Source organism: Lactuca sativa, chromosome 7 (genome assembly GCF_002870075.4).
Source record: "Lactuca sativa cultivar Salinas chromosome 7, Lsat_Salinas_v11, whole genome shotgun sequence".
Classification (NCBI taxonomy): domain Eukaryota; kingdom Viridiplantae; phylum Streptophyta; class Magnoliopsida; order Asterales; family Asteraceae; genus Lactuca; species Lactuca sativa.
Genome location: NC_056629.2, coordinates 20,811,295 through 20,955,473, shown reverse-complemented (window position 1 = coordinate 20,955,473; position 144,179 = coordinate 20,811,295). Strand labels below are relative to the sequence as shown.

Sequence of the window (144,179 nt, the reverse complement as noted above, 5' to 3'; positions counted from 1 at the left end):
TACTGGGCAGGAATGATCGTGGATGACCAACCTAGTATGTTGCGCGTACGCAGGTTAGATGCAAACCCTAATTTTGGGTCTTGGACCCTATTTAAAGACCTTAACGCATTTCCAACCCTCCTTATCTTCCAGCCTCCATTCCCTCTAAACCTAAATTTGAAACCCTAACCCCATTTGGAAGGATATTGAGCCTTTGAGTGATTTTTGGTGGATTTTGGTGCATTTTCAAGAAGAAGAACTCCTTGGAGAAGTGTCGGTTGTCTTGGAACTTGTAGATCCAGAGCTTTTTTACCTTGATCTTTCTTCTGGAGGTATAAAGCTTGAATCTTGATGATACATTTGATAGATCTAGCTAGTCATGGGTGTTATAAGCTTTTGGTCACTTTAATGCATAAAGTTTAGATCTTGAAAGTTTGTGACCTTGTTATGGATAAAGTTGAAACTTTATCCCTCTAAACATCATATTGTTTCAGATCTAAAGGTTGGGGACTTGGACTTAATGGATTAAGTTGAAAAGATGCACTTTTGGTCCCTTTGAGACTTAAAGACTAGATCTTGGTTGTTTGGACCATTCTAATGGATAAAGTTGGAAAGTTTATCCATTATGGAGTTATAGGAACCATAAAAATGTGATCTTGTTTCTTCTATTCCTTCAATGCATAAGTTTGTGGTCTTTTGTGGTCGGTTGTCTTGGAACTTGTAGATCCAGAGCTTTTTTACCTTGATCTTTCTTCTGGAGGTATAAAGCTTGAATCTTGTTGATACATTTGATAGATCTAGCTAGTCATGGGTGTTATAAGCTTTTGGTCACTTTAATGCATAAAGTTTAGATCTTGAAAGTTTGTGACCTTGTTATGGATAAAGTTGGAAACTTTATCCCTCTAAACATCATATTGTTTCAGATCTAAAGGTTAGGGACTTGGACTTAATGGATTAAGTTGAAAAGATGCACTTTTGGTCCCTTTGAGACTTAAAGACTAGATCTTGGTTGTTTGGACCATTCTAATGGATAAAGTTGGAAAGTTTATCCATTATGGAGTTATAGGAACCATAAAAATGTGATCTTGTTTCTTCTATTCCTTCAATGCATAAGTTTGTGGTCTTTTGTTGAAGTTAGAGATCTAGGGATTTGGTTTGGGTACCATTAAGCCATGCAAAGTCATAATGTCAGGAACTTTATGACTTAGGACGTCCCATAAGAATAAGATCTGGAAGTTATGAATGTTGTCTTAAGGCATTAAGAGGTTTGGAGATGAATTTGGGCTTCAGCATTGTACGTTAGGCGTACGCACATGAATGGCTTTTGGGCCTTGAGTAATTTTGGGTTTGGGCCTTGCTTTGTTGGGCCAAGTATAGGAAGGGTAAAACAGTCTTTTACCCATTGTTATGAGGATATATGAACTGGACCTTGAATTATGGGAAATTGTCCTAATTATTAATTAAGGATAATTAAAATATATATTTAGTGTGAGGAACCCTATAGCAGCAGCGCGTGTGTGTTTCAATTATCTCGGATTGAGGTGAGTCACCTCACTATACTAAGGGGTCGAAGGCACCAATTTCGCCCATAGGATTATGTTATGTAGAAAGACTAGGTGATGGCACCCAATAATTGCATTAAAGACCTGCATACGGCTCCCGAAAAATTCTATGCAAGATCGGGGTTTGGACCTTGACAGTTATATGTAGTATGCTAGTTGTCTCTATGATATTTGCATGGAAGAACAAGAGGTGACTCTTGGTACTTGTCTGTGAGACCCAGGGTTTGGCCCTCATCCTGGCAAGTAAAGACCATGATACGACTCATGAAATAATGACGATTATAAGACTATGGATGACACATAGCAATCTCTATTGTATGTATGGTATGCAGTATTTTGGGGAACTCACTAAGCTTTATGCTTACGTTTATGTTTATGGTTTTAGGTACTTTCGGTTCGAAACGGAAGGTTCCGACTTTATCGCAGCGCATCCACCCATGTTTCCGCATTTTATGATTTTGGGATTGTACTTTGATAACTATTTTCACTTTGTCGTGATTTTGGAATGGTAGATAAGAACAAATGGTGTTTATGTAACGCCATGAAAATCATGACATAAAATTTTTTGTTTTTAGGTTAACAAATCATTAATACATTTCTTTATCATGAAACAGGGTAATCAAGAGTTAGCAAAAATGTGACAACCCGGAATTTTCATTCGGTCAAACCCTAAAAGTCAATCACTTCATATTATAAGTCAAGTTCACTTTTACTTGTTTTTGGGAAAAATAAGTTCATTTGATTATTTTAATAATTAATCTTTAAACGAACGGGTGAACGGATGGGCCGTCTCGGGTCTCGAATTTTCTAAACCGCGAATACCACGTAGCATAGAAGTTCGCGGCCAAACTTTTATGTTTGGGCAGTAAACTACCCCCAAAAACGTAAACTCAGGCTTTACGCATGAGTTTACTCCCCAAAGTGCAACACTTTTCATTTTCACCCTAAAAGAGTAAACTCAAAACACTCTCAAGTATCATCCAAGATTTAATTCAAGATCTTCAAACTTGTAAGCGTTTTAGCCATTTCAAGTTGGTATAACACTTAATCTGGTTATTGTACATCTTTTCATCCATCCATTTTTGTGTTTTGATTAGATTTCCAAAAACACCAAGAACACCAAGAACACACACTAAGTGTTCTTGGACTTTTAGCTCATTTCAAGCTTCCTTATAGTAAGTACTTCCATCCTTGAGTCTTATTAAGCTTGTATTACATGTTAGCATCAAAGAAAAGTCCCAAGAACACCAAGATCAAGGTGTTCACGGTTTTGGGAGGCTCCCAAAACCGTAAACACCAAATATGGTGCAAAGTGGTGCCTTAGGGTGCCTAGATGCTTCACAATGCCTTAGGGACTTGTCTAGATTCATCTTTGATGCGTTTATCACACAAAAAGCACCAAAACCTTACATTTTTATGTTTTTATGGTTTGGGGATCTCCCAAAACCGTAAACACCCCAAAAGGTGTATAAAAGTCCCATAAAAGTCCCATGGTTATTCCTTATGTCTAAATCTAACCTAGACTACTGCCATGATTGAGCTAAGGACTTGAAAACCCCCCAAATACCATAAACTTATGGGTTTAAGGTAGTAAACTCATGATTTTAAGGTAGTAAACTCAAAGGAAAATGGTAAAGGGACCGTAAACTCCATTTAGGAGTGAAATGGTGCCCTAGATCTTTCCAAAGGCCTAACCATATATCAAGTAGAAATGCTTCAAAGGACTTGTAAAACCTCAAAACAACTTATGGTCATAAAGTGTAGAGTTTACAACCGTAAACCCTTGAGTTTACAACCGTAAACCCTTGAGTTTACTGCCGTAAACTCCTTGGGTAATGGTCATTAAAACCGTAAACTCCAAAGGAGTTTACCCTTGAACTCCAAACATCCTAGCTTTGCCCTACAAACACTTGCATGCAACCCTTGTGATCTTTAACACTTGAAACAAAGTGTTTTCATGTTCTAGAGTGTCCCAACTTAATTTATTAGTTATAAATTGACTAATTAGTTATATATATATATATATATATATATATATATATATGTTCATTATATGATAGCTAGGCTCATGCGTGTGTACAAGTCTCCATTTGTCACCTAGCACAGTATCCGACACTTTAATCCAATCCCCTCACTACAAGTGAGTTCATACCCCTTTAACTAACCTTTGAAATACTTTTCAATGTTTTAAATGCTTTTATGGGGGGGGGGGGGAATACAAGTTGAATACTTATCGTTATTACTTCAATCACATGTGATTAATAACTACAAAACCAGTGATTTTCTTATTGTTCAAACTGTTTATCAAACTATTTTGCTTCAAACTGTTTACAAACTCTTTTACTTATCAAATACTTTTACTTAAAATCTGTTATACTTATTATCAATTGCATGTCCATGTATGTATAGTTATATAAGCAATGTTTAAAAGGCTTAGGAAAGCCTGCCCGCCCTATTTCCTTTTCGCGCTTGAGATGTGGTCTGGTGGGATATCGGGTGTCCGTCTGAAGGTCATTTAAATATTAGTTATATATCATGTGTACATATATAGTCATAAAAGGTCCTTCCAGTCAATTCAATACCCTTGGGTAGCAAGGGTATACTTCCATATTCATACGTACAAGTTATATTACTAGTAAACTACAATAGACGTAGTTTAGGGTTTTACTAATACTAATACAAGAACAATGAATCATACAAAGAGTCAGTTCATTCATGAGTCATAAGACATAGTGATGAGAAACAAACATAATACATAGTGATGAGAAACAAACATGATACATAGTGATGAGAAACAAACATGATACATAGTGATGAGAAACAAACATGATACATAGTGATGAGAAACAAACATAATACATAGTGATGAGAAACAAATATAATACATAGTGATGAGAAACAAACATAATACATAGTGATGAGAAACAAACATACATGCTAGACAGAGGAAGAACACACAATACAACTAGCACATACATTACATATACATTACATTCAGTTATGTGAGCCATTAAACGGGTCATGGCACTACCTGCCATGACAGTTTTTGTATCCAAAATCTCCTTAATTAGGGAGCGTATGAGTTTGCGTATAGATCTATACTGGATTGACTATCCTACACCTTGCTGCTCGCTACAGTGGGACTTGCAAGTCTACGGGTGCCAAATGTCATTTCTTACGGCGTCTTACATCGTCGTTTTACTATTGAGTCGGTAGCAGGGTACAGGTCGATCACATTGTACTTTAAATAACAATTGGTTTAAGGTAGTTAGTACAACAGTAGTTACTTAATACAACACTACAGTACTATAATATTTATCCCATTACATTCACTTCGTGAACATTCACACGATGCACAGTAATGTAACAACTATATTTTTGGTTAATGATAGTCGGATTTGGGAAAATACACACTCTTACAAGAGACACACACAGTTACTAGATGCCTTGGTAGAAGGCTACTCTTAGTAGGAAACATAGGGTTTTCTAAGATAGTTCAAACAAACACAAACTTTACAAAACTTATACATTACATCTTACAAACATCTTACAAACGCTTTCATACAAACTAAGACACTAATATACTTATGATCTCACCAGCTTTAAAGTTGATACTCGCTTTCAAAATAACTTGTATTCTCAGGTCACCACTAGACAGGTATAGGTTCCAGGCTTTTGAGAAGACGGAGTTCGTTCAAGACTCATCTTTTATTTTGATATGTATATTTTTGGTGTCTATAACTTTGACAGAACACACATGTATGCAATTATATTATTAATGCAACAGATGATGTTGTTGCTTATTTACTACTATTCATTGGTGTGATACTATACATGACGTCCTTCGCCCCAGAATGTTTCCGCCATTCATGGTTTTGGGGTGTGACAAAAAAACATCATTAATCAGAGTTATTAACAAAATGCAGAAACATGTGGTGTGTGCCATGCAACCATCTCGAGCTCTTTCCTTAGAAAACTGAAGTACCTAAAACATAAACCGAAAACTGTAAGCACAAAGCTTAGTGAGTTCCCCAAAATACCATAAAAAATACAACCACGAAATATCATGCACATACATATAGTTGACATAGGCTCCCCACCAAGGTCTTTATCTAATATGCCATGGGATCCCCATGGTCTTTACCTGGAATGCCATGGGCTCGCCCCATGGTCTAATATCCAAATGCCACGGGCTCCCCTCGGGGTCTTCCATGCAAGTATCACAGAGACAACTAGAAGACCACATATCATAGAAACAACTAGCATACCACATAACACTTAACGGGCTGACATTGGTGTCTTCAACCCATAGATATAGTGAGAAGACTCACCTCGAATGAAGAAGCTCACTGAAAGAATTCCCTAGCGGCTGCCTTGACGACACCTTCGAACTATCATATCAAAATAACACCCAATTAGCAATTGGATTCCATTCCAAGGCCCACTAACCATACTTGAAGTAAAATGACCATTTTACCCCTAACCCCAACAAGAACCAAAACTAGGGCCCAAAACCAAACCTAAAAGGTCCAAAACCACAGATCCACAAAGGCCCACTAATAGCCTAATTTTCCAAATTGGGCCCAATCTCATATGGGCCTTATCCTAAGCCCGTATTTTACTTAAATACAAATCAGATTACCTCAAGCACCCCTTGGGACAAACTTGTTCAAAGACATAAGTCAAATTTCGAAGTCAACGATCCAAGTTGACCCAACTCGCCTATTTGTCCTTTAACTCGTCGAATTTCTCCATTAGACTACACAGTCAGGAAGAAACTGATCCAACTCGCCGAGTTCATCAATAAACTCGCCGAGTTTTCCAGAAATCTAACCTCTTAATCCATTAACCACCAAAATGGATTCAAAACCCAAACCCTAAGCTTAAAAGATTGAGAACTTAATCATTAAGCACTTGATCACCAAAGGCATGACCCCAAACTACAGATCTGGCCTTAAAGGCTGAATGGCCACGTAAAGTTTTCAACTTTACACTGATGCATGACTAGAAGAAGTTCAAATGTTCCAAAAAAAGGGCTATAACAAGGACTTAATGAATGCATGAAGCCCTTAAGACCATAAAGTTGGCACCTTTATGCCAAAATAGCTAATGGAGATTCAGATCTGAAAGAATAAGCACCTGGGACGACATATACTCCCATTATCCACCCAAACATGGCTAAAAACATACATACTAACCCAAAAAGAGATCTAAGCAAATATAAGGCAAGTTCTAAACTTTATACCTCAAATGAGTGCTAAATAATGATGATGTTTTGGATCTTCGAGCTCAAGCTTCACTAACTCTTCTTCACCAACTTCCTCTTTTTCTTTCCAAGGCTCCAAGCTACCAAAAATGATATTCACTAGGTTAAGAACATACAAGGATGATAAGGGTTAGGTTTTAGGGTTTCAGAGCTAAGGAGACTGGGGTATGGGACATAATGACATATTTATATGGCTTGAACCCTAAAAATTAGGGTTTCTCAAAAAGCACCCAACTCGCCGAGTTGAGGTACCTCGACCTGTCGAGTTGGCCCATCAATTCCCCGCAATTCTTCCATCTTTAACACGTTGAGTTGGCTCCTCCAACTCGCCGAGTTCAACTTAAATTTGGCTTATTTTCAATGATTTACCTTCTAGATTCCAGGTGTTACAACTCACCCCACTTAAATTAGATTTCATCCTCGAAATTGCTCCTTAGTGCCACTCATATCAAAACAATCCACCTACGGGACATAATCGAAAATTCTATGCTTAAAATAATCTTCCCAAGACAACCGAAACCCAAACTGAAACTTCCATCCCGAAGACAACAATCGAACCTTTAGCCCCTACAAACCACTTCTACCTTTCTGAGACCTGAAATCTAAAATGGTCTGACTCCCCGACAGACCGCCCACACTGAAACAACTCCTTGCCAAACTCTCAGCGAATAACAAACCAAACATAACACTTCCAACTTTGATCATACAAAGGCCTATCCAGGTCTACTGAAACAATCCTTAGAATAGTTCTTCAAGCCTAATAAAGAATAAATCCTCAATATCTTGAATAAAAACCAATCCTACCTCACCTGAAATCCGAAACCTAAAGTCTCAATGGTCTGACTCCCTGTCAGACCTCCTAGACCGAACCGACACCATGCCAATCTCATAGAGTTTCGTACCAAACCAAAATGCTCCCACTCCCCGATCACATTGTTGCATCAAAGGGGAACAAAATCACTAACCATATATAGCTACAGGACACTTATACTCGACATAAAGTTTAGATAGTTCTTTGAGTAGGAGATTCATCCTTGCAATGATTATACTTAGACGAGAGATGCGCAACAGTTTCAATTAGTTACTCTGAGATTATTTAATCCCACTGTGAGTGACTTAACATTCCCCCAATCAACCATTTACTTCATACATACATGAAAACCAAAACACTAATACTGCCCGAAACACTGATACTGCCCGAAACATTGATACTACCCAAAACACTATGTGACAACTCAAAAATTTCCGTTAGTTTTAACGTCGAAATTAATTACGTCAAAAATTAGCCAAATTTAACCCGAAAATATTTTTGACCGGAATTAAACCCGTTAGAATATTTTAAATAATATTCGTCAAGCGAACCAAAATTAAAGCGGTATAATTTTAAAATGTTGTCGTGTTTAACGGTAGTCGTTAAAAACCCCGTTCGTGGTTGGTGTCAGGTGAACCCCAACCAGGCCAGAAGCTCCACCCTATATAAGGGTTGAGTGGGTTTCACTCCCACCCTTTTTCCCCACCTTAGACTCTTTCTCTCTCTACTTTCTCTCTCTACAAACGGGTTTTGGTCAAAAATCGCCCCTACGAGCTTCAAAGCGGTAAGTAAACCTTCCTAGCTTGTTATCCAAATTATCTAGCTTGAAAATTAGTGACTTAATCATCCAAAAACCCCAAGAACATGAGTTTACGGTCTTGTGAGCCTCCCAAAACCGTAAACCCCTTTGGAAGTGGGTTTGATGCCCAAAAACCCTCCCAAACACTTCTCATGCTTAGCAATGGCTTAGAGGCTTACCCGAAAGGACTTAGAACACCAAAATCGGACCAAATGGGGATTAAAAATGAGTTTACGGTCTAATAACATCCTTAGACCGTAAAACCATGTGCATGGTGATGGGTTTTGATCATAAGAACATCCTATGTGCTCATACAAACCCTAATGCTTGGATCTAGGTTTCTCTATTGTACATGCAATTTATCCAAGACTATAAACCCTAGATCTAGCATATGATAATCAATACAACATATAATTAGGGTTTAGATCATACCTTGATTGTTATGTAGCAATAACAATCTCAAATCCTCCTTGTAATGACTTTAGAAAGCTTAGAGTCACAAATGTCACTCCTCTAATGGTTCACAAACACCAAGAGCAAGAGGATGAAGAAGAGAAGAGAAGGAGGCTCTTAAAAACGTGTGGAAACCCTAGATAATTTGTTCACCACGTTTTTGGAGCATAAGGGTTCGATATATAGTGAGGCTATTAGGGTTATCTAACAAGGAAACCCTAATTTGGATGCTTAAGCCCTAAGCAACCCATGGACTCCTTTAAAGGCCTTGGACGATTTCCAATGGGTTTTCCCATAGAATTCGTCCAACCTTATAATATAAGGCAATACATAGCCCAATTTCAATTATCTTATAATTACAATTCCAGTCCCTTAAGTTTAATTAATCTCTTTTAGTCACAAACTTAATTCTTATTAATTCTTGACTAATATTAATTAAACAATATGATTTATCCTTTAATATATTATTCCCATAATATATTAATAAATCATATTTAATCCTTTCTCTCCATAATTCATCCTATCAAGTTGCTTTGGTGAAGGCAGCCCAAAAGGACCATGCACCATCGAGTCAAGTACATACCAAAATGGTTATGGACTTAGACACTAATCCAACAATCTCCCACTTGGCTAAGTCTAATAACTATTCTGCGTATGACTTCAGATTCTGATCTGCAATCATAGCTTTCCAAAGCCGCTGTCAACTCTGATCCTATCAAATACGCGTGTCCTTTAGATAAGGGATCATATATTCCTCCATTCTAGATATCGTGTAAGACATGATTTCTAATCATTCTCTCTGTAATATTTCTCGACTTCCGATTTATGACGACTGACTAATTGAACAAATCAAATTAGCCCTAGCCCGGCTGAGCATTTACGTTTGTCATCACAAAATCATCGAGGGGCCTAAAGATATCGCTTTTATCCTACTTTGGATAAAAGGAACGGATAAACTTTGATTCAATGCTCGCTTGCACTTACTCAGCGAATCACACACAACAATATGTTTTATGACACCAAGTTACTGGTGCGTTTACATATTATCAATGTGCAACCAATTTGCAAGATACAACTCACACATCTCGGTTTCATGAATATAAGATATTATCGTCTCACCAATCACTTGCGATACAATTCATGGAGTGATCCAAGTGAGCGTGGGTTTAATCCAATGCTCAAATCATATTCATAAGCACTCATGAACGTTGCAACAAACATTTTCTTATGTCTAATACTCTTTAGACAATCCACACACCAATTCATGACAGTCTTTATTCATACCTACTTCCAACATATGAACATCTGTGGCCCGTTAGAATAATTTGACTATTCTAAACCAATTAAATTATTCAGGAAGTCAAAACATACAAAGTGAAACACAAGAATAATACTAATCCCATATGGACTGAAACCTTTGAGCATAAATAAAACACTTTTATTTATCACCATATCGATTACGCATTCTTTGTTGTTTCGGGTAATCAACTTCTTACTTGAATTATTACACTTGTCCCATGCTATTATCATGCACACAATGTTTACATATGGTTCTTACTTTGTGAAATAGATCAAATGAACAAATTTCCAATCATACTCATTTCACAACTCCAAATCCTTTTTCATAAGTGAAAGAATATCAAATTCTTGCCACTTATAGAATATGTTAGATTCTAACATTTTATGCAATGATCCTTTTCGCAATGTCATAGCACAAAAAGTCACAAAGACTATTGCCAACGATATTACAAAGTCCTCTATCGGAGATTGTTACAATACAATTCCTTAGATATGATGTCTCTCACTCAAAGTACATTCCTTTGAACATCCTTTTGCATAAAAGTTTCTAATCTAGACATAGATTTTCAATATTCAATTCCCAATATGAACACGTTTCCATATTTTCCATATGACAACTCATTCTTAATAGAATCTTATCTATTCATAATAATGTCGATATGGTCCATTCAATACTATACTTCCAACTACTCACAAGTGACCAATCCTCGGCGAACTTTGGATTGTCCTTTGATAGTTGTTTAATTATCTTAGTCAAAACCGATTCTTGTCCTTTTTCCCTCTAAATGCGCTAGACATTTGGAAAATTTTAGAATCGTCGAATATTATAGCATTTGCAATGAATCCTATACCCGAAGCGTATGGGACATGATGCATAATGTCTTACATAAAGATTTGATACTTTATCAATCTTCTGCCATAATATTTTATGTGCTATGTTCTCAAAATTCAAATTATGAAGAGGAATGCCGTAATCATAATCGAAATTTGAGAACACACTATGTACCTTTGACTAAATTTATTAACATTCCACAACCTAAACCTTTAAATTTGAAATGAAGCATAATATTCTCTCCCTTAATTATAGCAAAACAACTTTTCAACTATTGCGACTTTGCAAAGTATAACTCTTGTTTTCTATAATTAATATTGCTAACTTGCAATACTTTCCATAATAATCATACAATCATAACATTTATGCTCCTACTATCATGATGATTATAATAAACATAACACTTATGCTCCCACTAGCTTTGACATGTATTCAGAAACCAACTTAACTTCCAGAAAAGCAATACTTGTTGAATTCCTTAAGTTCATGTTTCCAATACCTAATGCTTTGATAATCCTTTATCTAAGCTTATACACCTTTCCTTTAGATATCTCATATGTGTGTCTAAACAATTTAGACTAATTGCCAAATCTCACAATTTGAATCATGGAAAGGGATACCGTAACCATAATTGAATTCGAGAATTCAATTTCACAATCACTATCTTCTTAAAATCTTTTTTAGTGAAAGCATTTCCTCACAATCACTTTCATGAAGGAGGAAATCTTATGACACTTAGATTTTAATGGTGTATGTGTTCCTATCCATGTGAATTTGTCAAAACCAAAGTTTGCGACAAATTCAAACTCATATGGACCGAACTTTCTTAATCTTGATTTCTTGCCTTATGGTAGCACAGCTGCCCACCATGTCTTCCAAGTAGTTAAGCAGCTCACCTTTTCCTATCAATGTACTTTTCATTGATCAAGGTCCTTGCCTTTTATGCATTCAAATGAGAACTCATAGGGCTCACATGCATAATTAACTCAATTGGAACGGCACTGAAACAATATAGTGTCAACACGATAGGTTGTAAACCTCAACTCGTGTGCTAGTGATGATCAATAAGGTCTATTTTGATTTGTTCTTGAAACCTTTCAAGACCATTAAGACTCCCACTGACTCCTCGACATATAAGATTCTCTTGTCAATAAACATTTCTTGACAAATATTCAAGAGTTAGTGTAGTTTTTATCGAAACACTTCATAAATAGGTCCTAGTTGGTCTTTGTCTTATCCAAGACATCACAACTTTCCTCATTTGATGAATGTTATAAACCTTCTTAATACTTATCACTCAATGTCACAATCTTAACTCTAAGACTTGTTTTGGAATGAAGTATGATTGACTTCTTGATTTAACCATTTCTTCAATTCTTGATTCCTCTTTTTAGACATACAATTTTACTAAGACTCACTTAGAGGATCAATTGAGATATGGTTCTTAATCATTAAGACCTATCATAAAGCGTAAAAGGTACTCTCCCTTCTACTTAGAATGGAGAAACTGTTATCTTTCTGCCTACTTTATTCTTCTTATTCGTTCTGCTATTGATTTAAACCTTTTCAATCAATTCAGAATTACACTTAATCTTATAAGTATAATCATATTTACTAAACCTTTAGTAAATCATGACGAATATCTTTGTGGACTTTGATCAACACACAACTTTGTGTACTCGATCTCCTAGCCCTTCACTTGACACTTTGTCAACGAATTAGTCTAATTTCCAAATATGAAATTTCTCATTCATCATGCAACCAAGTTGCGTGATTCCAAATTTCTGTCCAATTGAAACTTGGGCGATGAGAAACTCTCCTTATTTGGTAAACTTTCGACATTTCCATAATTAAGAATCAAATCCATTATTGCTAATAATAGAAACATTCAAACATCAATTTTTTTTTTCATACACGCCATTGCAAGGATAAATAAATAATATAAAGTCAAAATTTATTTTATTGCGGAAAAATTTTGTCCTTACAATGCAATTCATTAAAAAACTATGCTAATACATATTTCTTAGCAATCTAATTCTAACTCTAAGTAGTAGCTCAAGAATCTAATCTTCAAGTAATGCGATCGAAATCCGTTTCTTCACGGTTAGATTCTGCTTAATTCTTCCCTTAAGCTTCCTCTCTTTTCTTCGATCCTACAAAACATCAATTGTAATCTTATCACATTATGTATTAAGAATCTAGAATAGTAGCTTAAAAGAGTTAGTCAATGGATTTTACCTAAAGCAGAGCCATACGTTTTGACTCTCCCATCTCTTAGATCTCTTAGGTAAATAGGGCAGCTTCGTCTCCAATGCCCCTTCTCTTGGCAATAAAAGCAAATTGACTCTTTTGGAACAGGACATGGAACTACTTCAGACATTGCCTTTCTCTTATGATCAAACTTTTCGATCATAGCATGTCTTTCATTGCCATTATCTATACCCATAGAGGTCTTGAAGGCAGATTCACCAATCAACTTTGCTTTTCTATTGCACCAAACCATTGCCGATTCAGCAGCAATAAGCATATAGGAGAGATCTATAAGGGTCACGTCGCAGTTCATCATATAGTACTCTCTTACGAACTCACTATACGAGTTAGGAAGTGACTGAAGAACCCAATCAACAGCCATCTCCTCACAGACAACGGATCCCAACATTCTTAACCTATCAATGTGTGACTTCATCCCTAGGACGTGTGCACACACCGACTTTCCCTCTTCATGTTTACTTGCCAAAAGGGCTTGAGTGAGCTTAAACTTTTCAAGCCTTCGAACTTGTGGGTTAGGGAGAATAATTGGAGGAGGTGGAGGAAGTGAAGCATGATTTCTTGTTCCTCGATCGAATCGTGGAATATCATCTTCATGTGGAAAGTTTGTTCCACGGGATTTGGGAAGACCATAGTTGTCGTACTTTGACATCTACAAAACGGGAGAAAACAAATTCAAAAAGTTGATTGATTGAGTCCTTAGTAAATCACCCAAATGAGATACTAAGGCAGACCCAACACAATACGCTACAACCTAGAAAAGGGATGTTGTAATCTAGTTGCAGAATATTTGAAGGTAAGTGAATGACGATTCACTAATTTCCACCATGAAAAACGAAAAAGAAATTTAAGTTTTTAAATTTATGAAAACACCTAGATCTATGAGATTCATTGAACAATTCAGTGGCATGTTTTAAATCTCGATATGCCCCTCTTGTTTGTGACTGAGATGCTGAGGATCACAAAGCGGGTGTGAATAACCATGCAAACTTACATGGTGCCCTCACATGTTACAGTCACCTATTCGATGTGCCGGTAAACCACATACGCTCTACCGAACTATGACAAACATTGAGTCACCCTTTGCCACCTTTTCTCAGAACCATTTAGTGTGCCGGTAAACGACACACGCTCCACTAATGTCTTTGCTAGGGTACAAAGTGTAATTTCATGGAATTGCATCAATTCACTTTTGCCTAAGTAACTAAGATTGGGAATTTGTAAAACATTTAGTTACTTTTTGTACTTCATTATACTTATAATGGAAGGTTTTGTCCTATCCTACCCATTCGGCTAACGACCCTCCACTAGTCAAGAGTGCGGTGGGTAATAGTGGATACCCATTCAATCTCCATTTTATAGGCAATTTCCGTAAACACCCCTTATAGACCAGCTTCGTGAATGAGACCTACGAACAGTAAGACTGACTTTACTCATATATATATATATATATATATATATATATATATATATATATATAATGTTAGACTTTTAATGTTATATATAGTATAGGGTGTATTTTACACTTTTAAAATACTAGGTTGTCAAATTTAACAATTATGTTTTTAATTCAATTAAATTGTAAACCAAAACTTTTATGGATTTATTAAACCTCTTTTAATTATACACCTTAATTAATTAGTAAAACCATAAGGGTGTGATTTGAACTTTTCAAAACAAAACTAGGGTTTTAGAACTTAACATTCCTAGATTAAACTTTTAATCAACTTTTAAATTCCAAAACTTGAGGGCAAGTTTTGAAACATTTCAAAACATTTAGGTTTAGAATTTAAATATACATTAAACTTTTAATCAAAATTTAAATTCCAAAACTTGAGGGCAAGTTTTGAAACCTTTTCAAAACATTAGGGTTTCAACTATTTAAATTTCAAAACTAAACCTTTGAGTTCAAATTTAAACTATAAAACCTAAAGGGGAAAATTGAAACTTTTCATAACACAAGGATCAAATAACAAATAATATAAATTAAACAATTAATTTCATCATTATCTATATTTGACCTAATTTCAATTTCTTGCAAAATAAGTTACCCAATTAATACAAATAATCAACTTTAATCATATAAGGAAGTTATTATCTAATCAATTGGTAATTATCTTGTGTTTTGGCAAGGATATCCTTTAATAAACAATAAAATTCGTATTTTATAGGTTTAAAACGAATATGGTAATGATCCTTATGCAAAACAGCAACAAAATCCGAAGTTTCCTCTGTCTGACGCTCCGACTCGCCGAGTCACACTTTGGAACTCGCCGAGTAGGGCTGATTCGCCGAGTCCAAGTAGTGACTCGCCGAGTCAGGTCGAACAGAAGGGAAGAAAACGATTTTCAGCTACATAATGCATCAATACAATAGAAACCAATCTAGGCTCTGATACCACTGATGGGTTTTAAACATAAGAACATCCTATGTGCTCATACAAACCCTAATGCTTGGATCTAGGTTTCTCTATTGTACATGCAATTTATCCAAGACTATAAACCCTAGATCTAGCATATGATAATCAATATAACATATAATTAGGGTTTAGATCATACCTTGATTGTTATGTAGCAATAACAATCTCAAATCCTCCTTGTAATGACTTTAGAAAGCTTAGAGTCACAAATGTCACTCCTCTAATGGTTCACAAACACCAAGAGAAAGAGGATGAAGAAGAGAAGAGAAGGAGACTCTCAAAAACGTGTGGAAACCCTAGATAATTTGTTCACAACGTTTTTGGAGCATAAGGGTTTTATATATAGTGAGGCTATTAGGGTTATCTAACAAAGAAACCCTAATTTGGATGCTTAAGCCCTAAGCAACCCATGGACTCCTTTCCTTAAAGGCCTTGGATGATTTCCAATGGGTTTTCCCATAGAATTCGTCCAACCTTATAATATAAGGCAATACATAGCCCAATTTCAATTATCTTATAATTACAATTCCAGTCCCTTAAGTTTAATTAATCTCTTTTAGTCACAAACTTAATTCTTATTAATTCTTGACTAATATTAATTAAACAATATGATTTCTCCTTTAATATATTATTCCCATAATATATTAATAAATCATATTTAATCCTTTCTCTCCATAATTCATCCTATCAAGTTGCTTTGGTGAAGGCAGCCCAAAAGGACCATGCACCATCGGGTCAAGTACATACCAAAATAGTTATGGACTCAGACACTAATCCAACACATGGACCATAAACACCTTTTAAGGTGTTAAACCACCCCTCAAACACCTCCTAGAGCTTCAATAAACTTCCTTGAGTGCATAGAGTCTTATTTTCCTTCATTTTATGCACCAAAGCATAAAAAATCATGTCACACTTGAGTTTACGGTCCAAGAAGATTCTTAGATGGTAAACACCTATTCTTAGTCCATAAACACCCCCATAGGGTGTTAAACTGCCCTTAACACTTGTTATGGCTTGGAATTGGACCTAGAACTTCGTATGCTTAACCTACAACCACCAAAACATAGGATTCATGGACAAAATGAGTTTACTACTGTAAACTCATGTGTTTAAGGTAGTAAACTCCCCAAGAGTATCTCCTTAGACCGTAAACACATTTCCAAGGTGTTTAAGTTCCCTAAACACCTTCCTATGCTCCTAAAAGTGACTAGAACCTTACATGCATGAGTTAGAACCACCAAACAACCAAGGAAATGGACCAACATGAGTTTACTACCGTAAACTCATGTGTTTACGGTCGTAAACTCCTCAAGGGGTACGCATAGGCCGTAAACTCCTTTAATGGTCCATTTTGAAGCCTTAAACCCTTCATAAGCCCTAGAATTGAACCTAGCCTAATGCCACAAGTATTATAAGACCTTAATGCATCAAAGAACACACCATCCATGAGTTTACGGTCGTAAACTCATGGGGACAAGGTCTTAGGGCCGTAAACTCTATAAAGAGTTTACTCTTGAAGAGTAAACTCCCTAACTAGGCCATACACACCCTTAGGTGTTACCCGGGACACTCCTAGCACTTGACCAAAGTGTTTTCCGCATTTTAGGATGCGTATATGTGTTTAATTAGTATTATATTTACTAATTGTATGTAAACATATGTCATCATATGTTAATAGGTCACTAAGTGTGTTCAAGTCTTTACTTGACACCGAGCACCCAACCGACACTTTCTTTCGATCCGCTTACAACAGGTGAGTTCATACCCCTTAATGAACCTTTTTAAATGTTTTTACATGTTTTAGGGGGGGATACAAGTTAAACATGCCAGTTATCATATCAATCACATGTGATTGATAACCCGCATGCACAAGGATTTATTACACTGTCAACTGTTTTACCGAGTATGATACTGCAAATGGTTTTCCAAAACGTCTTTACTCGTTCAAAGCTTTTCTCAAATTGTTTTCCCACGCTGTATGTTTTACTTCAGATCCTGTTACAGTATTATTTTAAACAAAGGATTTCTTTACCCAAAATGTTTTATCAAAGTTTCATTCAAAACTTGTTTATGAAAGGTTTTCAAAGGATTTCTAAAGGTTTTCAAACTCATTCTATAAAAGAATACCAAGTCGTGATTTTCTTGAGTATAAAGGTTTTCCAAAGTTTTCACCGAAGTTTTCTTCCATGCTTTTACACTCCTACTTTGTTAGATATTACTGTTTCGTTATACCTCCACTTAGTTAATGCTCTTACTTAGTTAAATACTACTACTTTGTTAACGCTTTTACTTCGTGATACACTTTTACTTCGTAATACGCTCCTACTTCACGATATGCTCCTTCACGATACGCTCCTACTTCACGATACGCTCCTACTTGTGAACACTTCTACTTTGTGAAACACTTCTACTTTGTTAAACACTCCAACTTCGTTAAATGCTTATACCTAGTTAACCGTATGCTTGTGCTTGTATAAGTTATATAAATAATGTTTAAAGGACTTAGGAGGGCTAGTTCGCGCTATTTCCTTTTCTTCGTTGAGATGTGGTCTGGTGGGATCGGATATCCGTCCGAAGGTCGTTTGATCATTAGTTATGTATTATGTATACAAGCATAGACATATAGGTTTACATCGGTCAGTTCGGTTGTGAGTCTCTATCATTAGCCTAGTATTTACATCATAACTCACTATACGAGATACATCTTCAGTACACGACCTTCTCCGTTTTCAAGTGGTAACCAGGGTCTCTTGTAGGGAGAGCGGACATTGTGTGTATAGATCTATACGGGATTGACACCCCCGCACCCTGACTGCTAGCTACAATCCACGACCTACCAAGCCAAGGGGTGACAAATGTCATACTTACATTAACGCTTGTAGGGGGTCAAGTTCTCTAGTGTCTATCAGTATGGTTACGAGTATCTCGGGGTTACCTTATAATTCATGGCCTTAAGGTAACGGGAATAAACACTGTATACACTGTTTTTGACCTTGCTAGCTGTATCTTTCATTTGATACTGTTTGGGGTCTGTATTCACTATTTTAGACCTTACTAGTTGTATCTTTCATTTGATATTGTCTGGGGTCTGTGTCTCTCTGTTTTAGACCTTACTAGCTGTATCTTTCATTTGATACCGTTTGGGGTCTGTGTCTCTTTGTTTTAGACCTTGCTAGCCATATCGTACATTTGATAGCGTCTGGGGTCTGTATCTCCATTTGTTAGACTGCGTCAGGCGTGTTGTTCATTCGATACTCTCCTGGAGTCGATGATCTCTTCTGCCTTAGTCAGCAGTCTTCACTGCTGAGGCATATGTTATTTTCCCCGATATTCTCCTACTTTCTTTAAAATCAAACACCGTAATTTGGTAATGATAGTGTTTAAGGGAAAATTACTTTTTACAACATGACTCTGTCGGGTCTTGGTAGAAGACTACTTTTATTTAAGAAAATATAGGATTTTCTGGAAAGGACTCTAATACACTGTTGATTCTAAACTACTACTTTTTATAAAGTTATTTGAATAAAATGACACTAAATACTTATGAACTCACCAGCATTTGTAAAAATGCTGATACTCGCTTTCAAAATAACTTGTATTCTCAGGTCAGCTATAGACAGGTACATCTCAGGAGCTTTTGTTGAAGACGGTTTTGTACCAAGCGGCATCTATACTAGTTTCTGTTATACTTTGATGTTTCTATGTAATGTAAACCATGTAAAACTATTACTATTAATGCAATGGTTGTTGTACTTTGATTACTATACTACATATGTTGTGATACTTGACATGACGTCATCCACCCCAGAACGTTTCCACCGTTCCGGTTTTGGGGTGTGACACACTAATACTACCCGAAATACTAATACTACTTTCCAAAATCCACTGAGACCTCCCTGGTCCCAACTCGTCTTCCAATTATCCGAAATACCGGGTTCCTGCTCGGTTGCTGAGCCAAAAGACTCTGACACAATCTCCCCTCGCGACTACCCAAAGAAAACCACACAGGAAATAACTACCCAAACCATCTCGTCATCAACCCGATACTTGGTTGAATGTTACGGACCAACTGTAGTCTTACTGAAACATCCCAGAAAACATAACCAAAAATTTCATTAATTATCAAACCATTCCATCAAAACACGAGTCAAAGTATTTCAAAACATTATTATTAGAGTTTCCAAATCAAAACATCAGAGTAAACATCCCAGGCTAAACATCATGGTGTGTGCAATGCAGTCATCCCTAGCTCTTCTCTTTGCAACTGGAAGTACCTGAAACCAAAATTGAAAACCGTAAGCATGAAGCTTAGTGAGTCTCCCTAAACTACCACATATCATACACATAATCACATATATTGGGCCCCCGCTCCTTCATCGGGCCCCGCCTGGCATCAGATAGTGTCCGGCATCAGGCCCCGCCTGGCATCGAGCCCCGCTCGGTATACAGATCTGTTCTCCCAGGCCCCGCCTGTCACTGGGCCTCTCCCGCTATACATATACAAACAATATCATATAATCATGCTATCACATAAAGAATCATACACAGTATTATATGTTCCAGTCCTAAGGCCTCACCTATCATGGGCCACTCCCATACTCTGCTAATGATGAGATATGGAACCTCGTCCACACTCATCTAATGATGAGATACGGGACCCCGCCCACACTCACCTCCCTACCAGGCATATACAAGTATCACAAAGACAACAAGTATAACTAAACATGCACATATTCATCGGGTACCACCCAACATCGAACCGTAGTCCGGAATCAAACATATATAAAATTCCTTGGGCCCCGCCCGACATCGGACCGTAATCCGGAAATCATATAGACATTCCTCGGGTACCACCTTATGCTCACGTCGTGAGGTCATGAATTTAGCCCAGAAATTTCCTCGTACACGCTCTCACGTCGTGAGGCATCATTCCTCACGTCGTGAGTCTGGATCTGACAAAAAATGAGCATTAAGCTCATAATACATTAAGCCTTAACATGGGACAGTCTAGAGAGTCTTCCTTGACCCCAAGGACCATAAAAATTGAAGCTTTCCAGTCACATATGTCCAATACATGACTTAAACACCAACTTAGATCAAAATGAAGGAAAAAGGGCCAAGACTCAAACTTGGAGTCCAAAACCATGACCAAAGTCTAGATCTAGAACACATAGGATTTAAGATACCACCATGATTCATAAAGTTGCCAACTTTATGGATCCCATGCTTGCTAACCAATATTACAAGCCACGAAATGCATGGAAACTTAGATCTAGTAAGTAAGGAAAGGAAAGGCATGAACTTGAGGACTTACAAAGGTCCAAAAGCTCCTCAACTAGCTGATGATGAAGCCAAGACGCAAACAAACGCACCACCAACGATCTTCTTATTCCTCAAAGGGATTCAAAGCTTCAAAATCTCTTGAATAACACCAAGAATGACCAAGAAATTCAATGGGGGCTGAGATTAGGGTTTCCAGAGGTCTTGGGAGTGAAAGAGGTCGATGAGAAGCAACCTTAATCATCTCATACCTTTAAATACCCGAAAATTAGGGTTTTGGTGCATCAGGCGCTCCTCACATCGTAAGCACTTCATGCACACGTTGTGGGCCTTAAATGAGCTTGGTCAACAAGTCAATTGCTACTCACCCGAACAACTCCAACTTTAAACGACCATAACTTCTTCGTTTCAACTCCATTTTTGACATTCTTTATATCCACGGAAAGTTGGCGAGAACATCTACACATCTATCAAATTATTAAGAGCTCGAACTGCCACCAGATCGATATACCCCTTGGCTCCAAGACACAACCTAAACTCCCGGATCACCTCAGTTAAATTATCTGTACCTAAATAGGTCTAGACCTCTCTTTTCCAAAGGCCCTAAGCCTTATGATAACCTATCTTCAAGCTATAGTGTCGAATTAGGAAAGCAATTCGGAACTTGGCTGTAACACCAGTCAAATTCAGGTCAAAAATAAATTGCTCAAAAATCTCAATTGGGTTAGATAAAGTGGCAGAGATCATAACTAGGTTTCCAAAAATATAAAGAACACTGAAATCCGAGTTATAAAGAAGAAGTTATAACCGATCGAAGATCCGCGACAATACCGGTAAAAGACTATTAAGCGTAAAACATGAAATTTCAATAAAATGCTTTATATCCTTAGGTATCTAATTGAAAGTCATAGATATCTTTAAACCATAAACATACATAAAAAAACCATCCAAATCTGACTTCGTATGAGGAAGTTATGATTTTCCTAAGTTTCAGATATAATAGTAGACAGCTAAAAACTCGAAATAGAGATCGAACGACTATTAGCCAACGCAACCTAAATGACAAACGAATATCTCGACAATAGTAGTACAACGGTAAAAAGACAGATGAAAACGGACGTCCGATGAGGAAGTTATGGATTTTTAACGGACTTTTCCAGTCCTGGCCTGTTAAAAATATAATATTAAAAATAAATTCAAAATTAGCCGACGGGGTCTAAACGAAAGTTGTAGAGCATAATATCACATACGTGTGGATATAAAGAACGTTAAAATCAGAACTCGTATGCGAGAGGTATGAATTTCCGAAATTCAGGACACGAATTCCCACCCTGTTAGAGGACTCACGACGTGAGACACTCCATGCTCACGACGTGAGCCAGGGATGGATAGGATTCCAACGTGGGGCTGTCAGGAGTCGAGTCAGCAGGTGGATAGGATCGACCTTACGACGTGAGCCACTCTGTAACATCCCAAAATTCAAGCCCAAAAATTTCATTTTAATTATTTATTTCATAAAAGCATTCATTAGAAAATATTGTGCCAACACGTCATTTCATAAAACAATGTATCATGTTCGAAACCCACGTCATAAACAAATATCATATCATAGTACAATCCCAGTAAACTTCGTGCGGAAAATCATATGTGTGTGTGATGTCATGCTACGCCGCCGGCTCCTTCCCCTTAGCCGAAGAGGTACCTGAAACCAAAAGCTGAAACCGTAAGCACAAAGCTTAGTGAGTTCCCCCATCATACCACATACCATACAATACCATCGGTATCTTTCAACCGGTAATCATCATCGGTATCTTTCAACCGGTAGTCATCATCGGTATCTTACAACCGGTAATCATCATCGATATCTTTCAACCGGTAACTAGGGTCTATTCCACCCCCTACTACTAGCATACAACAACAAGGTATAAGCATACAATCAGGCATATCCGAGTACTGACCTACCCTTCGGTCCTAAGGAACACTGTCAGGGGAAAGCTATCCTTATCATACACGTAACATATCATACATATATATCTCATAACCAGACACGTATCCATACCAAGATAATTATCACCAAGACAATCATCTTCTAAAATACTCCTACTTGGTGGTCCGACATTGTGGCCTTAGACCCACCCCTACTGGAAGGTAACTCACCTCAAAAGGCTGGCTGCTGAAAAGCTGATCCGCAAATGTCTGACAGCTGCTCTGGTGATCCCACGACTATATTTCCATAAAACACTTAATCAGACATTGATACTATTCCCAGGGTAAAATGACTATTTTACCCCTGACCGATTCCAAACCAAAGTCAAGTCAAAGTCAAAGTCAACTTCCAGTTGACCCGGCTCGCCGAGTTGGCTTGCCAACTCGCCGAGTCCATATCCAGTCGATTGCCCTTACCCCCGTCTCTACTCGTCGAGTTAGGCATTAACTCGACGAGTTCACTTCCTAACTGATACTCAGTGGTCCTTCATCCGACTCGCCGAGTTGTATTAACAACTCGTCAAGTTAATCTTCATTCGATGAACACGTTTTGTCCTCGACTCGCCGAGTTGATGAACAACTCGTTGAGTTCTATGAAGATTGCCTTGGACTCGCCGAGCACCTTCATGCACTCGCCGAGTCCCATGAACTTCCAGATCAATGGCTTAGTCCAGAACGTTGGGTCACTCCCCGGAGACCCCCTTAAAACCTTTCCACACTCAACTGGATCCTTCGACCCTCAATGGAATGGGACAGAACCCCCTAGACTCGCCGAGTCCAAGAATGGACTCCCGAGTTGGTCACGTCCATACCCTAAATCTTTGCTTTCTGATGTACATCCTTTGATCAAAAGATAGATCCAAGCTTCTACAATCGATCTAGCATGTAAAGTTACAAACTTTACGTGCTTGCATGGGACTTTGAGCTCAAAAGGACATAAAGCAGCCCAAATATGACTAGTGACTCCTTTCATGATGTGATTCAGAAGCTTATACCCCCAACCATGTTTGCAAACATGGTTGGCCACCAAAAATGGTTCATAAAAGCCCGAAACCTCCCCAAAGAGGGATCTAACAAATGAATGAGCAAGGTGACAGCTTTTTACCTTCAATGAGCTGAAGAAGGTGCACAAACTCAGGTTCCCTTGATCTCTACTTGCTTCCTCAAGCTTCTCTCCTTCCTTCTTAAGATCACAAGCACCAAAATCCACCAACAAGGCTTAGATTGCTTCAAAAACGGCTAGGGTTTCAGTGAGGGGTGTTTGGGAGCATAAAGTAGTGATGGAGGCTGCATAAGGTCGTTTAAATAGGGTGCAAACCCCTAGATTAGGGTTTTTTTGTCCAGACAACGGCTACCCGCCGAGTTTGGGACCCAACTCGTAGAGTCCTCAGCTTAAACTCCGCGTCTCATCCCGCTTCTACTCGGCGAGTCAGTCCTTCGACTCACCGAGTCCAAGGCCAAAATTGTAAATCAATAAAAGAATTAAATACAAGAATACGTACCAAGAACCAGGTGCTACACACTCCATGCTCACGATGTGAGCTCCAAAAATGCACTTCGAAGCCCCGAGATTTCTAAGAAATCGACTTCTTTCCGGTAGAAGTGCTGCCCGAGCAAAGTATCGTTTTCATCAAATCGTCACTTCTACCAAGTGAGTTCATACCCCTATCACCACACTTTTAAATGCTTTTAAACACACAGTTAGACTCGTGTGAAAACATCAATCTTTTGTTATACTGTCATACCATCGTATTAACTATCATATGAAGTTGTTAACATGCAAACATCACACATCCAACTTTACCCTCATGGGATACAATATGTTTTATAAATAGAAATATGTTTATTTATATGTTTTCATTCTACATCATACCAAGGTTAACCATTTCAACTATAACATTACGTTTATACAAAGAAAATACATATCATTATTATGCCTTTATCAACACTGTAGAAAGGGTAATCTTTTCAGAAATCATTCATATACATTTTTAGAATACGTGACTTAGTTGAGAATATCTGAGGCATTTCGTCTTCCCTGTACCTATCAAGGTATACAACAAAGCCCTGATTTATAACCAGAATCTCCACTCGGAGAACGTGATAAGCGTGTATAGATCTATACGGGACTGATGATCCCGCACCCTGACTGTTAGCTACAATCCGCGGGGTGACAATTATCGTAACATTCTGACGCCTCAAGAACATCACGGCAGACAAATTTATCTTAGTATGGTTATGAAAACTCATAGGATAGACAACTATTATGGTATTCAGTTTTACGGGAAAAAAAATATTACAGTTATTTTAACGTACAATTTCAAGCTTCCTATTGTTTTATTTACTGATAAAACTATACATTTTCAGTTTAAGTATGACATATTTACTTACATTTTTTTTGTTCTTGGTTCATTTAAGACTACTTCTCACATTGAGGAAAATATAGGATTTTCCAGGATAAACATCATCATTTTACTAGTAAACGATTTACAACATTACTTTCTGGAAACAAATAAGATTATTTATTTCAAGACATAATTCTTTAAGTAAATGAACTTATACAATTTTTGTGTTAAGGTTGTAAGACTACATTCCATTCAACTAATAAGAAAATATAGGATTTTCTGGAGAAACACCGCAACACATTCACAAAATAAAGAATGTACCCTTTTGAACACAACAATGTTTATGAACTCACCAACTTAAATGCTGACCTTCTGTCTTTCAAAATAACTTGTATTCTCAAGAATCCAGTAGACAGGTACATGCGCAAATTTTGTGAAGACGGAGCATAGTATCGTTTAGTCCTTGTTTTGTTATTTACTTTTGGAGTCTACCATGTGTAAATATGAATACAATGTAAACACTTTAATATTAATGCAATGGATGTTGTTTCTTGTTTTTACTATTTTACAATTGTTGTGATACTGTACATGACGTCCTCCCCCCCGAACATTTCCGCCGTTCTGGTTTGGGGGTGTGACAGATTGGTATCAGAGCTTTGTTTATAGTGAACTGAGTATATCAACCCATAAATGATATACAACTATAAACACATCGGGATTAAAATACTCTGACCAAGAGTTTATACTTTTTAAATAATAAAATATTTAACTAAAGTATACATACATGCATTCATACTAAAATCAGTGTCATACTAGGACAGAACAAAAGTATTGTGATTGTTGGACAACACAAGTAGGCTTGGGAACATATGATCAGATCTGGGAGTGATATAGCATGATCAACTATATCTTTCCGAGAAGTGATTAGCATGTGCCTAGGAATGGTTGTGGTGTTGCAGCAAGTCTAAAAACTTACCAACACTACTACAATGAAAACTTTAGAACATAACATAAACTTAAAATACTATAGGAGTATTTTTTGTTACTATAATTACTTATTTGAGAACTAAAAAGGTCTTTACTAGTAGGTCAATAGTTTCCAGGTGGATATGCTAAGGTTATATGTGACTAAGGTGTCATAGACTTAGATTCTATGATCTTTGCTTTATTTCATGTTCTTTGTTTGGTTGTGGATTTGGAGTTAGGGTCACTTATTCGAAGGTCTATCCTGTTTTGATTACGTATGACTGGTATGCACTACACAAGTATTGAAGTAACTGGTAAGGATAATCCTATAATTATCTTAAGTAGTATGTCTATTAATTATTTCTTATACCCTTATTCTCGTGTAGATAACATGGTTGGATTCAATCTCCTCGGCGACCCGTACTTTCCCAACCAAGAAAATGATGGATGGCTATGCAGAGCCATAAGAGAATCATGCAATTCCATTGGATGATGATTTTGCAGAAAACTTCCCGGGGAATTCTAACTCCGAGCCAGAGGTCTATGATCCACCCCAAGTAGCTCAAAATCCTATCCCTCATCTGGATTTTCAAGGCCCGACGCCTTTGTGGGCGGTGAACTTAGGCAGGTGGAGCGACGAGTAGGGACAAGCACCTCCCTACAAAGGAGACCGAAGCTTCTACAAGCTAAATGAGGGAGGCTCAACAGACACAGTCCTTCCTATTGTGGTTCGTCGAGTTGATCATAATGCTGACCAAGGAAGAGCGAACTTCGACAAAGTCATGGAGATCCGGGAAGAGCGGAGTCAACACAATATGTCTTCGTCATCTAACCGATGATCAGGACTTTGAAAGGTCTCGTACTGACGCCCTACAGGTAGAGTTGAATGCCTGTCAATATGAAGTTAGGGATCTTCGTCAGAACTAGGTGGCACTACAGATTCGAGTTTGGGAAACAGAACAACAGCTGGCTGAAGCCAAGGCTGAATCAAGTACCAACCAGAACCATTCCCCTCACGAGTAGAGTCTACTCTACTCTCTTTTTTGCTGTCAAAATTTTTTCTCATACGGGTTTGATTTAAGACCTACTTGTTACATCTTTAATACCAGTGATATTGACAAAAAATCTAATCTTAAGGGAAAACCATGAGTGTCTATGCGATGTGTTAAAGTGTCATTCGCGTCAAAGTAATAACTAATGCAACCTAGTGATCTAGTGTTTACATTACTCGCATTGGGTTCTAAGCTTATAGTCTTTCCGTCATAACTAACAACAATAAATCAGATCACGAATCTCAATTGAGAGTGATTATTTCTAAAAATTCATAAGTTTATAGTCAAATGACACCCGCCTTGTGACCATTCTAGGAACTTCCTTCTACACATTACCAGGACTGCATCGTAGGGATGTAGGTCGAATCATCGAGAACAGTATAAAAAAACGGAAAGTTCCATTCATGTAAACGATTAGAATACATATAGAACCAACCATAAATGCTCACGAATTTATTTCCTTATCATGTAACAGAATCATGTCTTCTCATGGAAATAACTGACCAACCAACTGAACACCACTCCTGCTTATAGACTCAGCTACTTTTCAAGTTGCGGTCACAGCCGCCGTGACAGTTGCCTTATGCATGCAAATTATACCCTTACTGCCGGTTGCCTTATGCATGAAAATTATACATAGAACAGGATCAAATAGATTGTCGAATAAATGACTCTACCCTAGAACCACAACCATACAAGGAACAGGAAATAAGGCCAAATCAATTATTCTAGGGATATAAGATCCTAACCGTATACAATTTGTAAAGCATACACTTAACAATTACTAATTACAATAAATATCCCCATCATAGCATAACCTCCAATACACTCAATGCAATAAGATATTACATATAAGATCAAATTTCCACTAATTAATCAACACTAGCATTATAAGTCTACCGTCTCATACGATATACATAAAAAGGCATCTCTCTAAGCATTCTATCATGCAAAAAATTGAGTAGATCCTTAGTCCTAACTAGCATGCGATCCACAGATTCAGAAATCAAGTCATATCAAATAGCACGTATGGTATTTTGGAAAAACTTACTTGAGCTCGGCTGATTGAATGCACCACACCTTTTTCTTATCTTAGAACATCCTTTTCTTAATATACTTTTTTTTGAAAAACTTTACCAAAACCTTAGTTTGAGTTCAGACACGCCCAAGAGTATGTCTGAATCCCTCAAATCAAGGCTCTGATACCAACTTGTAACGCCTCGAAAATCATGACATAAATTTTTTTTGTTTTTAGGTTAACAAATCATTGATACATTTCTTTCTCATGAAACCCAGGTAATCAAGAGTTAGTAAAAACATCATTAATCAGAGTTATTCACAAAATGCGTAAACATGTGGAGTGTGCCTTGAAACCATCTCGAGCTCTTTCCTTAGAAAACTGAAGTACCATAAACATAAATCGAAAACCGTAAACACAAAGCTTAGTGAGTTCCCCAAAATACCACACAATATACAACCACGGAATATCATGCACATACATATAGTTTCCATGGGCTCCCCACCATGGTCTTTGTCTGATATGCCATGGGCTCCCCCATGGTCTTTACTTGGAATGTCATGGGCTCGCCCCATGGTCTGATATCCAAATGCCATGGGCTCCCCTCGGGGTCTTCCATGCAAGTATCATAGAGATAACTAACATACCACATATCACAGAAACAACTAGCATACCACATAACACTTAATAGGCTGGCATTGGTGCCTTCGACCCATAGATATAGTGAGAAGACTCACCTCGAATGCAGAAGCTCACTGAAAGAATTCCCTAGTGGCTGCCCTGACAACACCTTCAATCTATCAGATCAAAATAACCCCCAATTAGCAATTGGATTCCATTCCAAGGACCAATAACAATACTTGGTGTAAAATGATCATTTTACCTCTGACCCAGCATGAACCAAAACTGGGGCCTAAAACCAAACCCAAAAGGTCCAAAATCAAAGATCCATAAAGGCCCACTAATAGCCTAATTTTCCAAATTGGGCCCAATCCCATATGGGCCTTATCCTAAGCCCATATTTTCCTTAAATACAAATCAGATTACCTCAAGCACCCCTTGGGACAAACTTGGTCAAAGACATAAGTCAAAGGTCAAAGTCAACTATCCAAGTTGACCCAACTCGTTGAGTTGTCCTTCAACTCACCGAGTTTGTCCATTAGACTGCACAGTCAGGAAGAAGCCGATCTAACTTGTCGAGTTCATCAATAAACTCGCCGAGTTTTTCATAAATCTAACCTCTTAATCCTTTAATCCAACATTATCGAGACTAAGGGCTTCACAACTTAGATCTCAACTAAATAACATCTAGAAGGGTAAAGATTCCAACTTTACCCCTAAGAACAACCAAAATGGGTTCAAAACCCAAACCCTAAGATTAAAAGAGTGAGAGCTTAATCATTAAGCAATTGATCACCAAAGGCAAGGCCCCAAACTATAGATTTGGCCTTAAAGGTCGAATGGCCACGTAAAGTTTCCAACTTTACACTTATGCATGACTAGAAGAAGCTCAAATGTTCCAAAAAGGGCTATTATAAGGACTTAATGAATTTATGAAGCCCTTAAGACAATAAAGTTGGCACCTTTATGCCAAAAGAGCCCATGGAGATTCAGATATGAAAGAATAAGCATCTGGGATGACCTATACTCCCATTATCAACCCAAACATGGCTAAAAACATACATACTAACTCAAAAAGAGAACCAAGCAAATATAAGGCAAGTTCTAAACTTTATACCTTAAATGAGTGCTAAATGATGATGATGTTTCGGATCTTCGAGCTCAAGCTTCACTAACTCTTCTTCACCAACTTCCTCTTCTTCTTTTCCAAGGCTCCAAGCTACCAAAAATGATATTCACAAGGTTAAGAACACACAAGGAAGATAAGGGTTAGGTTTTAGGGTTTCTGAGCTAAGGAGGCTGATAAGGAGGCTAGGGAATGGGACATAATGACATATTTATATGGCTTGATCCCTAAAAATTATGGCTTCTCAAACAGCACCCAACTCGTCGAGTTGAGGCACCTCGACTCGTCGAGTTGGTCCACTAAATCTCCGCGATTCTTCGATCTTCAACACGTCGAGTTGGATCCTATAACTCACTGAGTTCAACTCGAATTTGGCTTAATTTCAACGATTTACCGTCTAGATTCTGGGTGTTACAGTTTATATGTTGAATTAAAAATGAAAATTTTACCTTATCGTTTTTGGGTCGTTACAATTTGGTATAAGAGCCTTGGTTTGAGGGATTCAGGCACAGTCTCGGGTGTGACTGAAATCAAGCCGAGGAATTGGTAATCTTTTGTTAGAAAACTAACTTTTAAAAATATTTTTTATAAGAAAAAAGGGGTGTGATGCATGCAATCAACCGAGCTTAAGTAAGTGATTCCTAGAATACCCATATATGTTTGTTATGTTATATGTTATGAAAATTATGTGCTAGATTAAGGCTAAGGATCTGCTCAGGATTTCATGTTAGGATAGATTCCTTTTGTATTCCTGTTGTTTGAGCTTTATATTTGCATGCTATTATGGATTTCAGATGATTGGATATAATGGGTTGATTAGTTGGTACGTTGGTTGGATTTTCTGATGTACAAATGCTGCTTGCAAATGTTGAATAACATCAGAGTGACGAATTTGTCTCTATTGTGCAACTCTCGTTTGAGTCTAACCGTTGCAGGGTTGAGTCTTTTACTCGATGGATTATTTAAGCTTTGTTGCATGTAATTGTATTCATGAAGTAGTTAGCTGACATTAGTGGGAGTTCTTTAGTAGGTGATGGCAGGGTGAGGTTAAGAACCAAGGAGATCCTAGGAAGTGCTTTAGTGGGTTAATTGTGTTGTTTAGTGGGTATTTGGAGTATCAGTTTGAGAAGGTGACTTGGAGGATTCACGACGATTCTTGAGGAAAGTATAGATAGCTGTGGAAGGTAATATTGGGCTCGTACTAATGAAAACACAGGATCCATACTCGACCCGAGGTGAGTCACAAAGAATCTAGGAAGCCTGCGGAATGAGGATTCTTCGAGAATGTTCTAATTATTATATGGTTGCTTTTTAGAATGGTGATGACCACACGTGGAGGAGGTTCAAATTCTGGTTCGGGCTCAGGTGCTGGTATTGAGCCGATGGATAATCATATGCGAGAGTTCATTTCGTCAGAGATTACTTGTAGTATTCTTGATTAGAAACCTATGATCTTTTGTATGATTAAGGAGGGTATCATGCAGATTCTGGATGAGTGCTTGAGAGCTTTTCATTCCGAGATTGTGGCGATCGTGGGAGCTCGCTCTTTGAATTTTTGAGAGTTTTAGGCATGTGGGGCTCTGAAGTTCTTCAGGAAGAAGGATCCTATTATGAGTAGGAATTGGTTAGCAAATGTCACAAATACCTTCCATACTAGTTGTTTCCCTTAGGGGTCAAAGGTTAAACTTGCATCCTGACTTTTGAAAGACTGAGCTCGTTTCTGGTGGGAGGAGGTTGATCATGCTTTGGGAAGCGAGGCGGTTGATTTGATGAATTGGGAGGATTTTGTGACGAGGTTTTAAGCTAAGTTCGCACATGTGATTGAGGTCCAACATCTAGCGATGGAGTTTCAGGACCTTCGCCAGACTACCAAGACGGTGGCGAAGATCATCGCCATGTTTTGTGAGAGGGTTTTGTTGGTTCCGCAGTATGTAGCGGATGAGGAGATGATGAAGCGAGATATCACAATATTTTGAGGAGCAATATCAAACAGTTCGTGAGCATATCTAGTTACAGGACACTGGATGATATGGTGACGAGATCCAGAGAGAAATTGCTAGGTCATATTTTGTTGGTTTGGGCTAGGTATTAATTTGTATGAGTCTTGTTAGTCTTTGTCTTGGTGTTTATAGGGTTTGCAGTTGGGTGAACCGAAAATTGGTGTTTTCAGTTCAACTGGTGTTTGCGGCTGCAAGGCTATTTGTGGTCGTGAACTGTTTACAGTTCATGTTCCCTATATATATATATATATATATATATATATATATATATATATATATATATATATATATATATATATATGTGTGTGTGTGTGTGTGTGTGTGTGTGTGTGTATTCGTCTTGTAAGAATGTACGACGGTTGTATATGTGTGTTCCATTGTACTAGACACTTACGGTTGAATAGAAACGTGTGCAAATTGGATCATTCTTGCTTCTACTCCTTCTTGTTCTTATTGATTATTGCTTGTTCTTGTGTTTGATCACTAGTTGGTTCTAGATTTAGGGACTTATAGAAAGATTGATCTACAGATGGAGAAGAAGAGGAAGCCGGACCATGTTCATAATTCATATGGTTCGGGCAAGTGACATAAGATTTATGATCAGTGAGTGAGCGGCCAACAAGGCCGAGGTCAGTGTAGCACGTACGGGAAGCTATATGATGAGGTTTGTCGATCTAGAGGTATGGGCTGCTACAAGTGCGACAGGATTGATTATGTCAACAAATATTGTCCCCAGGGCACGAGTCCGTTATGTTTTCACTGCAACCAAGTGGGCCACAAGAACGTCGATTGTCCAGAGTTGATGAGGGGAGCAGTGTGGGCCCCTGCTCCATACATTTTGAGGATTACTGATGGTCGTAAGGGCAGAGTGGATGTTTTCGTGGTGAGAAGTCGAGCATTACAGTCACTGGACGAGGAGATTCGGGTTCAACTAGTTGACGCCGCATGTATGAGCTGTATTCCTTCCTTCACACTCTGATTATTGTGCTTTTGATTATGTGTTTGTGTGTGAGATGCTATGTGTAGTTTATCTAAGTTTCCACCTAGAAATTAGGATTTTCCTCATGATGGTCTAGACATCTAATTTGGAGAATCTTCATATTCCATTTTGCATACCGTAAGTAGTTTTTAGAAGAAGATTGAGTATTCCTTTTGGGAGACCAGCAGTCGGTCAAATCTTTGGTGGTATCAACAGGAATTTAAGGAATCTGCAAGGTGGGCATGCTGGGTTTGAATGTAGAATATGTAGGGGTTTTCATGGTTTCGAGGCAATGGGGAATTGGTTTAACCATGGGGGTAAGATCGATAGTTTCTAAGTTCATACCTTCGTAGTGTGGACAGTTGCAGATTCACATAAGAATTGTTCTAGTGCAAGTAGGTCGATGAATTGGTTGTGAAACGTCCAAAAAATAAGACCCGAAAGTTTCATTTATAATTTAGTAAAATCAGTATTCCCAAAACATCATCATTACAAACCAAATAAAATACATGTGTCAAACAACATATCAATCAGAGTGAATCACAAAAAGCGGAACAAGGTGGTGTGTGCTCTGTAATCATTCCGGGCCCTTCCCCTTGGAACATGAAGTACCTGAAACATAAAATGAAAACCATAAGCACAAAGCTTAGTGAGTTCCCCAAGATATCGTATACCAAATCATATAACACATAATAGACCCCGCCTAAAGAGTATAATGGGTCCCATCCAAACTCGCTATATGGGACCCACCCAATGAGTATAACAGGCCCCGCTCTAACTCGCATAACGGGCCCCGCCCAATGAGTATAACGGCCCCCGCCCTAACTCTCATAACGTTCATGTTGAATCATAAAAGTGACCCTCTTTAACCCAACTACCGCAACCTTCTCTTTACTACTGCAACGGTTCAGCTCCAGCAACCATCTCAGCATCCGGAGTCATCAAGTCTTCAGCATCCGCAATCTTAGTTATTTCTTTTACTTATCTTATGTAATGTACTCTATTATCTAGCATGCCTTGCACGGCTGCTTATAGAGTAGTTTATTTCTGAATCTCTATAAATAGAGACTTATTCTCTTGTATCAAAATCACTTCACACTTCTTACTACGACTCCTTACTTCTCACTTCTTACTCCTTACTATTAACTTATGAACTTATTCTGAATATATTTCTCTAAGTTATCTTCTTCATTTCTCTATCTTATTACTCTTCACACTCAAACTGCTACTGGAATATAACCTCTCTTCGGAGCAAGTCTTCTAGACTTAATCACTAAACTTGATCTCGCTTAATAACTCGGAGTGAATGCATTCCTTGTTATGAATCAGTTTAAGTGTATTCTTGATATAACAACTGTTGTCATTTTTTTTTTACTTTCCGCAACTAACTATCTAACTATCTAACTATATTATTGTTGAGCTTTTAGATCCTTTGAGATTAACTCTATGCCGCAATATACTTGTACTAACGTTTGTTCAAGTGTATCTCCAAGTTTTTCTCTCAACAATTGGTATCAGAGCCAAAGTGGTTGCTTTTTGGATATCGGAAATCTGATTTTCTCATTAAGCCTTCTATACCACTAAAGCTCATTTCTCAAAAAAAAAAAAAAAAAACAAAAAAAAAAAAACAAAATGGCACAATCGTTATCTCTGAATGTCTCCAATAGTGTTGGTGGTTTTAACCGAGCTCCGATACTGGTAGCAAATGGATGTCATCACTGGTCACAAAGAATGGAGAGGTACTTAAGAAGACTGGGTAGAGATGTATGGTGATCCGTGGAAGAAGGACCACACATTCCAGTCCTCACACCAGTTCAAACTGACGGCGCGACAACCAGACTAGGAGGAGGTCAACCAACTCTGAGCCGTCCTACCAAGCATGATCTCGATAAAATGGAAGATTATGCTATTGCTTTTTATGAAATTTCTTGTGGTGTCGCTCCTGACAACTTTGATATTATCATAAACTGCAAGTCAGCAAAAGAGATCTGGGATGTACTCAAAAACCTGTACAAAGGCTCAGAACAAGCACAAGATAAGAAGCTCACTACCGCACTCAACGACTTCAACAACTTCAAAGCTCATGCTGGTGAAAGTTTGGAAGACTCCTTCAAGAGATTCAAACTGATAGTCACAAAGTTGTCAAATGCTGGTACCATCCGCAGCAACCATGAAACCAATCTCCAGTTCCTTAATGGCTTAGGACGACATTGGACTACGGCCAAAATGATAGTCCAAGGTGACAGGAAGATTCACTATTTATCACTACAAACTCTATGGAGAACTTCAAGCACAAGAATCCACTGTACTCAAAGACTGTGCTGACTTCGGAGGACCACTTGCTCTCATAGCACAAGTTCCACCGCAGTCACCTTACTCTTCATCGTATGATACCCCACCACAGTCATACGAAGCGGATTCTGAGTATGATGATGAAGAAGAATTTCAGAAGGCTATTGCTCTAGTTAGCCAACAGTTCAACCGCATACCACCTTCTTCTTTCCGCAAGAATCAACAATTCAAAAAACCTCCATTCAACCGTAACTTCGGTCCTTACAACAACCACTCTCGGTATCCTAAAGGCTCTCAGAACAATCAACCCAAGGAGGTACCGCAGTCTCCTCAGAACAATGACTCCGGTACTCAATCAGAAGACAAGACTGATGTTGTGATTTGTCACAAATACAATAAAGAAAATCGCTTCGCAAAAGATTGTAAGGTCAATGGAGTCAAGGACAGAGCATTCTATCTTAGAATGGCTCAAGAGTTGGAAGAAAAAGAAAAGGCAAGGGCATATGTGGCTCAAGTTAAAAGAGACCACCAAATTTGGTCATCAGGGGATGAAGAAGAGACCATCAACAGTGTTAAGGGAAAAGGGAAAATCTGCATGCTGGTCCCTGCGGATGATGATGGGTTAGAAATGTTGAACAAAAACTACTGCTACATGGCGAAAGATGGGACTCTAAGCATCGTTGAATAGGTAAAACTCATGATCCAAACTTTAAATTATAGCATGCATGACTGTGAACCCTACATAGATGATCTTAATGACACTTGTGCTGCTGTCCTTACAGACTATAACAAAGCCCTAGATGAGAAGAATATTGCGTCCCAAGAAATGTTACATGTGAGAGGAAGACTGGATAACAAGAGACTTAAGATGACAATGTTAGAGAAGGATCTAGAGTTAGAGAAAGATGCTAGAATGGTAAGTGAAACCCAGTTAGAGATAGCCTTGAATCAAAGAGATTTAGCTCAGAGAGAAATTATACGATTGAATCTTTTAATTGAAAAATTGTTTAATGAAAGTGAGGCTATTGAAAATTTGGTAAATAATGGAACCGTGGACAATACATATAATTGGGGTTGGTCAAATGGGTATCCTACCGCAATGGATTCCTCATAAAAATTTGTTTTCACAAATTACATTTCAAAAAATTCTTCTTTCATGAAAACAAACAAAAAGGGAAGTTCAGTTTCAAAAGCCACTCCTGCTACTTCTGACACAACCTAAAAAGGTGTCAAATTCGTAAGAAACTACGTTTTTCAGGTCTATTCCCAAAATGACCCCATGTGGAAAGGAATTTTACCCACTCCAACACTTTTAAAATCACATCAAAAAAAGTGGAAAGGAATTTTACCAAATCCACCTAGAGGAACTCAAAGATTTCCACGTGCGAAACCTCGTTCAAAACAAACTTTTCAAAAATCAAATGTCAAATCTTTCAGAAGTTACCCACCTCGGACCAATTTCAAGTCCAATTCACTCCATAAACCGCTGACCAAGCACAATGTCAGATTCAATGACAAACCCTCTTTTTGTAAATGTCAGTGCAGCTGTCAAAAGTTTTTATCTCATGACAAGTCAAATAAAAGTCAGAAATCTCGTACTTTTTAGAAACCTCGTAATAATCCAAATCTGAACAAACATCCAGGATTAGATCTAAAAGTTGACAAAAGACATGTCCATGCAACCACGGACCATGCAGCATTTAAGAATACATCAATCGTCCCTAGCTCAAAACTTGTTTGGATGCCTAAACTAACCGTGTAATTCTCAGGCTTTGTGCAAGGAGGAACAAAAAGAAGAATGGTTAATTGACAGTGTCTGCTCCTTGCACATGACCGGAAGGTTAGAGTACCTTCGGGATTTCAGGCCTATATGCAATGGTGGAAATGTCACGTTTGGCAACAATGAAAATGGTTTCATCCAAGGTTACGGTGTTCTCACTACGGGAAACTTTTCCATTCAGAAGGTTGCTTATGTAGAAGGTCTTAAACTCAATCTCATCAGTGTTGGCTAACTATGTAAAGTAGGACATCGTGTTGAATTTGACAATCAATTCTGTTACATAATGACGAGTGATCGCAGCACTTGCTTAATCAAATCTCGCTTCGAAGGCACGATGTACCCTCTTGATGTTTCTTTCATCATTGGTAAACCGCAGCTGTGTTTTCTATCCAAAGCTGTATCCGAAGTCTGCTGGCTATGGCACCGCAAGCTAGCTCATCTCAACTTTCACTACATCAACAACCTCGTCACAGGAGAACTAGTCCGTGGTCTTCCCATTCTCAAATTCAGCAACGATAATCTTTTTCCAGCATGTGAATGCGGTAAACAATCTAAAGCAAGCCATCCTCTGATAATAGATACTTCTATCTATGAATCACTGGAACTATTACACATTGATCTCTGCGGTCCCTCAACCGTAGCCAGTCTTCACAACAAAAAATATATATTGGTTATTGTTGATGACTACACACACTTCACATGGGTCTTCTTTCTTAGACTCAAATCAGAGACACCGCAGATCTTCATTAACTTCATCAAAGAAATCGAACTTCAAATCAAGCTTCCAGTCAGACGCATCCGTAGTGACAATGGAACTGAATTCACTAATCATCTTCTGAACAGTTTCCTAGTTTCCAAAGGAATCTCTCACAACTTTTCAGCACCCTATACACCGCAACAAAATGGTGTAGTAGAAAGAAGGAACCACACTCTCGTTGAAGCAGCCAGATCCATGCTTAACTTCGCCCAACTTCCTATCTACTTTTGGGCCAAAGCAGTAGCAACAACATGCTTTGTTCAAAACCGAAGTATTATATGCAAGCGTCTCAATAAAAAACCATATGAAGGTCTCAACAATCGCAAACCCAATGTTCGTTTCTTTCATATCTTTGGATGTAGATGCTTCGTGATCAACAACAGAGACCAACTCAACAAGTTTGCACCAAAGTCTGACGAAGGTATCTTCCTTGGTTATTCTACTAACAAGGTTGCATATCGAGTGCTCATCAGAAGAACAAGGTTGATCATCGAAATCTTTGATGTGAAATTTGATGACTCTCACATCCGCAGTGCACCTCCATCCACCGAAACCACTGCAATCATGGAAAGTGACATTCCAGCCACTTCCGGACCTCTGAATCTAGTTGAAATCAATTATGATGATCTGTTTGATCCCATTGAAATGGTGAAACTATCCGAAGTCCTAGTGTCACCCGCAACTCAACAACAACATGTCGATGTATCTGGACCATCTATATCTGAAGTAGTATCGCTAAATACTTCCACCTCTCCGGTTGAGGAGGAAAGCTCTACTCCGGATCATTTTGCAACCGTTGAGGTTCCAGTACCTGATGCTGCTTACATTCTTGCCCGAAGTGAAGCTTCTCCATCAAACGAACCTTCGGAGGACTCAGATGACAAATTCATAGAGAATATTGACACTAGATCCGACCCTAGAATTGTCACTCTCCCATCCGCATTCCAGGGGGAACCTTCTCAGGTTCCAGAGGAACTCCCATCCGCAATCCAGGGGAACCTCAATCTCTGCTGATTCCTCAAGTAAATTATGCTCCAATAGATCAAGATGATTCAGCAGGATGCTCTCAAATCCAGGGGGAACTGCCTTCCCCAACCGCAGATTCCTCTGACATCCAAGATATTCCTTCTACCGCAGCTACTGATCATCTGATGCCACGACTTCATGTATGGACAAGAGACCACCCACCAGGTCAAATTATTGGCAACCCATCTGCAGGTATCCAGACTCGGACTTCCAAGGACTTATCTGACCACTGCCATTATGCAGCATTTATGTCTTCGGTTGAACCTAGAACGATCAAAGAAGCATTGCTTGAACCAGATTGGATAGCCTCAATTCACTCTTACCAGAAGAGAGCATGACTACATATGCACCCAGGCGGACTTTCCCTGCATGAATCTTGAAGAAATATTTCTCATTGCCAGAGTTTTTCAAAACAAGACAGAGAAGCATCCGAAGATGCAGATAGCTCTTGACAAAGCCAAATCCTTTCTAAAGGACACTGTTTGCGACTTTTCCAAAATCGACGCGGACATCCACCCCACCATCCTCAAGAAATTTGACCTTCCACCACTTGAACCTGTGCCAATGCTTACCGAAGGCTATGAAGAAATATCTCTAGGCGCAACCAACTTCCCGGAACTTGGCATCATATTCAAACGGAAGACAGACAATGTCAAATACTTCATTCCGATGAATGCCATGCACCGCCTGCCCAAGAAGCAACTTGACATCTGCAAGACCGTAGTAGAAATATCAAAGCACACTACTGCTGAAGTCAAGTTTGAGATCACAAGAAGAATCACTTGGCTGGAAAATCTTACAAAATTTTGGTGGATTTTGATCAAGTTCCTCAAACTTGATAACTGAACCGGAGTTAAAGAGGTCACTTAGGGGGAAATTGTTGAATCATAAAAGTGACCCTCTTGAACTCAACTACCGCAACCTTCTCTTTACTACTGCAACGGTTCAGCTCCAACAACCATCTCAGCATCCGGAGTCATCAAGTCTTCAGCATCTGCAATCTTAGTTACTTCTTTACTTATCTTATGTAATGTACTCTATTATCCAGCATGCCTTGCACGGCTGCTTATAGAGTAGTTTATTTCCGAATCTCTATAAATAGAGACTCATTCTCTTGTATCAAAATCACTTCACACTTCTTACTACGACTCCTTACTTCTCACTTCTTACTCCCTACTGTTAACTTATGAACTTATTCTGAATATATTTCTCTAAGTTATCTTCTTCATTTCTCTATCTTATTACTCTTCACACTCAAACTGCTACTGGATTATAACCTCTCTTCGGAGCAAGTCTTCTAGACTTAATCACTAAACTTTATCTCGCTTACTAACTCGGAGTGAATGCATTCCTTGTTATGAATCAGTTTAAGTGTATTCTTGATATAACAACTGTTGTCATTTATATTTCTTTACTTTCCACAACTAACTATCTAACTATATTATTGTTGAGCTTTTAGATCCTTTGAGATTAACTCTATTCCGCAATATACTTGTACTAACGTTTGTTCAAGTGTGTCTCCAAGTTTTTCTCTCAACAGGTCCCCACCCATATATAATTCAGACTACATAGCAAGTAATACCATACAAAATAATCATCGGGCCTTGCCCAGTAAGCATTCAAGTGCATGCATATACTAGTATCACAAATACAACGAGTATTCTAACATAAAGAATCATGGGTCGACATTGGTGCCTTCAACTTGCTACACATGGTGAGGAAACTCACCTCAGACTGCTGAATCACATGGATAATCACTTTCTGTTGGTCTTACAAATCCTCGAGCTATCAATATCAAATAACACCCAATTAGTTGGATTCAAACCTATATCCTTCAATCCATACTTAGGGTAAAGAGACCATTTTACCTTTACCTAGTTTGGTCTAAGACTAAAGCCTAAAATTTCAATCTAAAAGGCCCAAAAATCAATTATCCATCTAAGGCCCACATATGGCCCAATTTTCCCAATTGGGCTTAAATCCCTACATAGGCCTTACCCTAAGTTCCAACAATTTTTCCTAGTCCAAAATACTTTCATTCAGGTGGCCCAAGCCCAAAAGATAGCCCAAACCTGAAGCCCAAAAATGTGAAGCCCACCAAACTAAGTACGCGTACGTGTAACGTACTCGCTTGAGGGTTTGTATACTAATCATACTTGCTTGTACGCCCAACGTACTCACCCATTCATCCAAAACTCGATTTCCATCCTTAATCCATTAATACATAGCCCCGAAACATATATCTGACTTCCTTGAGCTGGAATATCACGTAAAGTTGATAACTTTATGTTCATGCATGTCTAAATGAATCTCTTAAGCTTAGAAAGGACTTAATAAGTGGCTTAATGCATGCATGTGACCAAAAATCCAATAAAGCTTGCACCTTTATGCTAAAGGAGTCCACAACAAGCTCTGATCTAAACGGACAAACCCTTAAAACTTCCAAACTCTTCAATCAACCCAAAAGGGACCAAAGGCATAACAAAACCAACCATAAATATATCTAAATATTTATAAGCCAAGATTTAAACTTGATACCTTAGAAAGCTTGCACAAAAGATGATGATTCTAGATCCTAAACCTTCTCACTAAGCAAGGCAACTTCAAGCTTCTCTACTTCCTCCAAAAAGGTAAAAATAGGCAATAAAGTCATCTTAATAGCTCAAGAACACCACAAAGAGGCTTAAGGGTCGATTTTGGGTATTTACGGAAATGGAGGCTCATAAAGAGACCAACCATGAGGATTTAAGGCCCTTATATAGCGCACAACACCCTAAATTAGGGTTTCAACATCTCTCAGGTACACTCCGTGTACATAAATATATGCCTATCATACGTGTCTAGAGTCTCGTCCCAACCTCGAATCAATACGCTAAGCGTACCAAGTGATATGCCCTACATACTCACTTTACAGCTTGTACGCTAAGCGTACCATGTGGTACGCCCCACATACTGCCCAAGGACCAAAAATGCAACTTTTATAATAATAATGGCAATAGAGAAACATATTAGGATTCAAGTGTTATAGGTTGGGTACCCGTCCCGATAGTTGAGATTTTGTTTTTCATCCGATAAATTCATCGAGGACTAGTAGTGGATTCAGCGGAAAGTGCTTAAGGTTCTTGAGATTCATTGAGGTATTGGGGAATATTCATCTAGTCTTGGAATGTATATGCGCTAGGCTTGGCTGGTTAAGGAAATCTAGCTATTGTAAAGCTCAGGTTGCCGACTGCTACCATTAGTAGGGAATGAGTAATGGTAACATATCCCTCCTAAGTAAGGGGGAAGTTTTGTTTGCATGGGTTGTTTCATACATTGCGATTGTCAATAGAAATCGAATGGTACCTATTGGAATTTTTTTGAGTACATCAATCCTTAGGAAAGTGAGTTCTTGAATTGGTGATCCGTCCGTTTTTATTAGGAGTTTATGTAACGCCTGCAGATCCGGGCTAGTCAATTTAGAGACAATAAGTGTCGCAAACGACTTTATAGAAAAATATTATTTATAATAAATAGTCTTAACCAAGTTTTATAATATGTATCAAGGTTTCCGTACATATAAAGAACACCGAAATCCGAGTTATAACGAAGAAGTTATGGCCCGTCGAAGTTTTACGGCAAAACCGGCACGACACCGGGAAGCGTAAATAGTAAATTTACGATGGAGCGATTTTTAGCCTTAGTGATCTAAACCAAAGTTTTAGTATACGTTAAACCGAGAACATCCATAAAAAGAACGCCCAAATCTGACTTCGTATGAGGAAGTTATGATTTTTCTAAGATTTGGCTTAGCAGTGCACGACCCGAAACTCGAATTTTAGTTCGAGCGGTTTTGGCTTACGCGACCAAAATGACAGTTGAAGATCTCCTTAATAGGAACTCAACGGTAAAAAGATAGACGAAAATGGATTTCGTATGAAGAAGTTACGAATTCTTCGCGGTCATTTAACAGTCTAAACGCCTCCTACTATTGAATTTGAGATCGGTTGAGAATTTGCCGACAGAGTCTAAATGAAAATTGTAGATCTTAATTTTACCTACGCGTTGAATAAAAGAACGTCGAAAACGGAGCTCGTAGGCGAGAGTTATGATTTTCAAAGTTTGAAGGCTGATACGCGATAGAGGGTGACTTGGCACCACCAGAATTGGACACGTGGCACCACCAGAAGGCTACCACATGCCCCAACTTGGCGAGTAGGTCCTCCTACTCGGCGATTCCATCAGGAATTCAGCCTATAAATAGAGGTTCCGGGTTCCTCCATTTCCCACACCTTTCCCCACTTCTTTATCTCTCTAAACTCTCTCTCTAAGCCTCCCTAACCCCCCAAAGCCTAGGGTAACTCCCTAGCACGAGGCGGAAGCCCCGGAGCGCCCGACGGCTCCGAGAAAAGAGCCTTTCGGCTCGGGAACGCTGCTCCAGCGAAGCCTGGTTTTGCGAAAAACCTGCTGTAAGTGAGTTACGTCTACGCTATTTTTAATATAGCTTCTAATTAATTATAGTAATGTTATTAGGACCTTATAATAAGTACTTGGGATATTATTATGAGTTATATAAGTATCGTTTAATGCTTATATAATAGTAATAATAGCTAGACTATTAATTAGTCTCGGTGAATATTAGACTAAACTCTAGTGGTAATGATACTAGGTTTTGTCTGAGGAAAATTGTTTTAAGAGTAACGAAGTGCTATCCGAGTACCGAGTCACCACCTTACCAAGTGAGTGCATAGTTACTTTCATCTTACACATAGATATGAAGTATTTAATATAAATTACGTGCTATGTGTGCTCATTGTCTGAATACTTGCTGTCTATGCTGGGTGAGAGATTTTTATACATGTTTTAAATTGTATACGTATTTTTATATCTACAAAATATGTTGGGTAAAACATGGGTAGATGAAGGACGAGTGGTGAAAGCTGAAATAGAGGAATATTAGTGGTATGGACCTAGTGCCCTATAGGTGAACATTGGCAGCAATAGACCTAGTACCCTATAGATGAGCATTGGCAGCTGCGCCACAACCTGTAGACGTTGTTGATCTACGATAAACATCCTAGCAGCTGTGCTCTAAGGATAATATCAGCAGTTGCGTCTAATAGAGAACATTATAACCTTGACAGTAGCGTCTAAAGGACAACACCGACAGAAGCGCCTCATATAGAATGTCACAACTATGGTAGGTGCGCCTAAGTGATAGAACTAGCAGCTATGCTTGATAGCTGTGTCATTGACAACGATGGACTTCGTACCTATTCCTTAGGAAAATCCTTAGGAATGAATGAACGAGAAATAGTTGATTCTTAGGGTAGATCCTTAAGATTAAAGAAGATAACGGGGATGGGTAATTGGGTTAACTGTTTGATGATTAAACATAATAATTATATTATTGTGGGTTGAAAACCCTATGTACTCACCAGGTTTCCCAACCTGACCCACTCAATTTATTTGTATCACAGGTGTCAATATGAAGCTACTTTACACTGAGAGATTTAAAAGAGATGTAGATCACTAGTGTAAATAAATGTAATTTATGTTTATGCTTATGTTTCTGTATTGACGATGACATCTCAAATGTTTTAAATGAATAAAAAATACTTTTCTTCAGAATTGCTTTGATAACGTATTTATCATGTTTTACTGGGAACAAATTCCGCAACATTTTTATTAAAAGAGACACTCTGATTTTTATAAAACATAAACAAAATCGGTCTTTTCTAGCCATGAAAATGGGGATGTCACAGTTTAGTTGTGTTTGTCATCAATTAGGGTTGTGAGATTGTTTAAATCCATCAATTATGTGATTGGTAAAATGCAGATGAATCCAGGTGGGGGAGAATCGTTGGATTAATGGGAATAAGCCAAGGTGTGAAACAAAGAGGGGTTTTGTACCCTTGGTAAGTGGAAATCCAACTCTGAGGATGGTTGGGTTGAGTCTTATTCAAGTGATTACGTGAAGTGTTGTAAGACTGAGGGCTGGTCGTAGCATTCACTAGATTGGCAAGTAGTGATAGAAGTGTTTTAAGATTGTAAGGCGGCCATAGCATTCACTGGATTAGCAGGTAGTGATAGAAGTCTTGTAAGTGTGCAGGGTGACCATAACATTCACTAGATTGGCAGATAGTGATAGATGTGTTGTAAGACTATGGGGTGGACGTAGCATTCATTAAGTTGGCAGGTGATGGTAGAAGTGTTGTAAGACTGAGGGGTGACTCGTAGCATTCACCTGGTCCACGAGCATATGTGAGAGTACGGTGAACCTACGATTTGGCTCGTAGTTTCCTCTAGGTGGGATTAGACCATGGCAGGATAGGTAGTGAGACTATGGGAAGGCCACAACATTCGTGGAAGTAAGGCATGTTGTGGGTCATATGTGGCCGATTGTGATGTAAGACTACAACTGGACATGTGGCATTCATCTATAGCAAAGTAGATTATTTAGCATCGGTGTAATGGTTGGTTATATTATCCCTGGTTAAATCAGAAGGGCTGTTGGAGCCATTATGGCAAGCAGGCTAGGATAACTCTTTCCAGATAGACCCTTGTTCGGAGTCACATGGTGCGATTGTATGTGAGGCGATTAGACTCAACAACCGGTTAGAAATCTAGTATGCTGGTTGTAAAAAAGTTTGACAACTCCTTATATAGCCAAGGATTCACTAAAAGACAATGACCGAGAAAAAGTGTGCATTGACTGAGGAAGGACTGAAGATTAACAAGCTAACATAGACATTGCTCTTGATCTTTTCTCCTATACTATACTAAAAAACGTTCAAAATAATACAAAATAGTACTTGGTACATTAAACACATTATAGACTCAAAATATTTCCAAACATAACTTAATCTCAGACTAATTCTTCATCTTGGACAAGCTTTCACTTTGGAATTCACTTGACTTCGGAAACATCTTCTGTCTCGGACATGCTCCATCTCATATTGCATACAGATCATTTTTTTCATGTTCTATCAATCTCCCCCTAAGTGACCTTAGCAATCTCTAACTCTTCATTTTGCCTCTTTGAAAGCAAACACGTAAGCACTTTGGAGTCAAGTTCTGAACTCGATGTACCACTGGAGATGGTCAATGAATTTCTTTTTGATGTTACAGAGATTCACTCTTGGCAGCACTGGAAATGAATTTATGAAGAATCTTGGTTGGAACAAGATGTTTTTCAAGAACTCAGAAAAATTCTTTTCGATTTATCTTTTTCTTCAAATAGACAAATCCGACTTCAGGTTCTTCAATGTGGCATTCGGCTAGGATTTGTGCTTCTGGATGCTCAATGCATATTTTTGCAAGAAGATTCTCTGTTCCGAATAGATGCGAAAACTCCACATTGGTTCTGCAAAATTCAGTAACATAATCTTTCAAAAAGCTTAGTGACGTGTTGAATGCTCCAATGCTTGATTCATTTGACTATCTATCCTTGAGGCGAGTTGCTATGGTGAGAATGTTGTTTGGATTCAGAGATGGAAAATCCGCATCAGTGATAGTAATGGTAGCTTCTTTATTCCAAGACACGAAGTACTTGTAGAGGAGACAATTGCGATCAAACTTGTTTAGAACCTTATTCTTATATGCCATGAAACTTTTTATTATTTTCCGAGACCACACTATATTTTGAGGTTGTACATTTATGGAATAGAAGGTTCTCAAATTCTCTCGTTGAGTTGTGATGATGGTTTGTGAATCATTGGATGGATGCAATGGTGCGAACTTGATGTAGAAGCGTCCGTGAGGAGAGATTGGTAAGTCAAGTGGTATGAATCTTTTTTTGGAAGATCAAAACTCATGAAAGGCACAAAGTTGGTATTATGAAGAATTTCTTCTCGGAAAAATGGAGAAATGCCTAGCATTGGATTGGGTTTATCTTTCAACCCTTGGATCCTAATGCTTTCTTCAAGATCTTGCTTCATTTGTTCTTTTGACTAACCCTAGGACTTTTTCAACGACTTCATTGGGCTATCTAATTCAAATGTGATCCTTTTCCATTTGTCTTTTATTGGATCAATCTGAATAGATATAGAGGATATGATTTTTTTGATTGACTTAATTGATGATAAGCACGGAAGGACGAGGAATCAAGGGCTCTTCAGGTAGCTTATCAGGTTTCTTGATGGGAGTACCTTCATTAACCGGAATAATCCTCAGAGCAGAAATTGGAGGAGGAATGTAATAGGTGGCTCGAAAAGGATGAACTGTTAGCTTCATCTTTAATTTAGCCATTTCTGGATTCTGTTTAAAAGCTTCTGCTAGATTTGATGGCTAAAAGATAGAGGAACATTTCTTCTTTTCTTCTTCTAAGAGGAATTTGGTGATGGAAGGTTGTTACTTGATGGCTTGAAGTCCAAGACTTGTGTTACTTATCATGTCCTTTTCATTAAACTCATCTTCTGCTTCAAAAGTTTCCGCTTCAACGATTTCTTCATCAGTTGTTTTATCTCGGAGTTGAAATTCTGAGATAGGCTCTACTAAACTAGCTTTTCTCCCCCTCTTACATGGGAAGGCCCTACCTCTGATGTAAGAAAAGCACCAGTCTTAATATCATCCAGTTTCTCAATAGGAGCTCAAATTGAGTTGCTTGATTAGCTTATCATAGGCATCGGTTGTGGGAGCTTGTGCTTTGAGAGTATCGAGGGTTTCGTCCATGATGATGAGCATTTCATCAAATTTGTGGTTCAAAGTGTCCACCAAGTGTAGTGCAGAGCGAATGACTTTGATAAGAACTTGCTGCATAATCATGTTGAAGCCATCTTTTTGTTGATCTTTTTCTCCAGTCATTGGATTTGTTTTTCATGAAGAACATGAGTATGCTTGATGAGCTTATTAGTATCAGAAATCATATCATCGTGGATCTTCAACACGGTAGAAATGGTGGAGATGTGATGATCAAGATTGTATTTGGACCGTTCCTCAACTTCTTATAAGGTGTGCTTCAAACGAAAAGAAATGAGTTGATCTAGTTGGTTGGCTCAATCAAGTTTCGCATGAGAAACATCCTTGATCTTGGAAAGAGATTGAATCACCAAATCAAATTTTGAATCAAGCGAGGCGACTTTGGTAGAGATTTTGTTGACTTTAGAATTAGCTTTGGTGACATTTTCTCGGTGTTACAAGAGAGAAAACAGATCAACTATGTTTTCATATGAGGATCCTGTGTTTGAAGTGGAACTTTTGGATTTCTTATCATCATCTTTACCATCATCATAATCATATGGACCCATGCTATTATCGTTTTAATCAACTTGAGCTTGAGTGCCGATATCACCATCAACTATTGTTTCTAGACGGGGAGAGGTGATGTTGTTTCCTTCTTGATTCTCTTCTCCTTCCATTTCATCTGAGGATGAAGAGAGATCGATGTCAAAGTGAGCTTTGGAGGAGGATGGATTTTGCCGCAGACTGAAAGTTGAAGGAAGTGGAATGGCACCAACAATAGTGTTCTCATCTTCAAACATTATCTATTCGGAGTGATCTTCTACATCATCAAGCTTGGGATCATCCGAGATAGGCATTGAGACATGAACACCTTTTGCAGCATCATCTTGATTCTAAGGAGGATCATCCACTGTAACATCAAGCGTGGGAACATCTACACTCTGTTTGATCTTCAAAGCATCAATGGATGGCTACAACAATTGATTAGTTTCTTCAATGGATGGAAATGTGAAAGGAATACGACTTCGGATTTCACTTTAGCACATGGAGATGAGAGTGTATTCCACTTGTTCTCTTGAGAGCTCCAGACGCCTTGAATGGGCACTGAAAAAAAATAAACCCAATCGTCCTTTACCCGTGTCAGGTATCAAATCGGTTGAGGCTTCCGAGGTGGGAGAGACTACTATTATCTCAGAAAGCTTGGAATCTATGGCAGGGATACATATTTTTCATTTGTTGAAAAGATAGGGCGATTCAATTTGACTCATGAGTGTGTCCCACGGGGCTTCAAGGGACTTTGTTTAATACCAGCACCACCCTTTTTGGAGTGTAAGGGTAGATCATGAGCAGACTCCAAGTGAGTGTGTGCAATGTGTGTTTGTGAAACTCTGGAGGGTACTTCGCAAAAGTAGGTGGGTGGGATAAGCAATGACCCAGAGTTAGGTCTAGATCTGATCTGTGTATCCTTTTGAGAGGATTGAATGTTTTTGGTTATCTTTTTGGCCTTAGGTTATGAAGGGGATGCCTTTCGCTTTTTGGCAATTTTCTTCTTTCGGCCTTCAAATCCAGTTGATTTATTCTCTTTCGAGGCTAATTCATCCTATACTAAGGCAGGTTGCGTTGGGTTAAACATAAAGGCAGTCTCTAGATTTTGTTTCAAATATGGAGAATCGGAAGGAATAATATCCAACCTAAGTAGTTAATATCGGTGATTTCCAGGTGGGATATCGGTTATCGATACTTCTCAAAATAACTGTGTCAAATATCGATCCAAAATATTAGACCGCAAAAATCGGTGATATTTACTGATATTTCCAGGTGGGATATCGGTTAAGTATTTTTACTTGCTTTTTTTAGTGTTGATTCATGGCCTTAAGTCTTATGGTCTTAACTCAATTGAACCTGGTATTATGTTGAGTACTTAATTGTTAGTTTTAGGTCATATACTCATGTTTTAAGTATTAACCGATCTTATTGTTATGTTAATTGTTAAATGCTTAAGTGTTAACTTGCTAGTTTCTATATGTTTGATCATGTTGATGTGTTAATTACTTAATTCTTAAATGATGATGATATTAAAGTTGATGTGGAATATCTAGATAAAATAATTAGATGCAGTGTTGATGTGGACTTAGAGGAAGATTCCATGGCTTACGTAAAATTATGTTTCAAACATTGAAAGTTTTGAGTTTTGACTTTTTATATTACTTTTATATATGTTTTATGTTTATATATATTAATTATGCATGATATAAAAATACCGATACCCCACCGCGATAACCTATATCTCAAATATCAGCCCTTGACCGATATTTGATTTTGGACCGCTATAACTGCCTAGTATCCAACATGTGTTGAGGAAGTCATTGGGCAACTCTGAAAGCATCTTGACTACGCAACATGTAAGTTTTAATTATTTTGAAGGAATAATATACCTCACGGATGTATGAATTGAGCGGAATTGCCTCACTTCGTTATAGTCGTTGTAGTTTCAGAGCCCAAAATCTTAGACTCGGAAACTCATTCGTCTTCCTTTTCTTGGTGAACTTTTTGAAGTCTTGCCAAAGGACCTCCGATAGATCAACGACGTTTGATCGGCCAGTGAAGATGCGTGCCGTCTTCCTTTATGACAGGGCCTTCCTTGATACGCATTGCGTGTCATAATTGTGCGTCATAAATAGATGACGCGCAAAAGTGTGTCGTCTCTCGTTATGATAGGGCCTTCCTTGACGCGCATTTATGCATCGTCCGAGCGTTTTAAGACACGCAATGCGCTTCGTAAAAGGTTGTTTTTCTAGTAGAGTTGTGTTCGTTCGACCGTTCTTTCCAGACAAACATTTGAGAATGAGGTGCATCAGAATGGTCCATATACCGGGAACCGCTAACTTCTTAAACTCCTTTGCTTTGAATCCCCCTTTGTACCCGATCTGAGTGAGAAAAGATTGGAATTATTTTGTTGTGGGTTCCTGCATTCAAAAACCTTGAGGGTTTTCTACAACTCCAATTTCACGAAGGAAGGTTGCTTTATGAACATGTACAGTTCGATTATCTGTGATCTTGACCTCGAAGACTTCATCTTCAAAGTTAACAAGTTCAAAGGATTTGTGCAATAGCCTAAGAGGAAAGTTAGGGTTTGGGATTTTGGTGAGAGGAATCACAATGGGGTGTCTCGAGATGAATTCAATCATGATTCTAATAGATTCGTCGTAGTTCAGAGGATCTAGGGAAAAGAGTTGAGTGGTTCCCCTGAGGATAGGTTCAGTCTAAGAGCAACACAGGAAACCCACCGTGTAGCAACAAAGGCCAAAGGTAAAATATAAGTATCTAAAAAAGCATGAGCAAAACCAACCGGGAAGTCTCCCGAGCTAGTCAAAGACCACACATATCTATCCGCCATAAACACCAAAGAAACTGATTGCAAAAGAGAAGTGAGAGCACATTCTTGGGCACTCTTTGCCCCTCCCAAAGGCATCCGAAGAAAAAATGAACCAAAGGCAGATTCATTTTTTTTTTTTTGCATCCGTCACATATTTTTAAGCCTTCTAAAAGATGAAGCCTAGGAAAACGAGAATGCAAAGTAACTTACCCAAGCCAAACATCTTCCCAAAATTTCGTATCTCTAACCATTTCCTATCCTCTTCTTACATTCAGCAAGAAAATCCACCCCTTATCTTTAAGGCAAGAAAGCATCTTAATAATATTAAGCCAAACAAAATTCTTGGAAGCTAGGATAATGCGATCTAAATAACCATTACTCCCATGAATAACCATAACCACTCTAACCTAAAACACTTCCTTATGGGACAAAAACTGCCAAATCCATTTAAATCAAAAGGCTCGATTCATAGCTAAATAAGAGACAACTCCTAAACCACCTTTGTCCTTCGTAGCTAACACTTTATCCCAACTAACCCATAACATTTTCCTTTCCTCCCATTAACATAATTCCTTCTCATTGCCTCTTTCGTGTTTACCTTTAATGAAGATCATGACGAGCCAAAATAATCAAAATAGAGTCTCTCTATCAGATCACACCCCAAAGTTGCCATCCTAAGCAAGCAAGAAAGATACTGGTCGTCTTTTTTTTTTTTTGATGAAAAAGCAAGATCAAAACACCCTTACTTGGGTGTGTGTTTACGTCACCAAATACATGGGATTTCCATTCCACATATAATGCATAAACACTAGGAATTATCTTTCTATGAAAGTTTGCTTAATTATGGTAATAATGTATTATCTCAAACTTTAAACCTTTATTACATGTAAGGTCCATCTCTTTTAATTTCTAGTTAATTCATCAACCATTGATGCAAAATAAACTAGTCCTTTTGATTATTTATTATTTCTTTTAGATTGAACCTTGTGTGTAACCCAATAGGCTCATATATTTATTTCATGTGTGACTAACTTGTTGTATCAATGAGCATATCTCCAATAACTACCAAAAGATTCGGGTATAGCCACTCGCTGGACCACACATTTACATAACAAAAGTCCTATCTCATTTGTGAAGAACAAGGCACCATAAGAAACTTGAGGTAATATAAAGTCAAATGTAGAACATTTCAAGATGATTGGCACATTCCTAATCAAATGAGGGATCAAGCTTGATGAGATTTTGTGAAAATCTTATCCATCACAATCCTTCCTAGAATATATCAGAAAATTTGCAAGCACTAATTCACCAAAAGACCCGACATACTCAATTAGCTCTACTAGTATTTGATTTTGGAAATTTTGTGAAAACAAATCATAAAAACCTGAAATTTTGGAAAAATTTGATACTTCTTAGAAAAATTAAAGATATTTTAGAAAACAATACTGAAATAATAATTTGCCCAATGCATGGTTTTAAGAACTAATAGGTAGTACTCGTAAGATTTTTTGATTTGCCTTAATGACTTTAAAGATATTAATTTATTGATTTTCCTTTGATGATTGTATCCTTCTCTTTGCTATATTGATCACATCTTCCTCTCCTCTTTGTTGTTTTAGAGTTTGGCCTATATTTTTATGATTTTCTTTTTTATTTGTTGAAAATTTTAGGGCCCCTCATAAATTTTCCCTGGTTGGTCACCTAGGTTGGCCGTTGGCACCTATTGGGTTGACCATGTTTAAAACCATATTATTTTAAAGGTGAAAAGAATGGGGTGTTACAACTTACAACACGTATTAGATGAAGAGTTCAGGATCAACATGAGGGTGTTACAGATGTGACTACTTATACGTGGATCCTTATGGGAAGTGGTGTCAATTTGTGGTATATTTGGGGATACCTCTTTGTTGATTGTGTTCTCGAGGCTTTCCATAAGTCGTATTATTGTCGTTTCATTTTAAATGTTTGTTTTGTAAGAAGTATATTGATTTCATTCCATATTGACATGGCCACAATATATATATATATATATATATATATATATATATATATATATATATATATATATATATATAGGGTTAGGTTATTTTGTTTTCACTATCTATTGTGTGCATGTATGATTGATTCTGGACCAATCATTTTAGTTATTTTAAGAAAGTAATTAATAAATATTACATGTTGAAGATATAATGGATATTAATTACATCTTCAACATTTAATATGAATTAATTACTTTTTATTAAAATAACTAAAATGATTGGTCTATAATTAATCATACATGCACACAATAAATAGTGAAAACATTTGAACCTAACTCTCTCTCTCTCTCTCTCTCTATATATATATATATATATATATATATATATATATATATATATATATAGGAGTAGGATCAAATGAGAACGCTTAAAAGGTTGAGACGCGAGAACAGATCTGGACTATCTAAATACTAAGATCTATGGTTACTATTAAATAGGGGATTTATGAAAAATTCTAAAAGTACTGGCATTTAAGTGTAACATTTGAATGGTCAGAAGGGCATAATAGGAATTGCAATTTTACCTGATTCCTATAATTTCTCACCCTCACCTCTTACCTTTCTTATTCTCGTATCTATATCCTCTCTCTCTCTAGGGTTTCATAAGATGCATCTACTGTGACAACCATAGCCGACCTTCCCTTGGTCAAAACAACATCACTTGCAAGAGGATTCAAAGAAAGAGAAAGAGAGATCGAGAATGATAAATGTCCGTTGATTTAGGTTGTTAGTGGCGAATAACACAGTAGGATTCAAAGAGATATTGAGAAAGGGAAGTAAAATTTCGTTTGTGTTCCCCCATTTGTGCGCTGCTGATGACGACGATTAAGCCACAAGGGTCGCCGGAGAATCGAAGCCCTTCCTGTCGCCTTATTGCTGTCGTCGCTGGTGAGCCTTCACACTCTCCGCCCCTTTGACTTCCATCATCGCCAATTCCATCGAAGGCCAAGAGACCGCCTCGATTTCTCGTAAGCCCCATGACTTGCAATCCCGATTCAGGGCTTGAAGAATGACTGCAAAAAATCACGATTGGTAATCGCAATCCGGGGCATTTTTAGTACTTTTCTTTTTCTAAACATGTGTGGTCCTACTGTGTTATTTGCCAGTAACAATATCTCTTTGAATCCTACCAAGTCCGAACCCGAACACAGAGAGGTTGAACGTTGAAGATAGAAGAGGGGTTTTTACTTTTTACGATTTGCTGTGAATCGATTATCGAAGTAGAATGAGCGACTCTGGAACTGCAGATTTCTTCTACAGAGAAGCTCAGCGACTTGGTTATGTTGCTCGCTTGGCCTTCAAGGTAATATACTAGGTAGGTTTCATTTTTTCACAATTTGAAGATTAAAACCGGTATATTATATTTATATTCGGATGAACTTTAATTTAACCAAAATATGATATGAGTATCACCATTACAATTTCATTAGTTTTCGTTTAATTATGGTTGGAAGTTGGAAGTACAGCTACTCCAGATTCAGAAACAGTACAAATTGATAACACCTGGTTCCTCTGTTGTTGACCTAGGTTGTGCTCCTGGTGCTTGGCTTCAGGTCTCCTTCTTTTGATCTTTCTGATGGCTTTATTGGTTGGTTGGATCAGAATTATATGGCGAAAGAGGGAAGAATTAATTGTATAAGGCGAGATCGATATAGGGATTTTTTGACTGAAGGGTATTTTAGGAATAAGGTTAAGAATTCTATGGCGGTGGTTGTGGGTTGGTTCTTGTTGACTCAGATTATCCGACATAGATTCAAGAAGATGGGTGGGTTAACAAGGATTAAAGATTTTTTTTAACTGTACAGGGAGGAAAAAGAGCGAGGGCATTTTTGGAATATATAAGTTTTTTTGATGAATTCTACGTCTGGTTTGATATGCGAGGTGATAGGATTGAAGAGTTTCTTATGTGGCAGACCTTAAATGAAGTTCTTTTTTATTATTTTGTCAATTCTTGGAAGCAGGGGCTTGTGGTTATTCTACTATGAATTTATTCATGTGTATTCATTTATGAATAACGTTGTAGTTATGTGTGAATGATTGTATTCATTTATGAATAGCACGTGTATTCATTTATGATAAAATGTGTATTAATTTATAAATAACAGTGTATTCATTTGTGAATTGCAATGTATTCGTGTGTGAATGATTGTATTTATTTATGGATAGTAGTATATTCATGTGAATGAGTGTATTTATTTATGATTAGAGGTATTCATTTTATGAAAAAATGATAATTTTTACACTATTTTTTATTTTCAATTTATGGAAGATGTATTGAATTATTTGTAATTTGATGTGTTTTCATTTATGATTGGAAGTGTATTGAGTTGGGATTGGATTTATATTCATTTTTTTTGAAAAACAAAAACGTGAAATAGTAGAAAATAATATTTTTTTAATAGATTTTCTTTTCAGATTTAAAATAAAAGGAAATATTAATTTCTTTAGATAATTTTTTTGAAACGGTCATAAATAATTTTTGGAAAAAATCATAAAAAAAATATTTATATATATTTCGTTAACTAAAAGGAAATATTAATTTTGTTAGGTAATTAAAATCATTATCCCTATATTTTAGGAAATCATTAATTAATATTTATATAAAATTACTAATATACCTTTATAAAATGATTGGTCCAGAACTGTTCTTGCGTTCTCAACCTTTTAGGTGTTCTCATTTGATCATCTCCATATATATATATATATATATATATATATATATATATATATATATATATATATCGGCTTCCATTAATGCTTTTTGTAGCTGTGTATTTTCCGAACCGGGCTCGGGGTAGTTTTGGATGACTTAGGTCCCTTATGGTTATGTATTTTACCAAACTAGCGAATAGCAAAACTGCTATATATGTAAATGTCTTTAGGATCTAAATAATAAAAAACAAGTAAGCACCAGACCAACATTTAATATACTGGTATGTTTTTAAGATATTCATGAGTTACACACATCTATATCTTTATAGAAGGATCAAGGATACCCATGTTGTGAAAAGTCTATAATGTCCTTTGTCTCTTTATGCTTTGGCCTCTAGGGGAATGTTTTGACACTGACCCATGTATGATGTTTTCATCTTCAACATGAATGCAAATTTGAAAGTGTCTGAAACCTCTGAAAATTTTGTATACAAGTAAGCTTTATTCACAACAATTGAAAACTCAATTGACTTGATTACCCTTTCAACAAAGAAAATAGTACCACAAAACGGTCGGAATCTTTCTGTAACCTAGAAACCATCCGTTCAAGTCCCGTATAATAAACGGATGATACAAGTGTCGCTCTCTGAGCTGGGGTATCTCAAAGAAAATGGTACGTTAGAAGGCAGAGAAATGGACAAAGTTTGCAACACTCATCACGATTTTTGAAATCTTTTTTGTTGCATAAATCAAGAGATTTTTATTTGGTTTAATCATGTTCTGTAAGAAATGAAGAGGGTAAAGAGTGATCAAAGATCTCAAAAGGAGTTGCCATTGCTCATTGAAGCCATGGGAGACTCTTGTGAATGTTCATCTAGGGTTGTTTGCCACAGGATGGATGGTTACTTGCCAGAAAATACCTCAAAATTAAGGAAGCCAGCTGTTCGATCGTACAATCGCTCTAGGGTTCCCAGACTTAAATGGACAGATGAACTTCATCAGTTCTTTGTGAATGCAGTTCAAAAACTTGGAGGCGAAGATAGTAATGTCTTGCTCTATGTATATGTATGTGTGTATATATTGCTATCGTTGATCATTCCATTAAATTGTTTTTGTTTTTTGGAATAGAAGCAACTCCAAAGATGATCTTGAAGACGATGAATGTGAAAGGATTATCTGTATCTCATATCAAGAGCCATCTTCAGGTCAATTATATATAGTATCTCATATATACATTCACACACACATGCATGTATATATGTGCATATATGTATAATGTATCATGAGATCTTCATTAAGTTTAAAAAATTGGAGTATATCTCATAGTATTCAGTTTGAGCTGTTAACGTTTTGAAGAAAGGAGCATAAAAATACAATTTTGTGCATGTATACAGTATACTTGCAAGTGTATCCATATATTGGTGATTTCTTGCATATTTAAACATGAAAGTTGTAAATGTGAAAGATGCATTTGCAATAATACATGATCTGTTTGAAAAATCAGTATGTAGTAAGTGAATTTGATAAGGTCATATTAATCTCTCTCTCTCTCTCTCTCTTTCTCTCTCTCTCACTCACACACACACATGTATATGTACATACTTATACATATGTATCTATGTACACACATCACACTCAAACATATATATGGCTTATCAATGAGCAGATGTATAGGAACATGAAGAACGCGGTGATTCTACAAGGTATGCGTACATATCGATATTGTTTAAATGTGTGTGTGTCAATGTGTGTTTTATGAAATCTTGTTTCTTAACGTAGGAATTAAATTGGTATATTAGGCAAAACTGTTTATTTAAAAAAACAAATATATAAAATACACAAAAATGACATTTATATATTGAATTATTAAAATTTATATTGTGAAACTTATTTGTGTCCAATATTATAATATTTCTCACCTATTATTTATCAGGTTTAACAAAATTTTCAAATCTCCACAATTATTTTTAGTTCCATTAGACATATGAATCTATTAACTTATTTTTTATGAAAAAAAGATTTTAATTTAGGGTTATAAAGTTGAATAATATGTAAATTTAATTTGTTTTTCTTTGAATAATTAGTTTTGTTTCACATGCTTTTCAAATACTAAAAACTTGGTTTTAGCTTATAAGCTAGTATTTATCATATAAATTAATTTATCAATAAGTTATCTCAAAGAAGCTTATTAAAAAATTAGTTTGTAAGTTATTTTATAATCTATGATAAGCTACTTTTGAAATGTTATATATCAAAACGTTAAATATAATAAGCTAATTTATTTATAAACAATAAGTATTGGACTTGGACAATATAACCTTAAAAAATAGATAACTATAGAACTATAATCATTCCACATAAACACTTAAAGTGATTATTAATTAGTATGACTAGGATTCACATTTATATTAATTAATTATGTTTGTTCTTTTTCAATATGATAGATATTCCAAAAACAAAAGGACTTGAAAGTTACAACTATCATGGGGTATCGGTCAATATCGGGCTTGGACCTCATGAGCAATATTATAAGCACAACAGTTTCTCTACATCGGCCGTGAACATGTAATTATTTATATATTTTGCTTGTTTAATTTCAATTTAATTAGCTATTGAGTTAAGTAATTGATAATATAGAGAATATAATTAAGTTGACATATCTATAACTGAAATAATGTAGGAAAATGGCCGATGAGCCTTTACTAGCGTTGAACCCCGAGAAATTGACAAGTATTGTTTTGGGCCAAATGGAACGCTCGATTTACAGTCGTTCCCAACAATTCGTTCATGCTCCTAAGAGCAAGTTTCATCACGTATGCATATCGTCTAACACCTAATTCCTCAAGCTTATTCCATTTCATATGAAGAAACAAATAAACCAATAATTATATTTAACGCCATTCTAACTTGTATTTGTATTTGGGTTGAAATGTTTAGGGAAGCCCCAACAGTTATCATGGAACACACGAAGGAAAAAAGGACAAAGTTTATAATCAAGTTTCTGAAGCAACTAATGTATATCTAAGCAATAAGGTCATATACAAAGACTTTCTAGCTAGTGGTTTCACCTCAAATTATAACGTATACACCTCCCTTTCTTTATTATCTTTTTGTATGACTTAATGGTTCCGATTAACCCATGAAGTGTTACATTAATCAATACAGGAAAATGAAGATACGGAGAACTATGAAGATGCGATTGTTGCTACTTTGTCTAAAACACCTAGTGTTAATACAAAGTTGACTCTCGGAGGTCCATAAGCCTTTTGCAAGAGTTAAAATGTTCCTTTTTTAAGATCATTCTTATAAGAGCTCACTTGTAAAATTTACATTTGGATCTAAGTTATGCATTAATGCTTTTTTGTTAGATATGATAACCTAAGCATGTAGTACATTAATTCTCACAAAACCTAAAAAAATCATAAATCATTCTATTTGGATGGCTCATGTTAATCTGTATTAAGCTTCACGATATGAGATCAATCACAAAACACTAACTATATTTTGAATGTCTTTAAGTTCGGACCTTAGATTTTTATGGAATTTCGCACCTCAACCACTAGAATCTCATCGTAGGACATGATAACATATATATGATGAACATTTCATTTTTTTTTTCTGAGTAACTTTTACGATTTTACCTATGTTGATACAAACAATAACGTTATTAACCGAGAAAAATACAAAAATTATCATAATATCATTATAGATCACCGCCTAACATATGGAAATATAAACAAGGACCGGGTTGCTATTAAAGGTTAAAAAGTGGTCAAATAGGTAAAACTACAATGTTTGGGGCCAAAATTTAAAAGTTGAAACATTTAGGGGCCAAGTGTGCAGTAATCAAAAAATTATAAGTAAGGTGGGAAATATATGAACACCGCCGTCGTCGTCGATAACCTAACGAGCGGAAACCCTTCGCTACCTGCTCTTCATTCTCTACGACACAGTAATCATGGCGGACGTAGTACAGTACAAGCTAGAGCGTATGGTCAATGAGCTCGACGACCTTGAGCGCCGTGGCTTGTTCTCGCGCCGTGAAATTGCCGAAATCGTCAAACAACGCCGGAAGTTTGAGTATAGACTCAAACGTCCAAGTCCTCTGAAACAAGATTACTTAGCGTATATCGATTACGAGAAATCTCTCGAATCTCTCCGCCTCCTCCGTAAGAAAGCGATGTTGCGTGAGCTCGAAAAGAAGAGTGAAGACGGGGAAGGCGTTGTAAAGAAGCCGAAGATGAAGCAGTCTGTTTCTGACTTTTCTGGAATTTCAAGGATCGTTGAGATTTATCGGTTGGCCACGAATAGGTTTAAAGGAGACATTGAGCTTTGGTTTCAGTATCTCGAGTTTTGTAGGCAAAGAAGAAATGGACATATGAAAAAGGTATATGATTTTCAATGCTTGTAATATACATTTTCGTAGTTTAATCATTCAATGCATTACGTTTTGTTTCTGCTTGTATTGGTTGCTGATAACTGTGATTAGTGCTTGAAATAAGATAAAGTTATGCACTTATACCTAAAAACTTGAATTTTCAATTCAGATTGTTCAATAATCAGTTTCAGTTATAATCTGATTGTTTTTCCATTTACTATTTGTGCATCTTTCAGGTTCTGGCTCAGGTGATTAGATTTCACCCAAAAGTACCTGGAGTCTGGATATATGCTGCTTCATGGGAGTTTGATCATAACCTAAATGCTGCAGCTGCTCGTGCACTTATGCAAAGTGGTTTGAGATGTTGCCCCTCATCTGAAGCTCTATGGGTGGAATATCTCAGAATGGAGCTCACATATCTTAATAAGTTAAGTGCTCGTAGGTCTGCTCTTGGAGAAGATGTTGCAACATTGGTTACTGATGGCCATGAGCCTGAAGATAAACAATGGAGAGACGAAAACAAAGAGCTATTTATGCCAATTGATGGAGAAACTAAAGATCATAAAGATTTAGATGTACAAAATGAGGAACTGAAACAGAAAATCAATGTCTTTCGGGAACAAGGTTTGAACATCCTTCAAACTGTTTACAAATGTGCAGTGGACGCACTACCTTCCAGTTTTACCATGAGAACACAATTTCTTGAGATACTAGAGGCAACACATTTGGCAAATCCAGAAACTATGAAAAATGAGATACTTTCTGACATGAAAAATCAATTTTCAAAAGAAACAGGATACTGGGATTGGCTTGCAAAGTATGAAGCAGCAGGCCATAATAGTACACAAGATGTAAAGAGAGATCATTTACACAATGCAATTCAGGTAAACCCCAATTAATTGAAATAAAAATCGTTAGTGTTTTGGTAAATGTAAAACCTTCATAACTTCACGATTTACCTTCTTTTTTCTCTAGGTTTATGATGAAGCTTTAAAGATTGTACCATCATCAACAATGTTCGATCTCTACATCAAATTCTTGATGGACACAATTGTTCATCAAAGTTCTTGGGTTTCCGATATAGATCTTGTTTCACATGTTCTAAAGGTCTATGAAAAGGCTCAAAGTATGGGGTGCATTACAGAAGATCTTGCATGCCAAAATGTATCTTTTCTATTAGAACTTGGAAGATTAGATGATGCTAGAAACTTAGCAGAAAAACTTTGCAATGGAGAGCTTTCAAAAGCAGCCAGTTTATGGGATTTACGCCTCTCAATAGAAATGAAACGTATAAATACTCCAACAAAAGATGATTTATCATCTGTGTTTAATCTCCTGCAAAACCCTCTTAGGAAAATTGCTGTTTCACAAGCTGAGAGCCTCTGGCTTATGGTATACTATTTTTTTAATCATCTTTATTTTGTTTCTAGTTACTCATAAGTATAAAGTTTGAATATTTTTTTTATGTTTATTGTTGTTTATTGTGAAGGGGTTGAAATATTTTGCAAATCAAAAGCAATATTTTGATAAGCTGGTGGATATTTCTGTAAGTTGTTTGACCAGAGATGGTGGTAGTGATGATGGTTTCTCCCTCTCTTCCACAATTGTAAACTTTATTCTACAAAAAAATGGAATTCAGAGTGCAAGAGACATGTACAAAAGGTATGTCATTAATAAAGATTCATATATACTAATAAATATCGATTTTTGTTGAATACCCTTTTTATCTTTTTTGTTATTACCCTCCGTTATGAGCAAAAGTTTAAATTTTTATAATGTGATTTTTTGTGAACATTTTGTAATCTGCAGGTTTCTTGCATTACCTCGCCCTGGTCTTGTTTTTTATAAAAATTGCATTGAAATGGAAATGAACATTGCATCTGCTGCTTCAAAGGCTAATCTTGTAGAAACCCGAAAATTATATGAAGCTGCACTTTCAACGTATGATCAAGATGCGAGTTTGTGGCAAGATTATCACTCTATGGAGTCCAAGGTAAAAAAAAAAAAAAAAAATTCAAAAGAAAAATATTTTCGAAACTTAGGGATATGAAAGAGATAATGTTAAAATGAGGGAAAAGTTTATTTCCTTTTTTTTTTTTGTACTTTTTCATGAAATCAAATTCTTTTTTTGTTTCAAGTAAAAAAGGACACTTACCAGATTAAGTCATGTCTTGGTTTATGTGCAGATGGGGACATCAGAAAGTGCTGCTGCAGTACATTGGCGTGCAAGAAGGACACTTAAAGGCAATGCTACATTATTAAGTTGAAGAAATTATGGATGAGAGGTTTAGATTTTGTTGACCACTCGCAATTTTGACTTTGTTAAAAGGGTTGTAGTCTTGAGAATTGTAACAATTGTTTTATTGAACAATCTACATGATAATCAAATTATGTTGGTTTTGTTTTGATTATAGTTTTCATCATCTTTATCCATTTATGGGTATTGTAGGTGTAGCCGTGTATACATAAACTAATGATATATCATGTTTTTGGTCTCGCTTAAGATTTTGAACGTTCATTACATGGATTTAGTATTTGTTTTTAGTGCGTGTGTCTAGTAGTCTAATACTTGAACTCTTTTGTTGTGGATTGTATGGTAAGTTCCAATTGGGTTCGCATGAATGTTGGTGTCTTGGGAGTTTTCTTTACACATGATGTGAACAAAGCACTTGTTTAGTTCTCGATTGTTAACCGGTGTTGCATAAGTATATTTTTATGTTTATAGATGATCATGTAACTGCTGATCTAGGTGCATGACTTTGAACATTTTTACATTGTTTTTAGGAAAAAGAAGGTATGCTAATGGTTAAGAACATAATGTGGGTTTATTAGATAGTGATAAATTTTGTCATGTAATAGTTAGGTTACGATGGTAACCTGACCTACTTTGATTATGCTCGTATAACACTCGATAAAACAGAGTATCTTTGATGTAATTTCAACGGTAGCATGATGATGAAGGAATAGATGTAACTACAAGGGAGTAAGCTTTACACATAAGGGAGTTTCAAGTTTTAAGGTCTTTAATCCATAAGGGAGGTGCGTGGAGGTAGACATGTGGCATTGCATCAAAGCAGGTTGGTTAAAGTAGAGGACGACAATATAACTCTTGTATGGCAAGAACCCAAGAAGGTTCTGCCGAAACCAAAAGATTTTTTTTACAATGTAATTCTATGATATATGGATTTAAATGTTGGCTGAAAAAGAGTATGAGAAGATGGAAGTAATAGGAATGAATAGTTGCGGTAGAACTTTGTTGAATAATATATTGAATGCGACTATTAGAAAGTTGTTTAGAGTGTCGCGGGTAATTGAAAAATTAAGGGGAGGAGATTGAGGTGGTATAGAAATGCCTAAAAGAGGCTACCGACAACAAGTTAGAAGGTGGAGGCGATGTTGGTTAATGGTTCTAGGATGAGAGGAACACCCAGATAAAGTAGGAGAATAATATGAATCTCGAATGTAAAGGCTAAATATAAAGATAGTATAGCAACCTAGGTCCATGTATGTTCTCCTTCTCGCATTGACTTGCTATCCTCTTGTATGCCCCGGTTAACACCCCCTTATACACATGCTAGGTCATCTATGTGAAGCTCTCACCCCGGGGTATTACTGTCGACATCTAGTCCCTGTCTTATTCCAATGGATTCCATGGTATATCGTATAACACTTGGTAATGACCATGGGGTGTTCTCAAATATGTTTGAGAACACCCCATGGTAATTGCAAAACACTAACAAAAACCCCATCTAGATTTGCAAGGAACAAACAATATTAATTTATTTTACAAGGAATAAAATTGTTTAGAGTGTCACCTGCATTTAGGAGGAATAAAATTTATTTTACAAGGAACAAACAATATTAATTTACTTGTTTTGAAGCTTACTTGAATTCCATGAACAGTTTATATAATGGGGTGTTCTCAAACATATTTGATGTCATTGAATAGTTAGGGTGAACATTAAGCACTTGTAATATTTTTAATTTTGTTCTATTTATTAAACTTCAGTTTATAAATAACCTAAAATATTTGCCTTTAGATGTATGTATTCTGAAGCCACTTTGTTCGATTTTCATTAATGGCTTGTTCCATGACACGTGTAAGACCAAGTAAATGATAGACTGCTGTTTGATTGTTGTTGATTGAGTTATATAAAATTCTAAATCCAGCCAATTAAAAGACATCAGATGAACCAGGACCAAGTTAGATCCAACCTATTATCATATCCAGTAAACAAACACATCAAACAACCGTTAAAACCGATATCATTACAATAAATACAAGGGAAATTGACATTTACAAATACAATTAGATCAATTTGTAGAAAAACTACACGATATATATAGAGATCAAACTTATAATTTACTTTAAAATCAATATGATAAGGAACTCAAACAAACAAAATCAAAAGTGTCATATTTAATATTTTGGATAAAATATTAATAAAAATGGTATTTTTAAAAATATATTATGAATGTATGACATCCCTCTAACCCTTATCGATGACAAGTGCTTTCCACTTCCCAACACCACTCACCAACGATGGGGTTCGATTTGTCACCAGAAGCCCTCCTCCACCCACTCCTTTTTACCCACCAACCATCTCCAATTTTTATATTCTCAAAACATATTCTTTCAATTAAATATTTACATACAAGATTCAAAAATTACAAAGTAATTGCAAAACACTAACAAAAACCCCATCTAGATTTGCTTTTCTCAACAGAGAAAAACGGTGCAGCTCTCCTGAGTCCACTCGTAAGTTCAATTTCAATCCATTTCTTTCTTCTTTTGTGTTTCATGTTAATTCTTTGTGGGTTGTGTCAAAGATCTGCTTCTTTGATTGAATCTTTTTACAAATTTGTTAATGAGATTATAAAAATTGGATCTTTCTTGATTGGGAATTGGATGGATGGATGGGTTTTCTTGTCACATTTCTTTCAGGCTTTTTGTCAAACAGTTAAGCTGCAACTTTATTAGATCAAAATGTGATCTTGAATTCATGAGACTTGGTTTTTCTTACCTATACTGATAACATGCTTCTTTGTTTCGGAAGCATAAACGACAATGAGGGGAGGACTATGGCAACTCGGGCAATCAATCACTCGTCGGCTTGCTCAATCCGACAAAAAGACCATCGCTCGTAGGTGCTACGCTTCAGAGGCCGACCTCAAGAAAACAGTCCTCTACGATTTCCACGTCGCCAATGGCGGAAAGATGGTTCCTTTTGCTGGATGGAGCATGCCGATCCAGTACAAAGATTCAATCATGGAATCGACCCTGAATTGCAGGGAAAACGGTAGTCTTTTTGATGTATCCCATATGTGTGGGTTAAGTCTCAAAGGCAAAGATGCTATCGCGTTTCTTGAAAAACTCGTGGTTGCTGATGTTGCTGGACTTGCTCCTGGAACTGGATCGCTGACTGTTTTCACAAACGAAAAGGGTGGAGCCATTGATGATTCAGTGATCACGAAAGTGACAGATGATCATATTTACTTGGTTGTTAACGCTGGATGTAGAGATAAGGATTTGGCTCACATTGAAGAACATATGAAGGCTTTTAAAGCCAAAGGTGGGGATGTTGGCTGGCAGATTTACGATGAGAGATCTCTTTTAGCTCTCCAGGTATGATCAAAATCCAAAAATATAATCTTTCTTGATCAAATTGGTAAATATATTGAACTTATTGTGTATAAAATATAACTCAAATTGCTACATTTTTTGGGGTGTTTTCGTTTTTCCATTTTGTTGTTGTGTTGCAGGGTCCTCTTGCAGGTTCTACTCTTCAGTTTTTGACTAAAGAGGACTTGAGCAAAATGTACTTTGGGGAGTTTCGCATAATTGACATCAATGGTTCCAAATGCTTTCTAACCAGAACCGGGTACGTTTTGTTTTGCAATAAAGTGATGTTTTCTTATTAAGTGGTTCTTTCTGCATTAAGTAAAAATGAAACACCCATATATAGCTTATCAGATCAAGTCCAATCCTCGTTAAATCAATTAAGTAAAACAAGAAAAAGTTAAAAATCAAGAAATATCAATGTGCTTTCATCGATTTGTTTATTATATCATCCTACTTTCATTTCTCTCGATTTGCTTATTAAAAAAACAAAAGTACAATGATATAGTAATGATTAATACACAAATGAGTTTACAGATACACGGGTGAAGATGGATTTGAAATATCGGTTCCCTCAGAGAACGCGCTCGATCTTGCAAAAGCAATTCTTGAAAAATCGGAAGGAAAAGTACGGTTGACCGGTCTTGGGGCCCGCGATAGTCTTCGCCTTGAAGCCGGGCTATGCCTTTATGGCAATGACATGGAGCAACACATAACACCCGTGGAAGCCGGGCTCACTTGGGCCATTGGGAAAAGAAGACGGGCCGAAGGCGGGTTTCTTGGTGCTGATGTCATCCTCAAGCAAATTGCAGATGGCCCGTCGATTAGGCGGGTTGGGCTTTTTTCTGCGGGCCCACCGGCCCGGAGTCATAGTGAGATTCAGAATGAGAACGGGGAGAGTATCGGTGAGGTGACAAGCGGAGGATTTAGTCCTTGTTTGAAGAAGAATATTGCTATGGGGTATGTCAAGTCGGGGTTGCATAAACCGGGGACTAAAGTTAAGATTGCCATCCGAGGGAAGACGTATGAAGGGTCAATTACGAAAATGCCCTTTGTGGCTACGAAATATTACAAGCCGTAGTAATTTTTTTTGTTTGAAAGTGGAAGTGTTTTAATGGCTACTTTGTTTATGTTTAACTTGTTTCTTGTTGTCAATACTTTTCTGGGCATCGAATGGATGACTATCTGTGTATTTTTCTTTTTTCCTTTTGCATTTACATTTCCTCAATTTGCCCTTTAGACAAGTTTTCTAAGGCTGTTTTACATTATGGAGGGCATGCACGTCTTTTGCGTATACGAACAATCTCTATCCCACCTTGTTCTACATTTTTTTCTGGGACAAAAAATTACAACTTTTGTCCTGTTGACATGAATGTTTTAAGTGTTAAAAGACTACAAAAATAGTGATCAAGAGCTATAAATTTGTCCCCAAATTAACCTTATTTGGATCTTTATCAATAAAACTAGGGTTAAATTTGTGTATTATCGTTATAGTATCAAACTTTCGTTTCTTTGTGTTACTACATTATACTTCGAAAACTCTATCCAATTATATAATTGCAATTTTGGTTTTGTTATTTGGACGTTTTACTTTGAAAAATATGCTGATTATAGCAGCGAAAAAGTTTATATATTTGGATGATGTTGCTATTACTGGAAAGATTTTTCAAAATAAAATGTTGTAGTAGGAAAAAATGAAAGAGCGATGCTATAATTGCAATCTTCATCTGACTTAGATGTTAGATATAATTGCAGCTTTCATCTAACGTTGAAAAAATACAAATTATAAGGTTTTTTTTTTTTTTTTTTTTTTTTTTTTTTGGTTGTATCCAATTAGTTTATCAGCCTATGCACTTTCAAAGCTTGGTTATAGTAATGTCAAATGTGACCCTTTTAAAGAAGAACCACAATTAGTAGCATGTGTCATTGAAGGCAAATAGCACCCCCTGTTTCAAATTTCTAAATTGGGTAAATCATTTAAAAAATATTAACTTTAATCTTTTTAAAGTATAGAAAAAATCAAATGTATGTCGTCTTTCATTTGTATGTTTGGATTCCATTTTTGATAGGGACCACATGCTTATAAGTTAGAGTAAATTACATGAATAGTCCCTCCTGTAAGATAAAAGATATATTTAATTTCTATTTTGAAAAAAGGAGGTAATTTGTATAAAAATCAATGTGTGGCACTCATGTTTCATGTTATACAAAATGAGTTCACTTTACAAAGCCATAATTCAAAGAAACTATCTCCATAGGTTAATCCACAGACACTATGAATAAGTGGAATACTAACATTCCAACAATAGTACTCGAGTTTATGCACAGACACTATGAATAAGTGCATGGCATGTGGCACATGTTGTTTTAGAACGTAATATATATATATATATATATATATATATATATATATATATATATATATATATATATATATATATATATATATATATATATATATATATATATATATATATATCTTCAAAAGGTAATGCAAAATTTTAAGTTGCGGTTAGCAATGATCATGGATGTTAGTCTTGTGTTTAGCCCATAATTTTACTCTTATTTTTTCTATCATTTTTCTAAACACATTTTAATAAAAAAAATTAACGTGGGAAATAGGATCCTATACTCTATTTTAATTGGAGATGTTTGACTGACCAAGTGATTACGCGCGTCTTGATTGTACTAGCAATAATACAATTAAAATATTCAAATTAATTAAACAGAAGTAAAATGTTATTAAAAAAGATAAAAGCATACAAGTGTGTGTTGGAGTAGTTCGCAAATTACTTAATATATATTTACGACTAACGAAAATTAAGTATGAGATATGAGATATATAATAATATATATTAGATCGCAAATTACTTATTTAATTACATGATCATGATATATAAATTTTATATACATAAAATGAATAAATTAATCAAGAGATGATACTATCAAAATAATACATAATTTAGAAAAGCTTGCTTCCAAACTCTTCAATGTCTTTCCCTTTCTTTGAAGATGAAGCTGCAACATCTCTAAGCTCAGATAAACTTCTTCCAAGCTGTAATGCCACCTTTATCTCAAACACTTCACCATTCTCTCTTCTTTCCTCATCTCTTTCCTTCAAGTTCGAATCTATGGATTCCTCCATCATTTTGAAGAAACCTGCATTGCTTCGATACATTTCAAACACCATGCCTACTTGCCCACCATGTTCTACAGTGTTCACAACACTTGCCATTGCACCTCCCATGATTCCGAGCACAACAGCCCAAGAATTATGAGGAGAGGATGAAAGAAAGGTCGAACCAATGGCTCCTAAGCCTGTTAGTAGTGGACCAGCCATGGCTAAAGCTTTGTTGAGTTTCAAGGCCTTATCGCCTAACCTCAAGTAATCCTCTTTATCTTTTACTTCCAAAACTTTAATGATCTTTCTCATCTCCTCTTCTAACTCCACACTCCAACCATTTTTATCGTTTTTCCCTTTAGCAGAAGCCCTCCTCTTTTCTGGCCACCAAACCGCTGGTTCAGTTTTAGCTGGAAACTTTTCAAGCATGGCGCCAAGTAAAGGAAGAGGGTATGCTCTATCTATAGCCAAAACCTTCTTCATCGCTTCATTCACATCACGGAGTGTAGGATTACCTATGGCGATTTTTGTCTGGATTTCGCTTTCAAGTTGCTTCAACAATCTTGCAGCATTTCTTTGTTCTTCAGCCAGTTGGGAAGGTTGGATCTTGTTCATGATAACCAACAACCCTGTTGCAGCCAAATACATGAAAGTAGATGAGAGCTTAAGCACTTCTAATGGTGCACCAGGTGTAGTCGTCATCGCAGCAGCAATACCAGCCATGGTTGCAGCCGAAAGAGTAATGGTGTTGATCGAAGTTAACAACAGGCTGTTCCAGCTGTTCCTTTGCTCTCCAATGTTCTTATGCATCTCCACCCGATCAGAAACAGCCTCCATTATCAGGTAAAGCTTCTCCATAACTTGAGGATCACCAGAAACATTTCTAGGGCTTGAGGTCGGGTTCTTGGGTATGATTCTTGAATATATATCCGTTTCTTCAACCAGAGCTATGTTTGATGGGATCTTTTGAGGGCGGATGCTTATATTATTGGTTTTAATCTTTGGAAAACTGATAGCAGCGTTTGTGATATATTTGTGGGAAGACGAAGGGAAGGGAGAAGTAGATGATGCGTTTGAACGCATGAAAGTTGGAGCTTGATTAATGGCTGCCATATATGCTTATTCTTTGATCCTATAATAAGATGGTGTATATTGAATTCGAACACCAAACAAAACCAGAAGTATGTTATGACCTCTGAGAGTAGTTGGTTGTTGGAAGTTTTTTATTTGTGGCTTGGGTATGAATTGGGTAGATAGATTCGAGCTTATATATAGGGGGGATATTAGTTCGGAAATGGTCAAGATATTCAAACTTTGAATGAAGGATGTGTTGACATCAGGTAATTTGGATGGACTATTTCGTAACTTGCCCCATTTTGACTGGACCAAAATTTAAAATTAATTGAAAATTATGTAGAGTTGAGCCAGTTCAGTTGAAAAAACATGCCATAAAGGTATATTTTGAAATCATAGACTTTAACCGATTTTCAACGTATACGAAGTAATCAATTGCAAATAAAATTTCACATTTTAATTGAAACGGTGAATATTAACGACTGTCAAATCCATCGTCTGTGTGACAGCATAGCGATGTATTCAGTCTGTCGGGAATATGCCAACTTAACAATGTTAGCAACGGAACTGTTAGAAGTTAACAAAAAGTGGGATTTGGAAATTGGTATTCCACTATATTTTAAAAAGCGGTTTTTTAGTTGAACCGGTAGGTGACCGGTTCCCCGTTCAACCAGTTCGTTGTCGGTTCAACCGGTTTTATAATTTTCATATTTTTTTTTTCTATTTTGCTACACACATAGACGTCTACACATTTAAAATAAAAAATGCATATAAATACAAGTTGTAGATCAATCAAAATATATTAAAAATCACATAACCATAAATTTTACATCGATCGATGTACATAAAAAAGAAAATAAAATATAATACGGACACAAAATATAGTTTTAGATTAATACAAATGTATTTAAAAACCTCTAATATTTTTATCGTGTGTTTTTGTTCAAAAAAATCTAAATAGATATGAAAAAAAAACGACAAAGTTTGTTATCCAAAATGATTAATTTTCATGTGTTCTTATTCAATTTAACCTACGGTTTAATTTAACCGGTTCAACCGGGTTTTTGTAAAAACCAACCGGTTCATCCTGGTTCAGAAATAGATATAAAACCAATGCTAATTGAACCACTCACTTCTTTGGTACCCAATCCAATCGGTCTGACCAGATGGTTCAAACTAGTTTTTAAAACACTGCCGCACTACCTGCGGGGACATGACCGGTATTGAACTGAGATTCCTGTTTTAGTGGGTAATAGATAGGGGATGGGTATGATGCTATTCATTTTGGTGAATAGTTTTTGAATGGATACTCGTGAGGATGCTTAATAGTTTAGAATTAATATTCTTATTTGTTTGTGTGTAATTTTTTATGCTTCATTTGTTTATGATACATTTTGTGTGTGTAACTTTTGGTACGCACGAGTTAAGTATTATGACCGATATTTTTAGTTTATTGGTTTCCCTCAACTTTAATTCCAAAAAATACTTAACAATAGTTAGAAATAAAGAGTTATCTTGGAAGACTTGTATCACACCATCCAACAAAGTTAGCGTTACTGTCATTTGCAAATTTGCAAATGATGTATTTAAAAATGACCAAATGTTATCTAACTACATTCAAAACAAAACTCAAATTAAAAATAATTATATAGGCATTTCTTTATAATGTGGTATGTATCGTATCGTTTACTATCAAAACAAATACAATCAAATGGCCTTCATCTTTGTGGTATCAAACTATCAAAATATGCATACTTAAAAGTAAGATTCAAAAAAATCTAAACAAAAACCAAAACGAAAAAAACGAAAAAGGAGGGACAAGAAGAAAAAAACAAAAGCGAAAAAAACAAGAAAGAAAAGGACAAGATTTTAGATAGTCAATGGATGCCATTCTGTTGTGTTCTGAACCATTTTAATAGGAATATCAGTTTCCGTTTTATATTTGAAAAATCAACCATGTGGATGATTAAATATTGGAGTATAACAATGTACAGGTCATGCACATTTTTATAGAGTATGCATTGTTATGTTGTTATTATGGTAAAGTATAAAAACATTATTAATAATTAAATGGTTTTAATTTAATTAGTTAGTGATAATATAATAACTAGTTGCCAACAAGGAAAAAAAAAAAAAAACAAATCTTGATAAAGTTAAACTAACTTACGAATTCATGATTTAATTATTTTATACACATCACGAAAAAGTTAATCAAGTTATCCTTACTTTCTAAATTATCAATAATGAATAATTAATTAATTAGAAAAGCTTGCTTCCAAACTCTTCAATGTCTACCCCGTTTCTTGAAGATGAAGCTGCAACCTCTCTAAGTTCAGATAAGCTTCTTCCTAGCTGCAATGCCACCTTCATCTCAAAAACTTCTCCATTTTCTCTGCTCTCCACGTCTCTTTCCTTTAGGTTTGATTCTATGGAGTCCTCCATCATCTTAAAGAATCCTGCATTGCTTCGGTACATCTCAAACACCATCCCTACTTGCCCACCATGTTCAATAGTATTCACAACGCTCGCCATCGCACCACCCATGACTCCAAGCACCATCGCCCATGAATTATGAGGAGATGATGTGAGAAAAGCTGAACCAAGCGCACCAAAGCTGGTTAGTAGAGGACCAGCTATGGCTAAAGCTTTGTTGAGTTTCAAAGCCTTATCACCTAACCTCAAGTAATCGGCTTTATCTTTTACCTCCAAAACCCTAATGATCTCACTCATCTCCTCTTCTAACTCCACACTCCAACCATTGTTTCCATTTCTTCCTTTAGCTGTTGTCCTTCTTTTTTCCGGCCACCAAACCGCTGGTTCAGTTTTAGCTGGAAACTTTTCGAGCATGACACCAAGTAAAGGAAGAGGATAGGCTTTATCTATAGCCAAAACTTTCTTCATAGATTCATTCACATCACTGAGAGTAGGATTTCCTATAGCGATTTTTGTCTTTATTTGGCTTTCAAGTTGCTTGAACAACCTTGCAGCGTTTCTTTGTTCTTCGGCGAGTTGTGATGGTTGAATCTTGTTCATGATAACCAACATCCCGGTAGCGGCTAAATACAAGAAAGTAGATGAAATCTTAAGTGCTTCCAAAGGTGCACCAGGTATAGTAGTTATAGCTGCAGCAATGCCAGCCATGGTTGCAGCCGAAAGAGTAATGGTGTTGATAGATGTTAACAACAAACTGTTCCAGTTATTCCTTTGTTCTCCAATGTTCTTATGCATCTCCAACCGATCTGAAACAGCCTCCAATATCACGTAGAGCTTCTCCATCACCTCAGGATCAGGACATGCTCTAGGGTTTTTGCTCGTATTCTTGTGTGAGAATGATGAAAAATCTATTTCTTCAACCAAACCCTTGCTTGAATGGATCTTTGGGATAAGGCTACTTAGATTATTCGTTCCAATCTTCGGGATGTGAATTGAAGATCTTGATACATCTCTTCGAGAAGAAGAAGAAGAAGAATATGATGATGAAGAAGAATAAGAGGAACACAAAAACTGATTAATGGCTGCCATGGTGTAATTAGATTTCAACTTGCAATCTTCTTGATGGTTTTTAGGAATGTTAAAAAGAGTGCACGAACAATGAAGTAGGTGTTACTGAATGAAAGAGTTGGCCGGGTTTGTTGTAATATAGAAGTTTATTATAGTGGTTTATATATATATATATATATGCAGAAATACAGAGTCAGTCAAACTTTTCAAACCTTTGAAGTTTGAATTTGCAAGGATCCAAAAACTCGTTTTCTCGGGTCATTTATGGGTTTGTTTTGACCTTTAAACATCATTTGACATGCACAACTATTTCATATGGTCACGAATTGCGGAATTTGGAACATCAATATCTTAATTTGACATGTATAACTATTTTTTTTTGGTTAAGAGGACAAGCCTCGGTAAATTTTATAAAAATGAGATATTAATTAGTACAGGTAAGCGAGCGTAGAATTCACTCGTGAAGACAAAAACTAATGCTAATCACTACAAAAAAAAATACCGTCATTACCGACGACAAATATCGTTGCTAAAGAGTGCGGAAATCGCCGCTAAAGGTAAAAAAAAGTGACAAGTCGTTGCTATTGCGACGTCGTTATTGCTCAAAAAATCGCCGCTAATGCTAACTATCACCGCTCATATATACTAACGTCATTGCTAATATGACGTGTCGCCGCTAATAATTATTTTTAAACAACCCTTTTTTCTGAAGGAAAAAAACCAATAAGAAATATAAAAAACATAAAACTTTAATTATAGAAAAAACTGATACAATACAACATGTTAAATTAAGTACCAAAAGTGTTATAAAGATTCATTTTGGTTCCCCTCGTTTTCTCCTGTATCACTTGGTGGTTGCATCGATTTAAAAACTGCTTAAAGTTCAACACTACATGCTGGGTCGTTAAGGATTGCTCGAAGTTTTTCCAACTACATAATAATTAACAACATAAAGTTATAAGTTAAACTATCAACATTAACCAAAACTACCAATCTAACAAACTAACAATTACCAAAATAAAAGCAAACTAGAAATTACCCACATAAACCAAACTATGATAGAACTAATAATTACCAAAATGTAAGTAAACTACTAATTACCAAACTATAATCAACCTAATGATTACCAAAATATAAGTAAACTATCAAATTACCAATTACCAAACTAAATAACTAACAATTACCAAAATAAAAGCAAACTAAAAATTACCAACATAAACCAAACTATGATAGAACTAATAATTACTAAAATGTAAGTAAACTACTAATTACCAAACTATAATCAACCTAATGATTACAAAAATATAAGTAAACTATCAATTACCAATTACCAAACTAACAAACTATATAATTACCTTATAGGTTAAACTAGCAACCAACATAACAAACTAACAAACTAATAATTATCAATTTATCAAACTATCAAACTATCAACATAAACCAAACTATCAAACTATCAAATTACCAAGTACCAAGTACCACAAAAAAAAAAAAAACAACTACCAAGGTTTTTACAAATAATGATCATAAACCAAAATTACCAAAATAACATTCATTCATCGATCCTTATATATATAAGAATTTGAAATTAAATATTCTTGTTTTACTTGTGATAGTTGTGACTGTGGTGGTGGCCATAATGATTGTCCCTCATACTTAGTCGACACAAGCAGAAGGTTTACGTCTGATGCCTTTAATATGGTTGTACCGAGCCCTTAATACTCTCTCAAAAGAAGCTCTTTGTTCATATGGCGTTAGAGCTTTTTCTTCGTTTAACCCTTAAGTTTGTTCTTGGAGATCGCATACTAACTTATGATGTATTTTCTTTAACTGATTAACATTATAATATAAATAAACACTTTTATGATAAAATTATAATTAAGTACTTATGTAATTCTCCTCGGATAAAGAAGTGTCAAATACAATGTTCTTATCGGTGTGAGCATAAACCAAATACACACATATATACCATATACCAAATAACACATATATACCATATACACATAGATTGATACACATTTCATCTGGCCAAAAATTAGCAGTAAACTAAAGTTGTGGTACATAGAAAATAGAATGATGTTTTGGCGGCTGTTTTTGCCTGAGAATAACAACAGATGGAGAAGGCAGTGACGTTGATGGTATGCATTAAAATCACAAAACCATTGCAATTAAATTGGATATCTTAGTCAGAAGAGAAAGAAAAAGAGAAAGGAGAGAGGAGGAGCACAAACCGTTGCCAATTATGTTTGATTTCGTAACCGGTATACTCGAATCCGTCGCCGGTTGTAACACCCGTGTTTTTCGTTTAAGCTTCTTGTACAAGAATCGTTATTTACATTAGTAAAATTAATGTAAATATTATTATAAATAAATAAATAAAAGATTATTCATACGTTATGTGTGTTTATATTAGTATTATTTGTGTGTATACACTAGTTTCCTGTTATATGATATATATATTATAATATTTGTATACAATACTATCATAAACTGAACAATTTATGTTAAATTAACATTTATAAATAAAAGATTATTTAGGATAAATAATCATGACAAAATTCGGAGTAGTCATGATTACGATCCCATAAGTATAAAGAACACCAAAATCTGATTTCGTATGAAAAAGTTATGGTTTTTTCGTACATCAGTATGTGTGATAAAATTAAAAACAATGTTAGGTTGCTCCTTAGCCAAAGTGATATAAAGGAGAGTCAATGTCCTCGTAAATATGAATCTGTAAATATTATGAATGTCAAAAACGCAGCTCATATGATGAAGATATAAATTTTGCAAAGTCTTTTATAGTGTAATCTTTATAGACTATAAAGTGAAAATGTATCATGAATTAGTCAATAAAATCTACATGAAAGTTTTCGTCATAGATATAAATCCGTGGATATAAAAAATGTCGAAAATGGAGCTCGTATGTGAGAGTTACGATTTTTCAAAGATTGCGAGAAATACCTGCGAGGAGGGCGACGTGACGCCACCCAGAGGGTGCCACGTGGCAGAGCAGGAGACTAACCTCCATACCAACCTCGATGACATAGCCTATCGAGAGAGTAACATATGGTACCACCAGGATATAGACTCGTTACCACGACACAACACGCCTTATACCACAATGCGACGTGCCTATCGAGAATCTCTACAAATAGCTCATTTCTCTTATCCATTTTCACACCACTTTCTCTCCAACTATTTCCCCCACCTCAAAGATTAGATTTCTGAGTTTTTGAGCACTTTAGCGAAGCGCTGCAACAACATAAATCCCAATGAAAAGAAGTATTCGGAGTCGAAGTTATGTCTGTGTAACTTATATTACTGTTCATCGTCGTTATTATGTACCTATAAATAAGATTTATCAGTAATACTAGTTGTTATATTAATTTATCTACTTATGAGAGTGATGTATAGGCAAGATCTGGTGAGGTGTTTAATGTGGATGTTCCAAACAATATATCTTTTATGAATCATAACCTACCTCCAATAAGATCTTACATAGTTATTCCCTATTTGGTAGAACTCGATATTCTTTGAGATTATTAAAGAATCCATAAATTGTTAATATAACCTTATAAATACAAACGAATGCTAAAACATATAAGTAATATTCGTATTTGGATCATTTAAAAAGGGAAAGTTTAAGTGCTAGTCGAGGAGATAACTTTCCCACGACTCTTCCACCTCAATCAGGTGAAGGCATGTATGCACCACTATAAAGAACCTTCATAACATAACATAACTCGCCTTTCGTCTTTCCTTTTGCTAGTACAAATATTGAGTAATATGTATTGAAAAAGGTTGTTATTACCACATGTAAAGGATTAAACTTCATTAAAATCTCATTTCCTACTTTATTCTTTAACTTAACTTCGTAGTTCATAATAAAATCCAAATTATAGCAATTTCAAGAACAATTAAACTTCTTTATATGGAGATTGTAATCAACAACATTAGAATATTAAACATGCAAACATTCAAGAACATTAAGCCAACTTGAAAAACCAAATGAAGATCTCCAAAAACCGGGTGCACTAGGAATATGGATTGAACGCTTTCTTAAAGATGAACCCCATATTAAGAATTCAATTGTTTTAACAACACAACCCATATGAAGATCTTCAAAAACTCCATGGAATTACATGATTTCTTGGCTTAAAGATCAATGAAAGAATAGTGAACTCCAGTAATGACGATCATGATTCCACACGGATTAAAGAAGTTGCAAGCCTCAAATAGGAACTAGTAAAGGTGGTAGTGGTAAGTTAGACAACTAAGGATGGTTATTTGAGAAGGAGTAATGAAATAAAAGGGAAGGTAAGTGGATAAGGAGGTGATGGGAATGAATGACCAATGAAGGGTGGCGACGTCAAAGCAGACAACGTAGTGGGGTGAGTGTCGATGGTTTGGGCATGACTATGGTGGCTACCAAAGAGGAAATAAAGGAAGGAAGTTGAGGGGATAGGTTGGTAAAATAAAAACAAACTTTATTTAAAAAAAGCAAATTATAGGTACAATAGTTTTTCATATTAATTATAAAACAAACTAATGTCCAAAGTTGCAAGAAATTAAAACAACAACTAGATGTAACAAAATGCAAAATTGGACTAAACGTGCAATCTTTATTAAACCAAAAGGAAAATATATATACTTTTATATAAGATATATCTATTAAGTATGTCGTCGTATAAATCGCCGTTTTAAGTAGTGGGGTGTAACATATAATATTGTTTTGTATTTTTTTTTTCTTATTTTAGTATCTAAACAAAAAAGAAAAACAAAAAAAATACAAAAAATCCAAAATAGTTGATTTGTACCCAATAATTTTTCTTTGTATATCACAACTTTCGCTTTAAATGTTGAACAATATAATTCTATAAAAATAAAAGTTGTTATGTATAAAAAAATGTTACGTACGAATCAATTCCTGAAATAATAAATGAATGCTATTCCATTATGCTTTGAACCATTGTAATACTAATATTAGTTTCGGATATATATATATATATATATATATATATATATATATATATATATATATATATATATATATATATATATATATATATATATATATATATATATGTTCAAATGTGGGTTGATATCTATTGTGTGGACGTGTGGATAATGTTATTCTGTGAGAAATACAAAGAAAATAAATTGTTTGATAATATGAATACGTTCAATCTTATATAACTATTTTAATTATTAAGCATTTTCACTAATTAAATCATCTATAATGTTATTATACATTTTTTTTAATTATTTCCATTTTGTCAGAATGTTATCAGGATGTTTATTAAGTCGTATTCTATAAGAATTAAAATAAATAAAAAACGATGAATGAGAACAAAAATGAATTAGAATTGATGAGAATCCATTAAAATAACAATAGTTCTGTGAGATTGAACGTATTCAAATTACTAAACAACATATTCTCATAGTAATTTTCATAAAATAGTATTATCCACACGCATTGTAACATCCGGATTTCCAGGGACATTATCGTGTATGTTAATCTTGAGATTTAAGGAGGGACTCGACGAGTTGAGGGACCAACTCGCCGAGTCGAGTCGAGTTGATCGCGTGAATTTAATGAATGGACTCAACGAGTCAGAGGAGGGACTCGCCGAGTACGTGCTGGGCAGAGAAACCCTAATTTCCCGGGTTTGAGGCCTATTTAAAGGAACTTATAGCCTCATTTGCGGCTACCCTTCCTTGAGAGCAAACCCTAAACGTGTATGGAGAGCCATGAGAGTCTTAGAAGCTAAAACTTGGAGTAAACTAGTGCATCTCTTGAGGAGATGAGGAGATCACTCATCAAGAGAGCTAGAGAATCAGTGTATCTAGTGTAACATCGTGCAAGGGCTTGAGTAAGAGGTAAAAGCCTGCACCTTTCTTGTTATTTTGCTTAGATCTTGTAGATATGGAAGATTAGGGTTTCTTCCACCATTGTTGGGACTTTGTATGCATAAGGTCTCTCATGAGGCCTAGACTTCAGATCTGGACCTTGTGAGGTCCAGAGAGTCCAGAGATTATAGCTTTAGTTAACCATAGAAGAGTTATTGTGGTTAATCATCCTTGTTAGAGTTATATTGGCATTATGAGCTTTATATACCATGTTTAAACGTAAAGCTTGCAGCTTTACGTGACAATCGACCCTCAGGATGGTAGATCTAGTGTTTGGGGTGATGGATCTGCCTTAAATCGTCTGAATGAATATTTGGTCTAAATGAACTCACCGAGTCGATGAGCTAACTCGACGAGTTGGTTAGGGTTTGTCCCGAGGAACTGAATCAGGCGATAGCTCGACGAGTTGGGGGTCAACTCGACGAGCTGAGCTGGACTGTCACGAGATTGCTGAGGAAAGTAAGTGGACTCGACGAGTCGCAAGGGTGCACTCGACGAGTCGGGTCAAACATAGACTGTTGACTTGAGTTTGACTTTTGTTGACTTTGGGGCTTTGATCAGCATAAGTAGTAGAGACCATGGAGGGGTAAAATGGCCTTTTATCCACTTCAAAGAGTTAAAGAGAGGAAGAATAGCCTTCGGTCATTAGAGTTGTGATTAGAATATCACTTAGAGATATTCATCCATTGTGTTAGGCGGAAGCTAGTTCGAGATTCGGGAGCGGGGTCTTTACTTGCTGCTGGTCAGGTGAGTCTTCTCACTATACTTTACCTAGAGTGGTAAATAGAGTTATATGACAGAGTATCTTGTATGCTATTTATGTGATTGTGATGCACTGCATTATTTCTATGTGATTTATGTTGTGTATGTTCCAGAGTTTACAGAGTTAGAACCGGAAGGTTCACATAGTTAGGGCCAGAGGGTCCACAGAGTTAGGACCAAAGGGTCCACAGAGTTAGGACCAGAGGGTCCACAGATTTATAGCCTCGAATGGCTAATATGTGTTATATGTGGTATTTTGGGGAACTCACTAAGCTTCGTGCTTACCATGTATTGTGATGTGTGTTTCAGGTATCTCAGAGGATCACGGGAAGGCACCGGCTTGGTTGTACACACCAGAGAAAGAGTTATGTTCTGAGGATCCTGGATTATTAATGGAGTTGTGTTTTGTAATTTGAATAAACGAGATTTCCATACAAAATGTTATGAAAATTATGCAATTTTAAAATGAAAAAAAAAATTGTTTGAAAAATTACGGTGTGACCACACGTCCACACAATAGTTTACCATCCACATTATAATCTAGCCATATATATATATATATATATATATATATATATATATATATATGTGTGTGTGTGTGTGTGTGTGTGTGTGTGTGACGGTTCACTTGAGATTAAATAAAATAAAGATTTTGAGATTCAACCTTAGCCACATATTTCTTATTTGTCGCTCTAACGCTCAAGCGTACTGACAACAGTGAGGTATGCCTAATCATAAATGATTATATGACAAAGATGTAAAATCATATATGATGACAGATGTTTATACGTATATGTCTAATCATAAAGGATCATATATATATATATATATATATATATATATATATATATGTGTGTGTGTGTGTGTGTGTGTGTGTGTGTTCACATTGAATAATCATATATAATTATGACAGTTTGTGGTAGAAGAGGTGGTGTTCGTAGAGGTGACGATGATATAAGTGACGGGGGTGACAATGGTGGGGTCAGCGGTGGTAGTGGTGGTGGCGGTGGCGGTCGTGGTGGTAGGGATGATGGCGGAGGAGAAAGGAACGAACGGTACTGTATAATATTTATGATTATAACAAACTTGCTTTGCCGGTACGCCGGAGGGTTAGCTAAAGCGGCAAATGTAAAATATGTGGCTGAGGTTGAATCTCAAAATCTTTATTGTTATAATCTCAAAAGAACCTCTCTCTCTCTCTCTCTCTCTCTATATATATATATATATATATATATATATATATATATATATATATATATATATATATAGAGAGAGAGAGAGAGAGAGAGAGAGAGAGAGTTAGGTTCAAATGTTTTTAGCAACTATTGTGTGCCTAAATGCACCAATGAGAATTCAAGAAATAATAAATAATTAAGTAAATCATTTAAGGGTATTTTGGACCTTTTGTACTTTTAATTTTGGAAATCATTTATTTGACCTACTTGTGTGTGGTAGAACACGTCTCTGACTTGCTCAACAGTTGTAGCCGCCTCCGACTTCATCCACTGCATCGGATTCGTCCACCATTCACCGGTGAAGTCGCAACCAACCGATCACTGTCCACCAATACTTGCACCTCCCGCCTCCATCAATGTCGTAAGTTCCTCCACCAACACCGATGAAATCGATTTTCTTTTTTCTCAAAATTTTATTTTTTTAGATTCTATCAGTTTCGCAAAAATTGATTTGTTGAAATCAATTTTATTGCTTCTCTTTTCATCTGTTAAATTCATTGATTATTTGAAATCGATTTTTTTAAGTAATACTTTCTAATTGATTTGGAATATGATTTTGTAGGATACAAAATTGTTCATCGTGGGTGTTTGTTCTTCAACAACCATCGTCCCTTCATTAGCATCCCCATAGAAGTCGACCTCGACCCCAAAAAAGTTTCAATCGCTGAAACAAAAGCTCACATGTCATCCTCTCAATCTTGTATGTAGCCTCTATTTCGGCCATCTGGTAAGTCGATTCAATGGGTTGAAGAAAACATCATCTTTCTTTTACAATTTCTCTCCAGTTTAAAGCCTCTGTTTTTGCGATTTTTGGGTTCTAATCGATTTTTTTGTTGAATTTAAATTATATATTTTAACTCTTCTGATAGATTTCAGTCAGACCATTTATTTGTTGATGATAATATAAGTTTCTCAGGAAGTGATTTTAGTTATCCAAATCCTTTTTTTCTGAACACCAAGTGTTCGACTAAATGCCTAAATGAAGATTTAGACAAAACTATAAAATTGGTCCCTGTGGTATTCAAAAAACTTTGGATAGGGTCCAAAAAGTTTTCAACTTGCATGGAAGGTCCAAAATCAAGAATTTCCTTTGATTTTGGTCCCTAGAGGACTTGAAAAGACTGTTTTGCCCTTTTATTTATTTTTTAGTATTTTTATTATATTTTCTTTAATAATTTATTATTAAAAATGAAAGAATTGGGCCCACCCCCACCCTTACTCTCTCTCTCTCTCTCTCTCTCTCTCTCTCTCTCCCGAAAGAATCCACACGTACACTCCACATACGAACACAATCGATGATGAAAACACTCTGCATAATCGATTTGCAAGTGTGTGGTTGAATACTCCACCCAACAACACCGGTTTCACCGATGAACTTCACCACCGACCACCCTTATCCACCACAACCCTTATCGAAACATCCTCATCAGCTCCCTCGTAGGACGTTATGTGATTCACCCACATACTATGCCTCCCTACTTCTTACTTCCTCTTATTTCAATCAAGAATTGATTTCTGGAACCATTTGGGATTTCGATCGACAATTGATTTCTAAAACAACCATCTCTCGAATCTACAACTCAAAAAAGACGATGGTTGAGCCGCTCGTTTCTCTCATTCTCCAGCGATTTTGTTCCAGCTCTCGGATGGCGGCTGCGTTTAGGGTTTCAAGCGATGGTTTGCAAACAAGGGTTTAAGATCCGCCACGATTTAGGGTTTCAAGGGATGGAGATAGCAACAAAGTCGGAAGATGGATGGTGGCTGTATCTCCAACTTCCTGAGAATCGACGAGCACCACAAGCGACACATCACAACTTTAGATCCAAAGTTTTTTTTTCTTGAATGTGGCTTGATGTTGATTTATGGATTTAAAGTTTTTTTTGTATTTTTGTTTTCTTTGGTGTGTATGTATGCGAGATAAGAGAAAGGTAAAGATAACATAAACGGTGGTGGCGGAGAGTGATGGTCGACGGTGGTGGGTCGGTATTGTTTGTGTGTGAAAGAAGAAAGGATGGGAGGAAGGAGACAGGGAGGGAGAGAGAGAGAGAGAGAGAGAGAGAGAGAGAGAGAGATAGAGAGAGAGAACATGTGGGTGGGGTGGGCCCGACATATTTTTTTATTTTTCTTTTGTTTGTTTTTTTAATTAATAAGGTATTAAAACAAATAAAAAAATACAAAAAAGAAATGAGAAGGGCAAAATAGTCATTTCAATATTTTTTGGACTAAAATCACAGAAAATTCTTGATTTTGGACCTTCCATGCAAGTTAAAAACTTTTTGGACCCTATCCAAAGTTTTTTGAATACCACAGGGACCAATTTTACAGTTTTTCGAAGATTTACTTTGTAATTTGTCACTTGTCCATTAAAAACTCTTTTCTATGGTCCTAAGACCATCTCCATTTTTTCCTCCATAAATGGAGTAAATAGTGTTTCATCTCAAACCCTACTCCATTTTCTACCCCATTTTTTACCCCAAAAAATATATTCCTAGAATATTCCATTTTTATAACTTATATATATATATATATATATATATATATATATATATATATATATATATATATATATATTGTCAAATACACCCCTCTACTAATTAAACTCTATATTTATGATTAATTAATATAAATTAGTATACAACATGATATTATAAATATTAAATATTGCATTTAAATTATAATTAATAGATAAAATAAACTAGAAATGTATAAAATAAAAATGAGAGGGACTAAAATGAACAACCAAACTTCACCTCCATTTTTGGAGATATGAATAGTATTCCCCCATATATGGGGGAATACTATTCATATCTCCAAAAATAGAGGTGAAAATGGGGTAGGGTTGGAGAATAATGGGGAAAGAAATGGAGTATGGAGGTGGGTTAGAGATGCCCTAAGTGAATTGTTACTAAGTTTTGATAGTTCTTATATTTTCAGTAATGGTTTTGTTTTTACTTTTTCAAACTAGTTGTTTACCTTTCAATTATGTTTGGTTCAATTATCAATTCATGTTTGTGTAAAGTGCACTACTCTTGTTTGGTTCAATTCTCGCATCATATGGATATATAATTTCAATAGGCCTAATTAAAAGAATGATCATGAAATTAATCTATATTATCTCATCTCATGAAAATTGAGTAAGTAATTGTGTTGTTGATTTGTAACTTACAGGTAAACCATTGAAGGAGCACAAGCAAAGAAAGTATGGGTAATATTATGCCAGAATGTATACTATGTAGTCTTCCATATGCTATGTATATACTGATGGGGTTGATTTCATATGCCAACACAGTGAATTAATTTTGTTTGATTTCATATACCAACATAGTAAAGGCTTAATATCATATGCCAATATAGATTGGTGAAAGCTTCTCATCTTGTTCTAGAAAATTGTTTAAAAAGGTAAGTAATTTGTTTGTGTATTATTTTGGTTCATTTTGTGATTTTGAATTCCAATTTCTATTCTCCCTTGTTATTGTGTATTTGCAATCTAAAATTATATTAGCAGTAAATATGATACTTTTTAATGTATTTTAGGTATTCTGTCAGAATATATTCTTCCAGAATATATTCCATGTATTCAGTCAGAATATATAAAGTGATAGTTAATTGCAAACAATATGTTTTTAACCATTATTAGTTTTTTGTTGTATTTGTGATAGAGGTAGCTGGAAGAATGTGTTGAAGACCTAATAGGAATAACTTGAAGAATGAATAAAGTTTGAACATACTCACATTTTAATAATGTTGTTATTTTTTAAGAATTTTATTCATTTTTGTTAATATTCTTTTAGAATATGTATAATTATATTAAAATGTATAAGACTAGCTTGTCTGTAAGAATATGTATGCATTTGTATTTAAGTTTGGATGTATAAGAATATATTAAAATGTTGTTATTTTCCAACCTCAGATTCAAGAACTTTGTTATTTTTCGATAATATTCTAATAGAATAAAATTCTGAAAGAGCATCATTCTAACTAAAAAAATATTATGACAAAATAAAATCGGTTGTATTTACAAATTATGTTAGAATTAAAATTGAATTAATTTAAAAAAATTCATATTTTTAAAATTAGGAGAATTAATTATCCATAAATATCTGAAAATTTTCTTTTATAGTTGTAGTTAATTATCCAAAATACCTTTTTGTTAAAATTTGTATGATTATATGTTACGTGCTACCTCATTGTAATATCATACACTCTCAAATCATGTCCATTGATGAATTCCATCCGTTGGTCCAGATTTGTGCATTCTGGCACACAATAGTTAGTAAAAACAAAATAACCTAACCCTATATCTACTCTAATAAATGAAGGTTTTTTTGCCACTTGTCACTCTTACATTAATTTGGACACATGTCATTTTTTAGTATTTTTGAATAAATGTTTTTTTCCACTTGTCATTTTCTCATTTTATATCCTTTCTTAATTAACAATCAAATTTACATATCAATTAATAATTGTCTTAGTTAAAAATAGTCAACAAACTACAATATTACTACTTATATATTGTATTTAATATGTTTCCTTTTAAATTTAAATTTTGAATTTTGAATTTCAAATTTAAATAAATCTTTGTTTAAATCTTTATATATATAATTTTTTGTTTTATCAAACCCGTATAACATACGGGTCTCACAACTAGTATATATATATATATATATATATATATATATATATATATATATATATTACCTCCGTTCCAAATTGATAGTCCACTTTTGACTTTTGAAGTCTTTTTTCTTCATTTTTTACCTTAAATATTTTTGTTTTTGATAGATAATATTTGATGCAAAATATATGAATGGATTGTATTTTAAATGTTTTTTCATTGTTATAAGTTTTATCAAATAATATATAACACAAATAAAAATATTTAAGGTCAAAGTTGAAGAAAAAATACTTAAAAAGTAAAATGTGGACTATCAATTTGGGACGGAGGGAGTATATATATATATATATATATATATATATATATATATATATATATATATATATATATATATATATATATATATATATATATATATATATATATATATATATATATATATATATATATATATATATATAACGAGAAACCTAATTTATTCCTAATTCCACTTGTATGCTAAAAGACTTATTCCCCAACATGTTAATGTTTAAATATAACAATGTAGAGGTCATGCATATTTTATAGAGTATGTAGTGTTATGTTGTTATTATATTGAGGTATAAGAACATTATTAGTAACTTAATGGTCATTGTTTAATTATTAGGGATAATATAATAAATAGGTGCCAACAAGGAAAATGATATATAAAGTTTTCAACTAGCTTACGAATTCATGATTTAATTATACATCATGAAAAAATTAATCAAGTTTTTTTTTTCAAACAAAAAGATTCATTCCAAATCGCTAGTTAGAAGTTAGAATTATATTATATATACACATCATGAAAAGGTTAAGTTATCCATACTTTTTCTAAACTTTCATAATAATTAATTAATTAATCAGAAAAGCTTGCTTCCAAACTCTTCAATGTCTACCCCGTTTCTTGAAGATGAAGCTGCAACCTCTCTAAGTTCAGATAAGCTTCTTCCTAGCTGCAATGCCACATTCATCTCAAAAACTTCGCCATTTTCTCTGCTCTCCACGTCTCTTTCCTTTAGGTTTGATTCTATGGAATCCTCCATCATCTTAAAGAATCCTGCATTGCTTCGGTACATCTCAAACACCGTCCCTACTTGTCCACCATGTTCAATAGTATTCACAACGCTCGCCATCGCACCACCCATGACTCCAAGCACCATCGCCCATGAATTATGAGGAGATGATGTAAGAAAGGCTGAACCAAGCGCACCAAAGCTGGTTAGTAGAGGACCAGCTATGGCTAAAGCTTTGTTGAGTTTCAAAGCCTTATCACCTAACCTCAAGTAATCGGCTTTATCTTTTACCTCCAAAACCCTAATGATCTCACTCATCTCCTCTTCTAACTCCACACTCCAACCATTGTTTCCATTTCTTCCTTTAGCTGTTGTCCTTCTTTTTTCCGGCCACCAAACTGCTGGTTCAGTTTTAGCAGGAAACTTTTCGAGCATGACACCAAGTAAAGGAAGAGGATAGGCTTTATCTATAGCCGAAACTTTCTTCATAGATTCATTCACATCACTAAGAGTAGGATTTCCTATAGCGATTTTTGTCTTGATTTGGCTTTCAAGTTGCTTGAACAACCTTGCAGCGTTTCTTTGTTCTTCGGCGAGTTGTGATGGTTGAATCTTGTTCATGATAACCAACATCCCGGTAGCGGCTAAATACAAGAAAGTAGATGAAATCTTAAGTGCTTCCAAAGGTGCACCAGGTATAGTAGTTATAGATGCAGCAATGCCAGCCATGGTTGCAGCCGAAAGAGTAATGGTGTTGATAGATGTTAACAACAAACTGTTCCAGTTATTCCTTTGTTCTCCAATGTTCTTATGCATCTCCAACCGATCTGAAACAGCCTCCGATATCACGTAGAGCTTCTCCGTCACCTCAGGATCAGGACACGCTCTAGGGTTTTTGCTCGTATTCTTGTGTGAGAATGATGAAAAATCTATTTCTTCAACCAAACCCATGTTTGATTGGATCTTTGGGATAAGGTTACTCAGATTGTTCGTTCCAATCTTTGGGAAGTGAATAGAAGATCTTGATACATCTCTACGAGAAGAAGAAGATGAAGAAGAAGAGGAACACAAAAAGCTTGAAGCTAATTGATTAACAGCTGCCATGGTGTAATTAGATTTCAACTTGCAATCTATTTGATGGTCTATAGGAATTAATGCTCAAAAGAGTGCAAGAAAAATGGAGTAGGTGTTAGTGAATGAAAGAGTTGGTTGGGATTGTTTTAGTAGAAGTTAGTATAGTTGTTCATATATACACAGAAACACACAGAATCAGTCAAACTTTTCAAACCTTTGAAGTTTGAATATGCGAGGATCTAAAAATTAACTCGTTTTCTTTGGTCATTTATGGGCTTGTTTTGACCTTTAACCATCATTTGACATGCACAACTAATTGATATGGTCACGAATTGGGAACGACAGTATCATAATTTGACATGTATAACTATTAAGAACCAGCTTCTCTCTAATTTTTATATAATTCCGTGGTTCAAGAAAACTAGTTGATACGATCAACTTAATATATAGGAAATAGACCCCGTAAAAATATTTATTTGGTAGTAAGGGTAATTAAGAAATGCATCATTTATATAATTTTGAGCAACTCAACAAAATAAATCATTTGATAATAAAAAACAATATGATTCGCAAAAAGAATCCGAAAAAAACGCTTCAATGATTCTTTTTTACGATGATTTATTAAAGTTGTTCCAAAAGTGGGCCAACATTTGATTTAGTAAAAAAGTGAATCAACAATGTTAGTTTTTTAAAATTTTGTTATTTTTGTTTAGTTAGTTTGTCAAAAAAATCTGAAAAAAAATGATGCATTTCTTACCCTTAGTATCAAATATTTCATTTTTATTTGATCTTGTTTATATATATATATATATATATATATATATATATATATATATATATATATATATATATATATATATATATGTTCAAATGTTTCTAACAACTGTTGTGTGCTCGTATGCACAAATCTAGACCACTTGATGGAATAGAATCAATGGTAATGAAGTGAGAGTCTATGATATTATAATAGAGTAACATGTACCATATAATCATATAAATTTCAACATAAGGGTACTTTGTACAATTAACTACATTTTAAAAAAGGAAATTTCGAATTTTTAGGGATAATTAATTCTCCTAATTTTAAAAATCTAAAATTTTAAATTAATTCGATTTTAATTCTAACGTAATTTGTAAAAATAACCGATTTTATTCTACCATAATGGTTTTTGTTATAATGATGTTTTTTCATAATTATATTCTATTATAATATTATTGTAAAATCACAAATTCTTGAATCTCCGGTTGAAGAATAACAACATTCTAATGTATTCTTATACTTAATTTATTAGTTTTAATATAGTATTGGATGTAAACCATTATCATTTTAAAGATACAATTTTGGAACAATTTGTATAAAATACATAAATTATTAATTTAAATATAACATTACATGGTCAACTTAAATATAAATTTTAGTTTAACTTAAACAACCAAAAAAATATTTTGTAAATAGTTAAAAGTGATAAATTATAATGTCTTTCTAATAATGATTATAAGTTGGTTAATAAATATCAAACCTAATGTGTAATCATAAATAAAGTAAATTTCAATTTTAAAATAATATTTTTAATTTTACTTATAAAGTTATGTCTTTAACTTTTAATATATTATACATAATTTATTACATTTAAAATGTTGTTGTATGTAAACCATTATCAGTTTAAAGCTACAACTTTTGAACAGTTTGGACAAAATACATAAATTGTTAATTTAAATATAACATTACAATATCAACTTAAATATAAATTTCAGTTCCACTTAAAAAACCAAAGAATATTTTGTAAATAGTTAAAAGTGATTAATTATAGTGATAAATGCAAAAACTAAATTGTAATCTCAATTTAACTAAAATATTTCCTAAAGATATTTTTATAATCGTTAAAAAATTTCAAATAAGTAGCTTAAAATAACTTACAATAACAATAGTTAAAAATAACTCTATATAAATGATTATATTTTTACCTTTAAAATAAAAAAAAAACAATGTTTGATGTTTTAAAAAATTATAATGATAGAAATAAAAACATTAAGCAAATAAATTTTAAGAAATTAATTAACAATAACAACAACTATAAATAACATTAAACCATATATTATATTTAATTTTATTCATGTGTAACTCTCGGGTAGAGGTCATTCAAACGATTGACTAAACTACAATATTAAGATTTCATATAATATTTCTATTTATAAAATTATGGCTTTAAATTTTTAACATATTGTACTTAACTTATTAGTTTAAATATGATGTCGTATGTGAGCAATTATCATTTTAAAGTCAAAACATTTGTATAATTTATGTTGATGCAAAATAGTTAAATTATTAATTTCAATATAATATTAAACAATTAACTTAAATCAAAATTTCAGTTAAACTTGAAAAAAATTGAGAGACTATTTTATAAATAGTTAAAGATTATAAATTATAGTGTCAAACCGAAATTGTAATCCTAAATTAACTAAATAAATAAATAATAAAAAAACATTAAATTGTTTTTATAATCATTAACAATTTTCAAATAAATAGCTTAAAAATAACTTACAATAAGAATAGTTAAAAGTAATATTATATAAAAAACTATAATATTTACTTTAAAAATAAAAAACAATGTTTTTTTGTTTTAAATAACTATAATCATAGAAACTAACAATATTCACCAAATAAATTTTAAAAACATTTAATTTCTGAAACCAAATTAAAATAATTAAGAGTTTCAAAATACGTTATTTTAAATAACTTGCAACAACAATAGTTAAAAGTAAAATGATATACAAAAATTATATTGTTGTCTTTAAAAGCTAAAATAATGTTTGATATTTTAAATAATTACAATGATAGAAATTAAAATCTTAAGCAAATAAACTTTTTAAAATTCATTAATCATAACAACTATAAATATCATTAAATCATATTATATTTAATTTTAATCATAAGTAAACTGCAGTTAGATGTCATTAAGACACTTAGGATTATACAATTTTAAAAGATATCTACATTATCATATAATTCAAAACAAACAATGTTTATACCAACTTTTTATAAGGTTTATTATATAAAAGCTAATAACAATGTCATTGATATATTTAAAAAAACATATATTTGCAAAAATTTCAAATATATTGTTGTATTCTGCGCAACGCGCGGGTATTCGCCTAGTATACTTATAAAGCTTGCATTTTTTCTTGAACCACATTCATTTGAAACTCTCATGCATTTTTTCCTTTCACCACATTCATTTGAAACTCCCATGACTTTTCAATTTCTTTCTAATAATTATTATAAGTTGGTGAATAAGGTTAAATAAATATCAAACCTAAAGTGTAATCATATATATACTAAATTTCAATATTCAAAAAATATATTTTTTCTACTTATAAAGTATCTTTTTAACTTTTAACATATTATACTTAATTTATTAGGTCTAATATGTTGTATGTAAACCATTATCATTTGAAAGCTACAACTTTTGATCAATTTGTATAAACGACTTAAATTGTTAATTTAAATATAACCTTACAAGATCAACTTAAATATAAAATTTAGTTCAACTTAAACAACACAACGAATATTTTGTAAATTGTTAAAAGTGACAAATTGTAGTGTCTTTCTAATAATGATTATAAATTGGTTAATAAGGTTAAATAAGTATCAAACCTAAAGTGTAATAAAAAATATTTTGTAAATGCTTCCACACCATTAGTGTTGTTAAACAAGTACTACAAGTGTTTGATGAAAAAGCCCAATTGAAACAATGACTTATCTTTATGGGTTAATCAAATTACCATACTCATGTTTATAATATGTTTTTCTATTAGATTATTTGAAAAGCTCAATTCATGTTTGACTTCCCATTAGTGTTGTTAAACAAGTACACCAAGTCTTTGCACTCTTGTGATTACATCAATCAAGGTTAGGACACTCACACAATATTTTCTGATGTCTTATTATGCAATTCATTACATTAACTAACATAACTCTTTTGGCATGTTAAATTTATCTACAAGAAGGACAATCACATAATATTGTCTATTGATCCTAATGAGTTAGTTTGTTTGGAAAGTTAATGTTATTGAGCAACCTAAGGATTTTGTGATTGTTAGGAGCAATGGAATTTATTTGAATCTTGAAGAATTTGAGGTTAGTCATTGGTTGTGTATAATCAAGAGACCACTTCAGGTTATATTCTGCATTTTGTAGTATGAGGTATATAATAGGAACATACTTACAATGGTTACTGATAATAGCAATTTGAACAAATAAATACGGAAACCATTTCTGTGTGTAGGGTATACTCGAAGTTTTGGCGGAGCTTTGACATGCACACGATATGAAAGTACTGTTATCAGAAGCTAATGTCATCCAAACAAAACAATTTTCATAATTGGTATAACTACTTGTTTATTTAAAATATAATATTTTATCTTAAAAATGAAAATTTAATGTAATATTATGATCTAATCTTATTTGTTTTATTTCAACATGGTAGAAAAATGACATGCAAAATTGTGATTTGGAAAATAACGAAAAAGCCCTTTTATGTCCAGGTCTATAACATAAATCAAATATCATACTTCAGAAAGTTTTGTGCCACCATAGTTTTTCATTTTTATTTTTAGTTTGTTCATTGCAGCTCATAGACAAATTGGGGCGATATCACTCATTACAATAAGTTGTAGAGTGGGGGAGATAAGAAAAAAAAAGATGAGTTATACAACACTACATGAGATAAAACAAGTTAAAGAGCAATAATATTAAAAAAAATGTAGATGTTTTCTTTATTAGTTTAAATTTTACTTATACTTTTATGTTTTTGATAATTTCAAATTTGTTTTGATGTAAGAATTTTAAATTATTATTAATAAAGTTTGATTTTCTTACATTATATTGTTTGTTTTCATTTTTTGTTGCATGTGTTTTTTGTTAGGTGGTTAGTATATAGTGTCTATAAAATGTAAATGTGTGACTAAAGTTTACGAAAGTTTATGAGAAAATAATAGTGTCTATAAGTATTTAATGATCACACTTTAATTTATTATTGGTGATTAATAGTAAAAAATAATCGTAGGAAAAAACCATTATGACTAAATAATAGCAAATGTCACACTATCAATAAATTCATGTGGCCCTCTAATTAACAATAGTCACAATAAATAAAAGCAAATGTGTCTAAATTAATGATGAAATAGGTTATACTAATAACCAATTTTTATTGGTAATAAATTGATACTAATAACCAATTTTTATGGTAATAAATTGAATATCAATGACATTTACAAATATTATTGGGTCTATAATTCAACCATAGTTATTTTTCAATTGATTTTCTATGTCAAAATGATATAAAATAGTCATAGTTATGACTTATGATAGCATAAGTCATAAAAAATAATACAAATATGGTCGTAGGCTAATATTAAGTCCATAATTTTAATAAAATGTGTGTGTTTATGATACTTATGATCATGTTTTATTTAATTGTGTGTCTCTATACGATAAGCAATAGTCACAATAAAATATTGTTTTTTGTGACTAATTATTAGTAAATCGCCACTAATGAAATTAATTACATGTGGCTATCACTACTAGAAAAAAGACCTTTAATGACGCGCTTTTTACGACACGCGATAATTAACGATACGCAAAAGGACATGCCCTTAAAATAGTGTCATCTCTCCAAAAAATTTAAGGATTTACGTCACGCTTTATTGTGTGCCCTTAATTTAGTGTCTCAAGAAAAAAAATTAAAAACACGGAGGGCGCTTTATCTTAAACGCGCGTCGTCTGTACCTGTCGCTTTATAATTTTAATGAAACGCGCCTTTAGTAGACAAGGGGGGAAATGAAATCCCCAAAATTTTGAAAACCCGCCTTTTTTTTCTATCTTCTATCTATCTTTCATCTTCAACCTAACAAGGACGAGCATTGCACTCTTGATTTCCCTAACTCTTTCTCATTTTCTGATTCAAACTTGAAAGAATCGAAAAAAAAAATCTATCAATTTTGAAGCCTAAAAAAAATCTAACAAGGACGAGTATCCATCGATCCGACTTCCAAAAATAGAGGGCATCGATTCCACGTCTTCCGGGGTTAGGAGGCAAATGGGAATTTGAAGAAAAGGAATAAGATCTCTTGGGTGTTCAATCGAAGAAAAGGAAATCAGAATCGATGATCGCTGCTTTCGCTAATATCCACTCCGACCTCTTATGAACGCAAATGGTAAAGATCTGCTTCGATTTCCCGATTGGTCTTCCTTTTTTTTCTTCTTTCCCTCTTGCCCTAATTATCGACTCCTCATTTTTCTCTCAGATTTGAGTCTCCTCTTTCATCAAAAATAAGAGGTATCAAACTCGAATTAGAGGTTGAAGATCATAAATCGATGGTTTATTCTGTCTTGGAACACATGGCTCTACGAACCCTCGCGTTTGCTAAAACCCTAGTTGCGATATCCAGGTTTTAGCAACATGTGCGTGGATTGCAGACGTTCACGCTTCCCGATCTTTCCTACGATTATGATGCACTGGAGTCGGCGATTAGCGGAGAGATCAAATACTACCTGTACATTCTCTCTCTCTCTCTCTCTCTCTCTCTCTCTCTCTCTCTCTCTCTCCGGTGCAGTCACTCTTCTAGCACTCGGAAACGGCGCTCCTGATGTGTTCCCATCTGTCGCATCCGTTGGTGGTGGAAACCCCCGAACAGGATTCGACGTGATTTTATCTGTAGAGAATTTCGTTTCAGCTCTCGTCGTTGGTTTCGTCGCGATCTATGCAGCTCCCTTTGCCGTCTCCCCTGCACATTGTGGTTCTGGTAATTATTGTATCTTCAAAATTTTCTGATTCAAAATTTTGAATATAAAATTTGATTAATTAACATCTATTTTGTAGGAATTGTCACTCGTCCTCTTGTTCTACTTCTTTATAAGATTAAAGAAGGAAAAGAATATGCAGAGTTTGCTCACATTCTATGAAAGTGGCTCACTGATTTTGGTATTATGACTAAAAAGCTTATGATCCTTTTGTAATTCTCAATCTCTCTGCATAATCTTCTTATATATTATGTACTTTTGTAGTTGCTTTGAGGAAGGAGTTTGCTGATGAAACTGACAGAGTGACAAGTCATACCAAACATATTTCATATGTTCCTATGTATCTCAGTATCTATTCTCCAAATGGTAATATGTAATTATAAACAAAAGATGTTTCATGCATATCAAATGTTAGAAAACATAATAAGTTATTAATAAATCTATTATGTCTAAATTTTTGATCTTTTATAATAAGTTACCAAACAGATTTCATCCGGATGAAGATAACAGGCCTGCTGATTTATTTGATATAACATCGGATTTATCATTGGTGTGAATTTACAATTTTAAACCTGTAACTGTTAAAAATCAAAACCACTCTAAACTAACAATCATTGTATTTAACTTATTAACAGTTAGGGCCTTTCATTGATTTGGAGCACCCCAAGATCAAGAAAGGAGCTTTAAACAGGACTTATGATGATTTATTCTGTCTTGAAATCCTTAGGAGGGTATAATCGTCTAAACTGCTCCTTTATTTTTACCTGTAACACTTTTATTTCCACTTTTTCCCTTGATTTTTTATATATTAATTGTTCCTCAACTTCAAGATTATGTGGAATATATGGATCTGTTGCACGTGTGATTCTTGTGCCATCTATATGCGATGCACATCCTGAATATGTATTTCCTCAAGTAAATTTATCATTTTATGGTTAATGAAAGAAATATTCAGATATATTACAGTAAGTTACCAAGATGTAATAGACTGCTCATATTCCCTTTCCAATGTATCTAAAGTGTAAACCTCATTATGTTCATTTATTTCTATTTACACAATGAAAATAATACTGATAATTCACAATTCTACAGTTACTTCAAGTAAGCCCAGATGAAATCTTGATAGAATCAACTGAGGTAATTGGTCAACGAATAAAGAAGGTAAATAACACAGCAAATTCATTTATAGTCGATTTCTTTACCACTTGTTTGACTTATCATATTATGTGTAGGAGCCTCTTCTTAATTCATTTACTAAGTTAATTAGTTTGCTTTCATCAAGTGTCAAGTGGTAATGTTGTAATTTGTAACTCCTTGTATTCCTTTCCTTTAAATGTTAAATTAATTATCAATTCTACTTTCGATTTGCAGAGCAGATTCTACTGCTGTAGCAATAACAACAACTGATCTTGTGAGCAAGAGTGTAGCAGTTGTAATTTGTAACTCCTTTTAGTCGTTTAACCAATAGTGATATGTGTATATTAATAACTAAAATATTGCTTATTAAATGTTGCAGGTAGATAGGGATACTAGAACCAATGCTACCATTATTGCTTTGGCTAGTGGTTTATCTGAATCAAATGTGCCTTGGTGCTGTATGTTTAAATTACCAATTTACCCTTTTGTTGTTACATGCATTTTACAAGCGTTTATTTTTTGTTTTTGTTAAGGTAATGCAAGGGCTTGCCAAATCAATAGCATGGGATGGAGAAGGAGCAACAAGTCTGATAGAGGTCTGTTTATTTATTTATTTTCAGGCAGAAGGGTATTTATGGAATATGTCTTGTCTATGTAGGATTCTTGGGTTCCAAGTACCATGGTTCAGGCATCTTGATGGCTGTTTTGCTGGTTAATCTTGTTGTCTTATTATAATCTTTCTTTTTTTATATGTTGGTCTTCTATAGTTCCATCATGATGTCAATATTGTCTTCTTCTCTTGCTGATAGGTCCATGAAATCTTGTACGTAGAATGGACCTTTGTCTCTCTTTCGTGGCTTTTCTGTGATCTTCTTTTATGGTAAAAGTCCACATGATAATGTGTGATAAGAAGTTTTATTACATCTATAAGACTTTTAGTTGCATAATTGCTTTTTTTTTCTTGTCTATATCTTGACATCCTGGATCAGTTTGCGTCATGATGAAAACTTTTTTGTCTTGTTTTCTTGCTGTTAGGTCTGTATTGGACCTTTTTTCTATTGTGGCTTCTTTTGCAAATCCTTATTTCGGTGATCTTTTCATGGTAAAAGGTAAAAGCCTCATCCCAGTTTCACATAAAACTTTCTGAAAAGATGAGGTTTATTTAACTTGTTGGTTTCTTATTTGTGCATATGGAATAAAAAAATACAACCATATCAGATTCACATAATAGTTTGTGATAAAGATAAAAAGGAGTAAATTTTGCATTTTTTGTAGCATAGTCAGTAACCTTACTGTCTTATTTAATTCGGAAATATGTGGTGTAATTTGCAGAAAGAACAACACATGGATGACCCTTCAGCTCGGTAAGTCCATATGATTTCCTAAAAACTTTTCATCCTTTTCTTGTTATTTTGTAGTTATTTAATCCATCTTCACACTTATTTTGTACTTATGTTTTTTGTGCAGGCAATATAGATACTGTGAGCAAGTTCATAGATTTAGAGTCCTTAAGTGGTGTTATTAAGGAAGAGTGGAGACAAGTGAGGCACACCTTTAAAAAAATCAACACAAATCTTGTTTACAGTGAGCCACACATTAGGTTATTAGAGCTATTAGTTTGTAGATTTCTGTTATAACTTTTATTGATTTTGTTTTATTTTTCTATGGAACAATTATTTGTATGACATTAAATTTTATGTAATGGATTATATTTTTTGTATATGATATATTATTTTCTATTATTGGACATTAAATGCAAATTTAATTTGAAAATTAGTAAATCCATAAATAATTTTTTTTAACATTTAAAATTATGATACGCAAAAATGTGTGTCATCTTTATTTATGACATGGCCTTTCTTGACATGGGCTTTCTTGATACGCATTGCGTGTCATTAACACGCGCGTCGTAAGGTTACGACACGCGAATGCGTGTCGTCTTCCTTTATGACAGGGCCTTACTTGATACGCATTGCGCGTCGTAAACGCGCGTCGTAATTGCGCGTCGTAAATGAGCGTCGTAAATGCGCGTCGTCTCTCTTTATGACAGGGCCTTCCTTGACGGGCATTTGCGCGTCGTCTGAGCCTTTTACGACGCGCAATGAGCGTCGTAAAAGGCTGTTTTTCTTGTAGTGTATTTAGCGAACATGGTCATGTTCACTATAATTACATGTCTTCAAAATATACCTAATATTCTTAATAAACTTTAAACTATGTGACAATATATTAGTAAAACACCACAATAAAACAACATGCATGTCGCAAGTTGGTGATATACAGTCACTATAATTACAATTCCAGTCCCTTAAGTTTAACTAATCTCTTTTAGTCACAAACTTAATTCTTATTAATTCTTGACTAATATTAATTAAACAATATGATTTCTCCTTTAATATATTATTCTCATAATATATTAATAAATCATATTTAATCCTTTCTCTCCCTCATTCATCCTATCAAGTTGCTTTAATTGGTGAAGGCAACCGAAAAGGACCATGCACCATCGGGTCAAGTACATACCAAAATGGTTATGGACTTAGACACTAATCCAACAGTCTCCCACTTGGATAAGTCTAATAACTATTCTGCGTATGACTTTAGATCCTAATCTGCAATCATAGCTTTCTAACGCCGCTGTCAACTCTGATCTTATCAGATACGCGTGTCCTTTAGATAAGGGATCATATATTCCTCCATTTTAGATATTATCTTCTAGACTGAGACATGGATCTAAATCATTCTCTCTGTCTATGTGCTGTTTCCCGAATTCATATTTATGATGTCTGACAACAGACTACAATTGAACACATCAATTTAGTCCCGGCTTGGCCAAGTGCTTAGGTGCCATCACTAAATCATTGAGGGGCCCACAGATATTGCTTTCATCCTACTTTGGGTAAAAGGAATGGATAAAATTTGACTCAATGATCGCTTGCACTCACTCACCAAATCACACACAACAATATGTTTTATAACACCAAGTTACTGGTGCGTTTACATATTATCAATGTGCAACCGATTCGCAAGATACAACTCACACATCTCGGTTTCAAGAATATAAGATGTTATCGTCTCACCAATCACTCGTGATGAAATCCATGAAGTGATCCAAGTGAGCGTGGGTTTAATCCAATGCTCAATCATATTCATAAGCACTCATGAAGGTTGCAGCAAACAATTGCTTATGTCTAATACACTTTAGACAATCCACACACCAATTCACGACAGTCTTCATTCATATCTACTTCCAACATATGATCGAATGTGGCCCGTTTGAATAATTTGACTGTTCTTAACCAATTAAATTATTCAGGAAGTTAAAACATGCAAAGTGAAACACAAGAATAATACTAATCACATATGGCCTCAAACCTTTGAGTATAAATGAAACACCTTTTATTTATCACCATATTGATTACTCATTATTTTTCGTTTCGGGTAATCAACCTTTCACTTGAATTATTACCACACTCGTCCCATGCTCTTAGCATGTACACAATGTTTTCTTATGGTTCTTACTTTGTGAAATAGATCATACTCAATTCACAATTCCCAATTCCTATCACCAGTGTAAGAATATCAACTCTTACCACTTATAGAATATGTTAGATTCTAACATTTTATGCAATGATCCTTTTATAATATCACTGCCCTAAAGTCACAATGACTATTGCCAATGAATTACAAAGTCCTCTATCGAAATTGTTACAAGACAATTCCACAGATGTGATGTCTCTCACTCAAAGAACATTCCATTGAAACTCCTTTTGCATAAAAGTTTCTAATTTTAGACATAGATTCTCAATATCTAACTCCCAATATGGAAACCTTTCCATACTTAACATATCACAACTTATTCTTAATAGAATCTTATCTATTCATAATAAAGTCGATATGTTCCATCCAATATCATACTTCCAACTACTCACAAGCGACCAATCCTCGGCGAACCTTGGATTGTCCTTTGATAGTTGTTTAATTATCTTAGTCAAAACCGATTCTTGTCCTTTTTCCCTCTAAATGCGCTAGACATTTGGAAAATTTTAGAATGGTCAAATATTATAGCATTCGCAATCAATCCTATACCCGAAGCATATTGGACACGATGCACAATGTCTTAGATGAAGATTTAATACTTTATCAATCTTCTGCCATAATATTTTACGTGCTACGTTCTCATAATTCGAATTATGAAGAGGAATGCCGTAATCATAATCGCACTATGTATCCTTTGACTAAATTTATTAAAAGTTCTCAATCCGATCTTTAGATTTTTGAAACGAAGTACAATATTCTCTCCCTTAATTATAGCAAAACAACTTTACATCCTTACTACTTTGCAAAGTATAACTCTTGTTTTCTATAATTAATATTGCTGACTTGCAATACTTGCCTTAATAATCGTACAATCATAACATTTATGCTCCCACTATCACGATGATTATTATAAACATAACACTTATGCTCCCACTAGCTTTGACATGTATTTAGAAAATAGATTAACTTACAGAAAAACAATACCTATTGAATTTCTTAAGTTCATGTACCTAACGCTTTAATAATCTTTTATCAAGGCTTCTTAATCTCATACACCTTTATCCAAGATAGCTCATATGTGTGTCTTAAACAATTCAGACAAATTGCCAAATCTCACAATTCGAATCATGGAAAGGGATACCGTAACCATAATCAAATTTGAGAATGCAATTTTACAATTGCTATCTTCTTAAAATCTCTCTTAGTGAAAGCATTTTCTCACAGTCATTTTCATGAAGGAGAAAATCTTATGACACTTAGATTTTAATGGTGTATGTGTTCCTATCCATGTGAATTTGTCAAAACAAAGTTTTACGACAAATTCAAACTCTTATGGACCGAACTTTCTTAATCTTGATTTCTTGCCTTATGGTAACACGGCTGCCCACCATGTCTTCCAAGTAGTTAAGCAGCTCACCCTTTCCTATCAATGTACTTCTCATTGATTAAGGTGCTTGCCTCTTATGCGTTCAAATGAGAACTCATAGGGCTCACATGCATAATTAACTCAATTGGAATTTCATAGAAACAAGATAATGTCAACACGATAGGTTGTAAACCTCAAGTCGTGTGCTAGTGATGATCGATGAGGTTTATTCTTGATTAGTTCTTGAAACTTTTCAAGATCATTAAGACTCCCACTGACTCCTTAACATATAAGATTCTCTTGTCAACAAAACATTTCTTGCCAAACGAATATTCAAGAGTAAGTGTAGCTTTTATCAAGACAAAACACTTCATGAAATTTGGTCCTAGTGTGTCTTTGTCTTATCAAGACACCACAACTTTCCATATTTGATGAATGTTATAAACCTTCCTAATATTTGTCACTCAATGTCACAATCTTAACTCTAAGACTTGTTTTGGAACGAAGTATGATTGGCTTCTTGATTTAACCATTTCTTTAATTCTCGATTCCTCTTCCTAGACATACAATTGCACTAAGACTCACTTAGGGGATCAATTGAGATATGGTTCTTAATCATTAAGACCTATCATAAAACATAATAAAAGGTACTCTCCCTTCTTCATAGAATGGAGAAACTTTTATCTTTCTGCCTACTTGATTCTTCTTATTCGTTCTGCTATTTATTTAAACCTTTTTTTTCAATCAACTAAGAATTGCACTTAATCTCATAAGTGTAATCATATCTACTTAACCTTAGTAAATCATGACGAATATCTTTGTTACTCTTGTGGTGGACTTGATCAACACACAACCTTGTGTACTTGATCTCCTAGTCTTTTCACTTGACACCTTGTTAACAAATTAGTCTAATTTTCCCAAATGTGAAAATTTTTCATTCATCATACAATACTTGTTGCATGATTCCAAGTTTCTGTCCACTTGAAACTTGGGCGATGAGAAACTTTCCTTATTTGGTAAATTCTTGACATTTCCACAATTAACATAATTAAGAATCACATTCATTCGTTATAAAAATATGCAAACATCAATTTTTCATTACGATTTCATTGCAAGGAAATAAATAAATAAATAAATGAGTCAAATCAAAATTTTATTTTATTCATAAAGCAGCGGAAAACATTTTGTCCTTACAATGCAAAATCAACTGAAAGACTATGTAATTGAATATTCCTAACAACTCTATCATAACTTTCTAAGCTCAAAATCTAATCTTCGAATCCATGCGATCGAGATCCATTTCTTCGTGATTAGACTCATCTTGCTTTCTCATCAAGCTTCCTCTCTTTTCACTGATCCTACAAAACATTCAAATGCAATCTTATCACATTATGTATCAATGAATAGGAACTTAATGGAGTTAGATAGTGGATTTTACCTGAAGCATAGCCATACTCTTTGACTCTCCCATCTTCTGGACTCTTCAGGCTCTTAGGGCAGACTCGTATCCAACGCCCTTTCTCTTGGCAGCAAACGTAGGTTGGTTCTCCTAGAACGTTCTCGGAAACATGATTGGTTGACTTTCCCAACAAATATGCTCCATTGCTTTGCCAAATCATTTCTGATTCAGCGGCAATGAGCATGTAGGTTAGGTCAATGAGGTTTGCGTCATGATTCATCATATAATACTTTCTTTTGAACTCATTATATGATTCAGGGAGTGACTGTAGAACCCAGCCTATAGCCAATTCATCGGTGAATGACGCACCCAACATTATCAACCTATCGATGTGTGATTTCATTCCTAGAACATGGGCACACACGGGCTTACCATCTTAATGTTTCATTTCCAATAGGGCTTTAGTGGTATTGAACCTTTCAATTCTTCGATCTTGTGGGTTAGGGAGAACAACGTGAGGAGGAGGAGGAAGTGAAGCATGATTTCTTGTTCCTCGATCAAATCGTGGAATATCATCTTCATGTGGAATGCTTGTTCCACGGGATTTGGGAAGACCATAGTTGTCGAACTTTGACATCTACAAAACGGGAGAAAGCAAATTCAAGTTAGTTGATTTATTGAGTCCTTAGTTAATCACCCAAATGATATACTAAGGCTAGGACCCAACACAATATTTTACAACTCGGGAGAGGGATGTCGTAACCCTAATTGCAGAATATTTGAAGGTAAGTGAGTGACGATTCACTAATTTTCCACCATCAAAAACGAAAAAGAAAATTTAAGTTTTAAATCTATGAAAACTCCTAGAACCTTTGAGATTCATTGAACATTTCAATGGCATGTTTAAATCTCGATATGCCCCTCTAGTTTGTGACTGGGATGTCGAGGATCACAAAGCGGGTGTGAATAACCATGCAAATCTACATGGTGCCCTCACATGTTACAGTCGCCTATTCGATGTGCCGGTAAACCACACACGCTCCATCGAACTATGACAAACATTGAGTCACCCTTTGCTACCTTTGCTTAGAACCATTTAGTGTGCCGGTTAACCACACACGCTCCACTAACGTCTTCGCAAGGGTACAAAGTGTAATTTCATGGAATTGCATCAATTCACTTTTGCCTAAAGTAACTAAGATTGGGAATTTTATGAAAACATTTAGTTACTTTTATATTTCATTATACTTATAATTGAAGGTTTCTGTCCTATCCTACCCGTTCGGCTAACAACCCTCCACTAGTCAAGAGTGCGGCGGGTAAGAGTGGATACCCATTCAATCGCCATTTTATAGGCAATTTCCTTAAACACCCCTTATAGACCAGCTTCATGAATGAGGCCTACTAACGGTAAGACTGACTTTTACTCATACATATATATAATGTTATACTTTTAATGTTATATATAGTATAGGGTGTATTTTACACTTTTAAAATACTAGGTGTTCTAATTGAATAATTATACTTTTAATTTAATTAAATTGTACACCAAAACTATATGGATTTATTAAATCTCTTTTAATTATACACCTTAATTAATTAATAAAACCATAAGGGTGTGATTTGAACTTTTCAAAACTATACTAGGGTTTTAGAATTTAACAATCCTAAATTAAACCTTTTAATCAACTCTTAAATTCCAAAACTTGAGGACAAGTATTTGAAACATTTCAAAACATTAGGGTTTAGAATTTAAATATTTCAAAATCAAACCTTTTAATCAAAATTTAAATTCCAAAACTTGAGGGCAAGTTTTGAAACTATTCAAAACATTAGGGTTTCAACTATTTAAATTTCAAAACAAAACTATTAAGTTCAAATTTAAACTATAAAACCTAAAGGGGAAAAATTGAAACTTTTCATAACACAAGGATCAAATAACAAATAATATAAATTAAACAATTAATTTCGTCATGTATCTATATTTGACCTAATTCCAATTTCTTGCAAACTAAGTTACCCAATTAATACAAATAATCAAACTTTATCATATAAGGAAGTAATTATCTAATTAATTGGTAAATATCTTTTGTTTAATCAAGGATATATCCAAATCATGATTAAAATTCGAATTTTAATGATCCATAACAGTTCAGGTAAGTATCCAAGACAAAAACAGCAAGAAATCCCGAACATGCCTCTTTCTGACGCTCAAACTCGCCGAGTACCACATTGTACTCGCCGAGTACACTGTGGTACTCGCCAAGTTCATCAGGCAGGGAGCCAAAATTCGATTTTTGCAACACATAAAGCATCAATACAATAGAAACTAATCTAGTCTCTGATACCACTGATGGGTTTTAGCTAAAAGACATCCTATGTGCTCATGCAAACCCTAAAGCTTGGATCTAGGTTTCTCTATTGTACATGCTTTTAATCCAAGACTTAAAACCCTGGATCTAATCAATATAACATATGAATTAGGGTTTAGATCATACCTTGATTGTTATATAGTAATAACAATCTCAATTCCTTCTTGTATTGACTTTAGAAAGCTTAGAGTCACAAATGTCACTCCTCTAATGGATCACAAACACCAAGAGCAAGAGGATGAAGAGAAGAAGATAAGGAGCTGCCCAAAACTGTGTGGAAACCCTAAAGGATTAGTTCACCACGTTTTTGAGGCTTAAGGGCACTATTTATACATGTAGGCTATTAGGGTTTTAAACTAGGAAACCCTAATTTGGATGCTTAAGCCCTAAGCAACCCATGGACCCTTTCTTAAAGGCCCTTGGACGATTTTTAATGGGTTTCCCCATAGAATTCGTCCAACCTTAAATAATAAGGTAATCCATAGCCCAATTGCAATTATCTTATAATTACAATTCCAGTCCCTTAAGTTTAATTAATCTCTTTTAGCCACAAACTTAATTCTTATTAACTCTTGACTAATATTAATTAAACAATATGATTTCTCCTTTAATATATTATTCTCATAATATATTAATAAATCATATTTAATCCTTTCTCTCCCTCATTCATCCTATCAAGTTGCTTTGGTGAAGGCAACCCAAAAGGACCATGCACCATCGGGTCAAGTACATACCAAAATGGTTATGGACTTAGACACTAATCCAACAGTAATAACCTTGATGCTCAATCCTGCATCTACTCTTCGTACTATGTTTGACTTTCAATCATATCCTTTAAGTTACAAAATAAATCCTTTTTGAGGACTCCTTCTTCTTAGGATAAGTACATTCCATTATCTATTGTAACAGATCGATGGGTCGTGTCCCAATGACCTCTCATCGTAGTCGGACTCAATTTGATATGACCACTAGCTTCAGAATAACAATCATCACATTAGTCATTACCGAAACAACGGTAACGACATACTTGAATAAAACGAGACCAATCACTAGCTTCTTGGTAACCTTGTGACTTTCCCTGATCCAAGTGTGAGTCTTGTGCTTCCACGAGTATAGATCTCTACTACTATTCACACCTACTCATACTCGTCCCAAGTATTGTCTCTCAGTCAACCAAGTCACTACACAAAATCACACAATCATCCAATACATCGGATATTAAAACTAAAGATACCACCTAGATATCAAAACCATACATATCACATAGATATCAAAACTAGGGTTTATATTATTTCTTGAAACGATTCCACAAAGGTTCAAGTTAACCCTATACTATGCCTTTAATAGGCTACTCCAAAGGTTACTATCTATAGGCTACATCATAACTTGATCTTTGGATATAATATCCCTATTCATGGTTCCTTGCATTGATGTCAGCTTCGTCAAGGATCATTTGGAATGCTCTCGCCTTTGGCTTTGGCAGCGCATTTTGATTTGTCGCTCCTTTCCTCTTTGGGAAGTCTTTCTTGAAGTGCCCTTCTTCTTTACATTCATAACACACTCTTCTGTCAAATGTACATTCGTTGGCATAATGTCCATGCTTTCCGCACTTGAAACATGTCACCTCCTCGCCACATTTTCCCAAGTGTTTCTTCTTACACTTATCGCACCTTCTTACTGATGGGTTTTAGCCATAAGATCTTTCTTATGTGCGCATGCAAAACTCTAATGCTTGGATCTAGGCTTTCTAATAAAACATGCTTTGAATCCAAGACTTCTAATGACTAATAAGGTATAAGACCAATACTAAAACAGATCTAGAATCATACCTTTGAATCTCTTGTTTGATCTTGTTGTCTTGGAGCTCTAGAGTCACAATTATCACTCCTCTAATGGCTTACAAACACCAAATAGCAAGGAGGATGATTTGGGAGAGAGGAGAGGGGAGGAATTCGGCCAGGGGTTCTCTACTTTAGATCAAGTGCCGATTTCCCTTTGCTATAGTGTCTATTTATACTTGTAGACTCCTTAAGGGTTACAGCTTAAACCCTAGTTGGATAATCTTCTCTTAAAGCAATCCAAATCCATTCCTTAGATAGCCTTGGATGATTTGAAGCTATCCATAGCTTCTAGAATCCGTCCACCATCTATCCAATATGGATTTACAGTCTAAAGTTTAACTATCAAATAATTGACAGTTTATACCCTCTTATTTAATTAATCTCTTTAAGTCACCAAATTAATTCTAATTAATTCTATGACTTATATTAATCAAATAACAATATTATTATTCTTTATATTATTCTCATAATATATTAATAATATTTATTCTCTCTTAATAAATCATCCTATCAAGTTGCTATGGTGAAGGCAACCCAAAAGGACCATGCACAACCGGGTCAAATACTTGCCTAATATAGTTGCAGCCTTAGACACTATTCCAACAGTCTCCCACTTGGATAAGTCTAGTAACTATATGCACAAGTACAATCCGATTTGCAATCGTAGCTCTCAAAGATGCTGTCAAACTCTGATCTAATCAATCTTGTCCTTTAGATAAGGGATCGTACAGTCCTCTGTTAGATATCATGCTGACAATCCTATGGAATGATTAGTCAAGCATTTAGGTTTCTCGATCTCTGATTTATTTGACATAGAACTTAATCGAACACATCAATTCAGTTCTGACCGGGCCCGACACATAAGTCAAATCAAATCATCGAGCGGCCGAGACATCGCTTTTACCTTCTTAGATAAAAGTTACAGATAACAAACCATATATCTAGGTTTTAAGACTATATAATATTATCGTCTTGCGATCACCCCTTTTATATCATATTCCATAAGGTGATTCCAGCAAGCGCGGGTTTGTTCCAATGCTCAAAACTAGTTCATAAGCACTCATGAACGTTGCATCAACCATTTGCTATGTCTAATACCATTTAGACAATCTACACACCAATTCATGACAATCTTCATTCATATCTACTTCCAACACATGAACGATTGTAGACAATTTGAATAATTCGATTATTCCTAATAAACTCAATTATTCTGGAAGTCAAAACATGCAAAGTGAAACAATAGTTAAATAATTAACATAAGACAGTAACATTACTCATAAATAAAACTCCTTTATTTAATCATCAAATGTTAATTACATTTATCTATTACACATTTCTAATACTATCTAATCTATGCTAATATCATCCTTCAGCCCAATACTCCTAGCAGGCTGCAAGTGCTTAACCCTACTCAGTCCCTTCGTAAGCGGATCTGTTGGGTTATCTTCTGATGATATCATCTTCACTACGAGTTGTCCTTCTTCTACACGATGTCTAATAAAGTGATATTTTCTATCGATATGTCTAGATCTACCATGATCCCTTGGTTCCTTGGTCAAGGCAACCGCTCCTTCATTATCACAGAAAATCTCCATGGGCTCCTTTATGGCAGGTACAACTCCAAGATCACCGATGAAGTTCTTCAGCAATATTGCCTCCTTCGACGCTTCGCTCGCTGCAATGTATTCTGATTCACACGTTGAATCAGCTACGGTTTCCTGCTTGGAACTCTTCCATGTCACTGCTCCTCCATTTAGGGTAAAGACCCAGCCCGACTGCGAACGGTAGTTGTCCCTATCGGTCTGAAAACTGGCGTCACTATACCCTCGCACCTTCAAGTTATCACTCCCTCCGAGGACTAAGAACCATTCCTTCGTCCTCCGAAGGTACTTAAGGATATTTTCACCGCAATCCAATGGGCTCTGCCAGGGTTCCCTTGATATCTACTAACCATGCTCAAAGCAAATGCTACATCAGGGCGAGTACAAGTCATAGCGTACATGATTGAGCCAACTGCGGAAGCGTATGGTACTCGGCTCATTTCTGCTAGTTCAGCTTCGGTACTCAGACTTTGAGTCTTACTCAACTTGGCATTACTTTGTATCGGTAATTCTCCCTTCTTTGAGTTTTCCATACTAAAATGTTTTAGTACCTTCTCTAAGTAAGTGTTCTGACTAAGTCCAGTTAGTCTCTTACTTCTTTCTCTTACTATCCTTATTCCCAAAATGTAAGAAGCCTCTCCGAGGTCCTTCATAGCGAAGCACTTCCCGAGCCAGGACTTAACTTCCTGCAGAGTCGGGATGTCGTTTCCTATGAGTAATATGTCATCGACATATAGAACGAGGAAGCTAACTATACTCCCACTGGCTTTGACATATACACATGATTCATCTTCGCTTCGTACAAATCCAAACTCTTTGACTTTCTCATCGAAGCAAAGATTCCATCTGCGAGATGCTTGCTTAAGTCCATTAATGGACTTCTCAAGCTTACACACTCTATTCGGATACTTCGGATCCACAAACCCCTCTGGCTGAGCCATGAAAACATCCTCAGCCAACTTTCCGTTAAGGAAAGCGGTCTTGACATCCATTTACCAAATCTCATAATCATGAAATGCGGCAATCGCTAGCATCACTCTAATAGATTTTATCTTCGCAACTGGTGAGAAGGTCTCATCATAGTCAACTCCGGGAGTTTGAGTAAAGCCCTTCGCAACCAATCGCGCTTTATATGTGTGTACGTTTCCATCCACGTCGGTCTTCTTCTTGAAGATCCATTTGCACCCAACGGTCTTACGTCCGGGCACATTATCAACCAAATTCCAAACTTGGTTATCATACATGGATTGGATCTCGCTATCCATTGCCTCTTTCCATTTCGCAGACTCCGGGCCTGCCATGGCTTCCTTATAGCTATTAGTTTCATCAAGATTTATTAGTGTATCATCACTAATATACGTGTCCCCTTCGGTAGTAATCTGAAAACCATAAAACTGGGGATGAACTCTAACTCTATCGGAACGTTTAAGAGGTAAGGACTCGTCAATCGGTTCAACCGGAGTTTCCTCCTCGGGTTGAGTGCCAGCGGTGGAGGTTCCTTCATCTATCGACTCTTGAATCTCTTCAAGCTCGATTTGCCTCCCACTGTCTCCTTGGCCTATAAGTTCTCGCTCTCGGAAAACTCCTCTCCTCGCAACAACGACAACATTGTCCTTCGGTCTATAGAAGAGATATCCAAAGGATTTCTGCGGGTAGCCGATGAAAATACATCGCTCACTACGAGGTTCGAGCTTGTCGTGAGTATCTCGTCTTACGAAAGCCTCGCTACCCCAAACCTTGATATGTGCCAACGAGGGAGCTTTCCCTGTCCACATCTCGTGAGGTGTTTTGGCAACCTTCTTAGTAGGGACTCGGTTAAGGATATGGGCGGCAGTATCTAAGGCATACTCCCAAAAAGAGATTGATAGTGAAGCACGACTCATCATAGAGCGAACAATATCCAATAAGGTTCGATTACGCGTTTTTGCCACACCATTCAACTGCGGTGTCCTAGGAGGCGTCAATTGTGAAACTATTCCACACTCCTTGAGATAATCGTGGAATTCAAGACTTAGGTACTCTCCTCCTCGATCGGATCGAATCATCTTGATTTTCCTGCCCAATTGATTCTCCACTTCATTCTTGAACTCTTTGAACTTTTCAAAGGTTTCTGACTTTTGCTTGATTAAATAGATATACCCATATCTACTATAATCATCGGTAAAAGTCACGTAGAAGCGGTTCCCATCCTTAGTGGTTAATCTAAATGGTCCACATACATCGGTATGTATTAGGTCTAATAGACCCTCACCCCTTTCACACGTGCTCGTGAAGGGTGATTTAGTCATCTTTCCAAGCAAACAAGACTCGCATGTGTCATCTTCCCTAAGGTCGAATGACTCCAACACTCCATCCTTTTGGAGTTGGGCTATGCGTTTCTTGTTGACATGTCCAAGACGACAATGCCACAAAGATGCCTTATCCATACTAGTGGAAGAATCTATGTTTAAAACATCATTTCCTAAGTGATCAACAATCATAACAGTTTCATATATTCCATTACATGGTATAGCTTCAAAGTAAAAGACACCATTTAGATAAGCCAAAATAGAACCATTCTCATTATTAAAAGAAAATCTAAAACCTTGTCTAAACAAACCATGAAATGAAATGATGTTTCTAGCCATTTCTGGCAAATAGCAACAATTGTTCAAATCTAAACATAAATTATTCCTAAGCACTAAAGAATACACTCCAATCTTGGTCACAGGCGACGATCTTCTGTTCCCCATGATTAGATTGATCCTTCCTTGCTCCACATCCCTACTTCTTCTTAGTCCCTGCACATTAGAACAAATGTGGTAACCTTCCTCTTCTTTCCTTTTCCTTGACCAATAGCCAAGACAGGAGCAGCGGGTGGATTGGGAGTTGGTGCAACAGACTTGTCTTTGAAGTTGCTCTCAGCGACCCTCAAGAGACCTTGGAGTTTGCTTAGGGTGACCTCTTCTTTGTTCATGTGGTAGGTCATCCTAAATTGATTGTACATCGGAGGCAAAGAGTGAAGCACCATGTCGATCGCCAAGTCTTCCCCAAAGTCAACATTTAACTTGCGAAGGCGGTCGACATACCTTTGCATCTTTTGCAGGTGCACGGTAAGAGACTCTCTATGACCCATCTTAGCAGAAATCATGTTAGTGAAAATCTCATAACGCTCTTGTCTCGCGTTCTGGTGGTATCTCTCCAATAAGTCTTGATGCATCTCGTACGGGTACATGTCCTCGTAGGACTTTTGGAATTCGGAGTTCATGGTGGCTATCATGATGCAATGTACCTTCGTTGCATCGCGCTCCTGAGTTTCAAAAGCGGTAATTTCAGCCGGAGTAGCGATTTCAGGGTTGATCTTCTCGAGCTTCTCATCGAGGACATACTCCTTATCCTCATAGCGAGCAATGGTGCGAATGTATCTTATCCATTCGCTAAAGTTCGTTCCATCGAAGGTGACCTTTTGGCAAAGGCTCATCAATGTGAAGGAACTAGCAGCAGCGTTGTTTGCGTTCGACATCTACAAATAGAAAGGACAAAGATAGATTAGAATATGAATCCCTAATTATCACCCAATAAGAAAAATTAGGGCTAGGATCCAACAACAATATTTACATATTAGAATAGGGATGCCGTAATCTAACATGCAAATAAATTGAAGGTAAGTGAATGACGATTCACTAATTCTCCACCATAAAAACCTAACTATAAGTCCTAAATGTATTGAGAATTCCTAGGTTCGGATGAGATTCATTGAAACTATTCAATGGCATGTTTAAATCTCGATATGCCCCTCTTGTTTGTGACTTGGATACCGAGGATCACAAAGCGGATGCGAATTACCATGCAAATTCACATGGTGCCTTCATTGTAACGATCACCTATTCGATGTCCTAGTAAACCACACACGCTCCATCAAACTATGATAAACAATGAATCACCCTTTGCCACCTTTGATTAGAACCAATTAGTGTGCCGGTAAACCACACACGCTCCACTAACTTCTTAGCAAGGGTGCAAAGTGTAATTTCATGGGATTGCATCAATTCACTTTTCCTAAAGTAACTAAGATTGGGCAATTTTAAAAGAATGTGTAGTTACTTTGTATTACTAATTATACTTTTAATGAGAGGATGAGGTTGCCCTATCCTACCCAATCGGCTAATGACCCTCCACCGATCAAGCAAGCGGTGGGTGTAAGTGTACACCTATTAAGCGCCATTTTATAGGCTGCAACCTTATACCCACCTTATAGATCGGCTTCGTGAATGAGGCCTACTAACGGTAAGACTAGCATTTTAGTTATACATATATATATATATATATATATATATATATATATATATATATATATATATTATTCTTGTAATATTATATTAGTATAGGGTTATATTTTAAACCTTTTAAAATCTAGGGTTTGAAATTTAAATTGTCTAAATTAAAACTTTTAATCACAAATATAAATTTCAAAACTTGAGGACAAGTTTTAAACATTTAAAACATGGAGGATCAAATAACAAATAATTTTAATTAACAATTAATTTCCTAATTATCTATATTTGATTTATTCAAGATTTCTTGCAAGATAATTACCAAATAATCAAAATAATTAATTAATTATCATATAAGGAAATTAAATATTTTATTAGTTGATAAATATCTTTAATTAGATTAAGATAATAGTCATATATATCAAAAAATCGGATTAGGGTTGATCTAATATGATTAAGGTAAGTTTCCATAAGATAATCATGAAGAAATCCCGAATCTGGCCATTCCTGACGCTTGGACTCGCCGAGTGCACCAAGGGACTCGCCGAGTCCACTATGGAACTCGCCGAGTCCATGACTCAGAAACACAAAAATCGAATTTTTCAGTTAAGTTTCAAACAAACAAGCAACAATTTAATGAAAACCAAGCTAGGCTCTGATACCACTGATGGGTTTTAGCCATAAGATCTTTCCTATGTGCGCATGCAAAACCCTAATGCTTGGATCTAGGCTTTCTAATGAAACATGCTTTGAATCCAAGACTTCTAATGACTAATTAGGTATAAGAACAATACTAAAACAGATCTAGAATCATACCTTTGAATCTCTTGTTTGATCTTGTTGTCTTGGAGATCTAGAGTCACAATTGGCACTCCTCTAATGGCTTACAAACACAAAATAGCAAGGAGGATGATTTGGGAGAGAGGAGAGGGGAGGAATTCGGCCAGGGGTTCTCTACTTTAGATCAAGTGCCGATTTCCCTTTGCCATAGTGTCTATTTATACTTGTAGACTCCTTAAGGGTTACAGCTTAAACCCTAGTTGGATAATCTTCTCTTAAAGCAATCCAAATCCATTCCTTAGATAGCCTTGGACGATTTGAAGCTATCCATAGCTTCTAGAATCCTTCCACCATCTATCCAATATGGATTTACAGTCTAAAGTTTAACTATCAAACAATTGACAGTTTCTAACCTCTTATTTAATTAATCTCTTTAAGTCACCAAATTAATTCTAATTAATTCTATGACTTATATTAATCAAATAACAATATTATTATTCTTTATATTATTCTCATAATATATTAATAATATTTATTCTCTCTTAATAAATCATCCTATCAAGTTGCTATGGTGAAGGCAACCCAAAAGGACCATCCACAACATGGTCAAATACTTGCCTAATATAGTTGCAGCCTTAGACACTATTCCAACACTTACTTCATCTCTTCCTCCTTCGAACTTCTTCAAACTAGACTTCGATAAATTTCTCTTTTCGTTGGATCTTGGGGATCCCACAAACTTTCATTTCTCACCAACTTCAACCTTGTTGGCGGTTCTTCCCTTGATCATGTCCTCAATAGACTTGGCAGCCTAGATAGCTGCCTCCAGAGTAGGAGCATGATGTACTTGCACTGCGTACTCCCATGGAAGTCCCTTTGCGTATCGGTCTACCTTTGTCAGCTCCTCTGGGACGATGCACAAAGCAAATTCCATTTTGTCTATAAATGCATTGGTGTATTCATCAACTGACATGCTGCCTTTTGTCAATGTCAGAAATTTGTTCTCCATTTCTAGCAGATTTTGGGCCGAGCAAAACTTGCGCTTGAATTGCACCAAGAACTCTGCCCAAGTCAGTTGCAATGGCTCATTAGGGTTTAGGATCTTTCCCAGAGTGTTCTACCATCGAACAGCTCCACCCCTGAACTGACGTACTGCGAAAGTGGTCTGCAACTTGCCTCTGCAACCACACGTCATGAAGGCTAGCTCCATCTCTAAGATCCAATCCATGACTCCAATCGGATCTTCCTTTCCAGTGAAGGTCGATGGTTTGAAAGTCAAGAAATCTTTGTACTTGCATCCAAGGCCATCATTCCCTCTATCGTGGTTATTCTACCTAACAATTGGTTGGTTGGCTTGACCAACAGTCCCACTGAAGTTACCTCCTCCGACGGCCCTCCATTCACTTCGAGCTCTTCAACTTGAATTGAAAGTTATTCACGATTCTGTTGAAGCAGACGTCTCGTTTCATCCATCTGACGATCCAACATCGTCTGAATCATCAATTGTACACCAGCCATTGTCATTGGCTCAGGTGTTGCTGCTACAACAGGTATCTGCTCGATTACAGGTGGTTGATTCTTGTTTTCATTCACGTTTCCAACTCCGCTTCTTGTTCTTGCCATTCTTGATCTATACACCGAATACGGTGAATTTAGATCCTCAATTACGATAGAAATCAAATCATTCTTATCACTCCGAAACGTTTACATGCTAGTTCTAATATCGTAGTCGTACGCTTAGAATCCTAAACACATAAGGTTTCCAGATCCGGTCGGCAACAGACCATAGATCCGAACAAATAACATCATATATGGAAAACATATAACATTTAGCACATAAAAGCATTTTAGGCATCTTTCCTAAAATATACTAGTGCTTGTGTCTAAAATATAGTAGACACTCATCTCACAATCATCGCTTAGCATTCTAAGTTTAAGTCTAGAAATCCTACAAATTCCTAGTTCGCTTAAACTAATGCTCAGATACCAACTGTGACATCCCAATTTCACGGCCAGAAAAGACCGGTTTGTTTATGCTTTGTTTTAAAATCAGAGTTATCTTTTAAAGAAAACAGTTGTGGAATTTGTCCCAAAAACAAAATATGATAACCATTTATCTAAGCATTTCTTTTAAGAAATGTATTTTCATTAAATAACAAAATCTCGGGATGTCATATTCCGATACAGACCAAAAGCATAAACAGTAGAAAATAGACCTTACAACAGTTCTTTATAACTACTGATTTATAATCCAAAACCTCTCATCAAGTCCCCCAACTTATACTCTTGTGCCATTACCTGTAATGCAAAGAAAACTGAGTGGGCCAGGCTTGGGAGCCTGGTGAGCATATAGGGTTTTCAACCCACAATAATATAATTATTATATTTAATCATCAAACAATCAACCCAATTACCCATCCTCGTTATCTTCTTTATTTCTTAAGGTTTTACCCTAAGAATCACCTATCCTTCATTCATTCATTCCTAAAGATTGACTTTAAGGAATAGACACAAATTCCACTATTGCTTAAGGCGCATCTTCCAACTTTATCATTTAAGCGCCTTTGCCAGGATTACGACATGCACTCTTAGGCGCATCTGCCAACATTATCCTTTAAGCGCATCTGCCAGGATTACGACATTCACTATTTGGTGCATCTGCCGACCTTATCCTATAAGCGCATCTGCCAGTATTATCCTATAAGCGCATCTGCTAGTATTATGACATTCTCTATTTGGCGCATCTGTCGACATTATGCTTAAGCGCATATGCTAGCATTATGACATTCTCTATTTGGCGCATCTACCGACATTATCCTATAAGCGCATCTGCCAGGATTACGACATTCACTACTTGGTGCATCTACCGATATTATTCTTAAGCGCATCTGCTAGTATTATGAGATTCTCTAATTGGTGCATCTGCCAATATCATTCTTAATCATTTTTCATACCTCATCATTTTATCACATACCAACTATCTCATCTACCCATGTTCTACCCAACATATTTGTAGATATAAAATACATATACAGTTTAACTCATTTAAAAACTATATAAAACATCCATTCCACACTCATCTCAAATAAGCAAACAATGTATAAACACATAGCACGTATTTCATAGCAAATACTTAATGTTTATGTGTTAGAAGAAAGTAACCACACACTCACCCAAAACATACACTTAATACATTCAAACAATAATTGTATTAAAATTGTGTTTATGAAAGGGAATATACACTCACTTGATCAGAAGATGATCGGACAACACTACGACTTGCAGAAGTAGTATTCTTCAATAGATCTGGAAGATCTTCACACACCGGGTTTCTCGCGGGCAGGGCTTCGGCTCGGAAACTCTTTTTCTTCTCGGGATCTTCGGGCTTCGGGACTTGCTTCGGGTCTCGGGGTTGATACTGGGGCTTCGGGGGTACTTCTTTGCACGTAAATCGAGGTAATATGGGTGAGAGATGAGAGAATGAGCAACCCAACTCGGCTGGCCCTTCAAATCTATTTATAGGGCAAAATTGGCCCTTGCCACGTCGTGGCACATTTTTCCACGTCGTGGGCATGGTCGTCACTGCATGCATCATCGCAAGTTGCATCTGGGGGACTCCCAGAGGTGTCAGAAGACTGGCCACGTTGTGGCACTGCTTGCCACGTCGTGGTAACTGACAGTTTTGGGGTTTCGTGCCCCGAACTTCAGAAATTCATAACTTTCGCATACGAACTCCGTTTTCGACGTTCTTTATATCGACGCGAAGGTGAGATTATGCTCTACAACTCTCGTTTAGATTCTATTGGCTAATTTTGACTTTATTTTTAATATATTATAATTATATTACTTATATATTATTTTTAGTAGGCCGGGACAGGAAAACTCCGTTATAAACTCATAACTCCTTTGTTTGACGTCCGTTTTCGTCCGTCTTTCCGTCGTTGCACTACTATTGATGAGATCTTCAATTCTCATTTAGATTGTTTTGGATAAATATCTCTCTAATGTAAATTCACTATTTATGTCGCGCTGTGTCGTGTCGGTTCTGTCGCGAAACTTCGACAGGTCATAACTTCTTCGTTATAACTCGGATTTCAACGTTCTTTATATATTCGGAAACCTCGTAACATAAACTACATCTTAGTTAAGATTACTCCTTATAAATAATATTTCCCAAAAAAGTCATGTTTGACGCTTATCGTCTCTAAATTGAGTAGCCCTGATCTACGGGCGTTACATCAACCTATTTCCTAGCCAATTTTGTTGCGGTAACGCTAAAGGTATCAATTGGCATTGATGTAACCAGAGAATTTCCTTCCATTTCCTACATTATAAAAGCATAAACCATTGTCATTAACTGATTAAAATTGATGGTAACTCACACTATCATCACAGAATGCAACATATATAAAAGTAGGTTCTTCGAATAACATTACATAAATGTTTACAAAGTAGAATATTAAAATGCATTATTGGTAACAAAATCACAAAAGACAATAAATCTGATGTCTACAAATAACATTTAAATAGACTCTTAGAAATATCTATCACATTAAACATGATGACATACCAATATCATAACTCAAGGAAGCAGGGTAGTTGTGTTCTATTCCTGCTAGAAGGGTGGCGGTGTCACCTTATGCCACCTTTCTCCCAATTAAGAAAAACCAATTCAAATACAAATGATCAAAAAGTAAAGTTTAAAAATTAGTAAATGAGGCTAAACTTACCATTCATTCAAAATCATATTAGAAAACAAAATCACAATACCCGTTTAGGTTTCAGAATCAGAAATCAAACTTCATTCTTCAAATTTCAAAAATCGGAACTTGAAACTTCATAATCAGAAATCCGATAAGAAAAAAGTATGGAACCAAAGGCTCTCGTATTCAAAATCAGAAATCGGATTAGCAAATAGCCAATAAGATTGATTGTCTGATTGATCTTAAATAGTACTTGTTATGCCAATAATTGACTTGCAAGTCTTGGTTTATAAAAAAGAAGAAAGAAGCACATAAGTGTTTCTTTTTGTTTTTGCGACTTTGTATTTGTGTATATTTGTAGACCCAAAAAATGGGAGAATGGCGACTTAAGGTGGACACTTGAGGGGATAACGTATCCTTCTGGTTAGGAGATGGCAACACGGGTCCCAACGGAGAGGGAGGAAGGAGAAAGTGAACCAACCATGGTTACAGTTGAATAGGTGTGTGTGTGTGGAACAAGGAAGGTTGACTGGAGATAGGGCTATTCATCTGTCGATGATCCGTTCTTGATAAAGCCGATATAGAGAAACAAAAAATGATGGAGGCGGTGGTGTAGCTTATTGCGTTGAAGATGTTTACCATAAATAGTGGATTCAAATTTAGTAATATTGTTTAGTTTCTTAATTTATTGGGATATAGGTTATTAAAATAATTAATTCAAATTATTGACCCACAATCATTCATACATCCACAAAGTAGATAGTTAGAACACATGAACCTACCCCCTCTGTGTGTATGTATGTATATATATATATATATATATATATATATATATATATATATATATATATATATATATGTATATATATGTATATATATATGTATATATATATATGTTCATTTAAGGTCATGTTAATTTTGTGAGACATAGGGACGCGATCCTACATACTCATCTTGAAAATCAAAAAAATTATAAAAAGCAGAGTAAAAAGAAAAATCAGAAAATTCTTTTTTTATATAAATAATATTTTTGTCATTTACATTACCCAAAAGATCAAAAAAAAAATCAAAAAAATAACATTTTTTTAAATATACATGAAATATTTTAATAGAATATATTAGTAACACCCGAAATCTTGAGGAATAATTGTTAGGAATAAATCCCTTTTTTGGGTTGGACACAGCGTGTTGGAGGAACCAACACAACGTGTCTAGATTTGAAGAAACATGGCTTTCATTAAGGCCAACACGGTGTGTTTATGCCATTACTCGGCATGTTGGTAGCTGGTGGAGAAAACCCAAATTTTTAGGGTGTTGCACCCTATATAAAGGCCATCAATCCTCATGGTTGGCCTCCTTACTAGCCTCCATTGCTACTAAAACCCTAAGATAGATCTTTAAGTCTCTTGGTTATGTTCTTGGGCTAGTAAGAAGTTCTTGGTGCTCATTTTTGGTCCCTGTGAAGGAAGAGGAGATCTTGAAGTTGTCTTGCTTGTTGGAAAGGTTTTGGATCCAGAATCATCTTCTTTTATGAAAGTTTTCTAAGGTATCAAGTTTGAACCTTGACTTATAGATATTTAGATTTCTTCATATTGTGATTTGTTGTGCTTTTGGTCCTTTTTTGGGTTGATGAGAGAGTGAAGTCGTTTAAGGGCTTGTTATTCAAGATCTGAGTTTGTTTTGGGCTTCTTGAGCATAAAGGTTTGAGCTTTATGAGATAATCGGTTGCATGCATGCATTAAATTACTTATTAAATCCTTTTTAATCATAAGAGCTTCATTTAGACATGTATAAACGTAAAGTTGGAAACTTTACGTGAGTTTCCAGTTCAAGGAAGTCAGATTTATATTTTGGGGGTATGTCTTTATGGATTAAGTGCTTATTGGTTAACCCATTGCATTATCAAGCTTTATGGATTGAGTTTTGAACCTTTTTGGGTGGTCCCAATGGATAAAGTTAGAAACTTTATCCTTCTGGACCACATTATGGACTAGATCTTGGTATCGGAGAAAACAACTTAATGTATTAAGCTGTTTAAACTCGGGCAAACAAGACGTGTTTGCAAGCCAACACCGTGTATTGGTTGGGGTTTTCTCAATTATTTAGATGATGGCGAAACACGGCGTGTTTGGTCAACATGGACTGTTGACTTTGACTTTGACCAGAAGTTTGATCAGGGTTGACCTTAAGATATTTTGGGCCACATTTGGGTCTTTTGGATTGTATGTTTGGGCCTTAGTCTTAGGCCATGCTAGATAAGGGGTAAAATGGTCTTTTTACCCTAAGTATTGATTAAAGGATATATAATCGATTCCAATTGTTAATTGGGTGTTATTTGATATTGATAGTTCGAAGGATTGGCGGTCCAGCTGTCAGGGATTATCAGTGTGATTCAGGAGTGCGAGGTGAGTCTCTTCATTGAGTTTACTGGGCCGAAGGCACCAATGCCATCCCATGGTTTAAATGTGAGTATGTTAGACTTTTGTGTGACTCTTGCATGTGCTATATGGTTTTATGCTTACCGGGCTAGGCCTGATGCCAGGCGGGGTCTGATGAGTATATCGTATGCTAGTTATGAGTATGTGTTTTATGCTTACCAAGCAAGGCCCGATGACGGGCAGAGCCCGACGACTATATTTTATGCTATAGTCATTGTGATTATTGCATGTGCTAGTAAAGTTATATGTTTATTTGATTATATGGTTATATGATTATATGTGTATCGGGCGGGGCCTGGTGATGGAGAAATTTATAATCCGAGTAGGGCTCGATGTCGGGTGGAGCTCGATGTCATGCAGGTCCCGAGCCGAGTGAGACTCGATACCGGGCGAGGCCCAATGGAGGGCGGGTTTGTGGTTTCATTCTCTAGGCTGTATGGCGTGCCCGGGGTGGTAAGGAATGATTTCAAGGAAGATATCTAATTTAAGTGGGGGAGAGTTGTAACACCCGACATCTTGAGAAATAATTTTTGGGAATAAATCCCCTTTTTGGGTTGGACATGACGTGTTGGAGGAACCAACACAGTGTGTCTAGATTTGTAGAAACATGGCTTTCATTAAGGCCAACACTGTGTGTTTATGCGATTACTCGGCGTGTTGGCGGTTAATGGAGAAAACCATAATTTTTAGGGTGTTGCACCCTATATAAAGGCCTTAATTCCTCATCATTGGCCTCCTTACCAACCTTCATTACCACTAAAACCCTAAGATCGATATTTAAGTCTCTTGGTGATGTTCTTTGGCTAGTAAGAAGTTCTTGGTGCTCATTTTTGGTCCTTATGAAGGAAGATGAGATCTTGAAGTTGTCTTGCTTGGTGGAAAGGTTTGGATCTAGAATCTTTTGTGCAAGCTTTCTAAGGTATCAAGTTTGAACCTTGACTTATAGATGTTTAGATCTCTTCATATTATGCTTTGTTGTGCTTTTTGTCCCTTTTTGGGTTAATGAGAGAGTGAAGTCGTTTAAGGGCTTGTTATTCCAGATCTGAGTTTGTTTTGGGCTCCTTGAGCATAAAGGTGTAAGCTTTATGAGATAATTGGTTACATGCATGCATTAAGTCACTTATTAAGTCCTTTTTAAGCATAAGAACTTCATTTAAACATGCATGAACGTAAAGTTGGCAAATTTATGTGGTTTTCCAGCTCAAGGAAATAAGATCTATGTTTTGGGGCTATGTCTTTATGGATTAAGTGCTTATTTGTTAAGCCATTGCATTATTAAGCTTTATGGATTGAGTTTTGAACCATTTTTGGTAGTCCCAATGGATAAAGTTGGAAACTTTATCCTTCTAGACCACATTATGGACTAGATCTGAGCTTTGGAGCCCTTGGTATCGAAGAAAATAACCTAATGTATTAAGCTATTGAAACTCGGGCAAACACGACGTGTTTGCAAGCCAACATTGCGTGTTGGTTGGGGTTTTGTTACTTATTTGGATGATGGCGAAACACGACGTGTTTGCAAGTAAACATCGCGTGTTTGGTCAACCTAGACTGTTGACTTTGAATTTGAATAAAAGTTTGATTAGGGTCACCTTGGGATATTTTGGGCCACGTTTGGGCCTTTTGGATTGTATGTTTGTGCCTCAGTCTTGGGCCAAGCTGGATAAGGGGTAAAATGGTCTTTTTACCCTAAGTATGGATTGAAGGATATAGAATCGATTCCAATTGTTAATTAGGTGTTATTTGATATTGATAGTTCGGAGGATTGGCGGTCCAACTGTCAGAGGTTATCAGTGTGATTCAGCAATGCGAGGTGAGTCTCCCATTGAGTTTAGTGGGTCGAAGGCACCAATGGCGACCCATGGTTTATATATTAGTATGTTAAATGTCTGCGTGACTCTTGCCTATGTTATGTGATATTATGCTTACTAGGCTAGGTTCGATGCTAGGCGGGGACTAATGAGTATATCGTATGCTAGTTATCAGCATGTATTTTATGCTTACTGAGCAAGGCTCGATGACGGGCGGGGCTTGACGATTGTATGGTATGCTATAGTCTTTGTGATTATTGCATGTGCTAGTAAAGTTATATGTTTATATGAGTATATGGTTATATGATTATGTGTGTATCGGGTAGGGCCTAATGTCAGGCGGGGCCAGGTGATGAACAAATCTGTAATCCGAGCGGGGCATGATGCCAAGTGGGGCCCGAGGCCGAGTGGGACTCAATACCGGGAGAGGCCCAATGGAGAGCGGGGGCCAGTATATGATTTATGTATGTATGGTATGTGGTATCTTGGGAACTCACTAAGCTTTATGCTTACGGTTTTCAGTTCACGTTTCAGGTACATTTGGTTCCAAGGGGAAATGGCTCGGGTTGGCTGCATCGCACACACCACATGGTTTCTGCTTTTGAGATATTACTCTGATTGATCTGATCTTTGATACACTTAAATAGTTTTGGGTTGTATATATAATGCTTGGAATACGTTTTTATTAAATTAAAAATGAAAATTTTCGATCATATTTTTGGGACGTTTCAATATTACACTTAAATATTCAAATAGAATTCTTAGAATGTAAAATATTCTAGTATTGTACTAAAATTGTTAGATATGTTAAAATAATCTAAAATTCTACTAGAATTATTAGAATATTCTAATATGTTTGAATATTTATAGTCAAATATTCTAATAGAATATTTGAATATTCTAAAAATTTTGTTTTAATATTTATATTGGGATATTCTATTACAATATTTCACGCATATATATAAAAAACGGTAATGTTTTTTTTTCTTTTTGATAATCTTAAAGACAAAAATAATATTTTAAAAAAGTTTTCCGAAAATTTTCATTTATTTTGCAGTTTTTTTTTATTTCCAAAATTAATGGCTAGTATTGCATCTCCATGTCTCACACAATATGATAATCTCATATTAAATCAATTATATATATATATATATATATATATATATATATATATATATATATATATATATATATATATATATAAGGACTAACCGGTAATTTTACTACGGTTACAGAAGAATAACCGTTCTATATTCTTATATTCATGGTTTTTAACGCTCGCCTCCACCTCCATCACCATAATCACCGCCAACGCCGTTGCCACTGCCGTTTAAGTAAATCGACAATGTCGTCCAAGCCATCACCTCCAATCACGAATATATGAAATGATTTTTTATTTATGTTCTTGTAAATTATTATAATTTTTTTTCTTTCTTATGAACATTTGCAATTTAAGTATTTAAGCAAAACAATAATCATGCAGCATTCTATGCAATGACAAGTGAACATTTTCTTTCTATATACTATATTAATGTGAAATATATATAAAAACATTAAACATGTGTTTACCAAAACGTTTACAATGTGGACCGTATTTACATCAAATATTCAAATCTAACATATATTTTCGTAGAAATCAATTTATTAGTGTTTAAAACCTTAAGATGAAGTAGATAAAACCAATTCAATTGTTGTTGATCTTTATAGAATTAGACAACTTTACTAGTGAGTTGTGTAACATTAGGACGAAAACAAATGTTTTATATATATATATATATATATATATATATATATATATATATATATATATATATATATATATATATATATATATATATATATATATATATATATATATATATATATATATATATATATATATATATATAGAGAGAGAGAGAGAGAGAGAGAGAGAGAGAGAGATGTTCAAATGTTTCAACTATCTATTATGTGTATGTCTCATTGATTCTAGACCAATCATTTTAGTTATTTTAAAAAAAAATTAATGGATATTAAATACTGAAGATTTAATTAATACTCATTATATCTTTAACATGTAATATGTATTAATTATTTTTCTTAAAATAACTAAAATGATTGATGAAGAATCAATCGTAAATGTACACTATATATATATATATATATATATATATATATATATATATATATATATATATATATATATATATATATATATATATATATATATATATATATATATATATATATATATATATATATATATATATTTGCCTTACTTTATTAATGTGAAATATATATAAAAACATTAAAGCTAGAAAGAAGGAAATGAAGATTTGATTTTGGGACCTCCTCCCTCTCTTCCTAATCAGCTAAAGCTCTAGCCAACTAGGCTAGAGCCAAACTTAACATTGACTTTTACCCAATTTTCTAACATCTTTAATTTTCATTAAACACACAAAGTAGGAAGTAGGTAGAAAGTTAAAAAAAAGATTACAATGGATTTTTAACCCACTTAACACTGGCTTTTGGAGTTCTATAATTAAACCAAAGACAAAATGTAACTTAATATTTTCAAACCTAAAATCTTTTCCAAGCTTTTGCGAATCAAACACCGTCAAATTTTTATACCTCCAAAGCATCTATAAAGTAGCAAAAATCACAACTTCCAATCTAAATTTTCTGACCTGACTAGTGAGCATGAGCATCATCGACCCAAGAAAACCAATCCTCGAATAGATGACATACCAGAGAGTCAATGTCAAAACAGCTTCTCCAATTAAGACTAAATCTCACACTGAAAATGAGCACGAGATACGTCTTCTACACAACGACTGCATAGAGGGCAGAAAATTGACTCAATCTTAAATCCTTCAATCATTTGCATTTCCCTCTGTCTTTCCATGTGACGTTTACTGAGAGAAACAATATACTTAAATTTTAGTCATAATGGATTCTTTTATTTCCATAAGTTTAACTAAGGGGATCACAACTACCTCCTTCGCAAGATGATAAGCAATGCATTCAAGAAATACAATGTATCTAAGGTGAAGGTTCTTGAATGAGTGCCGACACTTTTTATTTTTTTTATAGGTCTACCACATCTAAAAGCTAACTTGATACATTTAATTTTCTCAAACCTTAGGGGTAACAATTTGGAAGAATAAAGTTAATAAGGTAAAATTTCAATAACGATAAATTCTCTAACTTTTTTCCAACTTTTAGTTTCATGATATTCCACTCAATGGTGAGATTGTGGATAGATTATCTTTTTGAACAACTACATTATTCATGTATTTACATATTCTAGCAAGTAACTAGAATATAGAAACCACCAATTACAATGGATTCATAGCCAAATATTTCAAGATATATTAGAGTTGGAAGCTCGATTATTCAATCAAGAAAAAGATTTTAAAACTATACTATCAAAAATTGATTTCATTTTTTAATATGGCCATAATTAAAAACCATTGAGTTTTGAAATCTTTAAATTATCCAACACGATGTCATAACAATCGCCTCCAATCGTTGTTTCTTTGTTCTTGAGAAGTTACTGTCATCAATCCATGTGAGCCATTCTTTTGTCGAAGATGTCAATGAGAATGTCACCCCACACCACTTAGCAACCAAGCCCCACACCCCGACGGCCAATTGACACTAAAAGAACAAAGAACATATGTTGATCTCACTCCACACCAATACCACAAGCCGGGCAATATCGATTGTTACTCCAGACCTTTCCTTAAGATTGTGGATAGTTACTTCACCACCAATGTCGTTCTCATCATCATCTACATCAATATGGGCTACAATCTTATCGTCATCAAGAAGTTCATTTGTTTGATCCAAAAACTCAAATTGTTCTTCACAAAGGTATGTAAAAAAAGGAGCATTACAAGAATGGATGCATGTAGCTATAATCAATTACTTTTTGTAAGAAAGGAGTCGTTACATGAATGGATTCTTAACCTTCTTTCTACGACTACTTTTTGATGTCATCTTGCTTGATCCAGTCGATTTCCTTTGGCGATGTTTATTTCCCTAGATTTCTAAATGTGTTGTTCTAAAACCCTTACTAATTTGATTATTATGCGTAGAAGAGCTAATATCACTACAAGGAATGAGGCATATGCATACGTCACTTTCAACCACTATGTCGACGATATGTCGTCGGGAAAGCCTATAACGAAGACTTGTCGTCCGTACATAGTCGTTAGCATAGCCCCGTCGGTAAAAGCGGAACATGTCATCGGGATAGATGTCGTCGATACAGAGCCACCAATGCCGACAACATGTCGTATGCAATGGGTCATCGGGATTGATTTTCGAGGAAAAAAAGTTTTATTATAAATCTATGCCGACGACATGTCACCGGAATATGTTTAAGTAATCCATACGACATGCCGTCGGGACATGTTTAAACAATCTAGATGACTTGTTGTCTGGAAAAGGAGGTGGCAGACAACTTTCGTTCTAGTAATAGAGACAACATGTTATCGGTAAAGGTGAAACAGTTATTATAGTGATAAAGCTATACTGACGACATGTCGTCGGTATACATTTTTTTTAAAAATATTTTTCACATATTTTTTTATATATATCAAACCTGTTTTTTAAAACAAATCCAAAGAGTATATATGCAGAATAATAGCAAACACTTAATAATCATAACAAACCATTAAAATTGAAAAAAAAAATCTACTACATAGCAAAATAACAAAAAAAGAAAAAAAAACAAGTCTTCAAGAAACATTGTTCTCATTTTCATTCTCGTTCTCGTTCTCCTCAAGTTCGTTGGTTGGTTCGGGGGTATTATGTGAAAATATATTGAGATTGAATTAGAATCGTGGCATTGGTTGTGGTTGGAAGTTAGAAATGACAGACACGAATGTGGTATTATATATTCCTTGCATTTGTAACATTTGTTGTTGCATGTATTGCATTTGTTGGGTTAATGCAACAACTTGTGAATTATCTAAAGATTGGGATATGGAAGCTTTGAAACGTTTGGAATGTTGATTTGGAAATAAATTATTATTGATGTTTGGTTTCCGTCTAACTCTATGAATATGTCCACGTCTCTCACCGAGGACACGAGTGAGATAATGTTCTTCATTTAACTTTTTGTTCTCCGTGAACTCTTCTTGCATCAACATCTTCTTTCGTTGAATATTTTCTTAAAATAAAGAAAACAATAAACATACATTAATTAAAACAAATAACTAAATTTATATACTAAAATAATAATAATATACCTTATAATAATAATAATAATAATAATAATAATAATAATAATAATAATAATAATAATAATAATAATAATATATTTATCAAATAGTGTATTAACTTTGTTTATTACTTACCCAAGTTATTTATGCTTGCAGTATACACCAACCCCGTCTTTCTTTAAATCGCATTTGTCTCCAACCGTCAATATGTTGCGAGTCTTGTCTATTTTCTCTCTATAATAAGCAAAAAACAATTAATATATTTATATAAGTGTTAATAAAATTTTTATACAATACAAATAAATTTAATTACCTCCTCACGACGTCTGTCTGCATATGATCTACTTCCATGAGAACTTGTATATCGAAGTTTGGCCCTACTTTCTTTACCTTTTTCGTACCGATTCCTATAACCCTCGTTCAAAAAAAGAAGATCAATCATGTCATCCCAAGCTTGATTGTCCATATCTTTTGTTGGACATTGTCTTGCACCTTCCACATCATCATATCCGACAACCTCATCAAAATATCTTATCAAAACATGTTTATATTCTTTATAAGCTCTTTGGCAGCCGCCTTGTACATTCACTCGAACGGCTTCCCACATATATGGACCCCGAGACATATCTAGATCAAAAAATGTATGCAACAAAAAAAACAAATTTAATTAGTAAAAAATGTTTTAAAAAGTATAAAATTTTTCACATATGTATTGTGTACCTACTTCTTTCTCATGATACATAGGTTCATATAAATGGAAATGAACATGTCTCGAAGTCCAAAAATGGAGTGGTACATGTTCTGTCACATAATTTGAGATAAACCTTGTCAACATTTTGCCATCATCATTTATGAATTTATAGGCCCTCCGTCGCTATCAACTTCCATGGGTAAAGGTTTCTTATTGTTGGCCAATAACTTTTTTCGCATATTTAAACATATTCCCTTGCCACGCTGATGCGTCGGGTTTGCTACATTGACACATTGAGTTGAAAATTTAGAATATTTAAAACTTTAAAAATATATCCAATATAATTAAGAATTTCATGTAACTTACAAGATTGACAACCCGCTGGTATCTTGCATGCGCCCCGTGTGGAGGTCTTTCCCCGCTGTCTCCTCCATGCCCCCTCACAACATTTGTTGTCATCTGTTTAACAAATATTAAAAATCAATTTTAAGCAATCAAAATGTATAATAACCATAACATACCATCAATAAACATGCTTTATAAAAAAACTAATAAACAATTTTAAGCAATCAAAATGTATAACAACCATAACATATCATCACTAAAACAATATAGATGTACAAGATCATCATTAATGAATTCGTCATCATTTCTAAAATCATCGTCATTTTCTGAAGAGTTTGTATCATCATCATCTTCATCGTCATCATTAATGAAATCGTCATCGTTTATAGTAAGAGCCACACTTGATTCATCATTGTCATCATTATCTAAAGAGTACATATCATCACCATCAACAGAGTCCGTATCACCATCATCGCCTAAGTCAACAACTAAGGAAAAATCAATTGATTGAGTTTTGTTCACCACATCTATCTCATTAACACCGATACTTGGATGATCCCAAGGTTTTCGATGATAAACATCTTCCACAACTCTCCAATTATTGTTTCGAGTAGGATCTTGGAGATAAAACACTCATTTAGCTTGAGTATATAAGATGTACTGCTAATCATCATACCATATTTTACCGACATATCATTATACTCTTTTTAAAAATTAAATTTCCATTACTTAACGACGTATTGAACCATTTACCACGAAAGAGTACAATTGAGTAACCATGTAAATAGTGCAACTCTATGATGTCCTCCGCTTGACCATAAAATGGTGTACCATCTACTCATAATGTAAGAATACCACTATTTTGAGTAGTGTGTTGGAGATCAAGGCTAAGCACAACAAATCGAACACCACTTACCATGCATGTACTATAAGAAGTCTAAAGGCAATTATTTTTAGAGACGATAAATCTATAAGGAAGTATAATATTTTACATTTTAGTAATAATATAAATTAGTTTTACATTATAAATTAGAATATAAGGTATTTGCCTTTCTTTTGAACCATGGAGGAAATTTCGTTTTCAAATCATGTTCAGGCAATTCTGATTCGAAGTCGTTGGATGTGGGACAAAACAATTAGAATAGTTTGAAGATATCATAACACTATCAAAAAAGTAGTTAATAGATCACAAAACTTATGATTTGTATCCTTTCATCTCATCCTCATCGCATGTTTTTTAGTATAAACCAATGCAATGATTTTTTGGCCTCCTTACAAAGTCTGGGGAGCTTCTTAGTGGACATCGGTTGACATTTTGATGAGAACATAGAAAAATTGCCTTTTTGGAAGGCCATGATCCTCATTTCTATCAACACGATTGAATTTGGCTTGGATACCCTCAAGATACATAGAGCAGAATGTCAAAGCTTCGTCTACAACATAACCCTCTACTATTGAGCCTTCTGGCTTGGCTTTGTTTTTAACATAAGTTTTAATCTTTTTCATGTATTTTTCAAAAGGATACATCCATCTCATGTGTACAGGCCCTCCAAGAATGGAATCTTCAGGTAAATGAACTAGATGAATCATTATGTCGAAAATGTTGGAGAATATATCAACTCAAGATTGCATAAAATCTTCACCACTTCTGTTTTGTCATTTATCATATTGTTAACATCCAATGACCATGCGTAAATTTTTTTAAAGAGTGTACACAAGTCAATGATTGTTGTTGAAACATTTTTTGGGAGACATGCTTGAACCCCTATAGGTAGCAATCTTTGTATGCGGATGTGATGATCATGAGAATTCAGTCCAACCAAATTTGATTTAGTATCATTCACCTTCTTCTTAAAATTCAATCCAAAACCATCAGATAGTCTCACTCCTTTAACGAATTGACATAAATGTTGTTGATCAATTGATTTGAAAGAGTAATCATGTAGTAGTATTACTTTATTCTTCTTGTTGTCTTCCTTCTTCTTGTTGACATTTTTCCTCTTGTTGACTTTCTCTTTTGGCTATTGATCTGTCCAAATGCCCATATTTTTCGAGTCTTCTCTTGCTTCTTTTTTGTCTTTTGTTTTTTCATTCATCGGCGCAATATTTAACACACTCTCATCCACATTTTTCTCCACATGCATAACATCTATATTGTGTTTTAGCTCGAGGGAAGACCAACACTCAAGCTTAAAGAAGATATTGTGTTTCATCCAATTCAAATCTCTTTTTCTTGTTTCGACACTTCGACTTCTTGTTGCACCTCCATGCTCAAGGTGTTTCCCCGGAATACGATCAAGGAGACGAGCTAATTGCTTTAATATAGTTGCATTACTGAATCATCTTGGATGTGGTCTTCTCTCGGGTTGACCGTTAAACAATAAACTCTGCCTCTAGCTATGATTCATACACAAGAACCATCTATGACCAACATAAGACATCTTGTTGGTCACATGAATGGAAGATGTGTCTGCGTAGGTCATGCTAAATAACCTTGACCACTCCATCTAGACAAACTGCCACATGCTGGAAAATCATTGATAGTCCATAACAACATCACACACATATTGAATACAATGTTGGTTAATGCATCTCTCATTTGGACTCCTTCAGCCCACAACATTTTCAACTCATCCACCAAAGGCCTCATGAAAACATCAATATCCTTTGAGGATGATTTAGGGCCAAGAATCAGCAAAGTTAGCTTCAAAGAAGACTCTTTCATACATATCCATGGTGGTGTATTGTAGGTAGTCAATATAACTGACCAAGTAGTATAAGTACTATTAAAGTTTCCGAATGGATTAAATCCATCAGCAGCTAAACCTAGACGAATATTTCTAGGTTCTTTGGAAAACTATGTATATCTCTAATCAAAATCTTGTCAAGACTTCCCATCAATCGGATGATGCATCATACCATCTATTAAGCGTCCAATATTATGCCAACTCATATCTTTAGCTGTGAATCTGGATCTATAAATTCGTCGAAGCCATCGAGTCAAAGTAAAGTACCACAATACTTTTTGTGGTACTTTTCCCCCCTTCTAGTTGCGTCTACCTATCTACTCTCCTTACAAACTGGCAATTCTGCATGGAATCATTCTCCTTCTAAAACAAAGCACATTCCTTTTTTCAAGTGTGGATCGATTGATATCCGAACCCTATCTTTCTCAACTTCTTCTTAGCTTCATAATGTGAGGCCGGAATATTGCTCTTCAAGAAAGCAACTCTTAGTAACTCTATAAGTTGGTGAAACAAACTATTTGTCTATCTATTGATCACTTTAATATGCAACAACTTTGCCAAAAAGTTGAAGGAAGACATCTCGCTACATTCAAGGTATAACTTGGTATTGAGCTCCTCAAACAAAGCATCAAATTCCAAGTCTATACCTCATCCCTCCTCGTTTATATTTTCATCATTTGTATTTTGTTCCGCCATAACATGATCAATTACAACAAACATCTCATTAGTTACGGGAGTGTTTACTGGAGTGTTTATTCTAGGAGTTGAATTGTAGCCTAAATCTGAAGAACCAACATTTTTTTCATCATGATGAACCTACGTAGTATATGTTTTTAGAAACTCAATGTCATGTAAGTGGGCATAAAATGTAGGCAAAACATGTCGATACGAATTCACACACGTTTTGCACGGGCAACACAATGTTCCTCTAGAGTTGACATGTTTCTCATCAATCTTCATAAAGTTTTTAAGACCTCCTAAGTATTTTGAATACATTCGGTTCTCTCCAATCCAACTGATGTTTCATTATTAAAAATTATATTGTATATATATTTATTAAAAGTTAGATTGTATTTGGGCTATATGTAACACCCGTGTTTCTGGTCTACACATTAATGTTGATGTAATAGTATAGGTTAACCTTTGCATCTCATTTTGAAATATTAAAAATGTATTATTTGAGTATTATGTGTTTTATGCTTAATTGTGTGGCATAAATGAATTAAGAATAAAAATAAGCGTAATAATAAAATATTAGATAAGCCCAATATCTATGAAGGAAGTTGTAGTGGTCATGACAAGGGTTCCGGATATATAAAGAATGCCGAAATCCGAGTTATAACGAGGAAGTTATGACCTGTCGAAGTTTCGCGACAGAACTTGTACGACACTGCATGACGTAAATAGTGAATTTACGATAGAGAGATATTTAGCCTTAGTGATTTAAACAAAAGTCGTAGAATACGTTAAACCGAGAGCGTCTATAAAAAGAATGTCTAAATCTGACTTCGTATGAAGAAGTTATGATTTTTCTAAGTTTCGACTTAGCGGTATGCAGCCCAAATCTCGAAATTGAGATCGAGTGATATTTGGCCGAAACAATCTAAACGAGAATCGAAGATCTCATTGATAATAGTCCAACAGTGAAAAGACAGACGAAAACGTACATCAGATGATGAAGTTATGAATTTCTAACGGAGTTTTAAAGTCCCGGCCTACTAAAAATAATATAATAAAAATAAAGTCAAAATTAGCCGACGGAGTCTAAACGAAAGTTGTAGATCATAGTCTCACCTACATGTGGATATATAAAATGTCAAAAACGGAGCTAGTATGCAGATGTTATGATTTTCTGAAATTTTTAAATAAATAAAATTATAAATTCGGAAGCTTATCCGAAGTCGTGACTCGTCCGGTCTGATCCATCCGGTACGCCCAGCGTACATGTCGACAGCGGAGTACGCCCATCGTACTCTTTGAGTACGCCCAACGTAATTCGATGGTTCAGCCCCTATAAATAGAACTCAAGGGTTGCCGATCTTTTTTGCTAATTCACCATTCTCCCCCTTTTTTTCTTTGTTCTACTTGGCAAGAAATACCCCCCAAAGCCTCGGTATCATCCCGACACCCGAAGCAAGTCCCGAAGCCCCGAAGATCCCGAGAAATAGAATTGTCGAGCCGAACCTTTGCCCGCGAAAAGCCCGGTTTTGGAAGATATCCCGGTTTCATCGAAGATTATTATTTTAAGAGCCGTAGTGCTGTCCAGACATCGTCTTATCAAGTGAGTGTGTAGTTGCTTTCTTCTAACACATAGATATGAATTATTTCTCTATAAATTACGTGCTATGTGTTTATATATTATCTGTTATTTGGAATGAGTATTGAATGAATATATTATATTGGTTTTAAGTTGTCTATGAATGTATATATATATATATATATATATATATATATATATATATATATATCTACAAAAATGTTGGGTAAAGCATGGTTAGATAGTTGATGTGTGATGAAATAAAAATGATGAGAGGCCTCGATGTGATCGTGATGTAGTCGTCCAGCAGAATATGGATGACGACCACAGACTTTTCTAGACAGTTCAGTGGAACGCTAGCAGGCTCATAACTTGTAGGTGCAGTGAACTTGGGTATTCATTTGTTGTATTCTATCCCCCTTATGGTTGCCTTAGGACATTCATTGCTGAGGAAACCCCTCTACAGTAGTGTCCGTCCCGATGAAAATCCTAGATTAGGTCCCTTGTAATAGTTGTTGTCATAGGGACGTAAAGTGAGGATAACGGGAATGGGTAATCGGGTTATTGTTGGTTGGTGGAATTAAATATAACTATTTATTGTGGGTTGAAAACCCTATATGCTCACCAGGCTCCCAAGTCTGACCCACTCAGTTTCTTTGTATTATAGGTAGTGGCGTGAGAGCGTAAGTTGGGGAACTTGTGAAGATGTTTTTTGTTTATAGACCAGTAGTTGTATATAACTATGTAAGGTCTATGTTTTATTGTTTATGCTTTTATGCCTGTATCGGCACATTACATCCCGAGTTTTGATATATAATGAAAATACATTTCTTTAAAGAAATGCTTTGATAAACCTTATTTTATCATGTATTGTTTTGGGGACAAATTCTGCAACTCTTTTAAATCAATGGATTTACTCTGAAATTATTTTAAAAGCATAAATGAAACCGGTCTTTTCTGGCCGTGATTTTGGGGATGTCACACTATATAAATTATATTGTATACATTGTTATTAAAAATTATATTGTATATATAGTTATTGAAAGTTATAATATTATAAGTACGATGTTATGATAGAACATAAAGAAAAGTATAATGTTATAATTAACAAAAGTATCATATTTTTGTTAATTATAGCATCATACTTTTGTTTATTTTCTATTATAGCATCGTACTTTTTTTTATTATACTATATTCACAAGTATGTAAAGAAACATAGCTCTTTAGTTCTTTACTTTGCTAAATACAAGCACTTTAACTTATTAATTAAGAACTATATGCACTCAAACTAATAAACCTAAACATCTAACACAACCAATTCCATTTTTAAAACATACAGTTTTATACAGTAGTTCTAATTTTATACAAATATACATCAATTCCAATTTCATACAAGTATAATAGAATTCCAATATATACAATTTTATACACTCAAACTAATAAATTGAATATCACATAATCATACATGTAATATATTCAATTCCAATTTCCATTTCATTTTAGACATACAATACCACTTTCATATTCCAATTTCATACAATTAAGCATACAATACATCCCATTTAAATTCCAATTTCAAACAATTAAGCAATACTTCCAATTTCATACAATCATACCTTATAGAACTTAACATTTTAGACATCCAATTCCAATCATATAAATATGAACACATCTAGATACAAAATCAACAAATCATGCCTAGTTTCATATTCATGCCATTAATATAAAACACCACAGTGAGAATAAACAGAAATCAATTATACAATAGGTTGCATGAACACAATTTCATTCCAAAACAAGAAAAAACAGGAAAAAAAAAGAGAAATCATAAACTTACCTCAAAATCAGTGGTGTAGGTAGCTGAATTGTTAGAAAATAGGGGATGAATAGATTGCTTGGATTCTCAGAAAGTTATGATTCACTATCAAATTGAAGTATTTCGATGGTACAGATCGAATACTCAATTGGATGAAATTCAGAGAATGAAATCTGAGAATGTATGTGAAAATGTTCTTCAAGAAGTACTAGAAAAATGACCAAAAAACGGATATATCATTCCTGTCTGAAAACTATCAACAGACAGTTACAAACTGTCATAAAACTTCCAAACCTGACAGCTCGATCCCAGCCAGGGGATCTGCCCCTTGGACCCCGCCAGGGGCTGCCGCCCCTGGGACCCCGCTCCCAGGGGCGCTGCCCCCGGACCCCTGTTTGTTTAGGGGCTCTGCCCCTAAATAACAATATACTTTGAATCTTGAAAAACTTGAACAAGTGTGCACTCCTATACCATCCTAACTTGTTCGATATTCAACAAGATCACTTTTGGTCAACAAATTTAATCCTATTACACTTAAATAATATTGATGATATAAAATCACCAACAAACCTCCCCCATTTAAGTGTAATCCTGAGTAAACTTAAAACAAAACATAAACAACAACAAACTGATGCATAAATGAAATTTCATGACGATTGAATTTCATATTAGTATATTACTCAATCCAAATATTCGAATATCAGGGTGTCACTAAGGATTTGAACCCTTTCTATTCTAAGTGAATACATGAAGATAATACACACACTAGTTTACATTCTCATAATTTCTAACTTGACACTATATTTTACTAGCTTGTGTCCCATCCTTCAATATGCATATCAAAGCCAAGTCCCAACTTCTTGAAGCAGCTAAACTTCATGCTTATATAGGCGGTTCTTTTATTCTTGCACCTGAAAATGCAATTTTTAAAAGAACTATTAAGAAATAAATTTTCAACCTCCTTAACTTGCAGTACTGAACACATATCTTGGGATGATCATAAAAATGTGTTCCAATCTTCAAATATCAAGGTTTCCACATTGAATTCAACATCTAATATTGCATTAGATGGGAATTGGGTATCTTAATATAAAAGATTTTAAGTGGACTTTAAACCCATCCCTATAGCTGCCTTGTGCACAAGATCTCTTGCTAACCCTTTGGTTAGATGATCGGCTAAATTCAACTGAGTTCTTACAAACTCCACAGATATCACACCAGTCATGATGAGCTCACGAATCATGCTATGTCTAACACCTAAATGTCTAGACTTTCCATTGTACACTTGACTATAAGCCTTAACCAAGGTTGCGGCACTATCACATCTGATAGAAATGGTAGATATCGGTTTAGGCCATAATGGAATTTCATAAATCAAATTCCTTAACCATTCAGCTTCTTTAACAATAGCAGACAATGCAACAAACTCAGACTCCATGGTCAAGTTAGTAATACAAGTTTGTTTCTTAGATGCCCAAGAAATGTGTCACACCCCAAAACCGAGAACGGCGGAAATGTTCTGGGGCGGAGGACGTCATGTAATGTATCACAACAATGCAAAGTAGTAAACAAAGCAACACATCATCCATTGCGTTAATAGTACAATTTTAATTACATTTGAGTTCTTTCATAGTATAATTCTACAAAATGAATATTCAAAAATAAAAGACGAGTCTTGATTTCTCCGTCTTCACAGAACCTGGTAGTCGTACCTGTCTATCCGTATCCTGGGAATACAAGTTATTTTGAAAGCGAGTATCAGCAATAATGCTGGTGAGTTCATAAGTATTTATGTGACTTTGATTTGTAAAGCTGTAAAGAAAACTTGTAAATGTATGAAGGAAAGTTTGTACCAACGAACATGTTTGCAAGTAATTGTGAACGTTTGAAAACCTTAGAAAATCCCATATTTTCTACTAGTATAAATTGTAGTCTTCTACCAAGACTCGACTGTTTTGAATAATTGCTTCAGAAATCCAATATTTGATTATAAGTGGGTGGTAATTTAAAAGACCCAAAGATGTACTACCATGATATTTATTCATGTCTAAAACAGTAGATTTGTGTACAGTTACAACTGCTAAGGTATATGATATCTCCGTAAATCAACGTGTTTTTAATACTCCATGTGATTTTTATAACCATGCTATTGACATTGATGGCCTGTAACAACGTTCTTCAGGCGTTGGAATGTTATGACATTTGTCACCCCAGACCTGCCGGTCTAACTGTAGCTAACAGTTTAGGTGCGGGATTGTCAATCCCGTATAGATCTATACACAAGTATCACGCTCCCCCTCCAAGGGATTATGGTATATAATACAGGACTTAAAATGCATACTTGAACGTACGTGAAGCTGAAATGTCTCACAATTCTTAGTATTAAATAGATTTACGTATGAAAGTCCATTTTGTTTTTGTATATGAATATACCTTCTTGATATGGTACTTGTAGTATATAAAATGTTATGAATATCTAGTATACTATCTCATGTAATTGTATTCCTTGAAATGGTATGTCTTGAAGTTGTATACTTCTGTAATTGTATGTCTTAAGATTGTATGCCTTTTTAATCGTATATAATTGTATCTCTTCGCATAGTATGTAATGTATTTGTATTGACTCACGAATAGACTGAATCTTGTATAACTCCTGGTACTTGGAATGGTAAATAGTATGTCTTAACTATACCTATTATAGTTATTGATGATGTGTGTGTATAATTCGAAATATGCCTTTGCTACTCAAAGGTACTGAACGAACTGACGGAAACTTTTATGTCTATATATGTACATATATATATATATATATATATATATATATATATATATATATATAACTAATATTTAGACGACATTCAGACGAATAACCGATGCCCTAAGGCCACATCCCAACGAGGAAAAGGAAATAAAGCGAGCTAGCCGTCCTAAGTCCTTCAAACATTACTTATATAAGTATAATATATAGGCGAGCACAAAAATATAAAAGAAGTTTTGTAAAACCTTTGAAAAGTTTAATAAATAAGAATTGATGACTTGATGTCAGTTTATAAAATGATTTGAAAGCAGTTTGTTTGATAAGAACAGTTTTAAATATAGGAAGACCTTTGTTAGTAACATGATTCTAACAGTGTTTGAAAGGAATCATAAAGTATGTAAGACAGTTTGATAAAGAGTTTTTAACATGTATAAATGTTTGTCGTAAACTATTATAGTTTTTTCAAAAGTTCGTTTCGTTTGTATAGTTACCCTAGTGTAATACTCACTTGTTATGAAATGTGTAACTTTTTGTGGTGACATAATGAACACTTAAACTCGAGGTATAAATAAACTGTTTGATTCGTATACGTATAACAACATATTTAATTTCGATATATATATCAGACGATATCGTGTTATGTTTTCCGTATGAAAGATTCCACATAATGGTTGTGAATCACATATGATTTACTTGATAAAAATGAGTATTTAGTGAATCTTTGAGTTACACACGATAATAATCGTGTGTTTACTTGTATTCCCCCCCTCAAAAGTGTATATTAAAACAATATTGATAAAAATGTAGATTATAGGGGTATGAACTCACCGATGAAGGCGCGTGATTTGAAGAAAACGAGATTTTCCCGGGCGGCACCTCGACCGGAATGTGACGAGATTTTTGGAAATCTCGGGGCTTCGGACTTTCGTCGGGGCTTGGATATGAAACCGGGAAGTCGGGATGTTGTCGGCACGAAAAAACGAGGCGTAAATGAGAGAGAATTGAAGCATTTGTGTGAAAATAGCCGGCACCCTCGCAATCTATTTATAGGGGCTGGAGGTCCTCGGTACGCGGGGCATACTTCGGACTTACGCTGGGCGTTCTTCGTACGTGGGGCGTACTCCGAAGGTACGCAGGGCGTTCGCTTTCGTCACTGCTTACCGCATCCTCGGGCGAAGAGTCTATCGACGTGGTTGATCCGGAGCCTTGTATCCGAGTACGCGGGGCGTACGAGGGTACGCAGGGCGTACTCCTTCGGATAAGACTTTGAAGTGCGTGCCAAGAACTTCAAAAACCCGTAACTTTCGCGTACGAGCTCCGTTTTTGATGTTCTTTATATCCACGCGAAGGTGAGAAAATACTCTACAACTTTCATTTAGACTCCGTCGGCTAATTTTGACTTTATTTTTAATTATATTTTAATTAATAGGTCGGGACACGATAACTTCGTTAAAAAAATCCGTAACTTCTTTATCCGACGTCCGTTTTCGTCAGACTTTTTATTGTTATACTCCTATTGTCGGGCTCTCCAACTTTCGTTTAGGTTGTGTCGGCTAAAGATCGCTCGATCTCTGTTTCGAGTTTTTAGCTGTCTACCGCTAGGTTAGAAAACTTCGGAAAATCATAACTTCCTCATACGAAGTCAGATTTGGGCGTTCTTTTTATGCATGATCACGGTTTAACGTAATCTACGACTTTCGTTTAGATACCTAAGGCTAAAAATTATTGTATCAAAACTTTGCGTTTTACGTCTACCAGCGTTGCCGGTTCTCGCCGTGAATTTTTGATTGGTCATAACTTCTTCGTTATAACTTGGATTTTAGTGTTCTTTATATGTACGAAAACCTTGATACGAGCCCTACCACTTTATTTAACCCAAATATGATTTTAGGAAAGTTAAGTTTTGGCTTAAATTTGACTGGCATTACATTTTATCATCTCAAAATATCGGGTTGTTGCATCATCCCCCTGTTAGAGGGAATTTATCCCGAAATTCGAGTTTTAAGTAGTATTAACAATCATGTTACGGATAGAAGTTCTATTTGATACTCGTGTTCTTAAGCAAACATTCGTCTTCGCCTGGCATTCCAGTGAATCTTTCACTAATGGGATACCACTTTGCTTCTTTCGTTTGACTTCACTGGTATGATATCCTTTCCTTGTCGAATGTGTGTTGTGTGTTTCCATGTTCGGTGAGAGTATTACACCTTGTACCCTACAAGTAGTGTCTCCAGATCTTCAGAGCAATCAACGCTACTCCTGAATCAAGGTCCTGTGTTGAACAATCAAATTTTTGGGTCTTAAACTGTCTTGAGGTATAGGTAGTGATCTTTCCTCTTGCATAATAACACAACCGAGCCCTTGGTTAGATGTATCACATTACACCACGCAATATTCTATCCCCTTTTTGGGAGGGATAATATTGGTGCGATGTATCAGACTTACTTTAGCGTTTGGAACGCTCCTTCTTGTTTACAGATGAATCCGGTGCTCTTCCAAGTGAGAAACTTGTCCTAAAGAATCCTCTTCTGAGGAGCTTGTTAAGCTCGTTAGGAAGTTCTTGCACCTCGGTTGGAGCTAGACAATAAGGTGATTTGGCTACTGGAACTAAGTCGATTCTGAGTTTGACTTGACGCCGTGTTGGTAGTCTCGGTTGTCCTTCTGGAAAGGTGTCGGGGAAAGCCGCGTACTTCTTGGATGTTCTGAATGTCCTTCACTTCTTGGCACGTCTCGGCGATGTGTGCAAGGAATACATGATATTCCTTTCGTAAGCATTTCTGAGTATGCATACACGAAAAGATGAGAGGGTTTGTACTGGGTTCGTGGCTGTAAATAACTAGGGCTTCGTTGTGTTAGGGAGGTTGGGACGAACTGCTTTATCAAAGCACCTGATGTTGGCTCGATGTAGACTGAATCAACTACTACTGATTATGATGTCAAAATCTGGGGGTGGATTAGCTGTCGTGAAGGTCTAAAAGAAGTATGACTACTCATGAATTAGGGGAAAAGGATAGGTATTTCTAAGTTTATTCTTATGGAAGCACGATCATTCGTAGTCTTGGGCAGTCTTCGTCCTGAAGTTCATAGTAGAATTCATACCTGGTTCATCCATCACAGTCTCGGGTATACGAATCGTTTATAATTAAGATTGAAAAGGTAGTCGAATAAATGATTCTTCTTTAAGCCCTCATCCCATCGAGGAAAAAGAAGTTAAAGTGGAATTGTCAATTCCGAATTTGTAGAACCTTGATTATATATCACCCCTAGGTACACGTTCATCAGCGAAGTTCAACCGTATGGACCCTTTGGATTTTGAACTTGACGTACTGTACAAGTGGTACTTCGGAGATTCCTTTAGAAAAGAAAAGAACTATGAGGTATTCTATACATGGGTACTTCGGTGTTCTGGAATGATGGTTTCGCTAGAAAGACGTTTTCGGAGAAGGAGATGTACGTATGAAGCTGTTTTTGTGAGGATCTAATTGTATCAAGTCGTAAGATAATGTTGGAGTCAAAAGGAAACTTAAAGACATTCGATTTGAATATGAAACGTTTACAGACAAAACACAACCGTGCAACCATCAACAGAGTTACAGTACTTTAAACTACTACAAGTTTATTGCCGTGAATAAGGTATACTATAAATGGCAAGTATGAGCATCCCTATACTGACGGGATCCCGCAAAGGATAAGACTCTGATTGTACTAGTTTTGGATGGTTTATAAGTCTGTTACAATGAAACGCTTAAATTACATTAACGTGGGTTCGTAGTAGGTTCTCCTGCAGCTGTGATCCTGAGAATCCTACCGTCTGCGCCAGAGTTCTTTGTTATAGGACAATCCTTCTTGAGATGCCCTATCTCCCCGCATTGGTGGCATGACTGGCTAGTACTTAGCCTTGGTGGCGGAAGTGAGGTGTTTAGCCAGTGTTATGTGGACACGAGTGCCTTCCTCATTACACCACCTTGGAAACTGCTTCCTAAAGCGTTCTGCAGGAGTTACCATTTGTTGTTTTTCCTGTTTCGGTATTACCATCGGGACTCTCGACTTCTTTGTCGGTCCTGCTTACGTTGCCTGGGTTGATGTGTGTAAGGAAAGTTGTCACCGCAGCTGCTACTGCCGTTTGAAATGAAGCGGCGTCGATATGGAGGATAGGGTCTTTCGTTGCTCATCGGATCGTTTCCGGACATGATTTTTTTGTAATACGAAAGATAAAGATTTTTGTGAGTGATTCTGGTTGACTCTAGATGTACTTCGATTGCTTTAAGTAAAGAGTAAAAGTATGTTCTCGCAAGTTTGACCTACATCCCTATGATGCAGTCCTAGTACGGATTGGAAGTATGTTCATGACGGTTTGATCTACATCCCTATGATGCAATCATAGTATAGAGTATAAGTATGTTTGTAAAATGGTCTTTCAAGACGTTTGTCGTTCCAGCTGAGGTATAACTGGTTGGTGGATAACATGATTCAACTGCTAGAAGAGTCATGGAAATGCCTCCCGGAGTTAAATTATTATAGTCCAATGACTTGACTAAAGCATATTAACGAAGGTATGATGAGGGTTTTTGAACCAAAGGTGACACGGGAGTTAGCCGACCGTCAATATCATCGATGTTTTATGATGTAATAAGCTTAGGAAAAATTTGACTTTGAAGAAGGTCTTACATCATATCCAGAGTAGGAAGGTTTTAGCAGCATAAAGTCCCAACTTACAGTACAAGATAGTTTCATAGAAAATGTTGCATCGGGCATAGACAGAAAAATAGTCCATTTAAACAAGGTAGGGAAACAAAGCATTTCTTTCTGGCGGAGGTCATCCTTCTGGTGAACTCTCAGTTAGCCAATTAATGTTCCATTATTATTAAGAAGGTGTCCTTCGTACACCCGTTGGAGTTTTTATGACTTCGGCTTGCGTTTCAGCTAATGCTTGCAGCAGGGTCTCATGGTCTCTCTTATTTCTCTCACGAGTGTTTTCAAGATGATTGGTGTAGATGGTGTGCATTCTTGCGTTGGTATTTAACTTCTTTGATATAATGGAGCGTCGTCCTGCCTTGAATTTCGTTTTGATCAACTCTACGGATCAGTATTGTTAGAACTTTGTCTGCTGAGCTCCCTTTGCTTAAGTGGTAGTAGCTTCGGTCTCCTTTTGACGACATAGGCTGATCTTGCTCCGCACTCCATGTTTCTAGGCATATGACCCAAGGAAGTGTCGGGCCATGAAAAGCTAGACGAGGGTTAGGGTTTGAATTGGAAGTTACCGGGGGTAGGTTCTCCTTCTCGAGTTCAGAGTTATCATCGTCCGAAAGATCTTCAGTATGGTGATCATTCAAAAGGGATTGGATGATCATTCTTTGGTTCTTCTCTGAACCATCCAGTATTGCCTTTGTTCGGGAAGTACGAGTTGTCGTGGGGATGGGGTCCAACTATGTTATCTATACGGTAATTTGGGGTATAAGAATCTAACATATAAGTAGTTTATAGAATACACAAAATACTCCTATAGTATTTTAGGTTTACGTTATATTGTTCCCATTGTGGTGTTGTGGGTAAGTTCTTAGACTTGTTGCAACTCACAACCACACTTAGGCACATGCTAGTCAACCCTTGGAAAATATAGTTGATCAGGCTATATCATCCCAGTTTTGACTATATGTCTCTAAGTCTACTTGTGTTGCCCACCAATCGTAATACTTTTGTTCCGTCCTAGTGATACTGATTTTAGTATGTATGCAGGCACGTATACTTGCTTAAATATTTTATTATTTAAAAGTATAATCTCTTTATCAGAGTATTTTAATCCCTATTGTATTTATAGTTCGTATATCTTTAATGGGTTGATATACTTGATTCACTATAAACAATGCTCTGAAACCAATCTGTCACACCCCAAAACCGAGAATGGCGGAAACGTTCTGGGGCGGAGGACGTCATGTAATGTATCACAACAATGCAAAGTAGTAAACAAAGCAACACATCATCCATTGCGTTAATAGTACAATTTTAATTACATTTGAGTTCTTTCATAGTATAATTCTACAAAATGAATATTCAAAAATAAAAGACGAGTCTTGATTTCTCCGTCTTCACAGAACCTGGTAGTCGTACCTGTCTATCCGTATCCTGGGAATACAAGTTATTTTGAAAGCAAGTATCAGCAATAATGCTGGTGAGTTCATAAGTATTTATGTGACTTTGATTTGTAAAGCTGTAAAGAAAACTTGTAAATGTATGAAGGAAAGTTTGTACCAACGAACATGTTTGCAAGTAACTGTGAACGTTTGAAAACCTTAGAAAATCCCATATTTTCTACTAGTATAAATTGTAGTCTTCTAC

General features: G+C 35.5%; 7 protein-coding genes across 7 annotated transcripts; 4 read left to right on the top strand and 3 right to left on the bottom strand.

Moving 5' to 3' along the window:
- Positions 1-54,219: 54,219 nt before the first annotated feature.
- LOC111891054 (uncharacterized) lies at positions 54,220-54,791 on the top strand. The gene is made up of 3 exons (XM_023887142.1): positions 54,220-54,297; positions 54,449-54,547; positions 54,597-54,791. The coding sequence occupies exons 1-3, from the start codon at positions 54,220-54,222 to the stop codon at positions 54,789-54,791; spliced, it is 372 nt and encodes a 123-aa protein (XP_023742910.1).
- Positions 54,792-56,435: 1,644 nt separating this feature from the next.
- On the top strand, positions 56,436-58,907 carry LOC111891053 (two-component response regulator ORR23-like). Its single transcript, XM_023887141.1, has 7 exons — positions 56,436-56,688; positions 56,775-56,851; positions 57,313-57,349; positions 58,091-58,211; positions 58,327-58,459; positions 58,584-58,727; positions 58,812-58,907. Exons 1-7 carry the CDS (start codon positions 56,436-56,438, stop codon positions 58,905-58,907), a joined length of 861 nt encoding a protein of 286 aa, XP_023742909.1.
- A 619-nt stretch (positions 58,908-59,526) lies between these two features.
- On the top strand, positions 59,527-62,435 carry LOC111890920 (uncharacterized). Its single transcript, XM_023886993.3, has 6 exons — positions 59,527-60,033; positions 60,261-60,908; positions 61,000-61,416; positions 61,514-61,686; positions 61,834-62,017; positions 62,211-62,435. The coding sequence occupies exons 1-6, from the start codon at positions 59,605-59,607 to the stop codon at positions 62,289-62,291; spliced, it is 1,932 nt and encodes a 643-aa protein (XP_023742761.1). The 5' UTR covers positions 59,527-59,604; the 3' UTR covers positions 62,292-62,435.
- Positions 62,436-64,612: 2,177 nt separating this feature from the next.
- LOC111890942 (aminomethyltransferase, mitochondrial) lies at positions 64,613-66,845 on the top strand. The gene is made up of 4 exons (XM_023887018.3): positions 64,613-64,783; positions 65,082-65,650; positions 65,788-65,906; positions 66,182-66,845. Exons 2-4 carry the CDS (start codon positions 65,093-65,095, stop codon positions 66,723-66,725), a joined length of 1,221 nt encoding a protein of 406 aa, XP_023742786.1. The 5' UTR covers positions 64,613-64,783; positions 65,082-65,092; the 3' UTR covers positions 66,726-66,845.
- Positions 66,846-68,478: 1,633 nt separating this feature from the next.
- LOC111890962 (probable F-box protein At4g22030) lies at positions 68,479-70,094 on the bottom strand. Its single transcript, XM_023887039.3, has one exon. The coding sequence runs from the start codon at positions 69,876-69,878 to the stop codon at positions 68,607-68,609; it is 1,272 nt and encodes a 423-aa protein (XP_023742807.1). The 5' UTR covers positions 69,879-70,094; the 3' UTR covers positions 68,479-68,606.
- Positions 70,095-71,966: 1,872 nt separating this feature from the next.
- Positions 71,967-73,588, bottom strand: LOC111890989 (probable F-box protein At4g22030). Its single transcript, XM_023887074.3, has one exon. The coding sequence runs from the start codon at positions 73,359-73,361 to the stop codon at positions 72,099-72,101; it is 1,263 nt and encodes a 420-aa protein (XP_023742842.1). The 5' UTR covers positions 73,362-73,588; the 3' UTR covers positions 71,967-72,098.
- Positions 73,589-86,622: 13,034 nt separating this feature from the next.
- LOC111890994 (probable F-box protein At4g22030) lies at positions 86,623-88,096 on the bottom strand. The gene has a single exon (XM_023887078.3). It carries the CDS (start codon positions 88,001-88,003, stop codon positions 86,747-86,749), a length of 1,257 nt encoding a protein of 418 aa, XP_023742846.1. The 5' UTR covers positions 88,004-88,096; the 3' UTR covers positions 86,623-86,746.
- Positions 88,097-144,179: the final 56,083 nt, after the last annotated feature.

Bases quoted from the DNA above. Each gene is read 5' to 3' on its own strand.
- LOC111890942 (XM_023887018.3), top strand. From the start codon at position 65,093: ATGAGGGGAGGACTATGGCAACTCGGGCAATCAATCACTCGTCGGCTT. The intron at 65,651-65,787 runs GTATGATCAAAA...GTTGTGTTGCAG, and splicing joins GATCTCTTTTAGCTCTCCAG to GGTCCTCTTGCAGGTTCTAC. The intron at 65,907-66,181 runs GTACGTTTTGTT...ATGAGTTTACAG, and splicing joins TGCTTTCTAACCAGAACCGG to ATACACGGGTGAAGATGGAT.
- LOC111891053 (XM_023887141.1), top strand. From the start codon at position 56,436: ATGAAGAGGGTAAAGAGTGATCAAAGATCTCAAAAGGAGTTGCCATTG. The intron at 57,350-58,090 runs GTATGCGTACAT...TCAATATGATAG, and splicing joins GAACGCGGTGATTCTACAAG to ATATTCCAAAAACAAAAGGA. The intron at 58,728-58,811 runs GTATACACCTCC...TAATCAATACAG, and splicing joins GTTTCACCTCAAATTATAAC to GAAAATGAAGATACGGAGAA.
- LOC111890962 (XM_023887039.3), bottom strand. From the start codon at position 69,878: ATGGCAGCCATTAATCAAGCTCCAACTTTCATGCGTTCAAACGCATCA.
- LOC111890989 (XM_023887074.3), bottom strand. From the start codon at position 73,361: ATGGCAGCCATTAATCAGTTTTTGTGTTCCTCTTATTCTTCTTCATCA.
- LOC111890920 (XM_023886993.3), top strand. From the start codon at position 59,605: ATGGCGGACGTAGTACAGTACAAGCTAGAGCGTATGGTCAATGAGCTC. The intron at 61,417-61,513 runs GTATACTATTTT...TTTATTGTGAAG, and splicing joins CTGAGAGCCTCTGGCTTATG to GGGTTGAAATATTTTGCAAA. The intron at 61,687-61,833 runs GTATGTCATTAA...TGTAATCTGCAG, and splicing joins GCAAGAGACATGTACAAAAG to GTTTCTTGCATTACCTCGCC.
- LOC111890994 (XM_023887078.3), bottom strand. From the start codon at position 88,003: ATGGCAGCTGTTAATCAATTAGCTTCAAGCTTTTTGTGTTCCTCTTCT.
- LOC111891054 (XM_023887142.1), top strand. From the start codon at position 54,220: ATGAGCGACTCTGGAACTGCAGATTTCTTCTACAGAGAAGCTCAGCGA. The intron at 54,298-54,448 runs GTAATATACTAG...TATGGTTGGAAG, and splicing joins TTGCTCGCTTGGCCTTCAAG to TTGGAAGTACAGCTACTCCA. The intron at 54,548-54,596 runs GTCTCCTTCTTT...TGGTTGGATCAG, and splicing joins CTCCTGGTGCTTGGCTTCAG to AATTATATGGCGAAAGAGGG.